This window comes from Bubalus bubalis, chromosome 2, assembly GCF_019923935.1.
Source record: "Bubalus bubalis isolate 160015118507 breed Murrah chromosome 2, NDDB_SH_1, whole genome shotgun sequence".
In the NCBI taxonomy this organism is placed as follows: Eukaryota; Metazoa; Chordata; class Mammalia; order Artiodactyla; family Bovidae; genus Bubalus; species Bubalus bubalis.
The window spans coordinates 163293671-163437849 of NC_059158.1; the positions used below are offsets into that span (position 1 = coordinate 163293671).

A 144179-nucleotide genomic window follows, 5' to 3' on the forward strand; every position below is an offset into this window, starting at 1 on the left:
CCAGGCAAGAACACTGGAGTGGGTTGCCATTTCCTTCTCCAATGCATGAACGTGAAAAGTGAAAGGGAAGTCTCTCAGTCATGTCTGACTCTTCGCAACCCCATGGACAGCAGCCCACCAGGCTCCTCTGTTTATCCTTGCTAGGAACAGTTAAACTATATACATTTGCTCTCCTTTCCCCATTTTAGCCAATAGGCTGTACCTTTAGATCTCAATGCCTAAGTTTTTCCTAGACTATCTTCATTCTTTTGTGTGCATTACTGTTATTTAGTTCCTTTTGGGGTTTTTGGAGGAAGACAGATAGAAAAATCCAAATCTTCTACTTGGATTCCAGGACTATTTCTTGAGATGCTGAATAAAACATTTACTTTAGAAGCAGTGTCCCACACAATCTTTCCTGCTGTCTCACTAAATCCATAGTCTAGAATCCTACTTCATTTGTATCCCCATAGTGGTTTTTTTTCTCTTGGAGTCTCCATGTTTGGGGTCCTGTGACAGGTTGTGCTTCCCCAGAAGCATACACTGTAATTACCATACAATATATTTGTAAGGGAATATTCCTGAGGCCAACAGCTAGGGTAGGAGTAAGAAACAAGAGCAATACAGGGCAGAAGGAGAAGATGGGCTGCAATGCAGATGCAACAAGGCCTTAACTCACAGAGTCATGAACTAAGAAGGCTTTTGGGGGGTCCTCCTGAGTTGGTGCAAAAATCTGGCCTTCAAGATATGGAAGCAACCTAAGTGTTCATCAAGAGATGAATGGATAAAGATGTGGTATATATATATAATAGAATTCTATTCAGCCCCACAATAGAATGAAATTTTGCCATTTGCAACAACATGGATGGATTTGCAAGGTATGCTAGTGAAACAAGTCAGAGAAAGACAACTCCTGCATGCTATCACTTGCACCTGGAGTCTAAAGAACAAAACACCCGAGTGAATATAACAAAAAAGAAACAGACACAAATACAGAGAACAAACTAGTGGTTACTGGTGGGGAGAAGGAAGCACAGAAGGGCAAGACGGGGGCAGAGGATTAAGAGATACAAGCTACTATGTATAAAGTTGGAGAAGGAAATGGCGACCCACTCCAGTACTCTTGCCTGGGAAATCCCATGGACAGAAAAGCCTGGTGGGTGACAGTCCATGGGGTTGCAAAGAGTGGGACACGACTGAGCACAGCACAGCTGCTGCTGCTAAGTCGCTTCAGTCGTGTCCGACTCTGTGTGATCCCATAGACAGCAGCCCACCAGGCTCCCCCGTCCCTGGGATTCTCCAGGCAAGAACACTGGAGTGGGGTGCCATTTCCTTCTCCAATGCGTGAAAGTGAAAAGTGAAAGTGAAGTCGCTCAGTCGTGTAGGACTCCTAGTGACCCCATGGACTGCAGCCTACCAGGCTCCTCCATCCATGGGATTTTCCAGGCAAGAGTACTGGAGTGGGGTGCCATTGCCTTCTCCACAGCACAGCAACATGCATAAAGTAAATAAGCTACAAAAATATATTGTACAGCACAGGGAATATAGCCATTATTTTATAATAACTGCATTATTTTTTAAACTTATTTATTTTTAAATGAAATAAAAATGCATATTTTAATGACAACAGGTACAATTCAGAAAGAATTATAGACATCATAAACTATTAGAGACCTAACAACAAAGAAAAAAGATGCATAAAGCAAAAATCAGAAGAAATGTAAGGGAAAAGAAAAAATATATAATCATAGTGAGGCATATTAACATTTCTCTGAGAATATTTTATCAAGTGCAGAAGAAATAAGAATAGGATTATCTTGAATGGTGTCATTAATAATTTAAATATAATAGATTTGTATTTATATTAATTTTTATTAATCTTATATGCTACATATAACAACTTTAAATGGAGTATAACTTGTAAAAATTGTGATTCTCTAGGCTGTACCCCTCAGAGAAGGCAATGGCACCCCACTCCAGTACTCTTGCCTGGAAAATCCCAAGGACAGAGGAGCCTGGAAGGCCGCAGTCCATGGGGTCGCGAAGAGTCGGACACGACTGAGCAACTTCCCTTTCAGTTTTCACTTTCATGCATTGGAGAAGGAAATGGCAACCCACTCCAGTGTTCTTGCCTGGAGAATCCCAGGGACAGGGGAGCCTAGTAGGCTGCCGTCTATGGGGTCGCACAGAGTCGGACACGACTGAAGCGACTTAGCAGCAGCAGCAGCAGCAGGCTGTACCCCTAAAACTAATGTAATATTGTACATCAACCATATCTCAGTTACCTGTGTGGGGACCAGTGTTTGGATGCTGGCTGCTCTGGGAAGAGATAGTGACCTTGGTCATGGCCGGGTGACTCAGGCCAGGCAATTCCTGATGAGGACTGACAGCTGAGGGCTGCTGGCTGCCAACCTTCCTAGGAGCTGAAGAAATAGATCTGTCTAACTGAAGGAATTGGGGAGGGGGCTGAGACCGCATCATCCTCTCTTCTTCAATCCTTGTCTCCTTATTTCTTCCCCAGTCAACCCTCATCGGCTGTGTCCCCAGCCCTCTGTTTAGAGATCTTCTCTAGACAGAAAATCAAAGATCTTACTGTTGTTCAGTCACTCAGTCGTGTCCACTCTTTGCGACTCTATGGACTGCAGTACACTAGGCTTCCCTGTCCAGCACCGACTCCTGGAGTTTGCTCAAACTCATATCCATTGGGTCAATGATGCCACCCAAACATCTCATCCTCTGTCACCCCCTTTTCCTCCTGCCCTCAATCTTTCCCAGCATCAGAAAATCAAAGATCTACCAATGTCTTAAAAAACAAACAAAAAAAGTCTGTAAAAGTTGTGGTACGAGGTAGTCTAATTTCTTACAAAAGAAAAATTGAAACATCAAATCTTTTTTTTAAAAAAATATTTTGGTGAACGAAGGTTTATGTTCCAAATTATATTTCTTAAATCTAAGACCTTCTTTTCCAGATAAACTATATGAATTCCGTAGGAAAGGGACAAACCTTAAGAATAAACCTTGAAGCAATTTAAATATAAAGACGACCTTCCTTTTGAACCGATGCTAAAAGTTAAGCAGGCCCACAGGCACTGTGAACCAAACTTCTTAAGAGTTTAACATTTGAAAAGATTGCAATACCAGATGTCCTAGAGTATGTGGCAGGATTCTTAAGTAGTTTAGGGAATACAGAGCAGGCATCCAGTTAGAAATGAATACTTTTTTCCCCTAAAATTAAATACATTCTAAAGTCCTTTAGTGTCTTTATAAAGTTATATGCAAGCCCATTTGGAAGTTTGAACAACTCAACATTCAAGCCACCAGAACTGAGACAATGACTGTTTGTTGTTTAAGCCTCTCAGTGTGTTGGTTGCTGAGCTGTGTCTGACTCTTTGTGACCCCATGGACTGTAGCCCACCAGGCTCCTCGGTCCATGGAATTTTCTAGGCAAGAATACCAGAGTGGGTTGCCATTTCATTCTGCAGGGGAATCTTCCTGACCCAGGGATCGAACTGAGGTCTCCAGTATTGCACACAAATTCTTTACCGTCTGAGCCACCAGGGAAGCTCTAAGCCTCTCAGTGGTGGAACTTTATTACTGCAGCCCCAGGAAGCCACCCTGACAGCACCTTTTCCCTTCGGCTCACACAGTCTCCCATGAAGGCAGCTCAGAAGTCTGGTGGACTTGATCTCTTTTCATCTGGGCAACTTACATAATTTTCTGAGCATATTTTCTCAGATATAAAACAAGAACATTAATAATACTGACTGTAGCATTCTTTTGAGTATTAAGAATGCTAAAATGGAAAACTAAGGCAAAGAGAGGGTCTCATGGCCAAATAGCTACTACCTGAAGAGCTGGGAGTAGATTTGAGCCCAAGGCCTTCCCCAGTGCTAATTAGATGATAAATATATTACTCTACCTACAATCTAACAAGGTGGCCCGAATATAAATATCCATTTTTTCTTTACCACAATAGTTCCAGGTTAGTAAGGAAGATGGTCCCTGGGGGCCAAGTAAAGAAGCACTTCCTGCCTCTGAAAGGAAATTGAGCAGTTTTCTCAAATCCAATGGATTATTTGTAAAGAGAAGGTTTACCTTGAAAGTGCCACTGGAATGTTTTATGTATTTGTAATCTCAGTTGCCTGGAAGACAGTCAGAGATTCAGAAGTGAGCAAAAATCACTTGATAACAATCCATGCTGCTGCTGCTAAGTCGCTTCAGTCGTGTCTGACTCTGTGCGACCCCATAGACGGCAGCCCACCAGGCTCCCCCGTCCCTGGGATTCTCCAGGCAAGAACACTGGAGTGGGGTGCCATTTCCTTCTCTAGTGCATGAAAATGAAAAGTGAAAGTCAGTTGTGTCCAACTCTTTGTGACCCCATGGACTGCAGCCTACCAGGCTCCTCCGTCCATGGGATTTTCCAGGCAGGAGTACTGGAGTGGGTTGCCATTGCCTTCTCTGGATAACAACCCATAGGAAAGCAGAAATGAGGGAAATTATATTCAACTGGCTATTATGTTGAGGCTATAGCCTCTTTTGCATATTTTTGCAAAGCCTTTTCTTATCCCAACTTCCAGTCTGCAGCTTTGGCAAGGAGGAGCTGGTGAGGGCAAGGGAAAGAGATAGTTTTACAAATGACTATGAAGAAGACAAGGCTTCCCAGGTGGCTCAGTGGTAAAGAATCTGCCAGCCAATGCGGGAGACATGGGTTCAACCCTGGGTTTGATCCCCGGGTCAAGAAGATTCCCTAGAGAAGGAAATGGGACTCCAGTCCAATATTCTTGTCTGGGAAATCTCATGGACAGAGGAGCCTGGTGGCCTACAGTCCATGGGCTGGCAAAAGAATCAGACATGACTGAGCGACTAAACAAGTGAAGAAGAACATCTTCCTTCCTGGTGAGGCAGAATCCTCACTGTTCCCTTTCATGTTTGCTCCTTTCATTTTTGCCTCTTATTTGACTCCTCTTTTTCTATTGGACTTCTAAATGTTGGTGGCGTCCAGGATTCTTCCAACTTCTCTTTTCATATTATACCCTCCCCTTGACTGACCCATCCACACAATGGCTTCAGCTACTCCTGGCCCCTGATGACATCTACATGTCCAGCCCTGATGGCTCTGCTGAACTTTGGGCCCTTGGATCCATCACACATCTCCAACTGGATGTCCCCAGCCATATTTATCCTCTTCCTCTGAAGCCCTGGTTTCTGTTGGAAAGACAGCATCAACCAAGCAGTCAGCCAAACCAGAAAACTGAAAACACTCGCAGACTCTCTTCTCCTCTCCCTTTTTTCCCTTTGTGCTCCTTAGTTTTTCTGCCTTATCAACTTTATCTCCTGTACATTGCTCATCCACTCCTCCTTCTCTGCCCCCACAGTCTTTTGTTTTCCTCTTCCTTATCAAAACCTCCCAGGAGCATTGGTCTCTCTACCTCCCATCTTATTCTTATGCAATCTGCCCTCCAGGAAATGATTAAACAAATAAACAAAGCCACAGTTGGTCATATTTTTATTCTGCCTAAAAACTTTCAATAGCTAATGCTTGCTTTCAAAGTAAATTTCAAACATCCAGACTTGGCATGGGTGACAAGCTCATTTCTGTTCCTTATAGCCTTGTCTCAGGCCACTTTCCTACACACTCCCTGAGCTGTGGTTCACCTGGTTCCTTACAATTCCAAAAATGTGCCGTGGCTAACCTTGCCTTTGTGCTTGGGCACATACTGTTCTCTCTCCCTAGAACACCATCCACACCTTCTCCGCATAATCTTTGTTTGTTTTTAAGGACTTTTATTTTCTTGGGCTCCAAAATCACTGCAGATGGTGACCGCAGCCGTGAAATTACAAGACGCTTGCTCCTTGGAAGAGAAGCTATGACAAAACTCAGTTCAGTTCAGTAGCTCAGTTGTGTCCGACTCTTTGTGACCCCATGAATTGCAGCACGCCAGGCCTCCCTGTCCATCACAAACTCCCGGAGTTCACTCAGACTCGCGTCCATCAAGTCAGTGATGCCATCCAGCCATCTCATCCTCTGTCGTCCCCTTCTCCTCCTGCCCCCAATCCCTCCCAGCAGCAGAGTCTTTTCCAATGAGTCAACTCTTCCCATGAGGTGGCCAAAGTACTGGAGTTTCAGCTTTAGCATCATTCCTTCCAAAGAAATCCCAGGGCTGATCGCCTTCAGAATGGACTGGTTGGATCTCCTTGTAGTCCAAGGGACTCTCAAGAGTCTTCTCCAACACCATAGTTCAAAAGCATCAATTCTTCAGCGCTCAGCCTTCTTCACAGTCCAACTCTCACATCCATACATGACCACAGGAAAAACCATAGCCTTGACTAGACAGACCTTTGCTGGCAAAGTAATGTCTCTGCTTTTCAATATGCTATCTAGGTTGGTCATAACTTTTCTTCCAAGGAGTAAGTATCTTTTAATTTCATGGCTGCAATCACCACCTGCAGTGATTTTGGAGCCCCCCAAAATAAAGTCTGACACTGTTTCCACTGTTTCCCCATCTATTTCCCATGAAGTGATGGGACTGGATGCCATGATCTTCGTTGTCTGAATGTTGAGCTTTAAGCCAACTTTTTCACTCTCCACTTTCACTTTCATCAAGAGGCTTTTGAGTTCCTCTTCACTTTGGGGCATAAGGGTGGTGTCATCTGCATATCTGAGTTTATTGATATTTCTCCCAGCAATCTTGATTCCAGCTTGTGCTTCTTCCAGCCCAGCGTTTCTCATGATGTACTCTGCATGCAAGTTAAAGAAACAAGATGACAGCATACAGCCTTGACGTACTCCTTTTCCTATTTGGAACCAGTCTGTTGTTCCATGTCCAGTTCTAACTGTTGCTTCCTGACCTGCATATAGGTTTCTCAAGGGGCAGGTCAGGTGGTCTGGTATTCCCATGTCTTTCAGAATTTTCCACAGTTTATTGTGATCCACACAGTCAAAGGCACACATCCGAGGTCAGGGGCAGTGGCCGAGAGTGCCAGGCTGCGACAGCAAGGAATGGTGGAGAGGAGCTACCCCACCCCCGAGGCCAGGGGCTGAGGCCCGGAGGACCTCCCCCATGCCCATGGCCAGGGGCGGCGGCCGGGAGGAGCAACCCCACCTCCAAGGAGCGGTGGCTGTATGGGCGCAGGAGGGCCTAGAGGAGCTATTCCATGTTCCAGGTCAGGAGGGGTGGCGGTGAGGAGATACCCCTCATCCAAGGTAAGGAGCAGTGGCTGCGCTTTGCTGGAGCAGCCGTGAAGAGATACCCCATGTCCAAGGTAAGAGAAACCCAAGTAAGACGGTAGGTGCTGCAAGAGGGCATCAGAGAGCAGACACACTGAAACCATACTCACAGAAAACTAGTTAATCTAATCACACTAGGACCACAGCCTTGTCTAACTCAATGAAACTAAGCCATGCCTGTGGGGCCACCCAAGATGGGTGGGTCATGGTGGAGATGTCTGACAGAATGTGGTCCACTGGAGATGGGAATGGCAAACCACTTCAGTATTCTTGCCTTGAGAACCCCATGAACAGTATGAAAAGGCAAAATGATAGGATACTGAAAGAGGAACTCCCCAGGTCGGTAGGTGCCCAATATGCTACTGGAGATCAGTGGATAAATAACTCCAGAAAGAATGAAGGGATGGAGCCAAAGCAAAAACAATACCCAGTTGTGGATGTGACTGATGATAGAAGCAAGGTCCGATGCTGTAAAGAGCAATATTGCATAGGAACCTGGAATGTTAGGTCCATGAATCAAGGTGTCACACAAGTGTATGTTCCTTGGTTCTTTGTCTTGTCACAACAAAGATTTGGAGCAACGGACATTAAAGCCCTCGGCATGTCACAGCTCTCGGGTCTTGGACAAACCGTGCTACAGCTCTTAGGCAAATCAGTGTTACAGCTCCATTTTATTTAGAAGATAGCAGGAGAATCCAAGACTCGAAGAGAAGAGAGTGGAGGAGTGCGTGGGGAGGGGGAGAGAGAGAGAGAGAGAGAGAGAGAGTGAGAGAGAGAGAAAGAAAAGAGTATACACATGCGGGAGAGAGTCCATGAAAAAGTGCTTTGGCTCCTCCTTTTATATGTTTTTTCCTCCACCTGGGCCTGCCCTATGCAAATTGGGCTTAGCCAGGAGTGCTGTTTGCTCTGCCTGAAGTCTTCACTCTGGTCCTCGGACCTTCCTTTGACCTTCCTTGTCTTTTAGCCACCGCCATTTTGGACTCCTTTTCCCTATTCTATCTACCTAACAAAGGCAAATTGGAAGTGGTCAAACAGGAGATAGCAAGAGTGAACCTCGACATTCTAGGAATCAGCGAACTAAAATGGACTGGAATGAGTGAATTTAACTAGGATGACCATTATATCTACTATGCGGGCAGGAATCCCTCAGAAGAAATGCAGTAGCCATCATGGTCAACAAAAGAGTTCAAAATGCAGTACTTGGATGCAATCTTAAAAACAACAGAATGATCTCTGTTCGTTTCCAAGGCAAACCATTCAATATCACAGTAATCCAAGTCTATGCCGCAACCAGTAATGCTGAAGAAGAATACCCTAGAACAGAGGCAACCAAGCCCTGGACTTCAGACCAGCACCTGTCCATGGCCTGTTAGAAACCAGGACACACAGAAGGAAGTGAATGGTGAATGAAACCATCCCCTTCCCTACCCAACCTGTTCGTGGAAAAATTTACTTCCATGAATCTGGTCCCTAGTGCCAAAAATGTTGGGGACCACTGTCCTAGTGGGTGCAGTGGGTCCCAAACTATGGCCCAACTAGAGGAGACACATATTTTCTCTCCTTCCAAGGAAGTTTTTCAAAATGTATTTTGGATTTATGTTTATTTTTAGTTACTAAGCTAAAATTGCAACCCTCTCCAGTACTCTTGCCTGGAAAATCCCGTGGACAGAGGAGCCTGGTAGGCAACAGTCCATGGGGTCGCAAGAAGTTGGACATAACTGAGCGACTTTACTTTTAGTTACGAAGCAAACATGAGTGCATTTTTCTTATAGAAATTAAAATATAGAAAACACATAACGTCTTCTGGCTTTTATTGATCACTCCCCTCCAGAGGTTACCCTGTAGTCAGCTTGTATTATTTAAGCCCTATAACTCAGTGTAGACACATACAGGAACATAGTGGATTCTTTCACATGGTGTCTAGGTCGGGCTGGTGGCTGTGATTGTGTAGGTTCTCATCACAAATGCACCAAGAGTAAAGTTTATTAAAAAGTCCCAACTACAGAAAACATTTCCCTCTAATTTTCATCTAACCCCAGAACTGTCTTTTCCTATAAACCCCGTTTATGTATTTAGTAATCTTTTCTAAAAGATTCTTTCTAATCTTTTATTAAAAAGTTTCCTGGACTGATACAGCCACTATGGAAGACAGTATGGAGATTCCTTTAAAAACTAGGAATAAAACCACCATACAACCCAGCAATACCACTTCTAGGTATATACCCTGAGGAAACCAAAACTTAAAAGATACATGTACTCTAATGTTCATTGTAGCACTGTTTACAGTAGCTAGGACATGGAAGCAATCTAGATGCCCATCAACAGGTGAATGGATAAAGAAGCTGTGGTACATATATACAATGGACTACCACTCAGACATAAAAAGGAACACATTTGAGTCAGTTCTAATGAGGTGGATGAACCTAGAGCCTATTATACAGAAAGAAGTAAGTCAGAGAGAGAGAAAAACAAACATCATATATTAATGCAGATATGTGGAATCTAGAAAGATGGTACTGATGAATATATTCACAGGGCAGTAATTGAGACACAGTCATAGAGAACAGACTCATGGACAAGGGCAGAAGGAAGGAAGGAGAGGGTAAGATGAATGGAGAGAGCAGCATGTAAGCAAATACACTATCATATGTAAAATAGATAGCCAATGGAAATTTGCTGTGTGACTCAGGGAACTCAAACTGGGGTTCTGTAACAACCTAGAGGGATGGGAAAGGGCAGGAGGTGGGAGGGAGGTTCAGGAGGGAGGGGACATATGTACACCTGAAGCTAATTCATGTTGACATATGGCAGAAATCAAACCAATATTGTAAAGTAATCATCAATCCCTTAAAAATAAATAAATATAATTAAAAAAAACTTTCCTGGAAAAGAAAGTATAAGTTAAACTACATTTCTTCTCACTCATTTTGTAAAAATTACATATGAACACATGCTTAATGTGAAAGATTAAAAATATACATAAATTCATGGAATAAAGTGAAAATCTGCCTTCATCTCAGGATCCCACCTCACCATTCCCCTTCCCCCCATTATATTGTGTATTTTTCTGGTTCTTTTACTCTGCATTTTCATTTTATATATATTCAGAGAGAGAAGCTATGTATTCTAGAAACTTTTCCATGTAAGTATAATAAGATTAAAGGATTAAGTTATGAGAAGCAGAGAACAGGCCCTTAGGTAATAAGATACAGGGCAAGGTTTGAAGGAGACGGCAGGAAATCTTTGTACAACAAGCCTGTAGAGGGAGGATTGGGCTGCTGAGGTGTTGAGAGCTTGTATGGTGAGAAGCACTAGCAGGACTGTTTCAAAAGCAAACCTGACCGACTGCCCAATTTTTCCATCTTTCTTCTCAAATCTTGAGGCTGAGTGATTGGTTGTATTTCTGGCAACAATTAGACTTTACTTTTTTTCTATTTTTAGCCCAATTGAGTAATTTTTTAAAAACTCAGTAATTTCAAAAAACGTAGTATCTATTCTTTCCTTTTTCAGGTAAATCAAGCTAGATATGTTCCCAGGTGGCTCATGTGGTAAAGAATCTGCCTGCAATGCAGGAGACAAGGGTTTGATCCCTGAGTTGTAAAGATCCCTTCAAGAAGGAAATGATAACCCACTTCAGTACTCTCGTAAGGAGAAGTTCATGGACAGAGGATCCTGGTGGGCTACAGTCTATGGCGTCGCAAAAAGTCAGACATGACTGAACAACTAACACCCACACTAAAACTCAGTAATTTTTAAAGACATATTATCTATTCTTTCCTTTTTCTGATAAATCAAGCTAGATTACTTTTTTTTTTTTTTTTACTACATATGAGTTTCAAGTATGGCTAAATTGAGATGGATGGTCTTTGATGAGTGATTCTTTTACTTATTTATTTGGCTGCCTTGGGTCTTAGCTGTGGCATACGGGATCTATGCTGTGTCATGTGACCTTTGTTGGATCCTGTGGGATCTTTCGTTGCAGGGCATAGTCTCTCTAATTGTGGTGTGTGGGCTACAGCGGTTTCAGGGTGTGGGCTTAACTGCTCCGAGGCAGGTGGGATCTTAGTTCCCCAAGCAGGAACTGAACCCATGTCCCCTGAACTGCAAAGCGGATGCTTTTTATTTTTCTTATTATTTTTTAAATGAAGTATTTAAAATTTTTATTTATTTATTTATTGGCTGTGCTGGGTCTTCTTTGCTGCCTAGGCTTTCTCTAGTTGCAGAGTGCGTGGACTACTCTCTAGTAGCGGGACACAGGCTTCCGATTGTGGTGGTTTCTCTTGTGGAGCATGGACTCTGGGTGTGGGCTTCAGTACTTGCAACTCCTTGCCTCTAGAGCACAGGCTCAGTAATTGTGGCTCATGGGCTTAGTTGCTCAGTGGCATGTGGGATCTTCCTGGAGCAGGGATTGAACTCCTGCATTGGCAGGTGGATTCTTTACCACTGAACCACCAAGGAAGCCTGCAAGGTGGATTCTTAACCACTGGACCATCCGTGAAGTCCCAAAATGAATGATTCTTGTTTTGAGTTCTCTTTCTTTAACTGGTAGAAATTTCCGCTTCCTCAACCTCTCCTTGCTCTTTCTTCATCACTCTTCCTTCTCTTCCAGGATTCAGCTTCCTTTTTTTTTAGGGTGGGGGATGTGTTTTCTTTATTTTCTTTCCATTTTGGACTCTCATTTAATTCAGGCTTAATCTTATTTAACCTGCTAAGTATTTTACACTGAAGCTTAGAGAATGCTGATCACAATTCCAAAATATTTGAGTACAAACCACCAGGATGACTGAAACTATTGCCCTCTTCCCTGGGAAGCAATATAGTGCCGTAGAGAAAATCGTGAGCTGGGAGTCAGACTTGGGTATGTGTCCAGGTTCTGCCACACACTAATTTCAGGATCTCCAGGCGGTACCTAACAAAGTCTCAGTGTTTTCTTCCATGAAACAGGAAAATACTTAACTAGGGTATTTGCTTTTTTAAATAAAATAGTATACGCAAACCACTGATTCAATACACAAGTGCTATTTTTCCACTCTAACATTTTGATTTAGAGAATAGTCCAGAAAAAATTTCACACCATCCTTTCAGTTAACCAGGACAGAGGAGGAGAGAGTGACACAGGCAGAAGGTCTGTCTAAAAGGAAACACTGTTTTATGTTTCTCTTATATTCACCCAGAAACCTGAGCTTGCATGACCTAGTGCAGTGAGAAAAGGAAGCCCTAGAAATACGACTCCTGCTTCACAGACAAGGGATGATGGAATATATAGTAAATGACTCTGTTTGTTTACTAAAGACATAACCACAGTTTCATAATAGTAACAAAATACCTTCCTGAGTGTCAGTGAATATCATTTTGAAATCCTTCTTTCATTTTCCTGTTTGTATTCCAGTAAGTGTGTGCTGTGAATAAGTAAAAACTAGAAAGGCAATGCCAAAGAATGCTCAAACTACCACACAATTGCACTCATCTCACATGCTAGTTTACTAGTAATGCTCAAAATTCTCCAAGCCAGGCTTCAGCAATACGTGAACCGTGAACTTTCTGATGTTCAAGCTGGTTTTAGAAAAGGCAGAGGAACCAGAGATCAAGTTGCCAACATCCACTGGATCATGGAAAAAGCAAGAGAGTTCCAGAAAAACATCTATTTCTGCTTGATTGATTATGCCAAAGCCTTTGTGTGGATCACAATAAACTGTGGAAAATTCTGAAAGACATGGGAATACCAGACCACCTGACCTGCCTCTTGAGAAATCTGTATGCAGGTCAGGAAGCAACAGTTAGAACTGGACACGGAACAACAGACTGGTTCCAAATAGGAAAAGGAGTACGTCAAGGCTGTATATTATCACCCTGCTTATTTAACTTATATACAGAGTACATCATGAGAAATGCTGCACTGGTAGAAACACAAGCTGGAATCAAGATTGCTGGGAGAAATATCAATAACCTCAGATATGCAGATGACACCACCCTTATGGCAGAAAGTGAAGAGGAACTCAAAAGCCTCTTGATGAAAGTGAAAGTGGAGAGTGAAAAAGTTGGCTTAAAGCTCAACATTCAGACAACGAAGATCATGGCATCCGGTCCCATCACTTCATGGGAAATAGATGGGGAAACAGTGGACACAGGGTCAGACTTTATTTTGGGGGGCTCCAAGATCACTGCAGGTGGTGACTGCAGCCATGAAATTAAAAGACGTTTACTCCTTGGAAGGAAAGTTACGACCAACCTAGATAGCATATTCAAAAGCAGAGACATTACTTTGCCAACAAAGGTCCGTCTTGTCAAAGCTATGGTTTTTCCTGTGGTCATGTATGGATGTGAGAGTTGGACTGTGAAGAAGGCTGAGCGCCGAAGAATTGATGCTTTTGAACTGTGGTGTTGGAGAAGACTCTTGAGAGTCCCTTGGACTGCAAGCAGATCCAACCAGTCCATTCTGAAGGCGATCAGCCCTGGGATTTCTTTGGAAGGAATGATGCTGAAGCTGAAACTCCAGTACTTTGGCCACCTCATGGGAAGAGTTGACTCATTGGAAAAGACTCTGCTGCTGGGAGGGATTGGGGGCAGGAGGAGAAGGGGACGACAGAGGATGAGATGGCTGGATGGCATCACTAACTCGATGGACGTGAGTCTGAGTGAACTCCGGGAGTTGGTGATGGACAGGGAGGCCTGGCATGCTGCAATTCATGGGGTCACAAAGAGTCGGACACGACTGAGCGACTGAACTGAACTGAGAGTAAGCTCACACACACACACACACACACACACACACACACGTACTGACTTATTTAACTGGAAAGAATAGGAGTGGGCTAAAGCACCACTAGATTTGGGGTTTCTCACCACTGTCTCTTTCCTGAGCTGTACTGGGTTGCTTGATGGCCTCCAAGACACAGCTGATCTGGATTCAGCAAACTTTATGCTTGTATCATCCCAACTCAGCTTCTTTCTGAGGATACAGGTGTAAAATGCTTGGAACAGACTCTGCTTGGGTCTTCTTGGACCATATCATGGCCCTTGACCCAGTGGCTGGGTAGGGGAGATAGGATGTTCTGATAGGCAGGTTCTGTGGCCAGTGCAGACAAGGGTTAATGACTAGTACTTCTGCCAGAAACATATAGAAATGAAGAGGGACTCTTTCCCAATGTCAGGTTTTCCTGACAGTTAAGTTTTCCCCTATTGAAAAGCAGAGACACTACTTTGCCAACAAAGGTTCGTCTAGTCAAGGCTATGGTTTATCCGGTGGTCATGTATGGATGTGGGAGTTGGACTGTGAAGAAAGCTGAGCACCAAAGAATTGATGCTTTTGAACTGTGGTGCTGGAGAAGACTCTTGAGAGTCACTTGGACTGCAAGGAGATCCAATCAGTCTATCCTAAAGGAGATCAGACCTGGGTGTTCTTTGGAAGGAATGATGCTAAAGCTGAAACTCCAGTACTTTCGCCCCCTCATGGGAAGAGTTGACTCATTGGAAAAGACTCTGATGTTGGGAGGGATTGGGGACAGGAGGAGAAGGGGATGACAGAGGATGAGATGGCTGGATGGCATCACTGACTCGATGGGCGTGAGTTTGAGTGAACTCCTGGAGATGATGATGGACAGGGAGGCCTGGCTTCCTGCAATTCATGGGGTCACAAAGACTGAGCGACTGAACTGAACTGAACTGAACTGAATTACAGCTTGTTTATACACAGGTGTGATAAATCAAGTACTCACTTTAGTTAATGCTTTGACACTTCCACAATTTATATGAATTTGAGAAATATGCTCCTAAGCAAGGTGTGACCACATAAGGACTACTAGGGTGGTGTGATTTAGAAATTATGTACAAAGTATATAAAATAGATAATATATAAAATGTTTTTATATTTGTGTATGAATCCTAGTAATGTTCACAAGATCATTAGAGACTCAGCATATAAATGAGAATAAACTAGCAAGATGCAAAAATAAACAATCTTCAGCATTTTTAAAAATTGAATGAATGTTCTGGCATAGCCTTACTTCATTAAAAATTTCTAGACTAAAAACTTTCTTTACTAAGATAAATGCAAATGATAAAGCTTTTCAAGATCTAGAGGAGAAACAGAGAAAAACTAAAATGACTTCTCTTTTTTGATTTTGACCGTAAGTCTCAATTCTGTTCACCTGATGCTTCTACTTTTGAAACAGTGGAAAGAGGGAAAGAAAAGAAGGAAGAATTGGAGGGAAGATAAAGAGAAGAGTGGAGAGGAGGGTATTTGGGATTAATTTTTACCTTCTCAAAAGTGGGGTAATGAAATGGAACAATGTAGGTCCTGGTGTAGATGTTATTGTGTTTTGAACATCAGCTTGCTTTCCCCCACCTGAAGCACGTTTACTCAAAGTCCTTCCTCACTCAAACCCTGGCTGGGGTTGACCATTGCTGACTCCACTCTCAGCTCTAGGGATGGGCCGTGACTAATTTGAGTCAGAATATTTTGTCTCCCAACAGGTAAGGGCTGTTTTAGAGGTAGTGATGGCAACTAACCCAGTCATGGCCAACCGATGAAAGATGTTCCTAGGACTTTTGAAAAAGATAATCATTCTTTCGGGCTTGATTTGGTGATTTGACACAGAGTAGCTTAGGGGGAGGGTAGCCATGGATAAAGAAGTCAACTCAGGAAGGAAGACGGTTCCAGAGAGGAGAGGCAGAAAAATGGAGGAGCCTGCTGACACCTGAATCTGGAGGAAGCTTCATGAAAAGCCAGCTCTACCTGTAGAGTTTCAATCATATGACTAATAAATGTTGTTCTTTATATAAATTTGGGCTTCCCTGGTGGGTAAGGAATCCACTTGCAATACAGGAGACCTAGGTTCAATCCCTGGGTTGGGAAGATTCCCTGGAGAAGGAAATGGCAAACCACTCCAGTATTCTTGCCTGGAGAATCCCATGGACAGAGGAGCCTGGTGGGCTACAGTCTATGGAGCTGCAGAGTCAGACATGACTGAGCGAATATCACATACACCCAGAGTGAGAGTGAAAGGCTTTCAGTCTTTTTCAACTCTCTGCGACCCCATGGACTACACAGTCCATGGATTTCTCTGGGCTAGAATACTGGAGTGGGTAACCTTTCCCTTCTCCAGGGGATCTTCCCAACCCAGGGATCAAAGCCTGGTCTCCCAGGTTGCAGGCGGATTCTTTACCAGCTGAGCCACACACACACATATAAATTAGTTTGAGTTGGGTTTCTGTTTCATTGAAAATGAAAATGACCTTAACTGGTTTTCTTGGAAGCACATGAATATTATTCCTCTTTACATCTCTTCCCCACTGTGTCCAGCCTGATGCTTTTTCATGCAGTGGTTGTTCACTGAATGAATGAATGAATGCATTAATATAGTGGAAAGCTCTCTGGGTTGGAAGTTAAGACCTGCTTGTCTAAATTGTAGTGTATGTAATACAAAAATATGTAACTAAGTAGACATCCAGGCTTCCCAGGTGGGTCAGTGGGTAAAGAATCCTCCTGCAATGCAGAGACCATCTGTAGTGCAAGAGATGTGGGTTCGATCCCTGGGTCAGGAAGATCCTCTGGAGAAGGAAATGGCAACCCACTCAGTATTCTTGCCTGGGAAATCCCATGGACAGAGGAGCCTGGTGGGCTACAGTCCATGGGGTTGCAAAAGAGTTGGATACAAATTAGTGACTAAACCACCAAGCAGACACCACCCACCTGTTGGGACTCCAGGTTCTCATTTGAGACGTGAAAGGATTGGACCAGTTCCCATACTATTGGCCTTTGATTTCTGTGAGTTTCTCTTCTGCGGATTCCACTAACTGCAGATACCAAAGGCTTTCTGTATGCACAATGCTACACCATTTTATATAAGGCATTTGAGCAGCCTTGGAGCTGGGTATCCACAGAGGACTGCTGGAGCCAATCCCTTGCAGATACTGAGGGATGGCTGATATTATGCCACTCCCCTTCAGTGAGGAATTACTGATAGTTTATATCTTGGGTCCATTTTGATTTTATTTGGTCAATACTTTCATTGTGCTAGTTAAATACTTTAAATCTCTCTCTGCTCAAATGTAGAAAATGAAGTGGAACTAAAGAACCTCTTGATGAGGGTGAAAGAGAAGAGTGAAAAAGCTGCTTTAAAACTCAACATTCAAAAAACTAAGATCATGGCATCTAGATCCATCACTTCATGGCAAGTGGACGAGGAAAAAGTGAAGACAGTGGCAGATTTTATGTTCTTGGGCTCCAAAATCACTATGGACGGTGACTGCAGCCAGAAAATTAAAAGATGCTTGCTCCTTGGAAGGAGAGCTATGACAAACCTAGACAGTGTAAAAAGCAAAGACATTACTTTGCTGACAAATATCCATATAGTCCAAGCTATGGTTTTTCCAGTAGTCAGCTACAGATGTGAGAGTTGGACCATAAAGAAGGTTGAGTGCTGCAGAATTGATACTTTTGAACTGTGGTGTTGGAGAAGACTCTTGAGAGTCACTTGGATTGCAAGGAGATCAAACCAGTCAAACCTAAAGGAAATCAACCCTGAATGTTCATTGGAAGGACTGATGCTGAAGCTGAAGCTCCAATACTTTGGCCACCTGATGGGAAGAGCTGACTCACCGGAAAAGACCCTGATGCTGAGAAAGATTGAGGGCAGGAGGGGAAGGGAGCAACAAAGAACGAGATGGTTGGATGGCATCACCGACTCAATGAACATGAGTTTGAGCAGACTCTGGGAAATAATGAAGGACAGGGAAGCCTGGAGTGCTGCAGTCCATGGAGTCACAAAGAGTCAGATAGGACTTAGTAACTGAACAACAACAACCACTCAAATGTATTAATTCAATTAACATTTACTGAGTGCCTGTTACCTGTCAAGCACTATGTTTGGCACTGGGTCACTGTGGAGAGTGAAACGACGTGGTCTCTTGTTTTCATGCACCTTACAGTCCAGAGCCATGCTGGTTAATGCAGTGGCCACCAACCATAGGTGGCTGCTGAGCACCTGAAAGGGGTCTAGTCCAAATTGAGATGTGCTGTAAGCACAAAATAAACACCAGGCTTAAACAAGTAACTGCAAAGAGTGTCGCATTAATTATTTTTTAAGCTGATTACAAGTTGAAATGATAATAATTGGGATAGATTGAGTTATAAAAAATATACTATTAAAATTAATTTGGCTTATTTGCTTTGTACTTTTTAATGTGGCTGCCAGAACATTTTAAATTACATACACAACAGTACTAGTGTAGAGCAGGAGACCGATAATTCTTCAATTTTAATGTTGTCTATGAATCCTCTGAAAAATCTTGTTAAAATGAAGATGTGGTTCAAGTAGGTCTGGGATTGCAGCTGACTGAGATTTTGTAATTTTTTTCTTTACAAGCAACCAGGTGATGCTGATGCTGCCTCTCACAGAGCACACCTTTAGTAGACTAGAAGTGATCTGTAGACTTACCAAATGGGAAATTAAATGTGGATCAAAATATATGATTGAGGAAAAAATATATATAGGAATGAACTCACTGTAGAAAGAATGACTATTAAGATAAACTAGGGGGCGTCCCTGGTGCCTCGGTGGTAGAGAATCCACCTGCCAATGCAGAAAACACAGGTTCGATCCCTGGTCTGGGAAGATCCCACATGCCATGGGGTAACCAAGTCCGTGTGCCACAACTGCTGAGCCTGGGTCCTAGAGCTGGGGAGGCACAGCTACTGAGCCCAGGTGCTGCAACTTCTGAAGCCCGGGAGCCCTAGATGAGGCTGTGTATTACAACTAGAGAGCAGCCCCCGCTCATCGCAACTAGAAAAAAGCCCTCGCAGCAACTAAGACCCAGTACAGCCAAAAAAAAAGTAATAAAATAAATGAATAATTAATTAAAAAAAACCAGTAAACTAGGTATCACAGAAGCAAGAACTGAAACAAATGTAGTGTGAGGACAGTCTCTCAAATTTAAAAAAATTACAGTTTGATGTTTTGTGAGAGATTTAAATGTACTGTCAATACCATGGCTGGTGTATGTACCCCTCTATTCCTACGCATGAGTGTACAGGATTCAATAGTTGAATTTAGCAAATATCTGTTGAGCTCACTTGGTGCAAGTATTGTCTATCAGCACGTAGAGCAGACAGACCTTAGGGAATAAGAAGATGAACATGTACTTCTTCTCAAACAGCTCATCATGCAGTTAGAGAAAGATAAACACAGCTGACCTAATACAGCACAAGAAGCACTAATCTCATAGTAATGCAACCTGGTGCTTTTGTTTGCTTTCACCTTTCTCTTATTGGACACTCTCTGATTTCCCTGGGGTCATCTACACCCACCTTCCAACATTTTCCCTCGTGACCTCCACCCTCGGATCCTGCATGCAGCAAGTGAGTCAGGTCTGGACAGACAGCAGGTGCTGTTGTGGACACGTTGGGCAAGGAGGGACATATAATTCCTCAAGAGGAAATGAGATTTCTGTAGCAGAGTTGGAATTTCCAGTGGGATAGGAGTCTTCTAGAACCTCCAGCCACCTTGCTGTCCTAGAGGTCGGGGGAGGGGAGGGTCAGGATGAAGCAAATGCCATCACCAAGGAAGTAGATCTGAGGAATGAAGAAAGTTAAAGCCGCTCTTTCTAATCCTTTGGAACTCTGTCTTACTATCCCTGAAGGCATATATGTTCCCTTTAATTCATAACCAATAAACTTTATTTCCTTTAGCAAGTTTAATGTGCATTTTCTGTTCCTTGTAACCCAAGGAAGCCTCACCGATTAACCAATAGCATGAACAAAGCAGAGAGAATGGGACAAGTAATCTTGCTTGGGAGCTTCCCAGAGCACTTGACATTGAGTTCAATGCCTTAAATGACAAAGCAAGATCTAATGGACGTTTGGGTGATGGGACTGTGCTCCTTGTTATAATATTTATGGATTCTGCCAACTGAGCAGGATTTCTAAAAATGCCAGGTCATGTCCAAAAGAATATGTTCTTAGTTTCTGGGAGAGGCTCTCTGAGTGGCAAGATGATTTTCCTGCCAAAAATATCAGCCAGTTCCTCATGAGGGCTTAAATGTCACCTCTCAGAGTTGTCTTCCCTGACCTCCCCATCGAAAATTCTTTGTTGCTCTTTTCTCCCCGTCATCCTGTTTAAATGTCGGAAGAGCATTCCAACTTTGGAACTATCTTTTTATTTTTATTTATTTACTGTTGTTGTTGTTCAGTTACTAAGTCATGCTCTTTGTGGCCCCGTGGACTGCAGCATGCAAGCCTTTCCTGTCCTTCCCTATTTCCCGAAGTTTCCTCAAACTCATATCCATTGAGTTGGTAATGATATCTAATTATCTCATCCTCTGTCACCCCCTTCTATTTATTATAATGTCTTATCTTATGGTATAAGCTTCCTGAAGGTCAGGACCATTTTTGTCTCAGTACATGCTATAATTGTAGCATCTCCTCCTGCCCCCAATCCCTCCCAGCATCAGAGTCTTTTCCAATGAGTCAACTCTTCCCATGAGGTGGCTGAAGTACTGGAGTTTCAGCTTTAGCATCATTCCTTCCAAAGAAATCCCAGGGCTGATCTCCTTCAGAATGGGCTAGTTGGATCTCCTTGCAGTCCAAGGGACTCTCAAGAGTCTTCTCCAACACCACAGTTCAAAAGCATCAATTCTCCAGTGCTCAGCCTTCTTCACAGTCCAACTCTCACATCCATACATGACCACAGGAAAAACCATAGCCTTGACCAGACGGACCTTTGTTGGCAAAGTAATGTCTCTGCTTCTGAGTATGCTATCTAGGTTGGTCATAACTTTCCTTCCAAGGAGTAAGCGTCTTTTAATTTCATGGCTGCAGTCACCATCTGTAGTGATTTTGGAGCCCAGAAAAATAAAGTCTGACACTGTTTCCACTGTTTCCCCATCTATTTCCCATGAAGTGGTGGGACCAGATGCCATGATCTTCATTTTCTGAATGTTGAGCTTTAAGCCAACTTTTTCACTCTCCACTTTCACCTTCATCAAGAGGCTTTTGAGTTCCTCTTCACTTTCTGCCATAAGGGTGGTGTCACCTGCATATCTGAGGTTATTGATATTTCTCCTGGCAATCTTGATTCCAGCTTGTGTTTCTTCCAGTCTAGCATTTCACATGATGTACTCTGTATATAAGTTAAATAAGCAGGGTGACAATATACAGCGTTGACGAACTCCTTTTCCTATTTGGAACCAGTCTGTTGTTCCATGTCCAGTTCTAACTGTTGCTTCCTGACCTGCATACAAATTTCTCAAGAGGCAGGTCAGGTGGTCTGGTATTCCCATGTCTTTCAGAATTTTCCACAGTTTATTGTGATCCACACAGTCAAAGGCTTTGGCATAGTCAATAAAGCAGAAATAGATGTTTTTCTGGAACTCTCTTGCTTTTTCCATGATCCAGTGGATGTTGGCAACTTGATCTCTGGTTCCTCTGCCTTTTCTAAAACCAGCTTGAACATCAGGAAGTTCACGGTTCACATATTGCTGAAGCCTGGCTTGGAGAATTTGGAGCATTACTTTACCAGCGTGTGAGATGAGTGCAATTGTGCGGTAGTTTGAGCATTCTTTGGCATTGCCTTTCTTTGGGATTGGAATGAAAACTGACCTTTTCCAGTCCTGTGGCCACTGCTGAGTTTTCCAGATTTGCTGGCATATTGAGTGCAGTGCTTTCACAGCATCATCTTTCAGGATTTGAAATAGCTCAACTGGGATTCCATCACCTCCACTAGCTTTGTTCATAGTGATGCTTTCTAAGGCCCGCTTGACTTCACATTCCAGGATGTCTGGCTCTAGGTGAGTGATCACACCATCGTGATTATCTGGGTCGTGAAGATCTTTTTTGTACAGTTCTTCTGTGTATTCTTGCCATCTCTTCTTAATATCTTCTGCTTCTGTTAGGTCCATACCATTTCTGTCCTTTATCGAGCTCATCTTTGCATGAAATGTTCCTTTGGTATCTCTGATTTTCTTGAAGAGATCCTTAGTCTTTCCCATTCTGTTGTTTTCCTCTATTTCTTTGCATTGATCGCTGAAGAAGGCTTTCTTATCTCTTCTTGCTATTCTTTGGAACTCTGCATTCGGATGTTTATATCTTTCCTTTTCTCCTTTGCTTTTCGCTTCTCTTCTTTTCACAGCTATTTGTAAGGCCTCCCCAGACAGCCATTTTGCTTTTTTGCATTTCTTTTCCATGGGGATGGTCTTGATCCCTGTCTCCTGTACAGTGTCACGAACCTCATTCCATAGTTCATCAGGCACTCTATCTATCAGATCTAGGCCCTTAAATCTATTTCTCACTTCCACTGTATAATCATAAGGGATTTGATGTAGGTCATACCTGAATGGTCTAGTGGTTTTCCCTGCTTTCTTCAATTTCAGTCTGAATTTGGCAATAAGAGTTCATGGTCTGAGCCACAGTCAGCTCCTGGTCTTGTTTTTGCTGACTGTATAGAGCTTCTCCATCTTTGGCTGCAAAGAATATAATCAATCTGATTTCGGTGTTGACCATCTGGTGATGTCCATGTGTAGAGTCCTCTCTTGTGTTGTTGGAAGAGGGTGTTTGTTATGACCAGTGCATTTTCTTGGCAAAACTCTATTAGTCTTTGCCCTGCTTCATTGCCTATTCCAAGGCCAAATTTGCCTGTTACTCCAGGTGTTTCTTGACTTCCTACTTTTGCATTCCAGTCCCCTATAATGAAAAGGACATCTTTTTTGGGTGTTAGTTCTAAAAGGTCTTGGAGGTCTTCATAGAACCGTTCAACTTCAGCTTCTTCAACATTACTGGTTGGGGCATAGACTTGGATTACTGTGATATTGAATGGTTTGCCTTGGAAACGAACCGAGATCATTCTGTCATTTTTGAGATTGCATCCAAGTACTTCATTTTGGACTCTTTTGTTGACCATGATGGCCACTCCATTTCTTCTGAGGGATTCCTGCCCGCAGTAGTAGATATAATGGTCATCTGAGTTAAATTCACCCATTGCAGTCCATTTCAGTTTGCTGATTCCTAGAATGTCGACATTCACTCTTGCCATCTCTTGTTTGACCACTTCCAATTTGCCTTGATTCATGGACCTGACATTCCAGGTTCCTATGCAATATTGCTCTTTACAGCATCAGACCTTACTTCTATCACCAGTCACATCCACAACTGGGTATTGTTTTTGCTTTGGCTCCATCCCTTCATTCTTTCTGGAGTTATTTCTCCACTGATCTCCAGTAGCATATTGGGCACCTACTGACCTGGGGAGTTCCTCTTTCAGTATCCTATCATTTTGCCTTTTCATACTGTTCATGGGGTTCTTAAGGCAAGAATACTGAAGTGGTTTGCCATTCCCTTCTCCAGTGGACCACATTCTGTCAAATCTCTCCACCATGATCCACCCGTCTTGGGTTGCCCCACGGGCATGGCTTAGTTTCATTGAGTTAGACAAGGCTGTGGTCCTAGTGTGATTAGATTGACTAGTTTTCTGTGAGTATGGTTTCAGTGTGTTTGCCCTCTGATGCCCTCTTGCAACACCTACCGTCTTACTTGGGTTTCTCTTACCTTGGGCGTGGGGTATCTCTTCACGGCTGCTCCAGCAAAGGGCAGCCATTGTTGCTTACCTTGGACGAGGGGTATCTCCTCATCCAAGTTCAATAAGGAAGTTCAATAAGGAACTCTAAAAAGAAATAAGAGAGTTCCTGAAAGGAGAAGGCTTAGGGGTTATTTACTTATTTCACAATTATATGAAGGTTCTTTATCAGAAAAATGTAGAAGTTTCTCTCTATTATTAAAAATTCTCTATTGCCTTTTACATCCTTCTTTTCTTCCTTCTTGATAACTGCCATGTGTGTGTGATGACTGGAACTCTAACACCTATTTTATGACCTTGAATATGGAAGTCTCATATGAAGAAGCCACACACCGAGAATAGCAGAACAGAAAGAGAGAAGCATTCTGGGTCCCTGGTGGCTCAGATGGTAAAGAATCCACCTACAGTGTGGGGGACCTGGGTTCGAGCCCTGGGTTGGGAAGATCCCCTGGAGGAGGGCATGCCAACCCACTCCAGTATTCTTGCCAGGAGAATCCCCAGGGACAGAGAAGCCTGGTGGGCTACAGTGCACTGGGTTGCAAAGAGTTGGACATGACAGAGCAACTAAGCACACACAATAATTTCATGGAGTGGTTGTACTAACCTGGGAGTATCTGGTTCATACTACTTATTTGTAGAATATGTGTAACCTTCTCATATTAGAGCCACTTATTTTGCATTTTCAGTTACATGCAGCCAAAATTAATTCTAGCTGATATTCTAGGTTTTCTCTCTCTTTTTAATCACATATAGAGTCCAATGTTCTTGCCTGGAGAATCCCAGGGACGGGGGAGCCTGGTGGGATGCCGTCTATGGGGTCGCACAGAGTCCGGACATGACTGAAGTGACTTAGCAGCAGCAGCAGCAGCAACAGCAGAGTCTCTATTCCAGAATATATTTGAAAAATAACAGAAAACTAACTATACTGGAGAGCTTAATATAACTGCCTGAATTCAGAGTTCTTTACAGATATACTTAAAAGATGGATAGGAAAGTCATATGAGTTGGTAAATTACAGAGGTTTAATAAAAGTATTATAATATAAAAGCTAAGTATTCAGAGACTCATTCAAAAAAAGTAAACAAGTCCAACAATGGATTTGAAGAGATTTTTAGGCATATAAAGTGAAAGTGAAGTCGCTCAGTCGTGTCCGACTCTTTGCGACCCCATAGACTGTAGCCTACCAGGCTCCTCCATCCATGGGATTTTCCAGGCAAGAGTACTGGAGTGGGTTGCCATTTCCTTCTCCAGAGGATCTTCCCGACCCAGGATCGAACCAGGGTCTCCCACATTGTAGGCAGACACTTTACCGTCTGAGCCACCAGGGAAGCCTAGGCATATAAGTATGTGTCAGTCATAAAGGAAATCAATTCTGAATAGTCATCGGAAGGACTGATGCTGAGGCTGAAGCTCCAATACTTTGGCCACATGATGTGAAGAACTGACTCACTAGAAAAGACCCTGATGCTGGGAAAGATTGAAGGCAGGAGGAGAAGTGGACGACAAAGGATGAGATGCTTGGATGGCATCATCGACTCAATGGATATGAGTTTGAGCAAGCTCTGGGAGTTGGTGATGGACAGGGAAGCCTGGCGTGCTGTAGTCTATGGGTTCTCAAAGAGTTAGTCATGACTGAGTGACTGAACTGAAGTATATATAGCTAAGAAATGTTCACTGCCTTAACTGGAAATTATCATTAATCAAAATGAACCAGGAAAAAAAAGAAATATGTGATCACTTTAAAAAGTCAATTAATTTTAGGCTATTTTAATGCAATTCTGACAGGCAAGAACTTGGAATGGATTCTTTCAAGATATTTTATGATTTTCAGGCCCTTGCTATAGTTTAGATATTCTGTTTTGTCTTTCAGGAAATGAAGAAGGGAGAAAAAAAATAAAAATGACTAAAGAGAGATAAAACAAGTCATTTGGAAAAGAATTTTTAAAAAAAGATAGTCTAGCCTGGAAAAGAAAGAAAAGCGGAATTTAAAGCATTTCATGAATTTGAAAGCTGCTTAGTCGTGTCCGACTCTTTGTGACCCCATGGGCTATAGAGTCCATGGAATTCTCTAAGCCAGAATACTGCAATGGGTAGCTTTTTCCTTCTCCAGGGGATCTTCCCAACCCAGGGATCAAACCCAGGTCTCCCACATTGCAGGCAAATTCTTTACCAGCTGAGCCACAAGGGAAGCCCATGAATATTGGAGTGTGTAGCCTATCCTTTCTCCAGGAGATCTTCCCAAACCAGGAATTGAACCAGGGTCTCCTGCATTGCAGGCAGATTCTTTAACTCTGACGTATCAGGGAAGCCCTGATAGCTTCCCAAAAGGAAGGTTCTCAATCACTAAAGTGGAACAAAGTTGAACTACCCTAAATTGAAGACAGAACACATTACTAGAGTGTTTACAGAATCCTATGGATGGATGTCATGGAAAGAGGTTGAGTTTGATAATGTCAGTTCCTAGAGATCTTTATAGTCTACAGTGGATATGAAGTTTTCCCAGTGTGATGTCTCAACCCGTAATCAACCATATACATCCTTTCTGAGCTGATACCTGGGTAGCAAAGGGCTTCCTAGAAGGACCACAGGATTGGGATACACAGGATCGCTTAGAATTATTCTGATTCTTTCCTTGAAACTCAGTAATTAGACAATTTCTTGAAATACATTCCAGCTTTTTTTGAAACAAAAGGCAGACACTGTTGATTGTCCACCTGTAGCAGATTCTGCTGACACCCTGAATTTACCCCCAGGTATTCTCAAGTCCAGGACATTCTGACAGAATCTGTGGATCTCTATCTTAGAGCTTTCTCTCTACCAGAGTGTAAGGCAGTAATTTGTCCCTATTGGGTTTAATATGTAACCCAGGCTCGAGTCTTCCAATTCTGCTCTCTGAGTCTTGCTACCTCCATAATCTGAGGAGGGCTCACAGAGTATCTGATTTGCCTTCATGGCATCTTGTATAACTCTGATCTGCAAATAAGAAGCCCATTTTCCTGCAGAGTGGCAGCAATGGGCATGTGACTCTAGGATCCTTGGGTGCTACCATATGCATGCCACCTGTCAGAACTCAAAGAATTCTGAAAGGCCCAGCTAAGGAGTCAGCTTGAGGTTGATACTTTTTTGGGTGGGACCCTGTACTTCAAAATATGAGATATGCTTTGAACCAAAGGTCAAATGATGTTCTGTCCCCAGTTGTTAAAATATACTCTCCCATTCTCCTAGTGAATGATCTATGATTGAGCTAAACTTATCAGGGCAATTTCATTTGATAGTTACTGCTTTAGGGGAAGTGGGTTGAGTACATCTTGGAAGATAAGAAACATGTACTGACAGGTAGAAGCCAATTTTCCTCTCTGACTTTGGATGGAATATTGTGTAAAGATAACAATGGAGGGACTTCCCTGGTGGTCCAGTGGTTAAGAAAATGCTTTGCAATGCAGGAGACATGGGTTCGATCCCTGGTTGGGGAACTAAGATTCCACATTCAGTGTAGCAACTAAGCCCGTGCTCTCGTGCCCACATGCCACAATTAGACAGCCCATACATTCCAACGAAACATCCTGCATGACACAGTGAAGATCCCATGTTCTGCAACTAAGACCTGACACAGCCAAATAGATAAATAAATGCTTGGAGCAGTTGCAGCCATTCTGTAACCAGGAAGAGAAAGAAAATGAACACCGAGAGTGGCAGAGTAAAGACACAGAAGGAGCTGGGTTCTTACACCAGTGAGCCCTATGAAGAAATCCTGGAATTGCCTTCCTCTGGACATTTTCAGTGACATAAGAGATAATTTTATTGTTTTAGCCACTTTTAGTCAGAGATGGGTAATTTCCAGTGATGTCCGTAGTGGACACTGTTCATTAGGGCTTCTCACATTTATTCCTTTCCATGGCTACTTCTGTGTTGATGGAGTCCACCTTCCACTATAATGGCCAAAAATGCTGGTTTTTCCTGGCTTCCCTTGCAGCTAGAATATGACCATATGACCCAATTATGGCCGATAGGACTTGAGGAGCACTCAGTTATTAGCTTTCTGAGAAAGGATTTCCTCCTTAATTAGAAGCGACATTTAGGAAACATTCTCCTATTCTTTGGCTACACACTATTGTGTTCTCATGTGACACTTGAAACTGGGGTGGCCATCTGTGAGGTGATGGTCTAAGGAGAAAGCCAGAGTGAAAGATGTAAAGACTCAGGTCCTCAGTGACCTGGCAGAGTCCTTGAACCCATCTTAGATCTGCCCTGCCTCTTGAGTTATATTTAAGTGAGGTACATAAATGTCATAATCTAAGTTGATTGTTGTTGGATGTTCTGCTCTTTGAGGCCAGAGCCATCTTAACTCAGAGATCTAGGGCTGTTACATCACTTCAATCACTGTCTTGTATGTGTGTGCGTGCTCAGTAGCTCCAGTCCTGTGACCCTGAGGACTATAGCTCATCAAGGTCCTCTGTCCATGTGATTTTCCAGGCAAGAATACTGGAGTGGGTTGCAATTCCCTCATCCAGGGGATCTTCCCGACTCAGGGATCAAACCTGTGGCTCTGGCAGTCTCCTGCAGTGCAGGTGGATTCTTTATCAGCTGCGCTACCCTGAAAGCCCATCAATCACTGTCTTCCCCTCCTGTTGCTGCTGCTGCTGAGTCACTTCAGTCGTGTCTGACTGTGTGACCCCATAGACGCCAGCCCACCAGGCTCCCCCGTTCCTGGGATTCTCCAGGCAAGAACATTGGAGTGGGGTGCCATTTCCTTCTCCAATGTCTTCCCCTCCTAATCTACCAGAAATGAAAGAACAAAAAAGTTTCTGTTGAACTTCTAAACATCAGCTGGTTCTGGTTTTACATTTTACTGATGATGAAAAATGCTAGTAGTATATCATTTGCTATACAATCATAAACTATTTCTGGGCCCCTCCACAGAAGACAATCATTAGGTATTCATGAAAATTACAAAGACATCTCCTCTCAACAGTCCTGCAATTTGGAGAAATAACAAAACTGTAAAAGGAATTGTTGGATGTTTTCATTCAGTTGGGCATTACAGCTTCTGAATTGAGTTTTCCTAAAAAAAAAAAAGGGAAATACAACCAAATTCCCTTATTCTTTCAGATGCTGTAAATAAAAATATACTGAAAACTTGTCTAAAAGAAGAGCAGTTATGCATGTATTATTTTATTTAAACAACAAAACATCATAGAGACTGGAAATATTACTGTTTACTGTAAGCAAACAGGATGAGAATTTAGAAGGAACATTTTCTTTTAAAAGTATATATCATACCCACACAGCTGCTTAGCCACACACACACACTAGTAATATCAAAAGAGATAATGAAGATGTTAGGATGTTGCTGGAATTCTACAAGTCTGCTTTATGATTATCGATGGGGAATAAAAAAAAGATTTCTGCCTTGGAAATTACTTATTTTCTAGAGACTTTTCCTGGTTCTAGAACTACCACTTTGATGGTATACTTTGCTCAGCATGCCGAATGATGGTGATCTTTTAGGTAAGAAATCTTCAGGACTTTATCCTTTGATAGGGCTTCGACAGATTAGGAAGCAACTGAACCTCTTCTTCTAGCAAGAAGAGCAGGTTTCCTGGGTCAGGGATCCTTTCCTTTAGGTAGTTAAATTGGCTTGGGGCCCAAGGTGAGTGAACTTTCTTTGCTCCTCGACTCATCACTTCAGACAGCGCAAGTTCAGGCGGCTTCACTGATTTCCCAAGAGAAATCGAGCCCCTGCTTTTGCCCAAGGCTGGCTCAGGCACGTCACCTTTCACCTACTTTGAAGATAAGTTTTGCATCGCATGGTGGTTTACTATTCAAGTACCTATTTCTAGCTCCTTCATTACTTCAAAACAAAATGAAACCCTCCAAATGTTTTACTTCTTGTGGAATCGAGTCTGACTTAAAAGTTATAACTTCGTTCACAGACCACTAAATAATATGTTGAATTAAAGAGAAAAAAAAAAAAAAGCTCAACCCCACTACAGCTTGCGTAATGAAAGCCATCTTTTTAATAGTGTATTGTAGTTGTTGTTTTAGTCATTTGTGTTTTGCTTTGTTGGCTTGCAGGAAGGCAGTCTACCTGCACTCTTTTCCCCATTAATAGTGTCTAAAGTGAAATATAATGGCAAACTCTTCAAAATACAGAAACACGTTCAGCTTCATAAAAAGAAGTCCAAAAATAGTACTGAGGGGTCAACTTTATCCTTTAGAAAGTATCAATCTTGTATATGACTTCCCTGGTTGCTCAGACGGTAAAGCGTCTGCCTACAATGCGTATAAAGAGTGAGTGCATCGAGGGGAGATGGGCTATTTGCTGGGTTCGGTGAAGCCAAAGCAAGAATAAAAAACCTGCTTTGAATTCCTGAGCCCCTCTCGCTTCAGACATTTCCCCAGATCATTTTATTTTCCAAAATCTGACAAATCTGTGCAAGAACGAAACACATAATCCAGTTAAGAAGGAAGATAATGGCGCACTTTTTTCCAGAGCTATATTAAGATTTATAGATTACAGCAACATCTGCGTTTGTAGTTTTTGGGAGGGGCGAGGCGGTGGTCTTTCCAACCCTAGGGGAAGGGCCCTCCCGCAGACCGAGCCGGACGGCTCCTCCTCCACCCACGTCCCGGCCGCGCAGTCCGGCTCCCCTCCCCCGCCGCCGCGGTCCAGTCCTTCCCCGCCGACCGGCCCCCGCCCCGCGCAGGCTGCGGCTGGGTCCCGTCCGCCGCGACTCGGGCGAATGACCCGTAGTAACCCCGCCCCGCCCCCGGCCGCCCGCTGCGCTCCCGGCCGGAATTCGATAGGCCCAGCCCCGCACGCGCCACCGCCCGCGGGCCAATGGGCGGCGGCCTCTCTGCATATGCAACGAGCGCCGGCCGGGGGTGCGCGTCCCGGGCGGTTCGGCTCAACAGACGCTGGTCTGCCGGCGCCGGGGTGCGAGTCCGCGCTTGTTACCGTGGCCGGGTCTGGGACGAGGCGGTGGCGGCGGACCGAGTAGCAGACGGCCGTCTCCTCGCAGTGCGACCGCGGCGGCAGCGTCAGGGTCCCCAGGAGGCGGCCCAGGGCGCCAGTGCTCTGGGGGCGCAACCCAGGCCTGCGTGGGTCCGAGGAACCGGGGCCCCGGCGTCGCGGTGAGTGCGGCGCTCGTTGTGGGCACGGCGGGGCCTCCGCGTGCGGAAGGGCTGCTCCCCATGGGCGACCCTGGCCCGGGGGAAGGATGCGGCCGGCCTGGAGGCCCCGGATCCCCGACGTCGCCGCCTAGCCCGGCGGTGCGGGCGTACCGGGCCGCCCCGCGGCTAGGGTGGGAGGTGTCGCCGTGGGATCTGGGAAGCGGGTGAGGTGGGGCCCGAGGCCGCAGAGCTCACGTGAACCCGGGGGGAACCGCAGCCCGAGCGGCCGAGTTGTCCGGAGGAGGAAGGATGCGCGGGGTTCCCTCCCGGCGCTTTGGGGGCGGGGTGGGCTGGGGGTTGGCCACTTTCACTAGCCGGGCTCTGACGCGGTCCTTGGGAGGAAACACCCCTGCGGTTTCCGAAACCCATGCTGGAGGGGCGGGCGGGGGGTGTGTTGCTGCCGGCCATGAGGAGAGATTGGGGGGTATGAGGTGGGTCGACCTTGGTTTTTGTTCTGGCCGCGATCGGAGGCGATGGGCCTGGGATGAATCCTGTTTGTTTGGGGTTGGGAGTTGAAGGTTTACTTTTCCATAGGTATATTTTAATTATGCACCGGTAATGGAATGGGTAATTCCGAGCAACTCGAGCGGGGTAGGAATGATCCAGCCCGTTTCACAGATGGGGAACCCGAGGCCCAGAAACATTGAGCTGGTTTGTCCAGGCTGGCTTTGGAAAAAGTGCTCTAAGCTATTGTGTATTTTGTTGTTTAGTCGCTAAGACGTATCCGACTCTGCGACCCCATGGACTGTAGCCCATCAGGCTCCTCTGTCCACGGGATTCTCCAGGCAAGAACACTGGAGTGGGGTGCCATTTCCTCCATCTCTCCTGTCTCCTGATTGGCGAGCGGGATTCGTTACCACTGAGTCAGCTAGGAATCGCAGAGAGAATCATAGCTTCTCTTCTTCTTTGCCATGATTTGGGGGCAAGTTAATGTGTCCAAACAGCAGTTCTCTCCACCTGTAAAATGGGAATAACCACCACCTTAGAGAGTTGTTAACATACTATGCAGAAACTCTTCGTAGGAAACCTGGAATGTTATAAAGGCTCAATAAGTGTCAGCTGAGAGGGAATAGGCCTTGTGAAATTGATTGTAGCGGAATAAGATGACAAGCAGCTGACACTGAGTCTTGATAACATTCCAGGTTTCCTACGAAGAGTTTCTGCATAGTATCTCCAAAACTGTTAACAACTCTCTAAGGTGGTAGTTACTCCCATTTTATAGTTGGAGAGAATTGCTGTTTGGACACATTAACTTGCCCCCAGATGACTGCAAGTAAGAGGGGAAGCTGTGATCAGACCCGCCTCTTTGAAAATCTAGAGCTCTCTTATCCAAGCGTTATATTATACTGCCTCTCTTTGGTGGCTGGCTGAATAGTTGTCACAGTGGAGTTTTGTTTGAGTGGCCAGGAGAGCAGTCATTTGATGATAACCTTTTCTGGTTCCCCAGGTTTGTTTCAGGAGTTGAGGGGTGCTGCTGAGTTGCTCCTAAAACTGTGTATTAGAAGGTTATTACTGGGAATAAGTGTGGCGACGCGGGAGTGTACTGTATAGACTGTTCTGTTGTGTTCTGGAGTGTTCTTATGCAGTTCTTAACACTTAGGCATGAGTAAGGCTTCTTCAGTCACTGGCATTTTCCTTTTAGTCTTTTCCTAGTTAGTTCTTTTTCTGTAAAAAGAGTTAGTTCTGTAGTAAGATGGCGGTGTTGGGTGTAGGGCTGGATGTACGGAGATGTACATTGGATGTACGGGGTTGGGGTGACAAGTCACCTAGTGTCCCTGGGTCTCAGTTACTGGGCTTGTGAGCTGTGTGCACTGGATGATTTAATGTTATCCTTCTTGAAGGAAGGATGGATGGGGAAAATCAATCCCTGCTTGGTTTGGGGCGTCAGAGCCCCAAAAAGTCCCAACGCTTTTCTCATTGCTTGTGTGCTCTTCTGCTGTCCTGTTTAACAATTCCTTATTTAGTTAATTGCTCACTTAGAGCCTTTAATTCCTATTCTGTGTCAGACAGCATGTAAGGTATGCATGTAAGGGAATGCAGCAGAGAACAGAATTGATGCCATTTTTGCCTTTAGGGAGGAAAGAATATGAAACAGGTCATCATATGAATAATAGATAATTACAAATTATGATATGTATAATGAAGGAAAAGTAACATGTGAATGAGTATTATATAGACTGTTGTGATTTAGATGGAAATCTAGTCTAGGGAGGGTTTTTTTTTTTTTAAATGGTGGGTGACAAGTGCTTGGGTGACTAGACTGGGTACTATTAAAAAACTTTTAAATTTGGGCATGATTTTAGATTTATAGAGAAGTTGCAGATATGGGAATATTCCTATATACCATAACCCAGCTCCCCTGCTCTAATATTCGCATGTCACATAACCTTGGTTCATGTGTCAAAACAAAAGATTAATATTGATACTATACTCTTAACTAAATTATAAACTATGTTCAGATATCACCAATTTTTCCATATGTGCCCTTTTTTCTGTTCCAGGATTGAGTCCATGATACCAGCTGGCATTTTGCGTTCATGTTATTTTAGTCTCCTCTGGTATTAAATACTAATTTAAAAATTTCCCTTTTATGATTTACTTTTTTTTTTTTTTATGATTTACTTTTAATAATTTGTAATAGTAAGTGGTATAGAACACTAAGAAAGTAAATATATGGATATGTAAAATAAACTACTATATATCAACCCTTTTAGTGGTTCCAATTTTGTTTAAATTAGGATTGCCCAGTATCAGTATGTAGAAAATTTCTTTCTAAGCCCATCATCAGTTGACAGGCACTTGGGTTGCTTCCATGTCTTGGCTATTGTAAATAGTGCCGCTGTTCATTTTGAATTACCGTTTTCATTTTTTCTGGAGTGGAATTGCTGGGTCTCATGGTAGTTTTATTTTTAGTCTTTTAAAGTACCTCCTTACTGTTTCTCTAGTGGCTGCACCAAATTACATTCCCACCAACAGAGTAGTAGGGTTCTTTTTCTCCTTTAGTATTTATTATTTGTAGACTTTTTGATGGTAGCCATGCTCACAGGCGTGAGCCTCATCACTACTTCATTGTGGTTTTGACTTTTCGTTTCTCTGATAATGATGTCGAACATCTTTTCATGTGTGTGTTGGCCATCTGTATGTCTTTTTTTCTGAGAAATGTCCATTTAGGTCTTCTGCCCATTTTAATTTTTTTTGATAGAGTTATGTGAGCTGTTTGTATATTTTGAATATTAACCCTTTGTTGCATCATTTGTAAATACTTCTCTCATAGGTTGTCTTTTCATTTTGCTTATTGTTCCTTTTGCTGTGCAAAGGCTTTTAAGTCTCATTTGTCAATTAAAAGATGCCTGCTCCTTGGAAGAAAAGCTGTGACAAACCTAGACAGCATATTAAAAAGCAGAGACATTACTTTGCCGACAAAGGGTCTGTCTAGTCAGAGCTGTGGTTTTTCCAGTAGTCATGTATGGATGTGAGAGTTGGACTATAGAGAAAGCCAAGGGGAGGGAGGTGGGAGGGGGGTTCAGGATGGGGAACACGTGTACACCTGTGGCGGATTCATGTTGATATATGGCAAAACCAATACAATATTGTAAAGTAATTAGCCTTCAACTAAAATAAATAAATTTATATTAAAAAAATAAAAATAATAAAATATTAAAAAAAAAAAAAGGCTGAGCACCAAAGAATTGATGCTTTTTAACTGTGGTGTTGGAGAAGGCTCTTGCGAGTCCCTTGGACTGGCAGGGAGATTAAACCAGTCAATTCTAAAGGAAATCAACCATGATTATTCATTGGAAGGACTGATGCTGAGGCTGAAGCTCCAATACTTTGGCCACCTGGTGGGAAGAACTGACTCATTAGAAAAGACTCTGATGCTGGGAAAGATCGAAGGAGGAAGGAGAAGGGGATGACAGAGAATGAGATGCCTGGATGGCATCACTGACTCAACTGATATGAGTTTGAGCAAACTCTGGGAGATGGTAAAGGACAGGGAAGCCTGGAGTGCTGCAGTCCCTGGGATCGCAGAGTCAGACATGACTGAGAGACTGAACTGAACTGTATTTTTATTTCCTTTGCCTTGGGAGACTGATCTAAGAAAATACTGCTATGATTTATGCAAAGAGTGTTGTGCCTGTGTTCTTTTCTAGGAGTTTTATGGTGTCATGTCTTATATTGTGTTGCTCAGTCATGTCCATTTCTTTGCCACCCCATGGACTGTAGCTCGCCAGGCTTCTCTGTCCATGGGATTTTCCAGGCAAGAATACTGGAGTGGGTTGCCATTTCCTCCTCCAGGGAATCTTCCCAGCCCAGGGATCAAACCCACATTGCTTACCTCACCTTTGTTGGCAGATGGATTCTTTACCACTAGCGCTGCCTGGGAAGCCCTGTCTTATGTTAGATCTTTAAACAATTTGGAGTTTATTTTTGTATATGTTTGGAGGAATGTTCCAACTTGTTGTTTTACCTGTAGCTGTCCAGCATTCCCAGCACCACTTACTGTAGAGCCTGTCTTTTCTTCTGGGGAGATTTTTAAATTGATTTGGTGAGATACTACTAGATGACAATCTTGCATTCTGGTGCTGTAGTTAAATGTACATATAGCCAAGAGTTAGGGAACTTTTTTGAGCAACAGTACTTTTTTAATCTCAGTGTCTGTTCCTCCTCAGAATGTCACTCCAGCTCACATTGCAAGATGTGAAAAAGAGAGGGACTTTTTTTCAAGAAGTCATTCTGCCTGCTTTTTGAGTACTTACAGCTTAAATATTCCTGTAATATTTAAACTTTCCCCGTTCAAATGAGCAGTTGGGAAGCAAGAAATTTTATATGAGTTTTGGACATCAGGCTGGGATTTGGATGTTTTCAGGAAAGCTAGGCCAAAAAAAGATGACAGTTTTTTCTAACTTTAGGTAAGTAGCATTATATTTATCAAAAGTACCTGATGTAGTTTATCCTTTACAGAGTGACTTAAAATTCTAATCTCTTAGGAGTCAAATGATGACATGGTTTGGGAAATACAAGCCATTAAATGTGTGACTCTTTCAGTTGAATGTGTATTAAACCAGTACAAATGATGCATTGCAGTACCCTTACTGAATTCCATTTGCAGAGTACTGTGCTAGATGTATAATGTGGAATAAATAAAAAGATGAACTTGTAAAGTCCTTGCTTTCAAGGAGATTTCAACTTAATGAATACTAATACTCAGATTTAATTTTTTTCCCCTTTTTAAGCTAACATGAAAGTGCTTTCATGTTAGCTTATTTGATTTTTACAGCCTTATATCATTAGCAGAAATACTGAGAAAAGGGAGATTTAGAGGCAAAATTGCCAGATGTGGTAATTAATAGTAGTAAATGGATTGGCAGAAGGGGAAGCTGAATGATGACTAGTTTACCATTTTGGTGCCATCAGTGGAGAGATGATGGGTGAGATTGCCTGTGGAGAGACTAGAAAGAGAAGTGGAGGAGGCTGAGTTTGCCCAGGAGATGGACACAGTGGCCAGTCACGTGAGAGGGACAGCCTGAAGCAGGTGTCCCTGCTGCCGTGGAGAAGCACTCACCACGGTGGAATGCTCCTGTGAGAAAACTGGAGCACCGTCTGTTGGATTTAGCAACTCGGAAGTCACGGCTGACCTTGGCAGGAGATACTGATATGATGGTCAGGATGGGGTAGGGAGCAGAAGTAAGGGGAAGATGGGGAAAATGGCAATTGCAAGAATAGGAAACTGCTCCGAAGAGTGTTGAATGGTAGCACGATATATACCTGTGGCTGATTCATGTTGATATTTGGCAGAAAACAAGAAAATTCTGTAAAGCAATTATCCTTCAATTGAAAAAATAGATAAGCTTAATAAAAAACATGCTGATGGGAAAGTGTCTGAATGGGGGGAGGTTGAGTATAGATCAGGAAGCTGTTACTTGTTCATGCAAAATGGAGCCTTGAGCAATTTCCAGAAAATTGCCAAGAACTGTTAAATTCCTAAAAATCAGCCTCTTTTCACTGACATGACAGTCTTTTTAGAAAATCTCACTACACAGCATTGTGTAAAGCTGATTTAACATGTGACTTAGTCTTGATTTTATTCACCTTAATATAGTATATACTTTCATCTGACTTTTGATCACAGTTTTTCTTTTATAAAGAAGGAGACATTATAAACATTAAATCCTGTGATTTCTTCAGTGTGCTATTTTTAGTTTCATAATAAATGTTTTCAGACTGCTTCTGTTTTCCTGACATTTTAAGTGCCTAAATTCTTTTCGTTTAAAACTGTAACTTCTATTTTTACTGAAATATATTTACTTATGTTTCACGTTTCCCATGTTGAGGAATAAAGAATTGTCAGATGATTCAGCGGGTTTAACTGGTCTGATAATTTTTATTTGGAGCTGAAGATACCAAAATAACCAATGTTTTGGATAAACTGGCTAACTATAGTTATCTACTTGTTTGTGAAGGTATTATGAGGATATGTAGGGGGCATTGATTTATTTATATATATTTCTTTTTTAAAATTTGTTTTTAATTGGAGGATGATTGCTTTACAATATTGTGTTGGTTTCTGCCATACAATAGCTTGAATCAGCCATAAGTGTATATGTATGCCCTCCCTCTCGAGCCTCCCTCCCACCCCCACATCCCACTGCTCCAGGTTGTCACAGAGCACCTTGTAGCCCTGTTGAGCTCCCTGTGTCATACAGCAGCTTCCCGCTAGTTGTCTGCTTTGCATATGGCAGTGTATGTGTTTCAGTGCTAGGCTTTCAGTTCGTCCCACTATCTTCTTCCTCGGCTGTGTCCACCAGTCTGCATCTCTTGTTCCTGTCCTGCAAATAGGTTCATCAGTACTGTTTTTCTAGATTCCATATATATGCATTAGTATACTACAATTGTTTTTCTCTTTCTGACTTACTTCACTCTGTATAACAGACTCCAGGTTCATCCACCTTAGTTCAACTGACTAAATTTGTTCCTTTTTATGACTGAGTAACTTTCCATTGTATATATGTACCACAGCATCTTTATCCCATTCATCTGTCAGTAGACATCTAGGTTACTTCCATGTCCTGGCTATTGTAAATAGTGCTGCAATGAACATTGGGAATACATGTGTCTTTTTGAATTGTGGTTTTCTCAGGGTATATGCCCAGTAGTGGGATTGCTGGGTCATATTGTAGTTTTAGTCCTAGTTTTTTTTTTTTTTTTTTTTTTTTTTTAAGGAATCTACTCAAATTTGTGCATATCTTGCAAGACACTGGGAATTTGAAAATGACTAAGGATCGTCCCTGCTCTAAAAGAGCTCAGGATTCATGAAAGGAAATGTATGAACATTATATGTATAAGGGAAGAAGGTATACGAGCATATGTGTTACTGGGCAATATAGCTCATACAGACAGAACAGGGCAGGAAAAAGGGGAGACTTGACAGGGGAGGTCTTGTTTTTTTTTTCTCTCCTTCAGAAGTAGTTTTTTGGCAGGAAGTGACAAGGTATTGTGAGTCCAGCACGTGAGCAAATCTGTCAAGCATACATTACTTAAAGGGGACTGCTGCTGCTGCTAAGTCGCTTCAGTCGTGTCCGACTGTCTGCAACCCCACAGACGGCAGCCCACCAGGCTCCCCCCGTCCCTGGGATTCTCCAGGCAAGAACACTGGAGTGGGTTGCCGTTTCCTTCTCCAATGCATGAAAGTGAAAAGTGAAAGTGAAGTTGCTCAGTTGTGTCCGACTCTTAGCGACCCCACGGACTGCAGCCTACCAGGCTCCTCCGTCCATGGGATTTTCCAGGCAAGAGTACTGGAGTGGGGTGCCATTGCCTTCTCCAAGGGGACTAGGAAATACTAATTCCTTAAGAATGAGAGTGTTCAAGCTGTCTGAAGATACATAAAAGATATGGTTAATGTGAAGTGAGCAATACAGAGGTTATAGCGATAGAGAAGTCTCTCAGTCGTGTCCGACTCTTTGCGACCCCATGGACAGTAGCCAACCAGGCTCCTCCGTCCTTGGGATTTTCCAGGCAAGAATACTGGAGTGGGTTGCCATTTTCTTCTGCAGGAGAGAGGTCCTATTGACCAGGGTCTCCAGGAAAAGATCAGCTGAGCAAATGAGACATAGATTGGATTTGAAAAAAACAGTTGGGTTTAAGGTAGAGGTACTCTAATGGGGACGTCCAGGGCAATTGGGGAAGAGCAGGATTGATGAATCAATTGAGGCATCCTCTGTTCTGGGGGACTAGAGAAGCTGTGAGCCTAAGTCACATCCCTGGGGAGAAACAAAAACACCGGAGCCTTGGAGGATAAAGACTATTAAGACCTTGCCTAAGACTCATTTATTGATTCCTTCAGCTCACCAAGTACAGTTGGCCCTTGAACAACATGGGTTTGAACTGTGCGGGTCCACTTACTTATGGATTCCCCACCTCCCCACAATGCAATGTATACTACAGTACTACACCATCCAAGGTTGGTTGAATCCCTGGATGTGGAACCATGAGTATGAAGGGCTGACTATAAAATTATATAGTAATTATAAAACCTTGTGTTGTTGAAGGGTCAGCTGTAATTGTCAAAAGAATGTTAGCAAGGGATGGGAATAGGAAGGGAGACTGGGCAGCCAGTAAGTGAAGAGAACCCTGTGAACTCTGCATTTCAGGTCTGGCCAGAGTTGTTTCTAACACTGCTGTTTGTGGGTGTCGCGCTGCCCATACCAATTAGCCTTTGAGGAGCTGTTTCCTCGTCTGTAAAGCCTTCTTTCTCAGCGCTCTTGTGAGCTGCTTCTCCATCAGTGGTTTTTTGCTTTTATTCTCTTTCCATCTCTTCCTTTTACTTGGCTCAAGACTTTTTCTGTTTCTGCCTTATTTCTTTTTTCAGCTTCTTTGAAACTTTATCAGTTAACGTTTTGTGTTTCCCCCTGTGTTATGTGTTTGCTACTTGTAATTTACTAGGGCATTTTCATGTGTTTTATTCAATACTGGGCTTCACTTGTGACTCAGCTGATAAAGAATCGGCCTGGGTTTGATCCCTGGGTTGGGAAGATCCCCTGGAGAAGGGAAAGGCTACCCACTCTAGTATTTTGGCCTGGAGAATTCCATGGACTCTATAGTCTGTGGGGTCTCAGAGTCAGACATGACTGAGTGTCCTTCACTTTCACTAATTAAATACTAATTACTCAGATATGCAGTTGACACCACCCTTATGACAGAAAGTGAAGAGGAACTAAAAAGCCTCTTGAGGAAAGTGAAAGAGGAGAGTGAAAAGTTGGCTTAAAGCTCAACATTCAGAAAACTAAGATCATGGCATCTGGTCCCATCACTTCATGGCAAATAGATGGGGAAACAGTGTCAGACTTTAATTTTTTGGGCTCCAAAATAACTGCAGATGGTTGCAGCCATGAAATTAAAAGACGCTTACTCCTTGGAAGGAAAGTTATGACCAACCTAGATAGCATATTGAAAAGCAGAGACATTACTTTGCCAACAAAGGTCCGTCTAGTCAAGGCTATGGTTTTTCCAGTGGTCATGTATGGATGTGAGAGTTGGACTGTGAAGAAAGCTGAGTGCCGAAGAATTGATGCTTTTGAACTGTAGTGTTGGAGAAGACTCTTGAGAGTCCCTTGGACTGCAAGGAGATCCAACCAGTCCATCCTAAAGGAGATCAGTCCTGGGTGTTCATTGGAAGGAATGATGTTGAAGCTGAAACTCCAATATTTTGGCCACCTCATGCGAAGAGTTGACTCATTGGAAAAGACTGATGCTGGGAGGGATTGGGGGCAGGAGGAGAAGGGGACGACAGAGAATGAGATGGCTGGATGGCGTCATCGACTTGATGCACATGAGTTTAAACTCTGGGAGTTGGTGATGGACAGGGAAGCCTGGCATGCTGCGATTCATGGGGTCACAAAGAGTCGGATGCGACTGAGCAACTGAACTGAACACATCTGCATAAATCTTTTTATAAATATGTATATTTTATTGAAGTATAGTTGATTTACAGTATTTCAGGGGTACAGCAATATGGTTCAGTCATACTTTTTGAATATTATTTTCTAAATTGGTTTTGTTAACATAGAACAGTTCGTTTTTTTCTGCATTGCTGTTTCTGGGTTATAAAATATTCATTATCATTTTGGCCAGAATTATGAAAAGTTGCTACTTCAATCAGCGAAATTTCTTATTTTCACTTTCATCATGGTTGTTGAAGTGATCCTCATTCTGGTCCTTGACTTTGGCTGTTTTTTTTTTTTTTTTAACCATACCATTAACTGTCAGAAATCTTCTTGTTCTCTTTGAAAACTGACTTGATCCCTAAAGTTGTTGCCTCTTGTTTGGGAGAAGGTTGGGGTAATTGAGTTCCTTCTAAAATGAAGTAGGGAGTTTGTTTTAGTTACATAGAAAACTAGAATGAACCTGAGTGGATTAATCTTAGAACTGTACTGGGCATTTTTACAGAAAGAGAATTCACCTTCACTGCAGTTACACCAGGAGTCATTTTCCTTTTGTGCTCTAACTGCCACACTGCTAGCGTGTTAGAGCCCGAGAACCAGTGTTCATCGTTGACTCTGAAACTGGGCCTGCCTTCTAGGCTGCTGCCTGTGTACTCTCCAGCATAGTGCCTGGGTAGTGCGCTTCTTAGAGATTAAAAATGTTTAGTTTGTATAACGCTCTTTTGAGGTGTAAAAAGATGTTGTCTCCAGGAGCATCTTGAGGTGGAAGGGTTGTGAGAGGTAGTGGCTGGTTGGGAGTGAGGTGAGAGTTCAGAGAAGGAGCTCAAATATAAGGAATGAGATTGTCGTGGCAGAGAGGAGGGACGGTGGGCATCCAGGTTGGGAAATACTATGGAAGTTCCTTGCAAAACTGGGGCTACAACTACCATGTAATTCAGCAGTTCATCTGAAGAAAATGTTCCATATTAATTCAGAAAGTGTACGCATCCCCTTGCTCATTGCAACACTGTTGGTCCCCGCTTTTAGCACAGAACTCCTAAGACTGTTGGAATTTCCTGACTGCTCAGAATCTTATTCAAAAAAGCTCCTTTGGCTCACACCTGAGTTTAATGAAGTGACTTAGGACCCAGTCCCTAGAGTACCTCAGGACAGGGCTGGTCACCAGAAAGACCCAGGGATTAGAGGGCTTGAACTTTCAACCCTTCTCACTGAGGATTTGAACCCATCTCCCCGGCTCTTGCAAGGAGCGAGGGGACTGGAGACTGAGCTCGGTAAAAACTCTTGAAAAGGGGATATTCAGCAACCTTCCGGGTTGGTGAACATTTCTGTCCAGGTGCACCCCTGGAGGGAGTTTGGAAGCTGTGTGGTCCACTCCCCCACCCTGCTCCTTTGCCCTGTGCATCTCTTCCATTTGTCTGTTTCCGAGTTGTAGCCTTTATAATAAACTGATAAACGTAAGAGTGTTGCTGAGTTCTGTGAGCCATCCTAGCAAATTATTTTTTTGTTGTTACTTTTTCAAATTTATTTTTAATTGGAGGCTAACAAATTATTGAATCTGAGGAGGAGTTTGTGGAAATCCTGATTTATAGCTGGCTGGAGACTTGTAAGTACCAACTGGGGAACAGTCTTGTGGGACTGACCTCTCTTATGAAATAGATTATAAAACTTAGACCAATTCTGGCTTAAAAATTATCTCTCAAACTTTTATCCAAGGAGTATATGCACACAATGGCTAAGGCTCTGCTCCCAGTGCAGGGGGCCCAGATTTGATCTCTGGCTGGAGTGCAAGATCCCGCATGCTGCAATTAAGGGTCCACATGCTGTAACCAAGACCCATTGCAGCCAAATAAATATATAAATAAACATTAAATAAAAATTTCCACAAAACTTGGGAGGTGTTGTGCATGGCGTTGCAGTGTTGTGGAGCCATCTGCTGCCAGTGGGATTCTTACTCCTTTATTGGAAGGATGACTGTATACCCTCGGTTGTCTGGAATGCCTTCAAATTCATCTTATAATAGTACATGCTTTTACTCTCCAAAGTATCCTTCTTTGCTGATTAATGATAGAATTACCTGATTTGTAAGTGACTTGGTGGTGGTTTTTTGGAAGCTTTCTTACACCTGGCGGTCTGAGAATTCACAGGGCTGTGTCTGGAGTTCAGGTTCACACTCCCCCCCCAGCCCCACATTCATCTGCTCAGTACTTAGCAGGCCCTTTCAGTTTGAAGACTAGGGTTCATCAACTGTGGGATAGGTTATTGCAGAATGCTTCAGTAATTTCTGCCTCTTCATTCTCTTTGTTCTTTCTTCGTAGAACTTTTAGTGGAACTTGGCCTTTGGGATTAATTTGACACCTGATTTAAAAAAAACTTTTTAACCTACTGTTGTCTACCTCATTGCTTTTGCTTTCCTTTCTGGAAAAATATTCCCAGCTTCATTTTCTAATATACCTGTTGGCTGAGCTTTTTCTGTCTTCTGTATGCCATCGTATTCTTGTTTCATGCACACGATGGTCTCTCTTATCCCTTTGAGAAAATTACATACACATATTTAAAGTGTTTCCTGTGTTTTCCTACCTCCGTTTCATCCCTCTGCCCCTTTTTTGTCTTCATCTCTTTCATTGTGATTTTCTGCCCCTCAAGTACCTGGTGATTTACAGCTTTATCTTCTGTTCGGATGTTTGGTTCTGATATATCTTCGTGTTTCTAGTTTTTTTCCCATTAACAAATTCTTAACATTGGGGTTAGATTTAACATTGTGAGGCAGATTATGATTATGCTATTCTGCTGCATAAAAATCTGAATGGCTCTTCAGAGACCTGAATAATGTCTAAATCACTTAGCATCTAGCATGGCACACAGGGCAGTGGAGTGAGGTGCAGTGTTTGCTTCTTAGAACTGCTGTCATGCCACAATTTGGTGGCTTAAAACAACAGGAATTTATTCTCTAATAGAGGCCAAAAGTTTGAGTCAGCGTTACTGGGCCGAAATCAAGGTGTTGTCAGGCCTGGGCGCCCCCCAGAGGCTCTGAGAGATGAACGAAGCTTGTCACTCTTCAGCGCCTGTGGCACCCCTCCAGGCTTCCAGGCCAGCGCCTTCATATCTCTGCTTTATCTTAGCTTTGCTTTCACAGTGCCTGTCAAATCTACTGCCTCTGTCTCTCTCAAGGACACTTGATGCCATTTGAGGCCCAGGAGTGTCTCATCTCAAATGCCTTACTTTAATAACACCGGCAAAGACCCTTTTTCCAAGTAAGGTAATGTTCACCGCTTCCGGGGATTAGGACCCGATACCTCTGAGGTGGTTAATCCGCTTACGGCAGATACTTTTCTTAAATGGCCCTTTTGTTGAATACCTCTGCCTTTGAAGATACCATTACTGCCGGCAGTTTCTTCCAGTTCAGTCCAATCCCTCAGTTGTGTCCGACTCTTTGTGACCCCATGGACTGCAGCACGCCAGCCTTCCCTTGCATCACCAACTCCCAGAATTTACTCAAACTCATGTCCATCAAGTTGGTGATGCCATTCAACCATCTCATCTTTTGTTGTCTCCTTCTCCTCCTGCCCTCAATCTTTCCCAGCATCAGGCTCTTTTCAAATGAGTCAGCTGTTCGGATCAGGTGGCCAAAGTATCGGAGTTTCAGCTTCAACAGCAGTCCTTCCAATGAACACCCAGGACTGATCTCCTTTAGGATGGACTGGTTGGATCTCCTTGCAGTCCAAGGGACTCTCAAGAGTCTTCTCCAACATCACAGTTCAAAAGTATCAATTCTTCGGCACTCAGCTTTCTTTATAGTGCAATTCTCACATCCACACACAACTACTGGAAAAACCATAGCCTTAACTAGACGGACCTTTGTTGGCAAAGTAATGTCTTTGCTTCTTAATATGCTTTCTAGGTTGGTCATAACTTTTTTCCAAGGAGTAAGTGTCTAATTTCATGGCTGCAGTCTACATATAAGTTAAATAAGCAGGGTGACAATGTACAGCCTTGACGTACTCCTTTTCCTGTTTGGAACTAGTCTGTTTGTTCCATGTCCAGTTCTAACTCTTGCTTCCTGACTTGCATACAGATTTCTCAAGAGGCAGGTAGGTGGTCTGATATTCCCATCTCTTTCAGAATTTTCCACAGTTTATTGTGATCCACATAGTCAAAGGCTTTGGCGTAGTCAATAAAGCAGAAGTAGATGTTTTTCTGGGACTCTCTTGCTTTTTCGATGATCCAGTGGATGTTGGCAATTTGATCTCTGGTTCCTCTGCCTTGGGGCTTCCTGCGTAGTTCAGTCGGTAAAGTATCTGCCTGCAGTGGGGGAGACCTGCGTTCAGTTCCTGGGTTGGAAAGATTCCCTGGAGAAGGAAATGGCAACCCACTCCAGTATTCTTGCTTGGAGAATCCCAAGGACAGAGGAGCCTGGTGGGCTACAGTTTGTGGGATCGTAAGAGTTGGACACGACTTAGCGGTGTCTTTCTTTTCTTTTCCTCTGCCTTTTCTAAAACCAGCTTGAACATCTGGAAGTTCACAGTTCACATATTGCTGAAGCCTGACTTGGAGAATTTTGAGCATTACTTTACTAGTGTGTGAGATGAGTGCAATTGTGTGGTAGCTTGAGCATTCTTTGGCATTGCCTTTCTTTGGGATTGGAATGAAAACTGACCTTTTCCAGTCCTGTGGCCACTGCTGAGTTTTCCAAATTTCCTGTTATATTGAGTGCAGCACTTTCACAGCATCATCTTTTAGGATTTGAAATAGCTCAGCTGGAATTTCATCACCTCCACTAGCTTTGTTCATAGTGATGCTTTCTAAGGCCCACTTGACTTCACATTCCAGGATGTCTGGCTCTAGGTGAGTAATCACACCATCATGATTATCTGGGTCGTGAAGATCTTTTTTGTACAAAAATGTATGGGTCAATAAATCTTTGTTTAGGAGATTCAGCATTTATTGAGGGTCAGTTCAATTCTAGGACTTGTCATGTTAGAGTAATTAACAAAGCAAGGTAAAGTTAGTATACACCAGTGTCAAAGCTTCTCCAGGGCAAATTTCTCAGAAGGAATTTGCTAAGTCATAGGAATTTACGTTTTTAGCTTTTGCTGTCAGATTGCTTTCCATAGTGGCTACACTATATATAATAATGTATATTATTGTAATATATAATAATGCCAAGAGCTGCCTTGTTTCCTGTATCCTCACCAATACTTGTGTTTTTCGTTTAAAAAAAAAAAAATCTGATGGGGAAAATTATACTGTGTTAATTTGTATTTCCTTGATGACCAGTGATGTTGACCATGTTTTTCATAGTTAATAGACATTTGGATTTTTTCCTGTGACTATACATAGCCCATTTTCTAGTGAGTTGCCTTTTATTTATAGAAATGTACAAATATGGGTATAAATTGTTCATAGTGTTATTGCTGTCCTTATTTATATATGAGGAAACTTGCAAAGAAATAAGTTAAATTGATAAGATCCCTCCCATCCCTATGGACAGATGGATAGTTGAATGAATAAATGAATGAACATGTCTAGAATCATAGCTAATAAAAAACAGAGCAGGCATTTTAGACTGAGATTTGTCTAATTTTAAGGCCTGTCCCTTTTAAAGTATATCTGGCTGTCTTGTAGGGAATGAGGAATTTAATAGTGAGGCAGTGGTGTGCTGAATTTTGATTCAAAATATTTAATTATTTCCTCTATTTAACTGTTAGATGTACTTCTGGCTTTGAGTTTAGGCTGATGTTTGTTCATGTATTTTTTTTTAATGACTAATGACAGCTAACCTATCTGCTTTAAAAGTGACTAAGAAAACATTGAGATAGTATTAATAAATTACTATATACACAGTGAAATACTATTATATATCTAATTCTTCTTGACCATCGTAACAATGAATGAAAACCTCAATATACGTTATAAAAAGTTTTGGATATATCTTTTTTTAATAGACTTTATTTTGAAGAGTAATTTCAAGTTCACAACAAAATTGAGCAGAAGGTAGAGAGATTTCCCATGTATCCTCTGTCCTCCCATATTGCACAGCCACCCCCATACTCATCGTCCTGCACTAGAGTGGTACATTTATTACAGCCAGTGAACCTATACTGGTGCATCACTATCAGTTTATGTTAGAGATCACTCTTGGTGTGCTTTCTATGGATTTGGACAAGTATGTAAGTCATTTATCTACCAGTATAGTATGGGTGAAGTCCAGGAGTTGGTGATGCACAGGGAGGCCTGGCGTGTTGCAGTTCATGGGGTTGCAGAGAGTCGGACACGACTGAGCAACTGAACTGAACTGATAGTATCATACAGAGTAGTTCCACTGTCTGAAATCCTCTCTGCTCTGCCTGTTCATCCCTCCTTCATCCTTAACCTTTGGCAACCTTCTGCTGTCTCAATAGGCCCAGTCTGTCTCAAGAGCTTTGCCTTCTCCAGAATGTCATATAGTTGGAGTCATATAGTATGTAACCTTTTAGATTGACTTCTTTCACTCAGTAATCCACATTTGAGTTTCCTCCATCATTTCTTGGCTTAATGACTCATTTCTTTTTAGTGCTGAATAATATTCCATTGCCTAGATGTAGCAGTTGTACATTTACTTGCTGAAGGACATTTTGGTTACTTTGAAGTTTTGGTATTTACAAAGGCTGCCATAAACAGTTGTGCAGCTGTTTTTTGTCTAGGCATACGTTTTTCAGCTCTTAAGTAAATATCAAGATCATTTGCCAGATCATATGATAGAGTATGTTGAGTTTTGTAAGAAACTGCCAAACGGTCATTCAAAGTGACTCTTATCATTTTGCATCCCCACCAGTGTTGAATGCGAGTTCCTGTTGATCTGCATTCTTGTAGCATTCAGTGATGTTAGTATTTTGGATTATATAATATTTTTTTTTGGTAAAAGTATACATGATAAATGTTATTTGCTAGTATAATAGAAGATGATTCCAGAAAAGCTCAGCAGAAATTTTTCTGTGAGGTTTGGAGGTAGAAATATCTCCAGGAAAAGGTTGATTTTTGGCTTTCAGATTAACTAGATGAGGAGTAGTAATGGTTGCCTTCATGTGTTTGTTTTAACAGGTACTGAAACAAAGGCACATATCTTGAAGGCACTAGCACCTCCTACCATTGTCAACTGAAAATGTTTAATTTTTTCAATACAAAATTTCTACTAGGTGTAAAGTGTATTAAGTTAAAACCAAATGTGGGTAAATTATCAGAAAGAAATATTTTCTTTCTATTTTGTGATTGTAGAATTATGAAAACTATGAGACAGTAGCTTTTCTATTAATTTTAATTCCATATGAGCCCCATTGGAACATTGAGCCATGTTGTTCAGCAGTACTGTTTAACCTGCCTTTCCTCAAGTTGAATTTCATTAAGTATCTTGGCAAGATTTTGAAGTTCAGTTCAGTTCAGTTCAGTTGCTCAGTCGTGTCCGACTCTATGCGACCCCATGAATCGCAGCACGCCAGGCCTCCCTGTCCATCACAAACTCCCGGAGTTCACTCAGACTCCCATCCATCAAGTCAGTGATGCCATCCAGCCATCTCATCCTCTGGCGTCCCCTTCTCCTTCTGCCCCCAATCCCTCCCAGCATCAGAGTCTTTTCCAGTGAGTCAGCTCTTCGCATGAGGTGGCCAAAGTACTGGAGTTTCAGCTTTAGCATAATTCCTTCCAAAGAAATCCCAGGGCTGATCTCCTTCAGAATGGACTGGTTGGATCTGCTTGCAGTCCAAGGGACTCTCAAGAGTCTTCTCCAACACCACAGTTCAAAAGCATCAATTCTTCGGTGCTCAGCCTTCTTCACAGTCCAACTCTCACATCCATACATGAACACAGGAAAAACCATAGCCTTGACTAGACAAACCTTTGTTGGCAAAGTAATGTCTCTGCTTTTCAATATGCTATCTAGGTTGGTCATAACTTTCCTTCCAAGGAGAAAGAGTCTTTTAATTTCATGGCTGCAGTCACCATCTGCAGTGATTTTGGAGCCCAAAAAAATAAAGTCTGACACTGTTTCCACTGTTTCCCCATCTATTTCCCATGAAGTGATAGGACCAGATGCCATGATCTTCGTTTTCTGAATGTTGAGCTCTAAGCCAACTTTTTCACTCTCCACTTTCACTTTCATCAAGAGGCTTTTGAGTTCCTCTTCACTTTCTGCCATAAGGGTGGTGTCATCTGCATATCTGAGGTGATTGATATTTCTCCCGGCAATCTTGATTCCAGTTTGTGTTTCTTCCAGTCCAGCGTTTCTCATGATGTACTCTGCATATAAGTTAAATAAGCAGGGTGACAATATACAGCCTTGACGTACTCTTTTTCCTATTTGGAACCAGCCTGCTGTTCCATGTGCAGTTCTAACTGTTGCTTCCTGACCTGCATACAGATTTCTCAAGAGGCAGGTCAGGTGGTCTGGTATTCCCCTCTCTTTCAGAATTTTCCACAGTTTATTGTGATCCACACAGTCAAAGGCTTTGGCATAATCAATCAAGCAGAAATAGATGTTTTTCTGGAACTCTCTTGCTTTTTCCATGATCCAGCGGATATTGGCAATTTGATCTCTGGTTCCTCAGCCTTTTCTAAAACCAGCTTGAACATCAGGAAGTTCAGGGTTCACGTATTGCTGAAGCCTGGCTTGGAGAATTTTGAGCATTACTTTACTAGCATGTGAGATGAGTGCAATTGTGCGGTAGTTTGAGCATTCTTTGGCATTGCCTTTCTTTGGGATTGGAATGAAAACTGATCTTTAGCACTATTTAGACAGTAGTAACATTTCAACAAGTGCTGGTCCTTTTATTTTATGCTTGTTTAAAAGTTTTAACTGGACATTTTAACAGAAATTGTAGGTTGAAGGCTAGGAAAATGGTTATCTATCTATCTGTATACATTAATCTAGGAGTATATCAAGGCTGTATATTGTCACCCTGCTTATTTAACTTATATGCAGAGTACATCATGAGAAACACTGGGCTGGAAGAAGCACAAGTTTGAATCGCCTGGAGAAATATCAGTCACCTCAAATATGCAGATGACACCACCCTTATGGCAGAAAGTGAAAAGGAACTCAAAAGCCTCTTGATAAAAGTGAAAGTGGAGAGTGAAAAAGTTGGTTTAAAGCTCAGCATTCAGAAAACTAAGATCATGGCATCTGGTCCCATCCCTTCATGGGAACTAGATGGGGAAACAGTGTCAGACTTTATTTTTTTGGGCTCCAAGATCACTGCAGATGGTGACTGCAGCCATGAGATTAAAAGAGGTTTACTTCTTGGAAGAAAAGTTATGACCAACCTAGATAGCATATTGAAAAGCAGAGACATTACTTTGCCAACAAAGGTCCGCCTAGTCAAGGCTATGGTTTTTCCTGTGTTCATGTATGGATGTGAGAGTTGGACTGTGAAGAAAGCTGGGCACCAAAGAATTGATGCTTTTGAACTGTGGTGTTGGAGAAGACTCCCAAGAATCCCTTGGACTTCCAGGAGATCCAACCAGTCCATTCTAAAGGAGATCAACCCTGGGTGTTCTTTGGAAGGAATCTATAGCAAGAGCTGCCTGTTAAATAGTTGTTATGGAGTAAAATATAGCATAGTTTTATTCTTTCCTTGCTGTGACTTCTGAAGTAAGTTAGAGTTTGTGAAGTTTTGGGGCAGAAATTTAAAGATCAAGTGTCTGGAAGTTTTTAGCATTTTGAGAAATGAAAATAAAATTGGATAGAACTGTTATAAGGAAGAGTCTAGTTTGGTCAGATGCTTTGAGGCTATAAAAACAATAAACATTTTATTTATTAGAATCATGCTTATTGACATTTAGCTTCTATTTCAGAAGATCAGTTCAGAATCTTTGTTCACATCTGTTGTGTTTACTGATTTTACATTTTCTATTGATTTTTAAGAAATTACACAAATAGTGTTCATTATTAAAAACTATACACAGTATGAAAGTGAAAAGTGAAGTTGCTCAGTCATGTCTGACTCTTTGGGACCCCATTGGACTGTAGCCTGCCAGGTTCTTCCATCCATGGGATTTTCCAGGCAAGAGTACTGGAGTGGGTTGTCATTTCCTTCTCCAGGGGATCTTCCCGACCCAGGGGTCGAACCTGGGTCTCCCACATTGCAGGCAGATGCTTTACTGTGTGAGCCACCAGGGAAGCCCCTCTACACAGTGTAAGAGTGTTTGCAGGGAAACTTCTTGATTCTTTTTTTTTTTTTAGTTGTACAGTTGCTTTACAATGTTTTAGTTTCTGCCGTACAGCAGAGTGAATCAGCTATGCGTGTACATACATCCACTCTTTATTGGATTTCCATCCCATTTACCCTGTACCCTGATTCTTTTGCTCGAGTTACCCCTTACCAATCTGGACTGTGTCTTCCAAACTTCTTAACATGCATGTCCAGGAGTGCTGTCCTTTAATGAAGCAAGTGTGATGGAGAAAGGACTATACCTTGCCCATTGGTGTGCCTTCACTTTACTTTAGACAGTTCTTTGCCTACATGTTCTTAAGCAATATACTTGGCTAAATGAGGACTGCTTAGAAGTGACCAAATATATTAGAGCATAGTATTTTCTCTGTAAATTTCTTTCAGCAACAATAAAAAAGAAATTCTTTGGAAATCCCAAATTTTAAATTTGTAGCTATGAATAGATCAGTGGAATTCAGATTTATATTGACATTGCAGAGTTAATTTACTGTGTATTGAATAATAGGTATTAAATAGTAAAGCACTCATATAAATGACTACAGTTAGTATGGCCTTTGTTGAGAGTCAGCCAGATCGGGATACAGAAAGAAGTGATTTGGGAATTTTAGTTCATCTCCTTAGGGTAGAGGAGAAACAAGTGCTATGGCAAAGTGACAGAGGTAACTGTCTCATAAGTTTGCCTAGATTTGATCAGGTACCCAAAAAGGGAAAAGGAAATCCATTGTTCACATAGGTTAATTGTTCAGTCGCTCAGTTGTGTCCTACTCTTTGCGACCCCAAGGACTGCAGGACGCGTCTTCCCTGTCCATCACCAACTCCTGGAGCTTGCTCAAACTCGTGTCCATCGAGTTGGTGATGCCATCCAACCATCTCATCTTGTGTCGTCCCCTTCTCCTCCTGCCTTCAATCTTTCCCAGCATCAGGGTCTTTCCAGTGAGTCAGTTCTTCGCATTAGGTGGCCCAAGTATTGGAGCTTCAGTTTCAGCATCAGTCTTTCCAATGAATGAATATTCAGGACTGATTTCCTTTAGGATGGACTGTTTGGACCCCCTTGCAGTCCAAGGGACTCTCAAGCGTCTTCTCCAACACCACAGTTCAAAAGCATCAATTCTTTGGTGCTCAGCTTTCTTTATAGTCCAACTCTCACATCCATACATGACTACTGGAAAAACCATAGCTTTGACTAGACGGACCTTTGTTGGCAAAGTCATGTCTCTGCTTTTTAATATGCCTTCTAGGTTGGTCATAGCTTTTCCTCCAAGGAGCAAGTGTCTTTTAATTTCATGGCTGCAGTCACCATCTGCAGTGATTTTGGAGCCCCCAAAAACAAAGTCTCTCACTGTTTCCATTATTTCCCCATCTATTTGCCGTGAAGTGATGGGGCCAGATGCCGAGATCTTAGTTTTCTGAATGTTGAGTTTTAAGCCAACTTTTTCACTCTCCTCTTTTACTTTCCTCAAGAGGCTCTTTAGTTCTTCTTCTTTATCTGCCTTAAGGGTGGTGTCCTCTTCATATCTGAGGTTATTGATATTTCTCCTGGCAATCTTGATTCCAGCTTGTTTTTCATCCATCCTGGCATTTCACATGATATACTCTGCATATAAGTTAAATAAGCAGGGTGACAATATACAGCCTTGATGTACTCCTTTCCTGATTTGGAACCAGTCTTAATTGTATTATGACTGTAATTAACCAGGTTAATTGTATTGTGAAGTAAATAGAATTTCATAGACGATTTGAGAAACCCAGTGTCTTGAATTCTAAAACTTAGAATTCTACCTCTTCACATTTGGGAGCTACTCATATTCAGAAGTTCTAAGAGTTAAGAAACAGATTTTGATTAGAATTTTATTTTAATGCTAGTTATTAGTAGTATTATTAGTTAACATTAATATTAGTTATTAGTAGTCCCCCTAAAAATGACATGTAGAATTTAAATGAAAACATTAACAAATAGAATTGTATGTGAATACATTTAGATTCGTTATCATTGCTACTCAATACTATTTTAAATCTATGTTACAGATTCACAGCAAGTTGATGACTTTCTTGATGTTCAGTTATATTGATTAAAAAGGAAATTCTATCCACGATTCTAGTGATTCATACTTAAAATATTTTATACAGTAGCGAAGTTTTGATGGCCTTCACTTGATCCAGTATTCTACATTTGGATGGTAGCAGAAAGTATTAGTTGTGTGTATAGTCGTGCAGCAGAGAGGAATTATTCAGAATTTTATTTTTGTATGTGAAGGTGATTAGAAGTTTGGAAGGAGATGGGACAATGTCAAGGTTGCTGCTCCCTTGACTTCACATGAAAAGATTTCTTAGAGTTAGGCCAAATACTTCTCATAGCTATCGAAGGTAGATTCTTTTTTCTTACACCTTCTACTTTTAAAACACAAACTAGTTTTTGAACATTTATGAAAAAGCTGCAGAGGGCAGGAAAAACTGGGCACATCGAAGAATGGAAGAGAGGAGCAGGAAGACAACTCTTTGTCTTAGTAGCTTTTAATTTTGAAACCTGTTCAGATTAGTGGTAAAATAATTGAGTTTATGAAAAGAAGAAAGCATTTTATGGAATGGGACTGGAGTGGGATCCAGAGACTGGGCTTCAGTAGTTCTTTGTCATAAAATCCAAGGATATGTAAATCTTTGCATGGAATATTAGATATGCAAAAAAATACTAGTATATGTATTTTCTTAAACATAAATTTGTAATCATCTAACTAAAGCTCATGGAAAGAAATTCCCAAAATTGACTAGCTGGCTAAGGTGGCTGAATGGACTGGTGCCAATTCCAAATACAAGATGTGTTAAGCATATTTATTTTCCATTATTATTTTATAAGGGACTCAAGGATATATATGTGATTTCAGCCTCTTCTAACTTTTGAATCTTTATTGTGTGCTTAGTTGCTCAGTTGTGTCCGACTCTTTGCGGTACCGTGGACTGTAGCTAGCCAGGCTCCTCTGTCCATGGGGATTCTCCAGGCAAGAATACTGGAGTGGGTTGCCATGGCCTCTTCCAGGGTATCTTCCCAACCCAGAGATTGAACCCAGGTCTCCCACATTGCAGGCAGATTCTTTACCGTCTGAGTCACCAGGGAAGCCCTGAGCCACCAGGGAATCTTTATTAAATCAGTAATAATAGCGCTGGGAATTGTGTACTTATTATGAGGCAAGTGTTATATTCTTCACATGCATTAGGTGTTTATGTGATACAGATATTTCTCTCCCCATTTTACAGGTGAGGAAACGAAGGTTAGGTAATTTATCTCAGGTGACATTTAGTATGAATGTTCTGAATGTTCATTGAATGTTCATCGGAAGGGCTGATGCTGAAGCTGAAACTCCCAATACTTTGGCCACCTCATGCGAAGAGCTGACTCATTGGAAAAGACCTGATGCTGGGAAAGATTGAAGGCAGGAGGAGAAGGGGACGACAGAGGAGGAGATCATTGGATGGCATCACCGACTCAATGGACATGAGTTTGAGTAAACTTTGGGAGTTGGTGATAGACAGGAGGCCTGGCATGGTGCCGTCCATGGGGTCGCAAAGAGTCGGCCATGACTGAGCAACTGAACTGACTGGACTGACTGACTGACTGACATTTAGTAAGCGGTTGAGCTAAGTGTCAAGCCTAGTCTTTCTGGCTCTATAGCCTAAGCTCTCAGTAAGAGTACAGTTGAATTGACTTTAGTACCTTCAGAATCAGAGGGAAGAAGAAATTATCAAGGTAAAACAAAATATTAATGTTGGTACCCACAGTTTTATATATATATAAACAAATTTAAAATGCTACTAAAACTTACATTGTGTTTTATAATTTATGTAGAGTGCTTTCACCTACTTTCCTGTTTTTCTCTCAAGGGAGTTTTGTGAGGTATTTATTATCACCCCAGTTTTACAGTGAATCTGAAGCTTGGGGATGCTGATTGACCTGAAGCTTGGGGATGCTGATTGACTTATCCCATGTTACACAGCAGGTGAATGAGGGGCCATCATCAAACCTAGAGCATAGCTGTAGTTCTGAAAGGAACAGGTCTAATGAACAGTTTTTATGTGCAATCAAACAGTGTTGCAGGTAGTAGGACCTTTAGTGGATCTTATAAAAAGTGTGTAAATGAAGCAAATACCTGTCTGCTTTGAAACTCCGCATGAAAAAGAAATTTGTACCAAAACCAGCTATACTAATAACTAGCATTTATCATGCCTTTGCATTTTTCCAGAGTCCCTTATTACCTGTTCTGTGTTTAGTCACTCAGGTCATGTCCAACTGTTTACAACCCCATGAACTGTAGCCCGCCAGGCTCTTCTGTCAATGGGGATTCTCTAGGCAAGAATACTGGAGTGGGTTGCCATGCCCTCCTGCAGGGAATCTTCCCAACCTAGGGATCGAACTCAGGTTTCCCGCATTGCAGGCAGATTCTTTACCGTCTGAGCCACCAGGGAAGTCCCCCTTATTATCTACTGCACTTTAAATTTCGTGCATATGGGGAAATAAGGTACAGAAAAGTTACTGCATTAATATCACACTTAACCTAGTGGTGGATCTCAGGCTGTAATTGGTTTGCTTACTTCAGGAAATGATTAATGGCAGGATGACTGGCTCATTCTGGTTTGCTGGGACTTCCCCGGTTTTAGTACTGAAACGTCCTGAATCCCAGGAAACCCTAAAGTCCTAGGCAAACCAGAGTGGTTGGGTATCCTGATTGTCCCACTTTGTGATGGATTGGGGATACGAGTAGGGTTGCCATACAAAATACCAGGCATCGGAATTTCAGATAAGCATTGAATAATGTTTTACTATGTGTCCCAGATATTGCATGGACATATGTTTGCTGAAATTTGTTGTTTAGTTGAAATTCAGCTTTTAACTGGACTGAGTTTTTGTTATTTGTTAAATCTGGCAACCCTAAGGAAGAGTGAAGGGACATTCCAGTGGGTAAATCCACTTTACTGCCTTCTTGCGTGTGGACCTCAGGCTTTTATACATTTATCTGTGTAAGAGATCACCTGGCAGTTTCCTTTTCTGGGGTGCTTGACTCGTTCTTTTAGCCGGGTGGCCAGAGATGTGAGAGATCAGGATGAATGTATGAAGTCTGATTTCGCCAATGCATTAAAACTTGTGTGTGTTGATTTGAACAGTTCTCCTTTACTTGGCAGGAAATTTAACCCAGATCTGAACTCCTCTCCTCTTTGTTGGATCTACCAGCTCAATCTCATAGACCACCCACATCATCTTTAGACTTTGTGTTAAAAAGTACTTCTGTTTAAATAGTACATTCATGTGATTCAGAATGAAAAGAAGTAAGGGCTTTCCGTACTCCTTTCTTAAACTTGTTCTTTTTCCCACCGTGGAGACAATCTCATCTGATTGGAAAATGTTAAGTTTTTGAAATGAATTTGTAGAAGTCTTCTCATTGAGGGTTTTTCCTTGTTTGTTATTTACAACTGAGAACTCTTTTCTTACTTGTTTTCCCTTTATCCCCCAAAGGAGGGGGGAAAGTACCTTATATAGAAGACAGAAATGGGTTCCACAGGTCATTTAAATCTCCAATGTTTGATGGTCTGTTGGTACTTCTAAATCATTTTAGGAGTCCTTTACATCAGTAGAATGGAACTAGTTTAATTCCATCAACATTAGTGATGAGCAAATTAGGATTTAGTGACTTGAACAATGACATAGTATTTGGTTGCAGAGCTGAGATTGGTGTAGGTGTATATTTGAGTATTCTTGTGCACAGATGTATTGATTAAAATCCTTGTTCTAAGTCAGGTGGAAAAAGATAAAGATTCCCCTGTCTAATTTCTTCGTTTCTTATTTAATTTTATGCCAAGACCCAACATTTTTTTTTTTATTTTTTGAAAAAACATCCATCTTGGACTTTATTTAGAAAAGGAAAGTGGAATAAAAGTAGTAAATTTAAATTACTTCAATCAAGGTTAGGGAAGTCAAGGTACTGTATTTGTAGTTCAAGGAGAATACCCAAGAGTCCTAAGTTATTTCAACTATTAGTATAAAAGGACTGAAAATCTAAAAAGTACAGTGGAGGACTGAAGATTATGTAAAGTTGTCTCTGTTCAGCAGCTTTTTAATTTTTAAAAATATTTCCAAAATTTTAATTTTGAAATTTAATGTTGCTTTTCCTTTATTGAAGCATAGTTGATTTGCAATATTGTGCATTTCAGGTATATGGCAAAGTGATTCAGATAGATACCTGTATTTTAGATTATTTTCCATTATAGATTATTATGAGATATTGAATGTAGTTCTCTGTGCTCTACAGTAAATCCTTGATGCTTATCTATTTTATGCATAGTATTAATAGTTTGTAGCTTTTAATCCCATACTCCTGATTTATCCTCCCTCCCTTCCCCTTTGCTAACCTAAGTTTGTTTTCTGTGTTTTGAGAATCTGTTTGTTTTATGTAGATCCATTTGTATTATTATTATTTTTATCCTTTTGAGAAAGCTGAATTTTTATTTTAAATAGTTGATTTACATCGTTTCAGGTATACAGCAGAGTGATTCAGTTTTTATATATATGAAGAATACACATAAGAATTGTTACATATATATATAAATATGTATACTCACTTGTATATATATGTAAAGAATGTATAATAGAATATAAATACCTTTTCAGATTCTTTTTCTTTATCAGTTATTTCAAAATACTGAGTATAGTTTTATGTACTATTCAGAAGGTCCTTGTTATCTATTTTATATATAGTGGTGTGTATATGTTATTTCCAAGTGCCTAATTTTCCCTGCCTTCCTTTCTCCTTTGGTAACTATAAATTTGTTTTCTGTGTCTTAGTGGTCTATTTCTGTTTTGTAAATAAGTTCATTTGTATCTTTGTGTTTAGATCTGCATATAAGTGATATCTATGATACTGTCTTTCTCTGACTTGGTATGGTAATAGATCCATCCATGTTGCTGCAAATGGTGATATTCTTTTTTATGGCTGTGTAGTATCCCGTGTGTGTGTGTGTGTGTGTGTGTGTGTGTGTTCTTTACCCATTCTTCTGTCAGTGGACATTTAGGTTGCTTTTCTTTAGGACATTCAGAAGCAATAGTTCATGGCTATTGTAAATAGTAATAGCTGCCATGAACATTGGGAAGCATATGTCTTTTTGAATTAGAATTTTCATCTTTTCCAGATATATGCCCAGGAGTAGGGCTGCTGGATTATATGGCAGCTCTATTTTTAGTTTTATATTGTTTTCCATAGTGGCTGCACCAGATTGCATTCCCACCATAGGATGGGTTCCTTTTCTCTACACCCTCTCCATTATTTGTTATTTGGAAATTCTCATTGTGGTTTTGATTTTCATTTCTCTACTAATTAGTGATGTTGAACATCTTTTCATGTGGCTGTTGGCTGTCTTCGTGTCTTCTTTTGAGAAATATCTATTTAGGTCTGCTGCTCATTTTTTGATTGTTTCTTTTTCTTTTCTTTCTTTTTTTTTTTTTTTTGGATACTGAGCTATGTGAGCTGTTTGTATAGCTGTTTGTACATTTTGGATATTAATTCCTAGTTAGTCTCGTTGCAAATATTTTCTCCCATTCTGTAGGTTGTCTTTTTATGGTTTCCTTTGCTGGGCAAAAGTGTTTAATTAGATCTTATCTGTTTACTTTTGCTTTTATTTCATTTGCCTTGGGAGACTGGTTAAATTTATTTCTAGGTTTTTTTTTTTGGACACAATTTTTTTTTTAAGCTTTTTATTTTGTATTGGTGTGTAGCTGATTAACAACATTGTGATAGTTTCAGTTGGACATTGAAGGAACTCAGCAGTACCTATACATGTATCCGTTCTGCCCCAAACTCCCCTCCTATCCAGGCTGCCACATATAAATATGTATACTCACTTGTGTATATATATGTAAAGAATGTATAATAGAATTATATATTATATAATTATTATATAATATATAATATATTATATATATTATATAATAATTGGGCAGAGTTCCATGTAGTATACGGTAGGTCCTTGTTGGCTCTCCTTTTTAAATACAGCAGTGTGTACATGTTCACTGATATACAGCTTTAAATGGGATTTTTTAAACTGCTTTTCAGTTTTTAATGTAAATATATTTATGGTGAAGACTTGAATTTCCCTCCCTCCTTCCTTCCTTCCTTTCTCTCCTTTTCCCTTTCTTCTTCCCTTCCAATGTGTCTTTAGCGCCAAAAGTTTTATTTTCTGAGATTAGAATAAATAAAAGCCTTGTAGTTTTCTTAAAAAGAAAAGATCAAACTATTATTTCCTCATCACATTTCCTAGTTGTGAACTGAAAGTTCATTTAATCCAGATGGTAACATGACTCAGTCCTCTAAAAATGTCCTTAATAGACTTTCTGGTCCAGAATCTCTTGACCTTTTTAATTTGTTGTATTGAGGAAGTACTTACATGGATTAATGGGCTTGATTTTTAGCTGTACGGTCTAATTTCATTCATAAAACAGTAACAGCTGTGAGGTCAGATTTCAGATTTTAAATGTTGTTAAAGATTTTATTAATATTTGAAGTTTTAGAAAGGAAAAATCTTTTTCAGTAAAGGAAGAGTGAGAATAAGTGCAGTACTGAGTCAAGGTAATAAATTAGCTTATATGTAAGAGTTAAAAATTTTCCTACAGTTGGGTCTGGGTGGTGTGTTTTTGTTTTTCCAGCAGTGCGCACAGTAAGTGAATGTTAAAACCATCCTTCTGAAGCAGATGTGTATGTTTCATAATTTTATTAGGATCTTAGTATTGGGAGACAGGAAAGCAAACATGTTCGTCAGAGCCAGGGGCCTGCCTAAAGAAACACTTTACTGATAGCAAATCATAATTGCTGGCTGCATTTCCCATTACAACTCAGTAAAGCCTAGTTCTGGGAAGGAAATCTTTCTTTCTGCCCGTTTGACCCCAGTTTCTCATTTCAGAATAAGTAATTTGGATAATTTATCAGGACTCTTTTGGTTCTGTAGGAATGTGACTGCAACTTTTGTGGAAAGGAGAATATATAAGTAGTGAGGGCCTTTTTATCTTCCTTTCCCCCCTTTTAAACTAATAATAAAGTTTTAGCTCTAGAGTTTAGGGAGTGTGGGGAATTAAAGTTCAGATGGGCTTTGGAGTCAAACATGTTGGTTAAAATTTCACCTCATCTGTTAGATGTGTCTTTGGACACAATTTGCTTGAAATTGGGTTTTTGTGACAATTAAAATGAGGTGATACAAAGCTCCCTACACCGTACTTCTTTGCTTGATACTCAGAATTGCTTCCCATTTATTGCAAGTCGGGTGAAAATTATAGTTAGACTTCTTGCCACCAAATACAGATTTTTGCTTTTCATCACTGTGCAATTCACTTACTTAAACTTTGTTAGAGATAAAATGCTAAGCTGAATATTTTTCCAGATATGAATAGTTATGTAGTCTGGATGCATATTTAGGTGTTATAGGCTACAAGGAAGACAGAGAGAGGGGAATAGAATTGGGTGGTGGGCAAGGTTAACCAAGACATCAGTTAAATGTCTGTGGGCATCACAGTGCTCCCTCTGGAGCATTTTCTTGTCACCTTTTCTCCCTGTGTGGGTCACTCCCTCTGCCCCCAGTGAATTTGTAGGAGAATTTTCAAGTGTAGGGGTTCTTTTTCTGCTCTGAAAGTTGAAGTTTCAGATGCATTTTCTTGGTGGGGGTGAGTGTAGGAGCGTAGAAGACTCTCTGTTGGCAGGGTGAACATAATAAGGGTTATTGACCTAGTCCCTCCTGTGGCTATGACAAGGGTCGTGGATTCAGAGCAACTCCTGTTTCCATTGTCAGTTCTCCAACTTGTGGAGGTTGATGGGTTGAGACATTGTTATGTGGCATCTCTCCTGAGCCTGTGACATTGTTGTAGTTGAACATGTCTGAGCAGGCAGAACCATGGAATATTACAGTGTGAAGGTGGTCCCTTTGACAGCCTGTGCCCCCTACCCCATAAATTCGGGCATTTACATTTTTTTTTTTAACTGTTATTGAAACACATTGTCTCTGGAAGCTTTTCATATGAGGATTTGTAGCTTTTTGTGGGGAGGGGGAGTTAATACAGGTTGTATGACTATGATATTAAACTGATACCCCTTGGTAACAATTTAACATCAGAATTTCATATACTCCTGAAGCATATTATTTGAAGGTGATTTTGCAGCTGAGTATTAATCTCCATTACTTTATGTATAATTATTTTCATAACTCCAACTTCTGTCTTCTGTTTTCTGACAATTACTCATAATTCTATCTGCCCTCCTTCTGCCTCCACTCTAAGTCTCCTGTGTTCTTCTCAAATAATAGATACCACACAGGGAAAGATTTTCTTTTAACTTGATCATTATGAGTTTAAACAAAAGCTAAGTAAAATTATGTAAGATGTAAATAACTTATTTTGACGTAATACAGTTGACCAATCTATATAGAATATTTTAAAAACATTTCAGGCGTTTGAACCTAACTAGGTATAATCACACAATTTCACATTTAAAGATTTAGTGTTGACTAGTCTTTCGTTGCATAAATAATGGTGGTGCTGGTGCTTAGTCGCTCAGTTGTGTCTGACTCTTTGCAACACCATGGACTGTTGGCTGCCAACTCCTCTGTCCATGGGATTCTCCAGGCAAGAACACTGGAGTGGGCTGCCATTTCCTTCTCCAAAATAATGATGGGTCATCTTCTAAAGTTAAACTTGACTCATCTTGTTATTTTAATTAGCAGTTGTAAGAGTATAGTAAAGGTGGACGTTATTATAGTCTTCAAAGATTAACGCACTTTGACCAATTATAGCTGCTTTCAATTTTTTTATAATTAGTACGGTACGTTGAAGTCCCTCTAGGTTAACTACATGTACATATAACTTATTTTTAATGGCTGTATATCATCTACACTGTGGATGTATAAGTTCTTTAACCGTTCTTTGATTTTAAATTGTTTTCTGTTTTCAGTTGTTAAAAAAAAAATTTCCAGACAATTTTCCTATCTAGTAGGATTTATTCAGGGATTAGGGATTAGTTCAGGGATTGGGCAGCATCCAGTCAAGCAGACAGAAAGGAGCTCCAAAGAGTTGTACGAAGCAGGAGATTTTTTTTTTTCCCTGGCAGACCATGTGGCATGCAGGATCTTAGTTCCTCACTAGGGATTGAACTGTGTCCTCTGCAGTGAAAGTGCAGATTCTTAACCACTGGACCTCCAGGGAAATCCCAGCAAGAGATTTTTATAGATAATACTAAGTGAGAGAAAGGAAATTATGCTGGGCATTTGCTGCTTGGTTCAAGAGGGTTACTTTCCTTTATATGGAGCAAAGGGTGGGATTGGAGCCAGGTCAAGTAACTTGTGCTGAGCAGGCAAGGCTGATTGGATAACAAACGCCTGCAGTTTCTGGGAAAGCTGAGCACAGACACTTAGCCGGGTTGTACTTTGCTGACATGGGGTTTAGCATGAGCTACTCCATCTTGGGCCTAATCTGGTTACTTCAACAGTTTTTTGCCTTTGAAGCAGTACTACCTACATCCTCTAAGCCTTGCCTTCCAACTCTACGCTTACCATAATTCCATGGGATTTTCATCTCTCCTTTTGTTCCTTAAATACTAGAACCTCAGGCTTTCTATCACTCGTTACTCCTATCCTATCCTGAGTCTTAGTGGTTTCAGTCTTACCACAGCCTTTCCGCTCCTTGGCCTCCTGTCCTTATTAAATGATCTCATATTCCAGTCTGCCTCCGCTTCCCCTTTCTCCATTACTATATGTATACCTCCCCATGAGCAGTAACTAAACACCCTCAGCAGTCCTAACTTGAGACATTCTACGAAGACTACTTATTACCTCCTGTGGTTCCAACTTACTCCTTTTTAGTACTTCAACTCCAACAATTCTATTGGAGGAGAGGATCTCCTTCTGTTGATCTGTGTCCTTCTCCTAAACCTTTCCCTCCTCATGGCATTCCTTTCTCAAGGTAAAATTCCCTTAGTCATTTTATTCACTGCCTTGGAAATAGTTTCTTTGTCTCCCCCCCCACCCCGCTTTACCTTGTTTTGTTCTGCTGCTGCTAAGTCGCTTCAGTTGTGTCCAACTCTGTGCGCCCCCATAGACAGCCTCCTACCAGGCTCCTCTGTCCCTGGGATTCTCCAGGCAAGAACATTGGAGTGGGTTGCCATTTCCGTCTCTAATGCATGAAAGTGAAAAGTGAAAGTGAAGTCGCTCAGTCGTGTCCAACTCTTAGCGACCTCATGGACTGCAGCCAACCAGGCTCCTCCGTCCATGGGATTTTCCAGGCAAGAGTACTGGAGTGGGGTGCCACTGGTTCCAGTGCTTGCCTAATAAAATTGGTTCATTCCGCTCTCCCTGATCCGTATTTGTGCTCCGCCAGCTGGCCTTGTCAGGGAAGCACACAGCTGGCTTGATCCGTGTCGCTTCACATCCATGACTGCCGACCACAGGTGGGCCCTGTGAGCTGCCAGGTGAGCCTGCTGTGTCTCCTACTCCACTCACTCTCCTGTAAGATAGATGACTGTCTTACACTTTTCTTTCTCAATTTTCTAGGCGTTTCCTTTCTTTCTCCCTCTTAGCTGGTGTTGCTTCCTGTTACTCTGATCACATAGAAGCACCCAGAAGAGGATCTCCCACCAGCTCCTTCCCACCCACATGCCTTCCTGTTCCTGTCTGAGGCTAGCCTCTTCCACTTGGGTCCCATGCTCACCCTCTCTCCTACCCACAGATGTTACTGTCTTCTGCACATAGTTGACCCTTGATATCTGTTATCTGCATTCATGGATATGGAGAGCTGGCTGTACTGTGTCATTTTATGTAGACAGATGGAGTATCCCAGGAGTTTCCTGGAAATGGTGCTCCTAGGATTCAGAGTAATGACTGTAATCCTTATCTTTCCTCTTTTGGGTCATAGCCATCACTGTCCTTGCAAGCTATACTATCTCTTACTATAAATTTTATTTTATTAGCCACCCTACACGGCCTGTGGGATCTTAGTTCCCTGGCCAACAATCGAACCTGGGCCCTGGCAATGAAAGCACCAAGTTCGAGCCACTGGACTGCCAGGGAATTCCCGTGTCTCTCTAATTTTAAAACAAAAGGAATGGCTTTGTCCTGCCCTATTACTCATTTCTCTAATCCTCTTCCTAGAGATCTCTTCTTATTTTTTCTTTAACTGTCTCCAGTTGGGCTCTGATCTTTAACCTCAGTTCTTTTCAAGGTTGATAGTGACCTTCACATTGTCAAATCCAGTGTCTAATTCTCAGTCCTCCTCTTTTTTTTTGGATTAAAAAAAAAAATTTTTGTCTTTCCTCGTGGCTCAGCTGGTAAAGAATCTGCCTGCAATGTGGGAGACCTGGGTTCGATCTCTGGGTTGGGAAGATCCCCTGGAGAAGGGAAAGGCTGTCCACTCCATTATTCTGGCCTGGAGAATTCCATGGACTATATAGTCCTTGATGTGGCAAAGAGTCAGACACAATTGAGTGACTTTCACTTGATTTTCTTTTCACTTTCACTTTTAAAAAAATTGTGGTAATGTATTACAGTTTACCGTTGTCATCACCTTTAAGTGTCTGGTGCGTTGGCATTAGGCATATTCACATTGTTGTGCACCGTCAGCTGTCTCCAGACGTTCCCATCATCCAGACTGTCAAATCATCCAGCAAACACAGCTTTCATTCCCTCGGCCCCTGGCAACTCACCGTCTCTGTGCCTTTGCTTATTGTAAGTATCTCACATAAGCGGAGTCAGATATTTGTCCTTTTGTGTCTGCCTTATTTCACTTAGCATGATGTTTTCAGGGGTCATACATATAGCATGTATCAGAACTTCATTCTTTTTTTAAGGCTGAATAATATTTCATTGTGTGGCAGTCACATTTTGTACATTTTCCTGTCTTGAATATTCAGCTTGTGTCTTTCAGCTGTTATGAAATGCTGCTGTGAACTTTGGTGTACAGATATCTGTTTGAGTCCATGCTTTCAGTTCTTTTGGAAGTATGCCCACAAGTGGAATTGCTGGATCGTTGTTTAATTTTTTAAGGGACATCTGTTTTCAGTAGCAGCTGTACCGTTTTACATTCCCACCAGCATTAGTAAGTGTTCCAGTTTCTCCACTTCCGCCTCCTGGCCAGTGCTTGTCATGTTCTTTTTTTTTCTTCCTTTTTGATAATGAGTGTGAAGTCTCATCTCATCGGTGCCTCGGTTTACATTTGTCTTGGTTGACAGCACGTGTACAGCTGATTGGTCCTCCTTGACTCCACCGCCCTGTTCCTCTGTCAACACTGGCTTCTCCTCTCCTACCCCATTTGCTGGCCCTTCTACATGTTGACATGCCACAGGGTCTGCCATTTGCATGTGTTCCCACTTCCGAGGTCATCTCAGCCAGTCTCACAGTTGAAATATCATAAATAGGCTGAGAATTCCCAAAGTTATCTCTTATCAAACAGAATTAGGTTTTTTTTGGCGGGCGGTGGGGCGGGGTGGGGGTGGAGGGGAGCAAAATCTGCCCTCTTGCAGTCTTCCCTTCTCAGTAAATGCAGCTCAGTATTTTTTCGATGTCTCAAGCCCCAAACTTCAGAGTTGCTTTTGACTCCTCTTTTTCTCTCTCACTGTATCCAAAGCTGTACCTTCAAAACATAGTCAGAAGCAGGTCTTTTCTCACTGCCTCCTTCGTCCCCATTCTGATCTAAGCCAGTATCATCATCTGATCCCCGTCAGAGCCCCCGCAGCAGCCACAGTCATCCTTTGCACGGTAGATCAGATGGTCTCGCTTGTGCCAGCTCTGTTCTCATGGTGGTGCCAGCCCTGCAGGATCTGATCCCTCTCAGCATCCTCTCCACCCTTATCTCCACTCGCTGTTCCCTTCCTCCCTGGGCTCAGCTAGAATGCTCTTCTCCCAGGTACCAGGTGACTGTCTACTCACAACCTGAGAGATGCCGTCTCTTACAGTTTTATGATGCAGCAGTCGTCTGCTCTCCCAAATGTATTCCCTTGCACCTGCTTTGTTTTTCTTAGTAGCTCCGGTACCTCTTGGTATTTAGTTATTTGTGCGTGGTCTGTTTGCTCCCCAGATTTTGTTTATGACTATGACTTCATCTTCTGAAAGAGTTCTGGGTGTGGAGTCTGTGTTCAATATTTGTTTGGCAAATGAATGATTGAATGCTTGTTTTTATGTGCTTGGTAAGCACTTGCTTTTCTGTAGAATAGTGTTCTGAATGTGGGATTGCCAAGGGTGTGTGTGTGTGTGTGTGTGTGTTTTAAATAGTGCCAGATTACCTCAGTGCACTCTGGATATTGTAGTCTTTTACATGTTTGTGAAACTATTGGATAAAAATTAGTATGCCTTCATTTGAATCTTGATTACAAGTTTAGGAGAACATATTGTCTGTATGTTTTAGCCATCTGCTTTTCCTTTTTTGGGCTTCTCTGTATGTGTTCTTCGCCTAGTTTTCCTTTTTATTGCTTGAATTAAAAAAATTATTGAAATTCTTTGTATATCTTGTCATGGTATTTTTTTTTTTTCTGTAAATCTCAAAATGTAGTTGATTTATAGTGTTTTAGGTGAAGAGCATAGTGATTCATTTATATATATTCTTTTTCAGATTCTTTTCCATTATAGTTTCAGATTCTTATCCATGATAGATACAAGATATTGAATATATTCCCTGTGCTGTACAGTAGGTCCTTGTATTTTTTAAACCTATTTGGTATATAGTAGTGTTTATCTGTTAATCCCAGATTCCTAATTTATCACCCCCACCCTTTCCCCCTTGGTAACCATGTTTGTTTTCAATGTCTGTGAGTCTATTTTTGTAAAGAAGTTCATTTGTATAATTTTTTTAGGTTTTCCATATAATCGATATATATTTGTTCCTTTTTGATCTTTTTAAATTGTGTTTCACCATAAAGAAATATTAAATCTTTAAAATTTGTATATAATTCAATTCAGTTCAGCCACTCAGTCATGTCCGACTCTTTGCAACTCCAAGAATCGCAGCACACCAGGCCTCCCTGTCCATCACCAACTCCCGGAATTCACCCAAACTCATGTCCATCGAGTTGGTGATGCCATCCAGCCATCTCATCCTCTGTCGTCCCCTTCTCCTCCTGCCCCCAATCCCTCCCAGCATCAGAGTCTTTGCCAATGAGTCAGCTCTTTGCATGAGGTGGCCAAAGTATTGGAGTTTCAGCTTTAGCATCAGTCCTTCCAAAGAGCACCCAGGACTGATCTCCTTTATCTGTAAGAATTGATAAGAAAATTTTGAAAATTGTGACTAGTGAAGGCCTTATCAGATATTTAAAGCAGCAGTTCTCAAATATTAGTGTCCATTAAAATCCCATGGTTGCTGTTTAAAACGGAGTCCACCAGTAGTTTCCAGCTTTTAGGTATTGGGAAGGTGAGAAAGGGAAAGACGGGTCTGAGGAATCTCCATTAAATGTGCTCTAAGGTAGTTCTGAAGGGTTGGTCCATGAACCACAGATAAAGGAGCGCTGCTGTGAGTCTGTCCCTGGTGTGTGGTGTGTCAGCAGAGCTGTGGGCAGGTACATCCAAGAAACAGAACAGGGCCGAGAACTGAATCCAAGTATGAACTGTAACTTACTGAAGGTGATGCTTTGGTTAATTGAGAAAATGATGGTTTATTTTATAAATGTTTCAGACAGTTCATCTGAAAGGAAAAGTTAGCTTTCTCCCTTACAATGGAGAAAAATAAACTCCATGTTGATTAAATATAAAGATTTTGCAAATACTAGAAAAAATATAGGGCATAGGGTGCCAGTGGTTTAATCCTGGCATGGATGAGGCCGTCTTAAACTAGATTGGAAACCTCAACACTGTGAAGGAAAAGATTAATAGACTTAATGGTTCAATGGAAGGTGATAATCATATTCTAAGGTGTGGCAACATAATGCAGTAGCTGTGACTGGTTTCCTAATGTGGATGAAGAATGTTGCCTTTCACATAAGTAAACAGAGGATGTTGTGGCTAGGAAGCCACAAGCCTCTGCAACTGCCTGAACTGAATCCTCAGGAGATTCAGGGTAGAGAAGAACAGAATACCAGCCCTAGACAGTTAAGGTGTGTATCAAAGGAATGATTTCAGTGAGCCAGGCTCTTGCATCTTCCTATGCATAGAAAGGCACTAATAAATTCATTAACTTGGTGTTTGTTTTTTTCTTCAATTATCAGAAATCTTTTGATGTGCAACTACCTAGTTTGTTTCTGCAGAACTCATATATACCCTGGCTCCATCTTTATCTCTCTGCAGCAGTCCTTCAGAGCTATCTGAGAGCCTGTCTCCTGGGCTTCAGTCCTCAGTATGTCTGCAGAATAAAACATAAACACTCGACTTTTTGGTTGTGTGTTCTTTTTATTTCAGTCAACACAAGTCTACATTTTCTGTAGATACTTGAGCAGATAGGAAGGATGCAGAGTTTTGTTATTTTACCTAGTTTGTCTGAAACACTGTAGAAAAGTCAAATGTCTTATTTGCATGTGACTGTTGCATCTAGGCTGCATCTGACACCACTTGCCTCTCTCCTCCCTTGACTTTGCTAACCCCGCCCTCTCCAAGGTCTCCTTCATTGATCTTTTCCTTGGGATTTCCCCTCCCTCAGACTTGGCATTTGTTTCCCTCCAAAGTTTTCTGTTCTTGAACTTATCTTGGCGATCTCCTGTGTGTTCTCTTTGGGTAGCTCTGACTCCTTGTAACTTTCACAGCTGGTGTGTTTGGATGACTCACAGACATCTTAAACCCATTATGTTCAGACTTGTATGCCCCTCCCTTCCCCCAGTCTTCCAGCCACTGACCAGCCTCTTCATTGTATTTCGGTCTCAGTTGAAGGCACCACACTGTTTGCCCTCCTTTCACTGCCTCTGCTATAATTTGCGGCTTTATTCTGTTTGCAATCCAGGTACAGAACCACCCTTAGGTATTAAAGCAGAAAGATTTCAGTTGGAAAGGCTGCAGGAACAGCTGCCACCTTTGCCACCCGATGGGCAGTTAGGAGCCGGGGGTCCTGGCTGCTTGTTCCATGTCCTACTCAACACAGCCTCCTAACCGTGGAGGAGAGGATTATTTGTTATCTTTTATGTGATTTCCTTCCCTCCAGTTCCTACTGCCTTCAGGTTATCCTTGAAAGTGAAAGTGAAGTCACTCAGTCGTGTCCGACTCTTTGCGACCCCATGGGCAGTAGCCTGCACCAGGCTCCTCCGTCCATGGGATTTTCTAGGCAAGAGTACTGGAGTGGGTTGCCATTTTCTTCTCCAGGGAATCTTCCTGACCCAGGGATCGAACCCAGGTCTCCCACATTGTAGACAGATGCTTTACCATCTGAGCCACCAGGGAAGTTTAGGTTATCCTTGGTGTACAGTTATTTTCTAATACTGTGTGTTTCTGTACTTTGGAATGTAAACTAAGTTTCTTCCTCAGCATCAAAGGCCACAACAATTTGACCTTTAAAATTTGGGGCCTTTAATACCCTGCCCTCATCTCCTCATCCCTACCCTGCTTTCCTGGGTGGCTGATTGTTTCCTGAACTTCTGGTGTTTGTTCATGCTATATGGTATCATCTATTCAAAATCTCTCTTCCTCTGTCCACACTTTGAAGATCATAGTAAATTACTCTTTGGGCCAAGAAGACTTTTCAGAAAAAGCCTGAACCCACCTCTTCCTTTTACTGTACTCTTCCTGAAACACTGCTTACTCTCAGTGATTAGTACTTACTGAAGTTTTATAGTTTTAGCTCTTATATTTAGGCCTATGATCCGTCTTAAGTTAATTTTTTTGTATGGTATAAGGGGTTCATCTTTGTTCTTTTACATGTAGCTGTCCAGTTGTTCCGGAGAAGGCAATGGCATCCCACTCCAGTACTCTTGCCTGGAAAATCTCATGGACAGAGGAGCCTGGTAGGCTGCAGTCTATGGGGTCACTGAGGGTTGGACATGACTGAGCGACTTCACTTTCACTTTTCACTTTCATGCATTGGAGAAGGAAATGGCAACCCACTCCAGTGTTCTTGCCTGGAGAATCCCAGGGACGGGGGAGCCTGGTGGGCTGCCGTCTATGGGGTCACACAGAGTCGGACACGACTGAAGTGACTCAGCAGCAGCAGTCCAGTTGTTCCACTGTTTGTTGAAGAGACTGTGTTTTCCCTGCTGAGTTTTTTGCTGTCTTATTGAAATCAGTTGTCCTAAGGTCTATTTCTGGACTCTCCATTTGTTCCATTAGTCTGTATGTCCTCTTGCTAGTAGCACAGTGTCTTGATTAATACTGCTTTGTATTAAGTTTTGAAATTAAGATGTGTGAGCCCTTTAACTTTGTTCTTTTTCAGAAGTTTTGGCTGTTCTGGCTAGTTTGAATTTCCTTGTGAATTTTAGAAACAATTACTCTCTTAAGAGTAACCAACTCTCTTAAGTCAGCAGAGATTTTGATAAGCTTCATATTGAATCTGTACATCAGTTTGGAGAATGTTGTCATTTTAACAATCTTAAGTCTTAAAATCCTTAAACAATGTTTTCTGTTTAGGTGTTTAGTATCTTTAAACAATGTTTTGTGGTTTTCATGGTACAAGTTTTGCATTTCCTGTTATATCACATCCTAGGTGTTTTTGAAAGGGTTGTAAAAAAAAATTGTTTTCTTACCTTCACTTTTCTTTATTCATTGCTAGTGTATAGAAATACAGTTGATTTTTTTTTTTTATATTTCCCTTATGTCATGCAACGGAGAAGGCAATGGCACCCCACTCCAGTACTCTTGCCTGGAAAATCCCATGGACAGGGGAGCCTGGTAGGCTGCAGTCCATGGGGTCGCTAAGAGTCGGACACGACTGAGCGACTTCACTTTCACTTTTCACTTTCATGCATTGGAGAAGGAAATGGCAACCCACTCCAGTGTTCTTGCCTGGAGAATCCCAGGGACGGGGGAGCCTGGTGGGCTGCCGTCTATGGGGTTGCACAGGGTCGGACACGACTGAAGTGACTTAGCAGTAGCAGTATGTCATGCAGTCTTTTGCTGAATTCTCTTCTGTTAGGTTTTCAGTGTATTCATTAGGATTTTCTATAATGCAGTTATATCATCTGTGGATAAAGGTAGTTTTTTTAAATCACAGTATTTTTAAACTCAAGATAGAAATATGCAGTATTAAATTTCAGAGTACTTAATGAGGTAACATCATTCTCCTGGGTTATTAAGTGCATCTGTTCTCTGCAGTTTTGGTATCCTGGAAGTGGTAGGGCCCTTGTTTTCATTGTACCACTTGTCTGTACAGAAACCTTCAGTGGCTCCCCATTCCCTTTCTGGCAGAAATCTAGATCCTTTGGACTCATTCTTCAAGGTACTACCTAACACATTGTCAAAGAAGAGAGCTGGGAATGGTGAACAGAGCCCAGAGATGAGTTGGGAGTCTTTGGCTTCTCACAAAGTCTTTGGCTCCTTCTTTATGTGTGAGCAAATTCAGAGGGGTTCCTTACCTTGTAAAAATTGCAGAATCTGTGGTTTAATTTTTGAAGAATGGTTTCCTTTAGTTCTCCGAGCATAGTTGTAATAACTACTTTGATACCTTGTCTGCTGAGCCTGACATTTGGGGTCTCCCGAGGATTTCTGCTGCCTGTTTTTCCCCCGATGTGTGGGTCATACTTTTCTGTTGATTTGCATGCCTCCTAATTTTTTGTTGTAAACTGGACATTTTAGATATTTTGTAGCAGTTCTAAAGACTAATGCCCTCTCTCCTTTTCCACACCTTCCTGTGTTGTTTGCTTGTTTAGTGACTTAGCTGACCGGTTTTGGTGAAGTTCACCTGTTCTGCAGTGGGTGTCCTCTGATGGTGCTCCTTCAGGGCCCAGCCTTGGGAGCACATGCAGTTACTTGGAGGTGCCCTCTTCAGGGGGTGACAGCATGGTTTTAGTAGGGCCCCCTTCAGCCATCTGTCTCCATGACCTGCCTCTGTTGGCGCCACACCCAGCACATATTGTCCACTGCTAGCGAGTCAATTGCTTTCTCGTTTTAGACAAAGCCCTGGGCCCTAAGATGCCCCACAGTGTGTCCAGTTAGATTAGATGCTCTTTGTAGGAGTTGTGTTTGAGGCAGTCTTTGAGCTTCCCTGGCTCCAGGAGGGGTCTTCCTCAGTGTCTCTTTCCATGATTCTGTTGAACTTCTCTGGATGCCAAACTTCCCTTTGACATGTTTTCTATTGTGGACCTACCAGCTGCATCTTAGGTGCTCACGACCAATGTCTCCTTTGTTTTCTCCAGTGCCATTGAGCTTGAACTTGTCTGTTCTGTGTTCCAACTAAGTCAGTCCTAAGTCAGTGACTGCTAAGGGGCTCTGTATCCTTTCAACCTGCTTCTCTGGCTTGTGGAGAATCTCCGTCCCACTGCTGCAGGGGCAGCACCTTGTCCTCTGCTCTTGGTCCTGGCCTTGTGTGCAGCCACTGGTGTCTGGAGCTGCTCTCCCCGCATCGACCTGATGAACCAGTGCCCAGTATTCATGGTCTGCTGCATCAGCAGTAGAACTTCTGCCCTGAGCGGAGACGGGGTGAAGGGATTCCTCAGGGCTCTCGGCCACACTTTCCTGGAATAGAATTTTTGCAGCATGGAGGTGAAGCGTGTCAGAAATCACAATCCTGGAGGCAGAGCTGGGTGGAGTAGTTGGTAGTTTGTTAACTGATAGTATCACCTACCCGCAGTAGAAAGGCTGCATCCTCTGCCTAGTGCCCTTCTTCCCCACTCGGCTCAGGTATCACTGGCCAGAGAGGCCCACCCGCATCCTAGAGTGGCCTCTGCAGCCTTGCCTGGTTACCTCGTGTTTCCCTGACTGGGCTCACTCTTTCCTCATGGGGTTTCTCACCCACCACCTGGCGCTAGTTGTCTTAAACTCTCCCAAGGAATGTATCCGCTCCACGGGAGGAGAGGCTTAGGCTGTTTCCTTCCCTTTTCCAGTCCCTGACTTAACACATAGAAGATTCTCAATAAATCTGAGAAATGCAACATATAAAATGATCAAAGTCTGCTGCCTTCTTGCTTTATAATGTAGCCTGTCTAAAGTGAAAAATATCTAGAATCTCTGTGGAAAGGGAATTTCATGCGGTTTGCTAACTCCAGTTGCTTGCGGCTGCCTGGAGTGAGACAAGGGGGAGCCCTGGGAAAAAAAGCAGTGGTTCCAGGGGCCGGGAGAGAGGAGACTGTGGCCTTTGTACTAAGTGTTTGCCATCCTGAATGTAATGAGACCCCAAAGAACAGGAAGCGGTGCAGTGTTGGTCTCCATCCTGTTGTAGGCCTGCTGGCTTGCTTTCTCCTCACCACTGGGAAGTCTTTGTGGTTACTTGAGGTTAGGTTGGAAAAGCCACCTGTTTACAGAATGATGTGGAAGCTTTTCTGTAGAAATTCCATGGTTAATAGATAACAGCACAAAATAAGTGTCCCACAAATAGCAGGAGTGGACAGTATGTTGGCTACTTATTGGGGGTGGGGGGGGGGAGTCATCTGCCTAACTAATGTGAAGACTTTCCCTTTAAAATTATTGGAGAATGATTTTTGACGAATAACTTTCTTTCTTTTCCTTCTAGATTCTTATAGAAAGCTGTTAATTCTTTTTGAACACTATGAATAACCACGGGTCTTCAAAACCGTCTTCCATGAAGCTGAAACACACCATCAACCCCATTCTTTTGTATTTCATACAGTTCATAATATCACTTTATACTATTTTAACATACATTCCATATTATTTTTTGTCTGAGTCAAGACAAGAAAAATCAAACCGAACTAAAGCAAAGCCTGTAAATTCAAAACCTGACTCTGCATACAGATCTGTTAACAGCTTGGATGGTTTGGCCTCCGTATTATACCCTGGATGTGATACACTTGATAAAGTTTTTATGCATGCAAAAAACAAATTCAAGGACAAAAGACTCTTGGGAACACGTGAAATACTAAATGAGGAAGATGAAGTGCAACCGAATGGAAAAGTTTTTAAAAAGGTAATGTGGTCTTTCACAGCCTTTGAATTTGCTCTGAATAAAGAAATGGTGGCAAGGGACAAATGCGACCTGCTTCTATTGGAATTTGCTGATGTGGTGGGAGAAATGGAGGTACGAGGGACTAGACTGCAGTCTGTTCCCTTTCTGTACCCCTGGTTTGGATTTGTTCTGAATTTTACAAAGACATTGAGTGTGGAGCACTTCTGAGCCACCTGAGTGTCTACAAGGCTTGGAATAGAAGGTCTAGGGCAGTTTGGGGTTTGAAGCTGTATTCCCTGGTAGTTCCAGAAGCACCTGTGTGCTTGAGATTGCTCTGGGTTTTGGGGTGTGACCTGCTTTTTCTGATTATAATGTAAGTTGCATTGGATGTTTAATGTCTTGGTACTTTGGTTGTGACAAATGCCTTGTTTTTTTCTTTTGGAGAATTTCTTTTCACAAATATTAAGCCATCCATTATTGATTTGAAAACAGAGGATAAGACCTCCTTTACTAGCAGCGTCACCTAGTGGCTCAGAGCCCGGACTCCAGATCCAGGCTGTGGGTGGGTATCTTGTCCTTGCCACCTACCAGCTGTGTGTGACTTTGGAAAAGCTACGTAACAAGTTTGCCTCAGGGTCTTTATCTTTAACATGGAAGTAATGATCCTTCCTGACATTTTATTAGCATTCCTGATGAGCCAGGCTGCTTTAAGAGCTTTACATTTATCAACTTAGATAAGACTTAAAAAGCCCCATGGGTTAGTGTGATGGGGGTGTCCCTTCTTTTCAGATGACAGCTCTGAGGCACAGAGAGGTCACTTGCCCAAGGACATTGCGGCTGGCGGGGGGCCGCTGGGCCAGAACCCAGGCTGACCAGCTCTGTGCTCCTTAGACTAATCCCAGCTCAGGGCTGTTGAGAGAATTGATAGAGAAAGAGCCTGAGAGAGATTTTGTGTATGTGAGTGTATGTTCTGTACTTATGTGTGTGGAAAGTTTGTGGTATCTAGTGTAAACGCTGTAGCTTCTATTATCATTTGGGAATTCACTGGGCAGAACTGTGTGAGTGACTAGAGGCACATGGTGCAGCCTCTGTGAAGAATAGAAATGGTGTGAAAATGCTGTTTATAAACTCGGGTGCGTGTGTTTCTTATAAACTGTTCTTGAAGCTCTGGTAGGTGAAAATTGAAGATCAAGTTTTTTTTAGAGTCAGTAAGATGATCTGCCATTAGTTGAGAATTTGGCTAGGTTAGAGGTTTTATACCTGTGTAGGTGAAGTTGTTTTTCTCTTAACTACCTTTTCCAACTACATCCTGACTCCAGCTGCCTTTTTTTCTGTCGGTCATGAAGGAAGTCCCAGATCTTGGAGGAGAGTCCAAGTAAGCACAGCGATGGAATGAGATGCTCGCATTTCTTCCCATTACTGCAGAATATGTGTGTGTGTGTGTGTTGTTTTACTTCATGTGTAGGGAGAGGGTGGTGGTGGGGTTGAGAATGATATTGTTTTACTTAATGGTCCATGAATTTTACCACACAAATTCTAGTGATCTTCGAAACGTAAAGGAGATGTCAAGCAAGTTAATATCAGTAAGTCCTAGAAATTAAAAAAACTCTATTTTAACTCTGGACAGTAGAATCTGTATGTGTTCCTAACTTTCAAATAGACTGATGTTTTATCTAGTTTTATATGAACAGTCCTGACTTGCACTTGTTACTCAGACGTTAACAGTGCCCCCTTGCAATCTCAAGAGTGATTTGGATAAAGTCTATGTTCACTCTACTTTTAAGGCATTTTTCCTATTTCTTTTGCTGACTTAGTTTTGCCTCACTTAAATGATTTTTTTGCGAGGAGGGGGTGCTAAGCTGAAATCTAGCTGTGGTTAGTTAACGGCACATTTCGAGAAATTGAAGTCATATGGTTAAACATGTCTGATTACTCATCTCTAGCCTATAGATTATAATTTGCAAAATACTTTATTATAGTGGCATCTGATTTTTGTCATATTTAGTCACTACTATTTATGGTTATACGTAGTACTCTTGCCTGGGAAATCCCATGGACGGAGGAGCCTGGTAGGCTGCAGTCCATGGGGTCACGCATAGTCGGACTCGACTGAGCGACATCACTTTTCACTTTTCACTTGCATGCACTGGAGAAGAAAATGGCAACCCACTCCAGTATTGTTGCCTGGAGAATCCCAGGGATGGGAGCCTGGTGGGCTGCCTTCTATGGGGTTGCACAGAGTCGGAGACGACTGACGTGACTTAGCAATTAGCACCATCCTTCATTCTGTCTTTGAGAGATCTGGTAGTGATAAAAGGTAATGAAAACACCTTTTAAGTGCTCAAGTTTTTCACTGCCTCCTTTCTGTGCTTTTTGTATCTAAAATAAACATTCACTTCTGTCCTTTGACAAACTCCTACTGCTATTTGAATTCAAAGATAGGGTTCTCTTACTTTTAATGTAGCGTATATCACAAAAATCCTATCTTAGCAGAAAGTTTTATTTTTCTCCAGTCTCCCCCACACACCACATGCGTTTTATGGAGTTAGCACTATCAGTCATTTAGCACTCACAGCAGCAAACTAGTTCCCAAGTATTTGAAAAGGAGAAAAATATGGTGAATATTAAATTCTTCTTAATTCAAGTTATCTGTATAATTAGGACAAAATAAAATCCTGGAGCTATCATAGTTGTTCCTTAAATGTGGCCAGATAACCCAGTGGTCACAAGCAAAGTTTTTATGCCCTGTGCATGTTTTTGCATGTGTGTTTGTATGTATGTGTGAGTGTTACGTGGTTCTTTTCCTCCCTCCTTGACCCTGGTGCGTTTGTATTCATTGTTTATTCAACAGAGAAATATTTGAACTCCAGTAAAAGAGTTAGAAGTCAAGAAAAACTATTTTCAGTTAACAATTGTTTCTGTCTCTACTACATCACTGTCAGAGGGTCTGCCTAACACTGACATTTGCCATTAAATTTGCATGTAATTCATCAAACTTTTTCCAAAAGCCTTTATATAAACTTTGATATAAAAAATACATAATATTTCTTATTTGAAATTAGACTCATTGGGAAAGTAGGTTTTGTGTATCATAAATGAAGCAAATATTTTGCTAGCCTTTCTCAAGAAGGTGTGCTATACCGTGGGTTAGCCGAGACTCCAGTTTCTGTTGGTCTGCATTGTAGCTGTGGGCTTGGTCTGCACGCTGGACAGGGGTATCCCCATTGTGTCTTTAACTAGGCTCCCCCACCCCCACCCCTTGGTTTCTTATTTAACAGCCATTGTCTTGCAGCTGTAGCAGAGCTGGCTATGAAAGAATAGAGGGAAGGGGACCTTTCACAGCCTGCCCTTCAGTGGAAGAGTGGAGTTGCTTAGGCAGTGTGGCCTTTGTTCAGAGTTCTTACTGAGAGTGGGAAATATTTTTGCTGAAGTGTATCATCATTTAATAGTTCCCATATTTGAAGATAATCTTATGTTGGAAAAAAAAGCTAATGATGAGCAATATCCAAAAGTTGTCTCCCTGTTTTGGGAGACTGAGCTTTGGGGATTAACCCTAGAATGTATCTGGCATGGTTGAAACAAAGATACTGAAAACTTTATTTCAAATCTGTGAACTCTGAAGCTTTGTTTTCATTTTATCTTAGCCGTTTGTCTTGAGCTCCCAAGGGAAGGTAAGTGGAAGGAAAGGTGGTGGTGATGATTCTGCTGTAGTCATGCCCATGATAGTGTGGGCGTATCACAGTAGTGTGGGCAAGCTGATACTGTCAGCTTCACTGAGAACAGAAGGCAGAGGAGCAGAGGCTGCTGTGTTCCTGAGGCCCAGCAAGCTTGTCCAGGACTGTTGTGCTGTCATTCTGAGTCTCCTATGGTTTTATAAAACTGCGGCCGAGTGAAGCATGTGGAACCAGTGTTGGTAGCTCCTGATTTCAGACTTCCCGGAGCAAGTGCTTGTACTGATGTTTTTTTTTTGAAATTAATTAACAATGGAGTGATCATTTTCTGGAACAGTTTTGAAATACATGCACTTATCATAAAACAGAGTTGCAAAGAATAAAAATTTTTTTTACAGTGAAACAGAAAACATGAAACCAGCTTAGAACATTTAGTGATCTAACTACCAGAGACACTTTACATTTTTTCCCTATAATTTTTACATACCTTAGAAGAAAATAGAAGGAATTATGCCGTCTTAGTGCTTAGAAAGAGAAGTTTCACTGTGTTACTCCTTCTGAATTGATCAAAAAAGATACTAGAAATACTTGTGTCTGTTCTTAGGAGTTGACTTAGCTTTTTTTCCCTCTTAGTGCCTGCTTTTGTGTTATTTCATTCTTGAGTCACATTTTTATCCTGTTTGCACATGTATGACTTTTATTTTTGACTTATTAGGATATTTACATGCTTGATTTGTATAAAAAATAATGGCTGATCTCTTGGTCAGAATTTGTGGTTGGTTATTATATTAATACTCTCCCCAGCCAGAACTCTTGGTTTTCCTTTCCACACTAGCTCCTCACCCTGTCATTTATTAAAGGCTCTACTGTGTACCAGGTGGCTCAAGGTGAAACCCAAGAGTGATTCTTTTTTCGTTTCCCTCCTTACTGCTCTTTCCACTCCCCCCGCCCCCTCCTTTCCTTTAAGCAAGTCTTCTGCTTCCACTCTTGCCTCTACTATTAATACAGTCCATTCAAACACAGACCTTTTACACTGTTAGTCAGGCCACCTTACTCGCCTGCCCAGTAACACCCCAACTCCTTGTAGTGCAATTGGAGTGTGTGGTTTAGTGCTTAGACTCTGGAGTGAGTCTGCCTGGATTCGTATTCTAGTCTGTCACTTAATAACTGTGGGATTTGAGCAAATTATGTTTACTCCCTTGATACCTCAATATTCCCATCTGTAAGCTAGGGATAATAACAGTAACTATCTTAGAATTCCTGTGAGTGTTACTTGCAGTATGTGTAGCACATAGTAAACACTGTTTGAGGTTAGCTGCCTTCTTATCATCATGGTTATCACCAACTGTCCAGGTCTACTGAATATTTTCACTCTCTCTGGCTCCCTCACAATCATTTCTTTAGAATGATGCTCATTTGCAGAGAGAAATGTAAAATGAAGCCAGGTATACTTTGTCGAAGGTAGGAAGTATATACACTTGAAATACCTCTATTCTGCGTGGTTAAAGTAAAACTTCTAATGCTGATAAAGGTTAAACTCAGCTACCTGAAAAGTTAATTTTTATAGACTGTCTCATTCTCCAGGGCCCTGACTGGTTAAGTATTGTGTGATTTTGTTTTATTTATTTATTTATTTTTTTTGTGATTTTGTTTTATAGCCTGTTCTGTATCTTATCTCCATTTTATTTTTATAGTCCTCTTTTGAGATAAGAGGCCTTCCTCATCAGCATAATCCAGGTATCTCATTTCATAGGTTCCTGAACAAAAGTAAATTCCTGAGTTCCTGTGGCCCTGGCAGCAACAGTTTGAGTGACGGCACTGATGTTTACTTGTGTGTATGCCACACCTGTCACAGAGTAAGAATACAGCCAATCAAATGTGAGAGAGCAAAGTGACTGGAGGGATCCTTGAGCCCCCAAGTAGGTTTACAGATGAAGAAACTGCTCAGACTCCGTGGTACACTAGTTGTGTATTTTCCTGACTCAGGACAGTCAGACATGTTTATGTCTCGTGGGTCACAGAAAAGAATATTTGAGGTGGGAGCACAGGACGTATGCTATTGAAGGGTGATCAGAACAAAAGAAGCCATGGAAGTTAAATGATCAGGTGCATATAGACTTTTTAAAACAGAAATCTTTTAGAAAATGAGTCTTCTGGAGGAGAAGTGGAAGACTCCGAGGCCCAGAGTGAACTGAAGTTGTTTGGTTGCACCAGTTCTTTCCACACATTTAGCAAATAATTGCTGGGTGCCTGCTGTGTGCTAATAGTGGCCTAGGCACTGGAAGGCAATGGCACCCCACTCCAGTACTCTTGCCTGGAAAATCCCATGGATGGAGGAGCCTGGTAGGCTGCAGTCCATGGGGTCGCTAAGAGTCGGACAGGACTGAGCAACTTCACTTTCACTTTTCACTTTCATGCATTGGAGAAGGAAATGGCAACCCACTCCAGTGTTCTTGCCTGGAGAATCCCAGGGACGGGGGGGCCTAGTGGGCTGCCGTCTGTGGGGTCGCACAGAGTCGGACATGACTGAAGCTACTTAGCAATAGCAGCAGCAGGTAGGTGCTGGAAGACACTCCTGAGCAAGACACACAGGTTACTCTTCTCTGGATCCTACGTTTCTATGGGAGGAAGAGAGATGATAAGTAAGAAGGTAACAGATTTAATTGTAAAGAAAGAAAGCTGATTGGAGATCAGGGGTAGCCTCTCGAGTCAGTGATGGCCTAGTGGAGGCCTGAAGGACACGGAGGAGCTAGCTTTGTGAAGATCTGGTAGGAACCCTCTCTGCAGGCGGACAGGATGGTACAGTGGCTCTGAAGTAGGAATGAACCCAGCTGGGTGAAGCATGAGGGTGCAGAGTTCATAATGGCACTCAGACCACAGACTGAGGACTTCCTTAAATTTTGTGTCCTAAGCACCTGTCTTCCCTCATCCTGGTTCCTGCGCTGCCTCTTTGAAGGACAGAAAGGACAAAGTTGTATTTATAGACAGTGAGTCAGGACAGAGGGTTTGAGATGGGCCCAGGGACACTGCCAAAGTCTAGGGCCCTTAGGACTTTGTAAGGCAGAGTGTGGTGTTCTGATCCCATTCCTACTGGAAAGGCAGAACACTTGCAGGGCAGTACGTGGATTTATGTTTTTAAAAACTCACTACTGTAGGGAGAAGGGGCTAAAGAGGAATAAGAGTGGAAGTTGGCCAGTCAGCGTTCATTAGTTCAGGAGAGACGGGCTAGGATGACAGGGTAAGGTGGAGGAAGTGTCTGTTTTGAGGGGAGTATCAGTTAAAGTCATCCTTAGTTGAATAATCAAGTGAAAAAGTAGGTTGGATATCCAAGTACGAGTCAGGACTAGAGATGGCAATTTAGGAAGCTCTTCAAAGTCCTAGTGAGTTGGATTTCCTTCAGGGACACTTCAGCCACTGTCATACCCTGGGGACTGCAGACTGTGTGTGTACATGTATTGAGCTTGGTGGTAGGAAAGCAAGGGAGTTTCTGTTTAATTTCTAATTTCTCAGTGGAGTGTGAGGTAGTGTCATCAGGTAGAAATGGAGAAGGGAGAGAGAAAGAGTGGAGGACATTTGAGTAGAGAGGTTTCAGATAGGGTTAGAAAATGAATATGCCAGAGAAGCACAGTAGGATTGCTGGATGGTGAGATGTGTGATCCTGGATTTTAAAAGTTTGGTATTCTTCAGCAGTGCTCAACAGTATAGACAGGGAATAGAATAATTTAATCTCCAGGTTGGACTAACCATAGGGACCAAGTTAGGATCAGGAGCCTTTTCTAGCAGAAATTAGATAAAATTACAGTGTAGGGAGAGTCCCTTAAATATAGTCTTTATGGGAAAGATCACTCCTAGAAAATTCAGTGGTTTAAAGAATTAAATTCAGAATTCCCTTACACTTGAATTAAACTCTTAGCTTTATTTCTTTGCAGCATCTTTTGAGTTTATATATTTGGGTTATATATCTAGTGCTTTTTCAGAGCACATATATTCTCTGAAACTTATGAAACTCATTTAGATTCTAGAATCTAGGAGATAGCTCATAGGCTTATCTTTGGAGTGTGAAATTCTTAAAAATTGTAATCCTACATGTTTTGGCCAAATTCTCATCTGCTTTCTCACCCCCACAGAGCTCCTTTTGAAGTCATTGGAGCTCCTTGTGCTGAGCATTTTGTGGGGGGAGGGTGCAATGAGAGTTTGGGACTACTAAAGTTAAACAAGTATCTTAATTTCAGTTGCCTTAACCATCAAGTTCAGTTCAGTTGCTCAGTTGTGTCTGACTCTTTGCAACCCCATGGACTGCAGCATGCCAGGCTTCCCTGTCCATCACTAACTGCCAGAGCCTACTCAAACTCAAGTCCATCACATCATTGATGCCATCCAACCATCTCATCCTCTGTTGTCCCCTTCTCCTCCTGCTCTTGATCTTTCCCAGCATCAGGATCTTTTCCAGTGAGTCAGTTCTTCGCATCAGGTGGCCAAAATAAGTATTGGAGTTTCAGCTTCAGCATCCATCCTTCCAATGAACATTCAGGACTGATTCCTTTAGGATGAACTGGTTGGATCTCCTTGCAGTCCAAGGGACTCTCAATTGTCTTCTCCAACACCACAGTTCAAAAGCATCAATTCTTCAGTGTTCAGCTTTCTTTATAGTCCAACTCTCACATCCATACATGACTACTGGAAAAACCATAGCTTTGACTCGACGGACCTTTGTTGGCAAAGTAATGTCTCTGCTTTTTAATATGCTGTCTAGGTTGGGCATAGCTTTTCGTCCAAGGAGCAAGCGTCTTTTAATTTCATGGCTGCAGTCACCATCTGCAGTGATTTTGGAGCCTCCTAAAAACAGTCTCTCACTCTTTCCATTGTTTCCTCATTTATTTGCCATGAAGTGATGGGACCAGATGCCATGATCTTTGTTTTCTGAATGTTGAGCTTTAAGCCAACTTTTTCACTCTCCTCTTTCACTTTCATCAAGAGGCTCTTTAGTTCTTCTTCACTTTCTGCCATAAGGGTGGTGTCATCTGCATATCTGAGGTTATTGATATTTCTCCCTGCAATCTTGATTCCCACTTGTGCTCCATCCAGTCCAGCATTTCTCATGATGTACCGTGAATATAAGTTAAATAAGCAAGGTGACAATATACAGCCTTGATGTACTCCTTACCCGGTTTGGAACCAGTCTGTTGTTCCATGTCCAGTTTTAATTGTTGCTTCTTGACCTGTGTACAGATTTCTCAGGAGGCAGGTCAGGTGGTCTGGTATTACTATCTCTTTCAGAATTTTCCACAGTTTCTTGTGATCCACACAGTCAAAGGCTTTGGCATAGTCAAAGCAGAAGTAGGTGTTTTTCTGCCATGGACTATACAGTCTATGGAATTCTCCAGGCCAGAATACTGGAGTGGTTAGCCTTTCCCTTTTCCAGGGGATCTTCCCAACCCAGGGATTAAACCCAGGTCTGCCGCATTGCAGGCGAATTCTTTACTAGCTGAGCCACAAGGGAAGCCCCTTATCCATCAAAGTAAGAATTTATTTCTCAAGTCCAACTTGGAATTGGACACTAGAGGGCAGTATTCAACTGTTTTTCCATTTTTATATTCATCCAACCTGCTTAATTCTGTTATCAAAATGCATTTTTGAAAATGAATATGGTTAGATGGTTTTAAGGTGTGTGAGACATATGTTAATGACACAGGCATGTTTGGGAACTGTCAATATATTTTTGCAGCAAGAGTAGCTTTCTGTCTAATCTGTGTAAAATTAGGGATTTATGGTTTGATCTAAGTTGGAGAAAATTCCTAAAGACACTTGAAAGGGGATTGCTACTAAGGTAAGACTTGATGTTACCTGCACAAATGAAATGTTGAAAGCCCTGCTGAGCCAGTGAGTATTCTACAGAGGGACTTCGGCGACTAGTGTAGCTACACCCCACCTGGCTGTATCAGTGGAGACTTGCCTATCAATACTTGGTGTATCCAGAATTAGTTACAGCAGTTCAAATTGAATGGCCATAAACATTTCTGTTAGCTTGAGTCTGGCCAGTGTCTGTTTGTGAATCATATTGTACTATCTGATATTGAAATCCAATAATTCTTAAGTAGTAGAATTTATTTTTAAAAGAAAAACAATTGCCCAAATGATAAAAATTTTGCAGAAAACTTTAAGTTGTCATAGAAGATACCACAAAATAGCTAATTTTCAAAATAGAGTTTTCCCTTGAAACTTGCTTTCTAGCTTTTTGTTAGAACAAAATAGTTTATATACAGACATAACTTTCTGTTGAAATTTGGAACACATCCTGGCATCCTTCTGGAGATTAATATTTTGATGATTGGAAGCTCTTTGTGTGTTTTTTTGTTTGTTTTATCAGGTTATTCTTGGAAGCTATAATTGGCTTTCCTATGAAGATGTCTTTGTGAGAGCCTTTAATTTTGGAAACGGCTTACAGATGCTGGGTCAGAAGCCCAAGACCAACATCGCCATCTTCTGTGAGACCAGGGCAGAGTGGATGGTCGCTGCACAGGCCTGCTTCATGTATAATTTTCAGCGTACGTGGGCTTCCTTACCTTCTCGAAGCATGGACCTAGTGTTGTGGGAGAGATGATACTATTTATGATAAGTATTTCCTCCCGGGATAAAATTCTGATGTTAATTTTAACCTTTGTTACAATTTAAGACATACTGGTTTGTTCATTTGTGGAACAAATTACCCGTGTAGTAAGAGGACTTGAACCTATTCTGAGGGGACTTGCTGGGTCTGGGGAACTAAATCTACACCTGTGGGTCCTTGCTCTGCTACCTCTTCTCAGAATTGTTCTTTAAAGTTAGTGTCATCTTGTTAGGCCATTTCTACAGTTGACAGCTGGCCTCTAAAGCACTTCCAACACTCAAACCTAGCTGCTAGTTAAACGATAAAGACTTTTTATGTTGTGTAACTATAACACGACTTGTGGAAGTTGTGATGCCTGTGAGGTTGTCTGAAAAGTTTCATTCAGAGGTTATGGTGTCAGTTGTGGTATTAAACATGGACATTGTTTTATACTTCAGATGAAATGGAAAGGATATTTTTTATCATCAAATTTCCTGTAAATGCCTCCATTGTATTTTGTTTATAAACTGGTATACCTTTTTGTTTTCACAGGTTTGGGTTTATAGTATGTTTCTTTTAAGAAGCATTAGTTATCTCTTAAAGTGACTTTGCTTAACTTCTCATTATTATTTAATTTTGACATTTCTAAGACTATTTTTCTTAAAATTTTTCTACTTTAGAATAAGTAGTATTACCACTCATTAGTGGTATTTTTTAAAGAAATAATATCTTAAATATGACATTCAGTGTGTTATTTTATTGGTATATTTTTTATATTTTAGTATCAAATAGTTAACATCTATGACTTTGACATTTTAGAAGTCAAATATTCCTTTCAACATCACAGTTTCAGAGTAGCATCTGTAGGTGAAAGAAAACAAAAAAATTTTAAAATGCTGAAATTTTGTGGGGGAATTATAGAAGAGTGAGTAGGCGTCATCTTAATATATTAAAATAATTTAGAATAACACAGCGCAATTAGATCACAAATTATGGATCTAACATTTTAGGGTTTAGATGTTCCGTCAGTGGTCAGAGGCTTTATTTAATTGCACTTCGTGCTTCTGTGAAATGTCAAGTATTTGACTTGCCCTTTCTTTTCCCTGTAGTTGTTACGCTGTATGCTACTCTAGGGGGTCCAGCAATTGTTCATGGATTAAATGAAACAGAGGTGACCAACATCATTACTAGTAAAGAACTCTTGCAGACAAAGTTGAAGGTGAGAACTAGCTTTTCTACCTTGTGCTCATCTATTTTCAAGTCTATTTTCAATAAATTTTTAATTTTAAGGGTTATTTTTAAATTAGTAATTCACTTATTCTGAAGCATTGAGTACAAGTTTCAGAACTTTTTAAAGGGAAGTTAATGACTTTATGAAACTACGAGAGAAAGGAATTTTAGTCTCTGAACTCTATGAAAACAATAATATCTGACACCCCCCCCCCCCTTTTTAAACAAGTTTATAAGAGTATTCCCTTCCTCTCTCCCTATATCTTTATTTGCCTCTTAAAGCATGGGGAACATTTGGCTACCCTGTAGTTCAGGCAGTATGTGTTTATATGCCCATTTTTGCAAGGAATTAGCTTTACTGATTAAAATTATACCAAAGAACAGGTATGCACAGTAAATCTAATGTTATAAAGCAGTAACATATATTTCAAACCAGTAGTTGTCCATCTGAAAAAAGGGGTAGTCATGCCAGTACACTTCACCCTTGCTTTTTTGAGGCAAGAAATTAACAATTTGAAACATGGTAAACTACTTTTCTTGTGCCCTGGATTATTTGCCACACTCGTTAATATAGAGTAATGAAGAATATGCTTCCCAGGTGGCGTAGTGGTAAAGCCCCCACCTGCCAGTGCAGGAGATGTGGGTTCGATCCCTGCATGGGAAGATCCCCAGGAGTAGGAAATGACAAGCTACTCTAGTATTCTGGCTGGGATAATCCCATGGACAGAGGAGCCTGGTGGGCTGTAGTCCATGGGGTTGCAGAGTCGGACACGACTGAGCACGCACACACGTTCACTCATGTTCAGAGAAAACTGCAGTGGATCCTTGTGTTTTTCCAGGACATCGTTTCTCTGGTCCCTCGCCTGCGGCACATCATCACTGTAGATGGAAAGCCGCCGACCTGGTCTGAGTTCCCCAAGGGCGTCATCGTGCACACCATGGCGGCCGTGCAGGCTCTGGGAGCCAAGGCCAGCGTGGGTATGTGGCGGGTCCTTGCTTCCTTGTGTGTGTTCTGCAGTGACTGTGTTCTCTAGATGTGATCCAGGTATCTGATTCTAAAGTTAGATCAAGTGATAAACTGGTTTTCTAGATCATCACTTTGGGAAGAAAGGTCACCCTAAGTATACCATCTTCTACCCTTTAAAAAAAAAAAACTTAAGGAAAAATACAAACATTAATTTATGAATGTTCTAAAAGTAGTATTTATTTGAAATTAATTTAAAATACTTTTTTCCATGATTCAGTTTTCCTGTTCTCCTTTTTAGATGGTTTAAAGTTAGTTTTAGAAATAATGTCATTAAACTTGTAGGATTTCACAAAAGCTGTTAGGATGGTGGGACTATACTTCACTCAGCTTGGAAACAGGGTTATGCTGAGGTTAATTTTGTGCATGCTGAATTTAGGTGCACATGGGACATTCACATACAGCTTTGTAGTGGGCAGTGGCGTGTTCAAGTCTAGTATGCTGGAGTTAAGTTTGGAGTTAAACGATTTAGAAGCTGAGAACAGGTTTTAATTAAAGCCAAGGGAGTAGGTGACACCCATAGAGAAAGGTACCTTCAAAGGCCACCACGAATTGGCCAGAAGAAGGAAGAGATCCATGGTGTGTGACTCATGGGGGTCGAGTGAAGGAGCCTCTCAGAAGGTGGGAGTCTTTCCTAGGACCAGTTGCGCTGGAGGAGCCCAGTGACACAGGGGCTGCAGAAGCACCATTGGACTTCTTAGCCAGAGTCGCTTCAGAGAGCAGTTTCTAGAAAGTGGTGGCAGTGGACAGTGGTACCATGGGACAAAGGAGTGAATGGCAGGTTAGGAAGCAAGAACTTGAGTAATAACAGTTGTCAAGAAATACATCTTGACAGGTACGAGAGCAAGGGTGCACTTGGAAACAAGTTTAAAATGTTTTCCCTGTTTACTGAGAAGACCACGTTTAGGGTAGTTCCAAAATTAATTCAGGCAGAGGAGTGGTGCTGCCCATGACCTACTTCTCTTTGTCTTTCTACTGTGTCACCTGTCTGGGATGCTGGCTGCTGTTCCTGGGCTTGTGCCAAAGTGAAGAGAATTCTGAGTGTAGCCATGTTAGCTTCACACTGTGAAGTAGAGAACAGTTTTAGTAAATGCCTAGGTACCCTGGTCTAATTTCTTAGTTGAATCACTGGCATAGCCTTTTGTCTCTCTGCCTCTATTGTTTCCTTTTTAAGTTAGGTAGCCACACAGTAGCTAACGTGATCCTTGTTGTGGACAGCCCCTGTTCAAAGTGATGTTGCTTTCCACGCAGTGTGATATCCAGAGTCCTGGGCCTGACCTTGGAGACTGCACGATGGGGTCCTGGCAGTTACCTCACCTTCGTTTCCTGCCACTTTTCCTAACATTTTCTCACCTGGTCTTGCTTTATTTTTCTTCATAACTCTTATAAATTATAGATTTGTGTACATCTGTCCAAGTAGACTATGTCTCATGTGCAGGGACTTGATCTATTTTATCGGCCTTTGTGTGAGTACAGTTAGTAGTTGTTGAGTTAACAAATGATTATGAAAAAATTGGTGACATAGCTAAATTTCTCAGGAGTATGTGTCTTCTCTAATGCAGAAAACAAACCCCTTAGCAAACCAGCGCCCTCAGATATTGCAGTAATCATGTACACAAGTGGATCCACAGGAATTCCAAAGGGGGTCATGATCTCTCATAGTAACATTATTGCTGGTATAACTGGGATGGCGGAAAGGATTCCAGAACTCGGGTATGTTATTATTTACGTTAATTATTTACATTTATGTCATTTCTTAGTATATGATCAAATTAGTCCTTCAGAGTCTGTTTACAGTTAGGCATTTCTTCAAAAGAGACATTAAAATTACAAATAATTATAGTTGTGGGATTTAAAAGGTATCATTGTTAATATTTACTTTTTACTTGAAAGGTGCAAACTTGACCTGATTTAAATGTCTTAAATATTTTAATCAGTTCATATTGTTACCGTCATAGTCATTTTTATACCTTAATATTATAATTCAAGTGAACAGATAATATATCCACCAAGTATTTATTGAGCTTCTGTATTCAGTCTCTGATTTTTCCTTTTAAGACACAGTCGTGTAGTAGCAAGGGGAGAGTGGGTCTCCTGGAATGTGAAAGAGATCAGTGAGGAAGCCAGACGGGAGGAAGTTTTAGGGAAGCAAGGATAACATTCCCAGAGATGGAATCAGTATTGTGATGACTGACCTTGTACAGCGGTTGGCTATTTTTGTTGCCTTCAAGTGTAACAATTATAAATACACACATGTTACTGTGGAATTGAATTTGGGGATGCAGATAGAAATCTCTTACGTATGCATAACTTTCAGGAAAAAAATCAAGAGCAACTAGTTCCTTCTAGGAAGTTGCCCTTCATATTTTGAGAGTGAGAGCAGTTCTTGAAATAATATGCACATGTATACATATACATTTTGTTATATAATGTATAATTTAACTTTCGGAACAAGAATCTCTTCCTGAGATTCCTGGCAGGCAGTTGTGGATTCTCTTTGAACGGTCCTTTTTCATATCCCATTAGTTGTCAAATCCCTCCTTGGGGGATTTCTTCTGTGCTTCAGAATCCCTCATGTTTTTATCCCCTCCGAGTCCTGATCTCTTCTGCTGTAGAGCTTTGCTTGTGCAGCGCTCAGTTAGGGAGCACCTTCCAGGAGGACTGGAAACGGAGCCACTTCTTGTGTGTCTGCCTCCTCAGCTTCAGATGGAGCTGTATTGTAGTGCTTTTCTCCTGATACCCCCACGGTCTGTCATACACACACGTGCATGCATGGAGCCCAGAGGGTCCTCCCATTGCCTTTTAAAGCTGCTCCCACTGGAGTCACTTTCCACAGAAACAGCACCTGACTGTTGCTTCTTGCATCTTCCTTTTCTTCTAGGGAGAAAGATGTTTACATTGGATATTTGCCTCTGGCCCACGTCTTAGAATTAAGTGCTGAGCTTGTCTGTCTCTCCCATGGATGCCGCATCGGCTACTCTTCACCACAGACTTTAGCAGATCAGGTAACAGAATTTCTGTGATTTGAGATGCTGCTGCTGCTGCTGCTGCTAAGTCGCTTCAGTCGTGTCCAACTCTGTGCGACCCCATAGACGGCAGCCCACCAGGCTCCCCCGCCCCTGGGATTCTCCAGGCAAGAACACTGGAGTGGGTTGCTATTTCCTTCTCCAATGCATGAAAGTGAAAAGTGAAAGGGAAGTTGCTTGGTCGTGTCTGACTCTTAGCGACCCCATGGACGGCAGCCTACCAGGCTCCTCCGCCCATGGGATTTTCCAGGCAAGAGTACTGGAGTGGGTTGCCATTGCCTTCTCCTTGAGATACTAAGAAACCATAATTATCTTTAACACAATTTTCATTCAGTATGACAGTATACTATAAGGATAACAGTTAATCATTTCAAAAGAACTTGCCTTTTAAGGTCTATTTAGAATATGAGTGGATTAAAATGGGCTTCCCTTGTGGCTCAGCTGGTAAAGAATCTGCCTGCAATGCGGGAGACCTGGGTTCGATCCCTGAGTTAGGAAGATTCCCTGGAGAAGGAAAAGGCTACCCACTCCACTGTTCGGGCCTGGAGAATTCCACGGACTGTATAGTCCATGGGGTCGCAAAGAGTCGGACCCGACTAAGCGACTTTCATGTCACATCACAGATTAAAATTACAGAATTTTGAAATATGTTTTTTAAGCGTTTCATTGAATTTTTAAAATAATGATCACTTTATGTAAACCTGTTTTTCTCTCTGTAGTCTTCAAAAATAAAAAAAGGAAGCAAAGGAGATACATCCATGTTGAAACCAACACTGATGGCAGCTGTCCCGGTAAGAATTGACCATTAATCAATATTGAGTGCTAAAAAAAAGCATCTCCAGAATGTAACTGCTAGTGGAAAAGACATTGTTGACAAGGTAGTTTATGTAGGATTTACTCCTTATTTGTTACCTATATTACCTTGAGCTCTGAAGTATTTATTCGGTCATGTTTTTCATCTTGTTTATTAAGCAGTCAACTTAATAGTAGTTTCAGCTTCCATATGATATTATCAGCTCCTTTCCTTAAAGAGCTGCTTGCTCAAATCAGTTTTGTGATATCTGTTTGCTGTTAGTAGAGAACCTGAAGCCCAGCAGGAGATAGAAGGAAAGGTTGGAGATCATCTCCTCCTAAGCAAATCACACCTCCTGAGTCCCTTAGGGAGAGTCTGGCCTGGACACCAGGAAAAAGTGACAGAGAAGTTGGTGCCACTTTGAATTGTCCAAGAATCACTGTGATGGCTCAGATGGTAAAGAGTCTGCCTGCCATGTGGGAGACCTGGATTCCATCCCTGGGTTGGGAAGATCCCCTAGAGAAGGAAATGGCAACCCACTCCAGTATTCTTGCTTGGAAAATCCCATGGACGGAGGAGCCTGGCAGGCTGCAGCCCATGAGGTTGCAAAGAGTTGGGCACAACTGGATGACTGACACAAAAGCACTATGCATCTTAATTTAGTGTCAGGCATAGGGAGGGGCCTGGGAATGAGACCAATAGAAATGGGGCGATAGTGATTCTCTGTGCCCCTAATGTACATTTTACATTAGACTTTCTGATTTTGTTTGAATTTTAACTGGATACCGAATGTTCCGGATGGCTCAGCTAGTAAAGAATCCGCCTGCCAGTGCAAGAGATGCAGGAGACACTGGTTTTATCCTTGTGTTAGAAAGATCCCCTGGAGAGGAAAATGGCAGCCCACTCCAGTATTCTTGCCTGGAGAATCCCATGGACAGAGGAGCCTGGCAGGCTACAGTCCAAAGGGTTGCAAAGAGGAGGACACGACTGAACTGCTGCGCACACCAAATGTTCACATAATAATGTTCACATTATAATGTAGTTTTTCTAAAGGCAAATATAAATGATCAGTAGTTTTGAAGTTTCAGTAGGTATGTAGTTTCCTTAATAATATCTTTCTTTAAATTTTTGATTCATATAAATATTAAATATAGTATAAAATTGTGGAGAGAAACTATTTCAAGTCAGTGAAGTATATGTCATAGTAATAGCAGTAGCAAGCAAAATACAGTGCAGGCAAGGAAATTTTTTCCTGGGTGCAGCATTAAAAATCAAAACAAGCAAGCAAAATAACCCCATGGTTTTTGTGAGCCAAGAATGTAGTACTTCATATCTTCATAAGATAAAATTAGGAGAATTTAAAAAGCCATTTCATATAGATGTTCATTTATTTAGTGAGTTTAGTTTTTAGCTCAGAATAAGTAAGATAACCTGGAGAAGGAAATGGCAACCCACTCCAGTATTCTTGCCTGGAGAGTCCCATGGACAGAGGAGCCTGGCAGGCTGCAGTCCACGGGGTTGCAAAGAGCTGGACACAGCTGAGTACACACACACAAGTAAGATAAATAAACAAAGCAGTGTAAAGAATCAGTGGTGGCATATTACTGCCCTAAGGTTTTTAATATTTCCCCTTTCTTTACTACTGCTGAACATCTATTAAAAATTGCTTTTACTGAAATCTCATTTTTAAACAAAGTGTGGCTCTATTTTAAAAGTTTATTATTGACAGAATGTCTCTTTTAAAATGTCTCTATTAATGGAAATAGTAATCTGATGTTAAGCTTTTAAATAAGGTAGCTGAGAGCATTATTGACTGTATTAAGTCATTTGTATATTTTTAGGAAATCATGGATCGAATCTACAAAAATGTCATGAATAAAGTGAATGAAATGAGCAGTTTTCAACGCAATCTGTTTATTCTGGCCTATAATTACAAAATGGAACAGATTTCAAAAGGGCACAGTACTCCGCTGTGTGATAGGTGCGTAAAAGGCTCTTCCTCCTTCATAATTTGATCATTTGTTCACATTAATTATCTTAAGGGTCTCTAAAAATTCCGTCTCGCATAAGAATATATATGAGCAATGTTATTTGAAAAATATTATCACCAAAAATTTTATTGTACTAATAGTGTGTTTATATCTTTGGTGGCCACTTACATGATTTTAATTATTTTGAGAAGTAGTTTCTCTTTGCTTTTAAATTTATTTTGCTAGGAATAGAAAATGGCAACCAGGTATTAAACGTTTTGTGACCTATTCCACCCCTCCCCCCATGGCACTAATAGGATAATAGGATAAGTATATTTAACTGTAAAGTAGTTGAGAAATTAGAAAATAACAGTATGACGACATTCAAATTACTTTTTACGGGGATATTAATAGTTTTCAAATGTGTCACATTTAAAGCTTTATAATTTTTTCCTGCCTTTTGCTAATCTCTCCAATGAGATACATAACTGCTTTGTAAACCTATTTTATATATATTTATATATATACATATATGTATATATATAATACATATGTATTTATACACACATATAATATGTATATGTGCACATATGTTTATGTGCATATGTGTATGTATTTATATGTACACATATATGTATTTATATACTTTCCAGTAGCTCAGACGGTAAAGAATCTTCCTGCAATGCAGGAGACCTGGGTTCAATTCCTAGGTCAGGAAGATCCTCTGGAGAAGGGAATGGCAATCCACTCCAGTATTCTTGCCTGGAAAATCCCATGGACAGAGGAACCTGGCAGGCCACAGTTCATGGGGTTGCAAAGAGTCAGACACGACTAAGTGACTATCACTACTATATATACACACATATATATTTATATATACACATATATATTAGATATATTTATATACACACATATTTTAAATGGTTGCCTTTTGATCTTTGCCTTTTTCAAAGTTATTAAAATACAAACAAAACCTTTCCCCTCTTTTCATCAAGGTAGTAAGCGGTCTCTTTATTTAGTGTATTTTCAGAAGCATTTCAATTAGATATTAGAGTTGTTTCCTTTTTAAATTTACCAGATACTTTGAATTAGTGAAATTCTAAAGAGTTAAATTGCTATTTACAGATATGTATACATTTCTAATGAAATAAGCTAAAGCAAAAAAATAATTTGCTTTTAATAATAAACTTCATAAAGATACAGTCAAGTTATTCAGTATTAATATGTATTATATAATGATATAAAACTAATTATTCTGGCCATAAGCAAAGGATTTCTGTTACTATACAAAATTAAACCTGGCAATTTTGAATTCTAATATTTCTTGCAGTTCTTAAGAGAAAATCACATTTTCTTGGTCAAGTAAACTTGGTTGGATAGACATTTAGATTTAAATAGTGCGTCAAGAGAATCTCAAGAGAATTGGCTTTGTGACTTTGGATAAATCACTTGATCTCAACGTCTCACAGGCATACCTCATTGTGTTGCACTTTGCTTTATTGTATTTCACAAGTAACTGTGATTTTCTTTTTAAACAAATGGAAGGTTTGTGGCATCCCTCTGTTGTCAGGTGGTTAGCATTTGCTAGGAATAAAGTATTTCTTAATTAAGGTATGCATTGCTGTTTACACATACTGCTGTTGCACTCTTAATAAACCACAGTATAGTATAAACATAATTTTTGTATGTACCAAGATACCAAAAATCGAAGTGACTTGCTTTATTGTTATAGTCTCTCTATTGCTATGGTCTGGAACCAAACCCTAAATTATCTTCGAGGTGTTCCTATATATCAAAATTGGGAGATTAGTCTAAATGATTTGGAAAATCCCATTCAGCTTTCAAATTCTGTGATTGGATTTTTTTTTTTTTTTTTTTTTTAGCTTTATTTTCCGGAAAGTTCGAGGCTTGCTAGGTGGAAATATTCGACTTCTGTTGTGTGGAGGTGCTCCACTTTCTGCAACCACACAGCGATTCATGAACATCTGTTTTTGCTGTCCTGTTGGTCAGGGGTATGGACTCACTGAATCTTGTGGGGCTGGAACAATTACAGAAGGTTAGTGTTGTCTGAAGAGTGGTGCCTACAACAGAGGCTGGGGTACAACTCCTGGCCCTTTTGGTATGGGTTGCTGTTTGCAAATATATAGAAAATCAGTTAAAATATTTGTGTAAATCCCAAGTACTGTGATTGTTGAAATCAGTTTTCAGAATGTATTAGGTATGTCTGAATGTCACTAGTTCATGTAGAGGAGTTTTTCATGTTAAACTTATGATAGGTAGTATTAAAAACTACTTGCATTTAACAGCAGCAGCAGCATTCTAGAAAAGAAGGTTTAGTAACAAGCATTAGCTGTATTGTATACATATATGATCTTATATCAGTTATTAAATTTCTTTTTGTGTAGAAAAATTAGTGTGTTTGTTTAGGTTTATAAAAGGGCCAAATTCAGAAATGTTTATTGAGGTGAGTGGTCTGTGTTAAAATAAGCGCAATGAGAAACTAGAGAATCTAATTTTGGTCTGGAGAATCTAATTCCCAGAGTTTATCATGGTGACAAGTTTAGGTGACTGGTCCATCACCCAGGTGGTTCCCAGGTGACTCTCTAGTGCCCCATGTGCCCTTTTATAGAGGAAAGTTACTTTGTTCTCAAGTCCAAGAAAAAATTATGCTTCTCTTTTGTTTTCTCTAGATATTTGTAGACACTAAACCTTATTCATGTTCCTTTCTTTGCCCTAAGTGATTTTGTGTACCATTCTTATGCCAGGTTTATCCTGCACTACTTCCATGTTTTCCAGTTTTCTGTTGTGTCCTCTATCGTTTTCATATTTTTGGAAGCTGCCTGTAAGTCTTGTTTTGCAGAAAACACATAAGCATTCTTAAAAACATGCACGTTCAGTTCCCAAGGAGCCGTAATTTCTTTGATTTTTAAGGTTTCCATTGGTTGTGCGATTAAGCAGTGATGGTTTATGTTGTAAATAAATCTGTAAAGTGTCATGTATCAAACTTTATTTCTGATATTTGAATGGTCCTTGAAAAGGAAACCTAATGCAGTAGTAATTCATAATAGTGGTGAAGTCTTGCCCCAGATCTTTGAAAGTGAACAGTCTGAACCTCCAGCCTGGCCTCTGAACTCTTACTGTATGAGTTTAAATAGGGTATGGTAGCATAAGCTAATGTGAGGGGAGCTTCAGAGGTCTCACTTTGAAGACTGGAGAGGTTATTTGTCCTGCAAAGATGTGTTAAGTCGAGTAAGAAAGTGGAATAGCTGTAAACCATTGTGCTCCTTCATCCTTAAAAACAGGGAAGGCAGAGTCATGAACCAAGCAGCTACTTAGTGGGTGTATGAAAATGTGATGGTATGGAATCTGGGAAAACTGGAGCAGGCCTGTCCTGTCTGTTAGGGGCTATAGTTGTTGCTGTGCTGGAAATGTGGACCCACGTCTCTTGGAGATTCTGTACTCTTCTGTAAAGTGTCTTGTTTATAACCACTTCAGATTAAAGAAACAAAACACCTCAGTGTGGGCTACACAGCCTGGTTCACCAGTGTGCTACTTCTGCTTATAAAGGTTCTCTGGGGATATCTAAGCTTTGGGATAAATCTTTGTAATTTAAAAAAAAATGAAGCAATTTATTAACTACCATAATCAAATACTTTTTTTCATTTACGTCGTAGTGTGGGACTACAATACTGGCAGAGTGGGAGCACCATTAGTTTGCTGTGAAATCAAATTAAAGAACTGGGAGGAAGGTAATAACCTGTTTTAACCCCAGAGCATTAATTTGAGTATAGTATTAGTATTGTACTTCATTTTCTTCCTTATTTTAGAATATAAAATCACCCATAAGTGCTTACTTTTGTCTTTTGTAAATAGACATATTTTTATCTAGAGCTGTGAGTGACTTTATTTTGCTTGTTTCAGAGATGATTTTGAAGAATTGTTTTTTTTTGCTTGTTTTATTACATAAATGCAAGTAAGAATTATGGGGAAAATTTGAAGATGTATTCAATGAATAATGCCCATAAATTGCAAATGATCATATTTTATAGAAACAAAATCGCAAAATTCATTCTATGAAACGGAAGATTTTTACCTATTCTTTTCTTTTTTCTTTCTCTTCTCTGACGGCTTCAACCCAAAATTATCAGAAGGAAATTTTTACTATAATTACGTAAAATTCTCTTGCTCATTCTGTTTAAATACTAGTCATTTTTAAAATATTTGATCCTACTAACGTGCATATTATTTCTGGTTTGTTAGGATACACTTTTCTTTTATACAAAGAGATTCTAAGCCTTGGGTGTCACTTTTCAGCTGTCTTTTAGCAAAACTAGTGAAAATGTTTCATAAACTTGGAACCATTCTGAAGTTATCTGTAAGGAATAAATCCTCTAAATGTATGCTAGTTTGACTTTACACTGAGATTGATTCTCAAAATGCACAATTTAACACTTTTATGTTAATTAGTATGATATTTAAGCATCTCGACAGAATCCTTAAAGGAACTGACCTGCATAGTACATATGTAACTGTTTTATACACTAGATGTTGGGTTTTTGCGTTTATTTTTTTTCTCGGAATAGTAGTTTGAAAGCAGAAGTGCTTATGGGTTAAGTAACTGAAAATTTGTAGCTAGATTTAATGATGAATTTTGTTCATAGTGTCTGTCTTACTTTGGGAAACCCTAATTGGATCAAAATCAGATGTCCCTATTTGGAAACTAGCAGTTTCAAATATTCACCTGATGTGTGAGGGATAAAACTATTCAATTAACTCTAAATTATTCTGTTTATTAGGTGGATACTTTAATACCGATAAACCACATCCCAGGGGTGAGATTCTTATTGGTGGCCAAAATGTGACAATGGGGTACTACAAAAATGAAGCGAAAACAAAAGCTGATTTTTTTGAAGATGAAAATGGACAGAGGTGGCTCTGTACTGGAGACATTGGGGAGTTTGACCCTGATGGTTGTTTGAAGATCATTGGTGAGCCAGCTGATACTGTTTTTCTTTAAGTAGATGTTCCTGTAGTGTCTTTTCAAAAAAGAGATTGTATATTTAAAGAAGTTGTTTAATAGTGTAAGAATTCATCTTTCTGTAATGTTGGTATGGTCTCTGTATCAGCCCTGGAATGTAAAAATGCACAAGAGGGACTGTATGGAATTTATAAGGCTTGACATGTTATGAGGCCTTAAGGTCTGTTCAGAAGTGGTATTTTTAATTACTACTAGATAACCCTTAAAGAGTCGAATTCTTAGTAGGGAGCATTCATTTTTGTGTGCTGTGCTTAGTTGCTCAGTCATGTCCAACCCTTTGCGACCCCATTGACTATAGCCCACTGGGCTCCTCTGTCCATGGGGATTCTCCAGGCAAGAATACTGGAGTGGGTTGCCATGCCCTCCTCTGGGGGATCTTCTCAACTTAGGAATCAAACTGGGGTCTCCTGCATTGCAGGCGGATTCTTTACCAGCTGAGCTACCTGGAAGCCATCATTTTGTGTATATAGAGGTTATTGGGCAAGACTCTTGCCTGTCTGAAGCATTTCCTTCCCTTGCCATTGAGAGCTAAGGAATGCCTGGCAGCTCAGTACCAGGACTGACAGGTGAAAAATACATTCTCCTGCTTCTCCTCTTGGGTTCTTTGTCTCAGTTAATGGCACTTCTATCCCAGTCATGCCATCTAGACACTGGCAGGAGATGACAGCCTCTGCAGTCAGCTCCCATATAGTTAATCCATATTCCATTACTTTACCTTATAAAATATGCCTCAAGATCGTTCTGTCCATCTCTTCCTGTTTCTGTAATTGTAGGTCAGGTCTGCACCTTTTGCCACCCTGTTGCAAGAAATTCCTTCTGTTGTAGTGCCTACCTCTGCTGAATGCACCCTCTCGTGGCCACCACGTGATTACTGAACCCCTATCTCCCTGACTGCTTTCCTGCTGGAAACCTTTGAGTGGCTCCCAGAGGCTCAGTTGAGGGTGGCCCTGCTCACCCATCTGCCCCCATCTCTTTTGTGCTGCAGTAATGCAAACTGGCACAGCTCTGTTCTTCGCCAGTGCCATTCCACTTGGCTGCTGCTCAGTCTTCTCTGAAGACTCCGTTCAGGCCTCACTTGCAGGAATTCTTCCGAAATCAGCAAGTTGGAGAGTCTGAACACTTAGCACTACCATGTTGTACTGAAGTAATACGGTTTTTCATCCTGCTTCTCTTCAGATAGACTGTGAGCTTTCACATGGCACTTGAGTATATATTCTTGACCTTTCTGGCATTAATGTGTCCTGTGGACGTAATCTGTTGAGCAGAACGTACCCGAAGCCCTGAGGATGGGGTCCCTTAAGAAGCTAAGTTTAAAAAAAAAAAAATGTGTTCAGTGGTATAGAAATAAGGGCCTCACTTTATTATGTGTTTTAAATTTCAGCATAACTCTTATAAGGAACTTAGCTGATTGCAAATTACTTAGGGGATGGCCAGTATTTGTGGGGAATAGCCAATATTTGTATGTATTAAAGGTGTGTTAATACTATCCTCCAATGTGCCCTGCTCCTGGCCCTGTTTTTGCACAGATCGTAAGAAGGACCTTGTAAAACTACAGGCAGGAGAATATGTTTCTCTTGGGAAGGTGGAGGCTGCTTTGAAGAATCTCCCACTAATAGATAACATTTGTGCATATGCAAACAGGTAAGAGCATAGAATTTATGCTGCTTAAAACATTTGGTAATGCTGTCGGCCCTTCCTTTCTCTGCTGGCCTTCTCTGTAAAATTATACCAAGACCTCTTCCTTCTCATGGGTTTTCCTCTTCTCATTACAGTCACTGGCTGATTCTTGCCTTGTGATGCTCCTCTCCATATTGTCCTCTGTCTGATTTCTGTTTTACATCTTGGTGCAGAATCCCATGTGATAGGAAGGTGAAGAAAATAAACCCTCCTTCCCGCTGCTTTGGTTCTCTGAGCTACTTGTCCTTCTACACAAGGAGGCTTCCCGCAACCAGTCTAGAGGAGAGCTGAGTAAAGAAGGAAATTGGTTGGCCAACAGTGCTCTGCTCAGTTCTTACTACCACTTCTCAATTTGAGCCTGCTTGGGGCCCAGGAACCCCAAAGGAGGGCTTCCTTTCCCCCTTAAGCTAGGTTAAGCTGTGGCTTAACACATAGCATCTCTCGCCCATGATGATTCAGAGGCAGCTGGGAAGGAGAGTTTAAAGTTAATCCCAGGAATGCACTCTTGGGAAATGTATTGGAATTTCAGATTGACACACTGTTCACATTTTTCCGTAACACTACTGTGTGTGGCAATCATTCCCCAGTGGTAGTGATTGGGTGTTTTGTGGCCAGCCTAGAAGACTTACTGCCGCAGTTAACATAATACTTACTATGAAAAAATAAAATCTGGTATTAGAAGAACCAATTTAGAAATAGACTTTGAGGTACAGCCCACTTTAGAGATTTACCATATCGATTTATAAATGAGTCTGCCCTCTGTTAGTCATGAAGTGTTTTCTTCAGTGATGCTAACAGTTCTGGATTTTCTGGTGTGATATTAACCAGGACTGTCTTTCTTCTGATGATGCCGTCGTTTCTTCAGGTGACTGCTTTCTGTGGGCGTGCTTAGAGTTCCTCTAGAATACAAATTCTCTCATGATAAAAGAATATATAATCACATTAGTTTGACTTGTTGCCAGATTTTCTTAAAAACAGCTTCTTACTTTCATTAGCTTTTATTTTTGTTTATAGTCTATTAATGTGAATTACTGACTTTTTAAAGCTAAATTTGCTAATTTCTTTTAAAAGCATGATTCATAATAGTTGTATATTATATACATAGTTGAAATTCATCATGAAATGTCAGATTAAGGTTTATTTAGCAATGAATTCTGCCAAAGCATCAGAACGTGTTATGAATCAGACAGTAAAAGTGGCTGTTGCATGAAGTAAGTGTGGCAAATATGCCTTATGTGTGTTCTTTAAAATGGTAGAGAGTTGGCTTCTAAACTTGAGTGTAATCAGTAACCACAGTTAACATGGTGTGCCATTTAGTGCACTAACCAAGTTGTCCCTTATGTATTTCAGTTATCATTCTTATGTCATCGGATTTGTTGTGCCAAATCAAAAGGAACTAACAGAACTAGCACGAAGGAAAGGACTTCATGGGACTTGGGAGGAGCTGTGTAACAGCTGTGAAATGGAGAATGAGGTACTGAAAGTGCTTTCTGAAGCTGCTATTTCAGGTGAGTGAGAGTGTTAACTGGTTCTGGGACTGAGATGGGGAGAGAATACTTTAACTTGTTTGTTCTGTTTTTGTTACAAGGGCTTAGGTTACATTTCCTGCTCAGAAACCAATCATATTTTCCTACCATTAGTTGGGAGAACATGCTTGTCATCCCCATTCAAACTCCTCTGGGGACACACAAGGCCACCACGCCCACCACTGATGTACACGTATCAGAATGTTCTCTTCTCACAGCTTCTGTTTTCCGGGTTGGCCCTTTCTCCACTCTGCTCTGCTGTTTCCAAGGCCCTGCTGGGCTTCCCAGACACCCCAGCCCACAGTGAACCATCCAAGACTCTTTCTACACTGTTATCACGTGTCCTCTACCCCTTTTGTATGTGTGTGTGTGTATTGTGGAATGGGCACAGAGAGATGTAGTTTGATATTCTTGGTTTAATAAAAACAGCTATACTGTCTGAGTCATCAGCGTTAAGTGAAATATAAGTGTGCGTTTTTATTCTCCTTAGATATGTCATTCAAGATAATGAAAAATGTAGATCTCATTTAATCAGATGAAGTTATTCTGACCCTTTATTTCAGGAGTAATTATGTTTTTTAGCATGTCAGCCTGAATATAGTTTCCAGCTTTTCTAGGTAACTCAAAATCCTTACACTGATGCTGAATTGAGTTAAGTTTAGGTTTCTAATTAAAGTTAGAAACCTATATTGTTTCTCCGTAAGGTGGAATACTGGAACAATTAAGCATAATTTAAAGTTTATATACTTAATATATATTTTTTAAAAATAAATTTTGTAAACAGACATATAATTTACACACCAAACATCTCAACCATTTAGTATACAATAGTTTTTTAGTATGTTGGCAGAATTGTACACATTGCCATATCAGTTTCAGATTGTTATCACCTCATTGTCTTTGTCATCACCTCAAAAAAGAAATATTGTGTCCATCAGCAGGCACTTCTCATCATACCTCAGACCTCTTAGTCCTTGGGAGCCACTGATCTTTCTGTTTCTGTAGATTTGCCTGTTCTAGAGATTTTGTATAAGTCGAACCATGTTGTATATGGGTTTTTGTGACTGGTTTCTTTCACTTAGCATGAAATGTTCATCTCTATATTTTTGTCGTAGCGTGTCGTAGCGTGAAGTATTGGAACTTCAACTTTAGCATAGTCTTTCCTATGAATACTCAGGGTTGATTTCCTTTAGGATTGACTGGTTTGATGATTTCCTTGCTGTCCAAGGGACTCTCAAGTTTCTCCAGCACCACAATTCGAAGGCATCACTTCTTTGGCATTCCCCCTTCTTTATGGTCTATCTCTCACATCTGTACATGACTACTGATAAAACCGTAGCTTTGACTACACATGGACCTTTGTCAGCAAAGAGGTGTCTCTGCTTTTTAATACACTATCTAGGTTTGTCATAGCTTTCCATCCAAAGGGTAAGCGTCTTTTAATTTCATGGCTGCAGTCACCATCTGCAGTGGTTTTGGAGCCCAAGAAAATAAAATCTGTCACTATATGGGTCTTTATATATTTTAGATGCAAATCCATTATCAAATATGTGATTTGTAAGTATTTTCTACCATTGTTTGGGTTGTGTTTTTACTTTCTTGATGGTATCCTTTGAAGTACAACAATTTTAATTTTTATAAGAAACAGTTTCCTTTTTTTCCTTTGGTTGCTTGTACTTCACATTTGAGAAACCATTGCCTAATCTAAGTTACAAGTAAATATTTTCTTTATTTTCTTCTAAGAGTTTTGTAGTTTTTGTCCTTATATTTGGGTCCTTAATCCATTTTGAGTTAATCCATTTTTATATATGATGTGAAGAAGGGATCCAACTTCATTTTTAAGCCAAGTCTATATTCAATTCACACCAGAGAACAGAATCAGTAGGTTAAATATATTTAACTATAGAAACTTTTCAGGTAGGGAATTGGTTTGCCTTTTCACTGGGGGCTGGCTGGACAGAACTGGCAATCTGTAGGACAGACTGTTGAAAAAGTGGACTGGAGCTCTTAGGCAGGGGTCAAAGCCCCTGTCCATAGGCAGAATTGCTTTTTGAGGGGGCCTCAGCTCAGCTCTCCAGGTCTTTGAATTGACTTAGCCATATCTATAAAACCACTTTCAAATTGAATAACTGGGAACTCCAGCCTAGTCCAGATGAGGCATAGAACCACCACAGTCCTCCTATTGTCAGCTTGGTACCCACATACATTTCCTTAAACCATAGTTTAAGTTCCAAGTAAAGACAGTAACAAAGTCAGACTGTCACCTAACATTAAACAGTTATCTTGTGTGCAACTGAAAATACATGAACCTTTTCTCCAGAAGTGTTTGCACACCCCTGAGTGATTTTTAACTCTGCTACTTTGATATCCTATAACTTAAATACTGTGATATAAAGTTAACTTATTAATATATTATGACAAGAGAATGGGGGGAAGAAAACAAAAGTATTTGCTTACCATATATACAAACATATTCACAACAAAATAAGGAAGAAATACTCATAGTTTTTATTAGAGTCCCCATTTCCCCAACTGGTCATGTGATTGTTGCTGTGTTCATTTTTCTAAAACCTGGTGTAGATGATATCGCTGTTGTTAGCATTGTTTTGAGTCCGATCATGAGTGCAGTGCTGAGTGTTTATAGCTGAGCGTGGGCTTCCAGGGCTTGTGTGCGAGTCTCTGCGCATCTCAGTGCTGTCAAACTCATGTCCCTTAATGCTTGGTCCCTACTGTACTGCTTTTTCTCATGGTGGCTTTTCCAATTAGAAACCACTCCTGAAATACTTGTAATCTTTGAAGAATAAAACTTTGTTATTTGAGTTAATATATCATTTTTGTTCCTAAGGCATTTATATCTTGAATTCAATTCTTTTAAAATATGTGTATTATTATGGCTAGTGTTTACCCTTTTCCCAGTAGTATACCAGTTGAGAGCAGAAACTATTCATTTTTATTCATTTTTGTATTTTAAAACAATGTTTACTAAAGCATTTTACACAATAATTTTTACTGGTAAATATTTGTGAAACAAGTGCTGGAAAAGTAAATCAGCCTTAATAAGGAAACGTGCTTCTTCAGATCTCATTCCCCCACCACCCCCTAACCTTCCCCTCTTGCAGATCTCCTTGGTATCGAGCGGTGTGTGAGAAACACAGTAGGGAGCACGCAGTTTTCCTCAGAGCTCACGGCGACTGTCCTGGCTCAGTCACTAGATTTCTGTTTTAACTTTATTATTTCTTAGTTTTTAAAGTGATTTTTAGAAAATTATTTTATTTTTGGCTGTGCTGGGTCTTTGTTACTCTGTGGGCTTTTTCTCTGGTTGCAGAGAGCTGGGGCTCCTCTCGTTCCGGCACGTGAGCTTCTCATCTTTGCTGTGGCTTCTCCTGTTGTGGAGCACGGGCTCCAGGGCGCTCAGGTTTCAGTAGTCGCAGCTCCCGGGCTCGAGAGCACTGGCCCAGTAGTTGAGGCGCACGGGCATAGTTGCTCTGAGACATGTGGAATCTTCCTAGATCAGAAATTGAACCTGTGTCTCTTGCATTGGCAGGTGGATTCTTTACCACTGAGCCACCAGGGAAGCCCTCTACAGTGATTTTTTAAAAAATAAATTCAAAGAAAACAAATAGGTATAAGATCAAAAGTGACACTTCCTTTTTTTAATCCTGGATACTAGCCCCTCGAGCATATGGTTTATTTTATCTGTATCCTCGTCCTACACATCTAGTTGCACGTAAGTTTATGTAGTATTCAAATGCAAAGCAAAATCATTTTTTTAAACCTAACAATATATGGTAAGTATCTTTATATACCCATACCAATAGATCTAACTTATTTTTAAAGAATGAATTGTGTACATTTTATGCCTATATCATAATTTACCCAACTCATTCTGTTGATGGACATGTAGATTTTCTAAACAGTTTTTTGCTATTATAATTCTTATATATATCTATATCTATATCTATGTTTTGCTTCTAGTATTTCTGAGGGATAAATTGCTTAGAAGTGAGATTTATTAGCTGTAGGTTTTACATTTTGACGGTTGTGTGGAGACAGAGGAAGTTAAAACTATTTGCTAAGAATTTTAGTTGTATATTTTTCATGGCTCTGTGTTTACTTTTTAATTTCTTTTTTCCACAATCTCAGCAAGTCTGGAAAAGTTTGAAATTCCAGTAAAAATTCGTTTGAGCCCTGAACCGTGGACCCCTGAAACTGGTCTGGTGACAGATGCCTTCAAGCTGAAACGAAAAGAGCTTAAAACACATTACCAGGCGGACATTGAGCGAATGTATGGAAGAAAATAGTTATTCTCTTTCAGCATCAGTTTGCTGCAGGGAGCTCAGATCAAATAGGAAAATACTTGAAATGCATGTCTCAAACTGTGAGGCAGAGTCCATTCCTCATATTAAACCTAAACTGTTATTTCTCATGACATCACCATTTTTAACTGACAGGATTAGTAAAATATTAAGACAGCAAACTTGTGTCTGTCTCTTCTTTCTTCCCCTCCTCCAGTTTACTTTACCACCTAGGACTGCACTTGTCAGCATGAGGACTTTTATGAATCATATTGGGGAACAGTGATTTTAAAACCTCAAGTTTTTAAACATGATTTATATGTTCTGTATAATGTTCAGTTTGTAACTTTTTAAAGTTTGGATGTATAGAGGACTAAATAGGAAATATAAGAATTGGTTATTTGGGGGGCTTTTTTACTTACAGTATTTAAAATGCAAGGGTATGGATGTGAAATTATGTAAATTTCATTCAAATGCTTATGAATCAAATCATTGTTGAACTAAAGATTTGTTGCTGTGTAATTATTGTCTTGTATGCATTTGAGAGAAATAAATATACCCATACTTATGTTTTAAGAAATTGAGACCTTGTGAATATATGCCTCACAGTGTCTTCTTTATATATTTATTTTTTCTTAGGGAAAAATGAAGTTGGGTTGGTGCTGCATGAAACAATAGCAATAGAGGGTTATGGTTTCATAGTAAAGAAGAAACACAGCGAGGGTATCGCCAGTGGACCATTAATCTCTAGTAGCTGACCATCAAATTATCTAGTCTTCTAGTTAGCTATGGAAACTAGGAAACTATCTAAATTTTTAGAATTGGGAACAATTCTAAAAGGTAAGGTAGAATTTAAAAACAATAAATCAAAGGATGGAATGTTATTCTTTATTTTCACTGACCGCATATACATATACATATATATATATATATATATATATATACATTGAATTGTCTGTGATTATGCCATGTTAATGATGGAAAGCTATTTCTCATTTTACCTTTAGTCGAGCGGTGTAGTGAAACATCTCATATTAAAATAAGGATTATTTTCTTGGCTAGTTTGCACTGGGTGTATATGTGTCAGGCACTATGAAGTGTCTGTTGGTGGCTTATTAAAAAATGCACCTTATTTTTTCTACCATAACCTTTCTACACTAGAAAATGAGATACTTTAGAATGCTTCTAATAGTAGCATTCTTACTATGATATATGAGAATTTCACTTTATAATGAGGTGAGTTAATTTGCCGATTTTTCATGTCATTGTGGAAATTGTTTGATTCTGAAAACATTGTATTATAGTATGTTGTTTCATATGTATCGCTTGCCTATTATTAAGAGTAATATTGCACCAATTAAGGTGTGTTCAGATTAGGATGTAAAAAAATCATAGGTACCCTGTTTTTCATGTCATATTAGGTATCTTTTTGAGTCTCAGTTACTTTAGGCACCAAAAGGCAAAAGAAAAATACATATATATGAAGAGAGATGAACATAGATCTGTGTAGAATGTGAGAGCGTTGCGGGCCTGCACCCTGTGGTTTTTGGTCATTTCAAGAACACATCATATTTGGAGATACTGCAATACAATATTTTTGTTTTAAACTTTTCTTGTATTCTTGTATATATTTGTATTATGTTTTAAATGCTTTTCTTGTCATAGTTTGAATTTTCAGTTTGAAAAAACTGCCAAGAAGAAGTAAAAATAGGAAAAATTAAATGGTGTATCTCTAAAATGTTGTGATCTGAAAATTAAAGTCACCTTGGGTGGAGAGAATTTGTTTCTGATGCTTTATCTTTAGAATAATTATTTGCTTTCAAATGTTGTTTGGAAAGTAGAAAAAACGGTTCAGTGTTTCAAAGGAGAGATGTCAATATAATTGTGACTTGAAATAGTGGCAGATGAATATGTAGCTTATCACTGATTCAGAATAAAAGTTATTTTTCAGAAACATCTAATATTGCTGGCTTGATCTGTACACAGTCTTATTCTTCTCACTTTTTATGGTTCCTGTCATTCCTAAAATATCAGATACCAGGTGTCAGATGACACGGAAGAAATGAGATTAAGTAGCATCCCCTTTCCAATTACTTTAATCCAAACCATCTCTGGTGACTTGGAAACTGGTATGTTTTAATATTATCCTTTCAAGAATAAAAAGTTGGTTGATTTGAAAAATAAAAAAAGGGGTGGGCTACGGATGAGATGGCTGGATGGCATCACCGACTTGATGGACACGAGTTTGAGTGAACTCCGGGAGTTGGTGATGGACAGGGAGGCCTGGCGTGCTGCAATTCATGGAGTCTCAAAGAGTCGGACACGACTGAGCGACTGAACTGAACTGACCCAACAACTATAATTTGAATATAAGAAAAATAAATATTGGTGTAACCAGAAGAACTTGAAGGGAAACTTCCAAGAATTCTCTAACAGTCTGTTTTCAGATATGCGTATCAATTCTAAACAGAATGTTTTCTAACTGTTGTTTTCTGGAAGTAAGCTATATAGAGAATTGTTGAGTCTCTCCTGAAACAGTCTCATTCGTGTCCAACTCTGCAATCCCATGGACTGTAGCCCGCCAGGCTCCTCTGTCTATGGGATTTTTCAGGCAAGAATACTGGGTAGGTTGCCATTTCCTCCTCCAGAGGATCTTCCCGACCCAGGGATTGAACCCATGTCTCCTGTGTTGCAGACTGATTCTTTACCTCTTGAGCTATCAGGGAAGCCCAACAATATGGCAGTTTACAATCAGGTAGATGGGTGGCCATCTCTGCTCTGCACCAGCCCCCCACCTCCATCCCTCTTCCCCTCTCCCCAGGTCCCCACTCTCCCTGCTGGTATTTCTCAGCTTAAACTTCATTAGAAAGTTTTTTATGGACAACAGAACAAAACAAAGTGTTAGCTACTTTCTAAATGCTACTTGGTTTAAGTAATGGATTTGATGTCCTTGATCTCTAAAGCTTGACGTTTTTCAGCAATGTTAAATCTGGAATGACTTTGCTTCCAGAATACACAAGGTTTTATAGTTTTCAAAAATTATTCCCTGTGATACAGCTTTGAAGCTTAATAAATCTCTGTGTGGGTTCTTTTGTGATAAGAATTATGTACATCTGTGATGTTTTAGAGGAGATGCACTTTTAAACTGTACATAATGGACCACACTGGAATGTACTGTACACTTTATATACTGAAAACCGGTTGTTCACTGAATTCATTTTCAGTATTTTCTTGGTTATTGCTCTTTCTGCCTGAAAGAGTGCACATCAAAAAGAAGCAAGATAGCTACTATGTGTATGGACTATATATTTGTGACTTGACATGAAGTTTGAAGAATAAAGATAGGTAAAAAATTTCTGATATTAAAACTCAATATTTTGTTTTTCCAAAGAAAGAAAAGCTCTCTCATAAAAGTTAATTGACATTCCTGAAATACTCATTGAAAAAGGCATTAGGGGAATTGTCTTTCTTGGGCTGGCAATCCATTTGAAGGGAGACTTGATTCTAGGAGTTCTGTTCTTGATGTACTTTGCTAGCATCTGTCCTGCCCTTGCCCTGTCCTGCCCTTGCCCTAGTCCTGCCAGCACTTGCCCTGAGCCCTCTGGGCCCTTGCCCTTCCTGTCCTCCCTTGGGTTTTGACAGCACAGGAGCCATGCTCTGGTGATAAAAGGTTTTCTGCACATAAGCATTCACATAGCATAAAGTCTTGAGATGATGAAGTTTGGCATTAAAATTTGTGGGGTAAAAGCAGTTCAGTTGCTCAGTCATGTCCGACTCTTTGCAACCCCATAGATTGCAGTATGCCAGGCTTCCCTGTCCATCACCAACTCCTGGAGTTTACTCAAACTCATGTCCATTGAGTCGATGATGCCATCAACCATCTCATCCTCTGTTGTCTCCTTCTCCTCTCACCTTCAGGCTTTCCCAGCATGGGGGTCTTTTCCAGTGAGTCAGTTCTTCGCGTTAGATGGCCAAAGTATTGGGAGTTTCAGTTTCAGCATCAGTCCTTCCAAACATTCAGGACTGATTTCCTTTAGGATTGACTGGTTGGATCTCCTTGCAGTCCAAGGGACTCTCAAGAGTTCTCCAACACCACAGTTCAAAAGCATCAATTCTTTGGTGCTCAGGTTTTTTATAGTCCAACTCATCCATACATGACCACTAGAAAAACCATAGCTTTGACTAGACAGAGCTTTGTTGGCAAAGTAATGTCTCTGCTTTTTAATATGCTATCTAGATTGGTCATAGCTTCTCTTCCAAGGAACAAGTGTCTTAATTTCATGGGCGCAGTCTCCATCTACAGTGATTTGGAGCCTCCCCAAATAAAGTCTCTCACTGTTTCCACGATTTCCCCATCTATTTGCCATGAAGTGATGGGACCAGATGCCATGATCTTCATTTTCTGAATGTTGAGTTTTAAGCCAACTTTTTCACTCTCCTCTCACTTTCATCAAGAGGCTCTTTAGTTCTTCACTTTCTGCCATAAGGGTGGTGTCATCTGCATATCTGAGGTTATTGATACTTCTCCCAGCAATCTTGATTCCAGCTTGTGCTTCATCCAGCCCAGCGTTTCTCATGATGTACTCTGCATATAAGTTAAATAAGCAGGGTGACGCTATACAGCCTTGATGTATTCCTTTCCCGATTTGCAGCAATAAAATAACTAGATTTTTTGCCAACTTTGAATCCTGGGGTTGTGGGAGGAAGTGTTCTGTCCTGCCTGATGTCTCAGAAACCTGCCTTCAGCTGCCATTTATGTTGGTTTCTGATAAGACTGGGTTTAAGTACCTTTGTATTAACTTAAACTTTTGTAAAAAGTAAGTCTTTGAATGTAGTCTTGTAACTAATAGAACATCTGGGGAACTTCAATGTTTGTTTTATTTGAGTCAGTTTAAAAAGATGATTGTGCCTAATTCCTGTCATTAACTTTTCTTGGATTATTAAACATAGGTAGCTTAATGTTTCTACCATCCTAGATACACCTTATACTTTTAGGATGAGGTTGCTAGGTCATGGAAAGATTGTCATGGAAAGATTCCTCTGACATAACCCTTGAAAACAGCAGGCTATATACCAGTGTAGCCTGATTTGAGTCATGAAAATAGGTTATTCTTCAATTGGATTCCCCCCAAACTTTACTCCTGTCTCTGATTCCCTTCTCATTGATCCATGTGCAGCTTGCAGACTGTAAGGGCATGTCTGTTTAGAAATCACTTCTCATCCCAGGACCTTGACATGGGACTGACTTTTTTGAACAGATTCAAGTGTTGACATTATTACAATGCATATGTGGGTCCATGTTTAATGTTAAATGCATTTTTCTAGTCCCTCCAGGCTTCTAAAAACAGCCTTCAGCAAACCCCCATCAACGCCCCGTTTTACTGATACCTTTGAATACTGTTCACTTTGGTGGGATTCATTCAGAAGCAACTCCTACCATTTGGTTGAGGTTCAGGCTGGGTTGGAAAGGGAGGGGACGGGATAGGAAGGTGCTGATGTGTAAGACATTAATAACACCCTAACAGCCCAGAAGTGTGTGCCCCGGGATCCAACTCCCCCCTCCACCCTGCCCCCATCCTGTGGAGAGCCCACCCAGGCCCCACGCACCCTTTGGGTACTTCCCAGGCAAGCCCAGGGCATTCTCTCTTTGCTTATGTACTTGGCCTGCCCTGCGAAATAGCCCTCTGCTCAGTTGTAGAGCTGACACCAGCATCACTTACCTACCTCTGGGTCCAATGAGTTTTGGCCTCAGGAGGAGTGCATCAAGACCTTGGAGAGTAAAAAAAAAAGAAAAAATTCCCACAAATGGAGAAAAGATAGCTATTCTATAGCCAGTCACAAGTAGCCACCAGAATCCGACTTAAACCTGTTCAGTTGATCAATAGTTCATCTTATTTTGAAAAGCAAAATCCAGAAGAAGAGGAAAATATTATTTTTTTTTCCTGCCCATTAATTCCACTTCTAGGCATCTAAGAAAATACCTGAAATGTGGCTTGAGAGTTCCTGCAAGAGACCTTTATTTTTTTGTTGTTTATAGTAATACCTAAACAGCTAGGTGTTATGTAACATTCATCTGATTGATTACATAGGCAAGAAAAGTATTGCTACCACTTCTTATATTTAATTTTATGCATTATTTGGGAAAAGAAAGGGAATAAAAATTCAGTAGGTCCTTCTGGTCATGAAATTGTGTATGTACATGTATGTACAAATGTGTGTGTATGTGTTGTGTGTATACTGCATTAGAGAAGAGCCTGGAAGGAAGTGTGCTCACATGGTGGTTTATGAAGTGTGACTTATTTTTCTCTTCATATTTTATTAAAAACTTTTTACAATGGCATTACTCCTGTCATAAAAATCCAAGCTTATGAGAACAACTGATGGCTCAGCAGTAAAGAATCCGCCTGCAATGCAAGAGATGCAGGTTAATCCCTGGGTTGGACAGATCCTATGGAGAAGGAAATGGCAACCCACTCCAGTGTTCTTGCCTAGGAAATCCCATGAACAGAGGAGCCTGGCAGGCTACAGTCCATGGGGTCGCAAAGAGTCAGTCACGACTTGGTGACTAAACCACCACCGTGAGAACAACTAGTTTAAAGCTTTATTTTTCTGATCCTGGAAATAGTAATTTTTAAGAAAGAAGGCTAGAAATTGTCTAATGTTTTGGTAAAGAACTAACCAGAAACTTGTATTTTCTAATCTGGTATTTATATTAGTGTCTTAGGGCTGTCATAAAATAATACCACAAATTGGGTGATTAATGCAACAGGAATCATTCTCTCGTGTTTCTGGAGGTGTCAGCTGGGCCGGGCTCCTGCCTTGTCTCTGTTTCTGGAGGTGTGCGTGATCTTTGGCGTTCCTTGACAAGTAGATGCATCCTCCAGTCCTCTGTCTTCACATGGCATTCTCCCCAAGTCTTCACATCATCTTCTGGGTCCAAATTTCCTCTTTTCATAAGGACTTGGTCCTATTGGGTTAAGGTCCACCCTAATGACCTCCTGTTAACCAGACCATCAGTGATGTCTCTGTCCCCAAGTAAGCTCCCATTGGCTTCCCTGGTGGCTCAGTCGGTAAAGAATCCGCCTGCAATGCAGGAGACCCAGGTTTGATCCCTGGATCGGGAAGGTCCCCTGGAGAAAGAAATGGCTACCCACTCCAGTAATCTTGCCTGGAGAATTCCATGGAAGGAGGATCCTGGCAGGCTATAGTCCATGGGATCGCAAAGAGTCAGACACAACTGAAGGAACTTCAATTTCCTTTTCTTTTCCGAGGTTTGGGATCTAGGACTGTGGTGTATCTTTTTTTGAGGGAGGGGAGCAGGGGCACAATTCAGCTTGGAGCTGAATTTGGGTGTTTTTTGAAACGCTTTCTTCAAATACACTCTTGCTTATCAGTCTTGTTCTGCTTGTTCTATCTTTATAATGTGATATGTGATTACCTGCCCCTATCTTCCACCCTTACATTAAAAAAAAGTTTCCTCTGGTAGTTCCTTCCCTCTTTTGAATAGCTTTATTTCACGTCCTTCATCTGATTTTTTCCTCTTATTTACTGTTTCATGACTCATTTTGAGTTTTACCATAACTGAATTCTATGGACATTTTTGTCCTTCAAGCAGACCTTTTAAGGCCCTTCATGTACATCCAATAGATCATATACATCATCGTTTGCCTTTTGGTTTTGTCTTTGGCTGATTTTCTGATTCTGGTTCTCGGCACGGTGTGTCCTTGTCGTGTCTCCTCTCTGTCCCCAGGCCAGCGGCCTCCCCTGCAGCGGTGACACCAAGCATCTTTAAAGGACCTGACTGTGGCTCCATCCTACTGAGACACACTCTTTTTTTTTTTTTTTTGGCACTTTTAAAAAAAGAAAGTTTGATTTGAAAGTAATTATAGACATAAAACATTGGAAAACTGTTTTTAAAGAATGGCTGGCTTAACATGAATTTACACTCATAAAATTTCTAGCAATTCAGAAATATAGATGGAAAATGAAAACTTTTCATATACACACAGAATGTTTTAAAGAGCATGTTACAGGCTGAATTGTATCCAAGCCCCGACTCAGCCCCCACAACCCCGCCTCCCCACCCGAGCCACCCCCCCCACCCCTCCCCCACCCCCCTCCCAGTTCATGTGTTGAAGCCCATGTGTTTGTTGAAGAATGTGTGGTTCAGAATGGGACTATTGGGAGACAGGGCCTTTAGCAAGGTAATTAAACTAAAATGAGGCCTTTAGAGTGGGCCTTCCCTGTAACTCAAATGGTAAAGAATCTGCCTGCAGTGCACGAGACCTGGCAATCCCTGGGTCAGGAAAATCCTCTGGAGAAGGGAATGGCAATCCACTCCAGTATTGTTGCCCGAAGAATGCCCTGGACAGAGGAGCCTGGTGAGCTCCAGTCTGTGGAGTCACAGAGGGTCAGAAACAGCCGAGCCACCAACACTGCTTCTAATCCTGTGTGGCTGGTCCTTACAAGGAGAGGTTAGCACACAGACACACACAGAAGGAAGAACATGAGAGACAAGCCAAGAAGAGAGGCTTCAGAAGAAAAAGCCCTGCTGATGCCTTGACCTCTGATGTCCAGCCTCCTGAATTGTGAGAAAATAGATTTTGGTCATGGTATTTGTTTTAGCAGCCCTAGCAAACTAGTATAGAACAAAATTGGACCACAATGTATATTTTGAAACTAGCCTTTTCATTGTGAGTGGACAATGACCATCTTCCTAGGTCAGTACACTTAAGTTTGGTGATGGTTTAGTTGCTTAGTCATGTCTGCCACGCTCCTCTGTCTATGGAATTTCCCAGGCAAGAATACTGGAGTGGGTTGTCATTTCCTACTCCAGGGGACTCTACACATGGACATCTCCAGATGGTCAGTACCAAAATCAGATTGATTATATTTTTTGCAGCTGAAGATGGAGAAGCTCTATACAATCAGCAGAAACAAGACCTGGAGCTGACTGGCTCAGATAATCAGCTCCTTATTACAAAATTCAGGCTCAAATTGAAGAAAGTATGGAAGACCACTAGGCTACTCATGTATAACCTAAATCAAATCCTTTATGATTATACAGTGGAGATGACAAATAGATTCTAGGGACTAGATCTGGTAGACAGAGTGCAGAAAGAACTATGGATGGAGGTTCTTAACATTGTACAGGAAGTGGTGACCAAAACCATCCCCAAGAAAAAGAAATGTAAGAAGGCAAAGTGGTTGTATGAGGAAACCTTACAAATAGCCGAGAGAAGTGAAAGGCAAAGGAGAAAAGGAAAGATATACCCAACTGAACGCAGAGTTGCAAGGAAGAGCAAGGAGAGATAAGAAAGCCTTAAGTGAACAGTGCAAAGAAATAAAGGAAAACAATAGAATGGGAAAGACTAGAGATCTCTTTAAGAAAATTAGATATACCAAGGGAACATTTCATACACAATGGACACATACATAAAGGACAAAACCGGCAAGGACCCAACAGAAGCACAAGAGGTTAAGAAAAGGTGGCAAGAATACACAGAAGAACTGTACAAAAAATGATCTTAATGACCCAGATAACCACGAAGATGTAGTTACTCACCTAGAGCCAGACATCCTGGAGTGTGAAGTCAAGTGGGCCTTAGGAAGTATTACTATGAACAAAGCTGGTGGAGATGATGGTATTCCAACTGAGCTATTTGAAATCTTAAAAGATGAGGTTGTTAAAGTGCTGCAGTCATTATGCCAGCAAATTTGGAAACTGAACAGTGGCCACAGGACTGGAAAAGGTCAGTTTTCATTCCAGTTGCAAAGAAAGGCAATGCCAAAGAATGCTCAAACTACCATACAATTGTACTCATTTCACACGCCAGCAAGATTATGCTCAAAATCCTTCAAGCTAGGCTTCAGCAGTACGTGAACTTAGAACTTCCAGATGTACAGGCTGGATTTAGTAAAGGCAGAGGAACCAGAGATCAAATTGCCAACATACGCTGAATCATAGATAAAGCAAGGAAATTCCAAAAAATCATGTACTTCCGTTTCATTGACTACACTAAAGCCTTTGACTGTGTGGATCAAAACCAACTGTGGAATATTCTTAATGAGATAGGAATGCCAGACAACATTACCTTTCTTCTGAGAAACCTGTATGCAGGTCAAAAAGTAACAGAACTGGACATGGGACAACAGACTGGTTTCAAATTGGGAAAGGAATATGTCAAGTCTGTATTTTGTCACCCTGCTTATTTAACTTATATGTGGCATATATCTTGTGAAATTCTGGGCTGGATGAAGCACAAGCTGGAATCAAGATTGCTGGGAGAAATATCAATAACCTCAGATATGCAGATGACACCACCCTTATGGCAGAAAGTGAAGAGGAACTCAAAAGCCTCTTGTTGAAAGTGAAAGTGGAGAGTGAAAAAGTTGGCTTAAAGCTCAACATTCAGAAAACGATCATGGCATCCGGTACCATCACTTCATGGGAAATAGATGGGGAAACAGTGGAAACAGTGTCAGACTTTATTTTTCTGGGCTCCAAAATCACTGCAGATGGTGACTGCAGCCATGAAATTAAAAGACGCTTACTCCTTGGAAGAAAAGTTATGACCAACCTAGATAGCATATTCAAAAGCAGAGACATTACTTTGCCAAAAAAGGTTCATCTAGTCAAGGCTATGGTTTTTCCTGTGGTCATGTATGGATGTGAGAGTTGGACTGTGAAGAAGGCTGAGCGCCAAAGAATTGATGCTTTTGAACTGTGGTGTTGGAGAAGACTCTTGAGAGTCCCTTGGACTGCAAGGAGATCCAATCAGTCCATTCTGAAGGAGATCAGTCCTGGGATTTCTTTGGAAGGAATAACGCTAAAGCTGAAACTCCAGTACTTTGGCCACCTCGTGTGAAGAGTTGACTCATTGGAAAAGACTCTGATGCTGGGAGGGATTGGGGGCAAGAGGAGAAGGGGATGACAGAGGATGAGATGGCTGGATGGCATCACTGACTTGATGGACGTGAGTCTGAGTGAACTCCAGGAGTTGGTGATGGACAGGGAGGCCTGGCGTGCTGCGATTCATGGGGTCGCAAAGAGTCGGACACGACTGAGCGACTGATCTGATCTGATCTGATCTGATGTGTATGTACTAAGTCGTTTCAGTTGTGTCCAACTCTGCGGCCCTATGGACGGTAGCCCACCAGGCTCCTCTGTCCACGGGATTCTCCAGGCAAGAATACTGGAGTGTGTTGCTATGCCTTTCTGCAGGGGCTCATCCCGACCCAGGGATGGAAACTGCATCTCCTGTGGCTCTGCACTGCAGGCGGATTCTTGACCACTAGCCATCACCAGGGAAGCCTGAAACATATGTATTATCATATGTAAAATACATAGCCAGTAGGAATTAGCTCTATGACACATGGAACCCGAACCTGGTGCCTTGTGACAACCTAGAGGAGGGGGATGGGGAAGGAGGTGGGAAAGAGGTTCAATAGGGAGGGGACATATGCATACCTATGGCTGATTCATGTTGATGGATGGCAGAAATCAACACAATATTGTAAAGTAATTATCCTCCAATTAAAAACAAGGCAAAATTTTTAAAAAGAGAGAAAAAAAAAAAAAAAAAAAAAAAAAAAAAAGATTGCTGGGAGAAATATCAATAACCTCAGATATGCAGATGACACTACCCTTATGGCAGAAAGTGAAGAGAAACTAAAAAGCCTCTTGATGAAGGTGAAAGAGGAGAATGAAAAAGCAGGCTTAAAACTCAACAGTCAAAAAACTAATATCATGGCATCTGGTCCCATCACTTCATGGCAAATAGAAGGGGAAAAAATGGAAACAGTGTCAAATTTCATTTTCTTGGGCTCCCAAATCAATGCCAACAGTGACCGCAGCCATGAAATTAAGACACTTGATCCTTGGAAGAAAACCTATGACCAACCTAGACAGCATACTAAAAAGCAGAGGCATCACTTTGCCAACAAAGGTCCGTCTAGTCAAAGCTATGGTTTTTCCAGTAGTCATGTATGGATGTGAGAGTTGGACCATAAAGAAGACTGAGTGCCAAAGAATTGATGCCTTTGAACTGCGGTGCTGGAGAAGACTCTTGAGAATCCCTTGGGTAGCAAAGAGATCAAGCCAGTCAATCCTAAAGGAAATCAACCCTGAATATTCATTGGAAGGATTGATGCTGAAGCTGAAGCTACAATATTTTGGCCTCCTGATGGGAAGAGCCGACTCATTGGAAAAGACCCCGAGGCTGAGAAAGATTGAGGGCAAGAGGAGAAGGGGGTGACAGAGGATGAGATGGTTGCATGGCATCACTGGCTCAATGGACATGAGTTTGAGCAAATTCAGGGAGATAGTGAAAGACAGAGAAGCCTGGCATGCTGCAGTTCATGAGATTGCAAAGAGTTGGACAAAACTTAGCAACTGAACAACTCCAGGGGATCTTCCAGACCCAGGGATATAACCCACATCTCTTGCATTGCAGATGGTGTCCTGAATTGGAAGGTGAATCCTTTACTGCTAAACCACCAGGGAAACCCATGCATAAGTTTACCTAAGTAATTAATAATTTGATCTTCTTGTGGCTTCATGGTATTCCATAGCATGAGTGTATTGTTATGTATTTAATTATTTTTTTATTGCTGGGCATCTAGGTTATTTCAGTTTTTACTACTAGGATCAGTGTGACAATAGACAATTCTTACTAATATTTTGTGCCTAAGTGAAAACTCATCTACAGGATAACTCCCTAATTGTGGACTGGCTAGATCAAACCTTAGAATTTTTGCAGGCTATTCAACTGGTATTTTGTTTTGACTGTATGTAACCTAACTCCTCTGGTAAATTTTAATTCTGGAGGGTAGTGATTTCTTTATATCCCCCAAGTCTACTGTACTATGTCTTTCTCCTAAGAGATTCTGAGTAAGTGTTTTCTACAGATTTGCTTTCATCACTTAGTCTTTAATTTGGGTTAAAATGCAGGAAAGAAGGGGAAAGAAGTCAGCCACTATGGACCCTGTGTTGGGTTAGGATCTTTGGTCATGTGTTTCCTCCATCCATCCCTCCCTTTTCCCCCTGATTATAAATCATAATTTCATATGCCTTTTGAGTCATTCTGTTTCCTAGGAAATAGACTAATAATAACAGTAAGCCCAATACTGTTTAATGAATCAAGCAGAAGAGGAGCACATGGGCATTTGCTGTAGAACTTGAGGCAGCCTTGCTGTCGTGTATCTTGCCTTCCCTCCTCTGGAGCATTTATGGGAAGAGCTGCATGGGGATAACTGATGCTTCTGTCTGCAACTGTCTGTCACCCTTCTCCTCCCACGAATCAGCAGCCCCGTGATGTTGCCCACCATACATGTGGATGGTCATCAACTGTGGCTTCTTATTTTCCTGATGGGGCAGAGACACAGAGCCGATCTCCTGCAGACTTGGAGGACTCTGGGCAGCAGGAAAGTGTATTTCCAGAGGCAGAGAGAATGGTGGACACAGGCACTGTAGCAAGACACCCACGACTACTGGTCACTTCCCTGCCTATGATGTTGAAACCGATGATGGTCCTTGGGTACCACACATTGGCTATGTGCAGACAGGAAGACGACAACACCCTTAGAATGGAGCTTTGTTAACTTTGGTTGAGAGGGGGCGATCTAGCTATCCTGTTCCTGACATGCAAGTCATTCTAGTAGTTTCTATTTTGGTTTGCATCTGATGATGAGAGCCACATTTTCCATTAAAATTTTCCATCCACTGGTTTCCTTTTTCTTAAAAAAAAAACACAAAACTTTATTGAGGTAGAATTTATATACCATAAAATTCACCCATTTTAAGTGTGTAATTCAATGAAATTTAGTCAATTTATAGAATTGGGCAACCACCACCACGAGCCAGTTATAGAGTGTTTCTCTGACCTCATAAAGATGTCCCACGCCCATTTATAGCCACTCTGAGTGCTTCTTTTGCTCCCTCCTGCCTCCATCCTGGAATTTTAAATTCTTTCTCAAGGAAGGGGACAGAATTTGCACTGTGGACCCTCTGGGACTTCCTTTGTTGGTATGGCATCAGTGCAAACAGCCTGGCTGTTGGTTTTCTAAACTCTGTGGCTTCAGAGGCTGGCTCCTTCAGGGAGACCTCAGACACCTGCTGCCTCTCCCCTGGCGACTTCACCCAGAGCCTCTTGCTACAGGGGACAGACACCCATTGGAGCCCCAGAAGGCTCCCCTCCTGCCTCCGCCCAGTCTTTCTATGGGGCTCTTTCACCTTGATGGGCTTCCCAGGTGGTGCTAATGGTAAAGAACCTGCCCGCCAAGGCAGGAGACACAAGAGACACAGGTTTGATCCCTCGGTTGGGAAGATCCCCTGGAGAAGGACATGGCAATCGACTCCAGTGATCTTGCCTGGAGAAGCCCATGGACAGAGGAGCCTGGCAGGCCACAACCCATAGGGTCGCAAAGAGTCAGTCACGACTGAAGTGACTGAGCACACATGCACGCTTTCACCTCAATGGAGAGATGGGGGAGGAAAGAGATGGCATGTCCTTGGGTACCACAGACAGACTTCTCTGAGTTCATGGTCAGAGCAGCCCTCCCCACGATGCCCTCCCACTCAGCTTGGGGGAGTGTTGGTGGGTGGGTTTGCTTCTGTGGCTTCTCCCGTCTCATGAGGCTGCAGCATCATCTTCCCACGATCTTTCTTCCGGTTTTGGCGGCCCTGGGGGTGGCTTGCCAGTTCTGCTGTTGAGCAGAGCACCAGTAGATGGAGTGTCTTCCCCACCCCACCTCAGGAGGCAGTCGAATGAGAGTGTGCTGTGTTCCTATGCAACCCCAGACCCCTCTTCCCTATACACTTCACGTAGTTGTTCGTTTGCAAAAGTCTCCAGGCAGATGTGCCTCTTGTGAACTGTATGTGGACTGAGATCCTCTCACCAGGAACTGGGCTCCTTGAGCTGAGCTACGTTGAATCTAAAATCTTTGTTTTCCCTGGGTGCTTGGTCCACAGCAATCCCTTCACCTCTTGTTTGGGTACTTCACACACCAGTGCTCCACATGCATACACAATCCTGAGGCTGAGAAAAACTGAGACTCAGAGGCATTAAATAAACTAGACATGGTCACATGGCAGAGATACACACAAACGGGGCCTGTCTGCAGATAGGAATGTAACGAGGCTCACAGAAGAAATCTTGTACCCAACACGGGGGTATAGATTAAAATGAAGGTACAATCCTATGATGGACTATTATGTGCTTATTAAAATTCCTCTATTTAAAATTATTTAGGGCTTCCCTGGTGGCTCTGTGGTAAAGGATCCACCTGCCAGTGCAGGAGACACTTTTTAAAAAAAGTTTAGTATTTATTTTAATTGGAGGCTAGTTACTTTACACTATTGTAGTGGCTTTGCCATGCATGACATGTACCAGCCACAGGTGTACATGCGTCCCCCATCCTGAATCCCCCTCCCCTCCACATCGCATCCCTCAGGGTTGTCCCAGTGCACCGGCTTTGAGTGCCCTGCTTCATGCATGGAACTTGGACTGGTGAGCTATTTTACATATGGTAATATACATGTTTCGAGGCTATTCTCTCAAATCATCCCCCCCTTGCCTTATCCCACAGAGTCCAAAGAGACACGGGTTTTTATTCCTGGTCCAGGAAGATCCCATGTGCCATGGAGCAACTAAGCTCCTGTGCCACAACTACTGACACTGCCCCCTAGAGTCCAGGAACCGCAACTACTGCGCCCACAGGCCGCAGTTACTGTAGCCCACGCTCCCTCGAGCCCATGCTTCGCAAGAGAAGCCACCACAATGAGAAGCCCGTGCATCACGACTAAGGAGAAGCCCTCCTTGCTGCAAGTAGAGAAGCCTGTGCAGCAGTGAAGACACAGCACTGCCAAAATAAATAAATGAACAAAATCATAAAATTATTTAATTGAGCAATTGAGCCAGTTACAAGCTATGGGAGAAAAATGGAGCTTATAAACACAGAGTGAAAACTTCAGCCCAGCATGGGATGTATAACACCCATACTCACTCCACAGAAGAATGAACATTATAAAGCACATGCAAACAAAAAGGAGAAAGAAGATAAAGAGAATGAATATAGAACAATGAACGTTTGAATAAAAGAGGTAATAATATCATAGACAAATATAAATACAATATAGATTCCTGGAAGCATAACTCCCCTCTGGCACCACTCCCCTTACATTTCTAGGTCTTTCTTCAGCTTCCCTGTGTGGGTGTACCTCCTGCTGCTGCTGCTGCGGCTAAGTCGCTTCAGTCGTGTCCGACTCTGTGCGACCCCATAGACGGCAGCCCACCAGGCTCCCCCGTCCCTGGGATTCTCCAGGCAAGAACACTGGAGTGGGTTGCCATTTCCTTCTCCAATGCATGAAAGTGAAAAGTGAAAGTAAAATCGCTCAGTCGTGTCCGACTCTGTGCGACCCCATGGACTGCAGCCTACCAGGCTCCTCCGTCCATGGGATTTTCCAGGCAAGAGTACCTCCTTCTAGCCAGCCATTTAAACAGACAGGGTTGCTCAGGCTCAGCCCCTAGCCCTCTTCTCTTCCACGGTAATCTTGTCCAAGCCCCAAACTTCATTACCAAAACATACTGGAAACCCACAGCCAGGTGGCGCTAGTGGCAAAGTCCCCATCTGCCAATGCAGGAGCCAAGAGATGTGGGTTTGATCCCTGGGTCGGGAAGATCCCCTGGAGAAGGGCATGGCAACCCACTCCAGTATTCTGGCCTGGAGAATCTCAGGGACAGAAGAGGCTGGTGGGCTAAAGTCCATGGGGTTTCAAAGAGTTGGACACGACCAAAGTGACTTAGCACGCACACAATCCACACACTGCCTTCCCCAGCTGTCTTCCCTGAATACCAATCCAGAGACTCTGTTTACTGAACAGCTATATTTAAAAGTCCCAAAGCGCCTCTAAATGAAACCCATAATAATCCTGCCCATAAAACAAGCTTGGCCCTTTCAGTATGCTCTCTCTTAGTGAATATAACCATTTATCTATCTAGCATGACCTGGGTGTCATCTTGGGCTTCTCTCTCACGCTTATTTCCACTAGTAAACTAGGCACCAACTCCTGTGTATCCCACCTTCTAAATCTCTCTTGAATGATCTGTATCTCCATCCCCGTTACCACCACTGTAGTCTGTCACCAACACCCACCTCAACTGCGAAAATAGCCTCCTCACTGGTCTTTATGTGCTCATTTTCTATACTCCTGATTCTTCCCACACTGCTACCAGATTGATCTTTCCCAAACATTAATCTAATCATGCTTTAAATAAAAGTCTTACTGAGGTATAATTCACATACCATAGAATTTACCCATTTAAAGTATACAATTCATGCTTTTTAATATATTCACAGAGCAGTGCAAACATGGCCATGATCTAATTTTAAGCATATTTCCATCACCCTCCAAAGAAACTACATATCCGTTAGCAGTGACCTTCCATTGTGGTATATTCCTAGTCCTAAGTGACCGCTAGTACTTTCTGTCTCTATGGATTTGCCTATTCTGGACATTGTCTATAATCATAAGATGTGGCCTTTGGGGACTGGCTTCTTTTACTTAGCATACTATTTTCAAGGATCATCCATGTTATAGCATTTATCAGTCTCAGCTGAATGAGTGATGGATCTGGGACCTGAGGACGTCCTGGGTGAATTCTACTCTAGCACCAACCAGCTATGTAACACAGTTGCCCCTCAGTTTCCTCTGGGATTGGATCCAAGACCCCCTCAGATATCAAAAACCCACAGGTGTTCAAGTGTCTTATATACGATGGCATGGTATTTGCATAAAATCTGCACAATCCTCCTGTATACTTTAAATCATCTTCAGGTTACTTATAATACCTAATACAGTTGCTGGCAAATGACAGATTCAAGTTTTGCTTTTTGGAACTTCCTGGAATTGTTTCGCAGTATTTTCCATTGATGGTTGGTTGAATCTGTGGATGTGGAACCCGTGGATACAAAGGGCTACTGTATATTGCTTCTTTCTCCCAGGCTGAGTGTTCTGATCCATAAATGAGAGCTGTAAGCTGGCTGTGATGATTCCACTGGCTACAGTATGCAGGGGCTTAGATTAGTACCTGGAGATGCTGATGCTAGGGAAATGGCGATTCTATGCAGTTTCCATGGGCACAAACCATGCTTTTTCCTGGTCTAAACTCTTGTTTACAGGTCTTGGGTTCTCTCTACTTCTCCCCATGGGTCAGAATCTGGCTCATCCTTCCAGGCTGAGATGAAAACTACCCCCCTTTTGCCATCTTTTCTTACTACCCGAACCTCTGACTTCTCACTGTCTTGTATTACTTCTTTGATATCTTCTTCTACTTGTTTTGTTTCTCTTTTTTCAAGAAGTCTTCTTAGTCTGATATTAGATCCATAGATTGGTCTTCTAGGTTTTCATATTTAAAAAAAAATAGCTTCATTTATTTATTTACTTACTTATTTTCAGCTGTGCTGGGTCTTTGTTGCTTTTTGGAACTTCCTGGAATTTTTTTGGAATATTTTCCATTGGCGGTTGGTTGAATCTATGGATGTGGAACCCGCGGATACAAAGGGCTGACTATATATTGCTTCTTTTCTCTCATTGCTTTTTTCTCTAGTTGCAGGGAGCAGGGACAACTCCAGTTGTGCTGTGCGGGCTTCTAGTTGCTGTGACTTTTCTTGTTGCAGAGCATGGGCTCCAGGCCCATGGGCTTCTGTAGTTGTGGCTCCTGGGCTCTAGAGAGCAGGCTCAGTTGTTGTGGTGCATGGGCTTAGTTGCTCCACAGTGTGAGATATTCCTGGACCAGGGATCGAACCTGTGTCTCCCACACTGGCAAGAGGATTCTTTACAACCAGGGATGCCTCTCTGCTATCTTTTATATCATCTTTTTTTATCTCTCATATTTTGGACCTGATTCTGGTAAAGTTATCAAGGTTTTATTTTCCAACTCTTTTGCTGATTTGTTCTGTTGACAGCTAAGAAAAATTTAATAGCTCTTATTTTGGTCTACAATTTTCCTTTATTTAGCTTTATGGTGCAGTTACTAATTAGAGTTTTCTTTTTTTCTCTTTTTTTGAGTTCTCATCTATACCCCATTTTTCTTTAAATTGGTTGGAGTCATTAAAAAATAAAGGTCTTTATCCTGAATGGCTGGTTATCCTTGTGTTCATTCAAATTAAAGTGTGAGGCAATAAAAAAGTACTGTGTGTGGGCAGTACCTGTCAACTAGAGGGTCTTGGAGACTTAGGGCATCCTAAATGCCAGAATGCAGAGATATTTCTAGGGGGGCCTTTTGATTTGTTTTGAGGAGAACTCTCTGGTGTTTAGGGAATTGGGTGGGTGGGAAATGCTGTCTGGCTTCCAGGCGTTTTAGATGAGCGCAGTGGGGCAGAGCAACTGCTTCTTGTACGTACCTTCATTTCACTGCATTCGTCATTCCTGCTGTTTCTGAGTTCTGAACCTCACTGGTGATTGTCTACTGGAAGAATAGACAACCTTTTTTTTTTTTTCCCTGAAATGGATGCCTTTCCACACAGACTCACCAGACTGTGATTTCTTCTTATTTTCATTTTAACATGTCTTCAGCCACCTTTTAACTTCCAGACCTGTGTTAAGTTATCATTAAGCTCCCGACCCCCTTTAATTTTCCTCACTGTTGCTGGTTCATGTCCACTTAAATTTTCTGGTTACCATTTTAACAAAAACTCAGGAAAGAGAAGGAGTTAAATATATTCAACCTTTCATATAGAACATTCTATGCTATTTATTTAATTAGCTATTCAAATCAACATAGTTTTCTGCTTATGAGACTGGGTTTTTAAAAATGAAAAACTGGGCTGTTGAGGATCATGCTTATTCTTTTTCTTGTTTGTTTTGATTTTATTTTGGAGTATTGTTTTTTAATTAATATGTATTTTATTGGAATATAGTTGCATTACAATATTGTGTTAGTTTCTTTGTACAGCAAAGTGGATCGGTTATACCTACATATGTATCCACTCTTTTTTAGATTCCCTTCCCATTTAGGTCACCTACCATAGAGCACTGAATACAGTCACCTGTGCTATACAGGAGGCTCTCATTAGTTTTCTGTTTTATATATAGCAGTACATATATATGTCAATCCCAGTTTCCCAGTTCATCCCACCCCTCATTCCCCTCTTGGTAACCATAAGTTGTTCTCTAATCTGTGACTCTGTTTGTGACTTGCAAATAAGGTAATCTGAACTGTCTTTCTAGATTCTACATGTAAATGGTATTATATGATATTTGTCTTTTTCTTTCTGAATTACTTCACTCAGTATGACAAGCTCTAGGTCCATCTATGTCACTGCAAATGGCAGTATCTTGTTCCTTTTTTATGACTGGCTAATGTCCTGTTGCGTATATATACCACATCTTCTTTAGCCATTCCTCTGTTGATGGACTTTTAGGTTGCTTCCATGTCTGGCTATTGTAAACAGTGCTGCAATGAACACTGGGGTGCTTGCATCCTTTTGAATTCTGATTCTCTCTGGATATATGCCCAGGAGTGGGATTGCTGGGTCATAAGTTAGCTCTATTTTGGTTTTTTAAGGAACCTCCATGTTGTTCTTCATAGTGGCTGGATCAGTTCACATTCCCACCAACAGTGTAAGAGGGTTCCCTTTTCTCTACACTCGTCACACCCTCTCCAGCATTTATTGTTTGTGGGTAGTTTGATGATGACCATTCTGACGAGTGGGAGATGATCTCTCACTATAGTTCTGATTTGCATTTATCTAATAACTAGTGATGTTGAGCATCTTTTCATGTGTTTGTTGGCCATCTGTATGTCTTCTTTAGAGGAATGACTATTTAGATCTTCCACCCATTTTTTGATTGGGTTGTTTGTTTTCTTGATATTGAGTTGCATGACCTGCTTGTATATTTTGGAGATTAATCCTTTGTCAGTTGCTTCATGTGCAAATATTTTCTCCCATTCTGAGGGTTGTCTTTTCATTTTTCTTATGGTTTCGTTTGCTGTGCAATAGTTTTTAATTAGTTCCCATTTGTTTATTTTTGTTTTTATTTTCATTACTCTAGGTGGTAGATGATGTTTATTCTTTTTATTTATTTTGAATGAAGTATGCATGCAGGCTAAGTCGCTTCAGTCATGTCCAACTCTTTGTGATCCTACGGACTATAGCCCACCAGGCTCCTCTGTCCATGGGATTCTCCAAGCAAGAAGACTGGAGTGGATTGCCATGCCCTCCTCCAGGGAATCTTCCCAAATCCAGGGATCAAACCTGTGTCTCCTGTATTGCAGGTGGATTCTTTACTGCTGAGCCACTGGGGAAGCCCCCTTAATGAAGTATAGTTGATTTACCATATTGTGTTAATTTTTGATGTGCAGATAAGTGATTCAGTTGTGTATGTGTGTGTGCATATATTCTTTTAGATCATGTTTATTCTCTATTTCATGGACTCTAGCCCAATTTTTTCTATGAGGGTGCTCCATTAAGGTTTTTCAACTGAGCTTTAACATTTAAGCTCCCCATTTTTCTTCCTGTTTCCCAATTTTATCTATCCTCACAAGTGCAATTTCTCCTAAAATGGACTTACATCTGGAGAGCCATTTGAATCTTCACTTTATGGCCTTTCTATTTTCTGTCTTGACTATGCACTTCTGCAGGATTTGAAAGAGGTGAGAAAATATGGTAAGTACTCTATCTAGAGAAATTCATTCTGTAACTTGTCTTCAGAGTGATAGTCCTCTTGGCTTATTTTCTTTCCAGGGGAAAGCATAACCTGGACATTTTATCCCTTATCTCTTGCCTTGTTTGGTTCACTGGGAAACATAGGCTAGTTCATCTTGTTTGTTCTCTGGGTCGGGGGTGACGTCCCATCTTCCCCATGGCTCTGAATATGTTGGGGAGCACCCCTGCATGACCCCCCCCCACACACATCCTAGTATACTTTGGACATTTTTTCCCCTCAAAAGAAAATCAAATTGGTACTTTCATTTCATCTAAATAAAAATTATCAAGCGGAACAATGTGACACAGTCCTTAAATCCCATAGGCCGCATTTTTGGCAAATAGCTACGTCCTGTAACCATCATTCCCATAATGTCCAGCTTACTCATCCTCAAATGCATGGCTTTTTCTTGGCCCTGGAATGTTCCATCTCAATTAAATGTGGAGGACAAAAGTCATTCTTCTACACTGTGCATGGAAAAAAAGTCCATCATGGAGACTTTTCTCATCGAACTGCAGAAGAAGAAAAATTGGCGTCCTGCTGGGGTCTCCCAGCGACATGCCTGGTCCAGCTTGGGAGGAAAGCTGGAAGATTCTTTTCTACTTCATATTGTGTACTTGGAAAAATTCATGGTCATGTCTTTTCTTTCTGTGCTTCAGTAATTAATAAAACCACCACAGTTAATTCACAACATCTATTTAAGATATTCTCACAGAATCAAATTTAACAAATCCATAATAAAACCCCTTTGGAATTAGACAATATAGTCAAAAGAACATTGATTTTGGGAGCCTGAGTTACACAACTTTGAATAATAACTCAGCATCATTCTCTATCTTTCTGTTTATCACTGTGGTAAAATGTGTAACATAAAATTTAGCATTTTAACCATTTTAAGTGAGCAATTCACATATTCACAAAGTTGAGCCAGTATTACCACTCTTCATTTACAGAACTTTTCATCATCGCAAACGGAAACTGTGCCCATTAGCACTCATTCCCATTACCTGCCCTGCCCTCCAGTAACCCTTGTTCAGCATTTTGTCTCTATGAATTGAATTGACCTATTCTAGGTACCTAGACATGTACAGCAATTGTCCTTTCGTGAGTCTTATTTCACCCAGCTTTCAAGCTTTCAATGCTTTCAAGCTTCATCCATGTTGTAAAATGTGTCAGAATTTCATTCCTTTTAAAAGCTGGATTCACTATATGTATGAATGTAGCACATTCTGTTTATTCATTCATCTGTTTATGGATATTTGGGCTGCTCCCATTTTTAAATTTTTTGGTGACTAATGCTGTGTTGAACAGAGTTGGACACCAGTGGGTGACTGAACGACAACCACGCTGTATTGAACACTGGTGTACAAATATCTGCTTGAGTTCCTGCTTTCACTTCTTTGGGATGCAACACCAGATTAGGAATTGTGGGACCACAGGGTAGTTCTAAGCTTAAGGTGTTAAGGAATCATCAAAGTTTTCTGCAGCATCAGAATCATTTTACAGATGAGGAAAATGAGGCTTGAAGAGGTTACATTACTAGTGCGAGGTCACAGAGCTGATCTCTAAAGAGAGTTGTTAAATTTAGATAAATATGTGTGTAATAAGTCTAGATAGAACCTGCCATAAGTAGGCTCTCAATAAATATTTATTCTCTTCCCTTCTCCTTCCTGTTTACATTTACTCAAGACCCCACACTCTTTCATGTTCTTTACAGATCTTACAAAAACAAACAAACAAAAAAACGCCCCTGCATTTTGGCTAAAGTGATTCAAGAAACTTCTTATCCTTTGGAAGTGCCAGCCCCTTTCAAACAACTCATGGGCTAATGACAAACCATCCATCTGTGTCCATAGTCTTTTGTGAAACTTTGGTGACTAGTTAATTTGTAGTTTGGGATTCTTAAGGGTTATAGGACTGCTTTATCAATTTTTTTAATGTTGAATTTTCAGAAATGAAGATTGATCTGCCCTTTTCCCCTCCTCAAGTCCAAATACACAGGACGGAGGTAGTGAGATCACTCTGGGCTGAGCAGGAAGCAAAGGGTAGGGTGTGTGAAGTTGAATTTGAAGGCTCTGCTGAACTTTCTTTGTCCCAAGCTCTGCTCCTTGGGGTCTGCCTTTAAACTTTGCCTTCTGGCTGACAAGTGACCTTCCTCTGTCCTCACTCTTTAACACATGCCTGAAGGCTGGATACCGGACATGTAAGTTGATATGATTGGAAATCAAGCTGTCACTTCTCCCAGGAGTGATATTTAATCTGAAGCCTGAGTTCTGATAGTGAAATCAAAGGTGTCGTATTATAGGAGTTCCAACAGACTGGTGGGTGAGATGGTTGGCCTTCCATGATGACATGGAAATCGTGCCTCGTAGGGTAGCTCTTTTCCATATGAAACACTGAAGTTACCTGTAGTATGTCCTGACTTACTGACTAGAATTGGGTGAAGCTGCTAAGCAGAAGAACAGTTTGGGAGAAGACAAAACCTCAGGTACCCTCGGTTCTCTCCTTTTTTGGGCCAGGAGGAAATCGATTTAGGAGGAAATCGATTTATTCCTGAAAAAGGAGATCACCAATCTAAAACACTCCCAGTCATGGAGGAGTTTGGACGTCAAGATGGTGAGGAGAGAAGGAGTTGCATTGCTTTTAGGATGGGGAAAGTGAAAGTGAAGTTGCTCAGTCGTGTCTGACTCTTTGCAACCTCATGGGCACCAGGCTCCTCTCTCCATGGGATTTTCTAGGAAAGAGTACTGGAGTGGATTGCCATTTCCTTCTCCAGGGAATCTTCCCAACCCAGGGATCGAACCCAGGTCTCCTGTATTGTAGACAGACGCTTTACCATCTGAGCCACCGGGGAAGTCCTTTTAGGATGGGAAGGAGAGAGGTAAACAGAAGCCTCCAGTCTCAGGCGCTGGGACACAGGAAAAACCGGTCCGGGAGGTGTAGTTCCCACTCTGTCCACAAGATGGTGCAGAAACTCCGCTCTCAGCCTCTCCTCCGAGGCGAGATTTGTAGTCTCAGCAAGACTCCTCGTAGACTGATAAATGAAGCCTTCACCGTGGCGAAGATACCTTCTGACATTTTAAGCATTCAGATTGAATGTTCAATTAGAAATGGATGGAGTTCCTAATAAATTAAATGAAATTACGAATGTGTACAAGTGCCTCTGCGAGGGATCAGTGCCAGACGGAAGCGAAAGGAGAGACTGGACATAATGCTGGGTGGGGTGATGCAAAGCATCTCCTGTTCCCAGAGCATCTTAAAGTCTAGCTGAAGATTCGGATCCTTCATCACATTGGGCGTTTACTGCAGACGGCTCTGCTCTGACGGCTGTGGCAAAAGTCCCCGGCCTGTGGAGAGCTTGCATCCTCTTGGGAAGATTAGACAAGTTCGATAAAAAAAAAAATATGGTGATAAACAAGCTAGATAAGAAAAATATGGTGATATGCACTGTGGGAAAAGTATTAAAATTGACAAAGGGAGGTGGAAGGCTGCAATTTTTAAATCATGTGGTCTCAGCAAAAGAGACACTGATGTATAGAACAGTCTTTTGGACTCTGTGGGAGAGGGAGAGGGTGGGATGATTTGGGAGAATGGTATTGAAACATGTATAATATCATATATGAAAAGAGTCGCCAGCTTGGGGCTGGTGCACTGGGACGACCCAGAGGGATGGTACGGGAAGGGAGGAGGGTTCAGGATGGGGAACACGTGTATACCTGTGGCGGATTCATGTTGATATATGGCAAAACCAATACAATATTGTAAAGTTAAAAAAAATTAAAAAAGATAAAATAAAAAAAAGATAAAAAAATAAATCATGTGGTCTCTCTGAGAAGGTGACATTTGGATAAGACCTGAAAGACTGATGGGGCAAGCCATGGGGAATTTTAGGGGGAGATTGTTTTAGGCAGAGGGTATAGCAAAGGCAGACGTCCTGAAGTTGGGGGTGTGTTTGGTTGGCCAGCATGGCTGCAGAGTGAAGGAAGAAGAGCAGTAGGATATGAGTCAGCAAGATACTGCTGGGGGTAGACTAGGGGATTTCGAAGCAGATGGATCGTGTAAAACCTTGCTAAGAAATTATAGGAGCTGTGGCTTTTATTTTGGCATTGATAGAAGCCATTGAGGATTCTGAATACAGAAGTGACAGGATTCTGACTCATCTTTTAAAAGGATCACCCTGGCTCCTGAACCGAGAAGGGGCTAGAGGTAGGAGCAGGGAGACCAGTTAGGAGACCACTGTGATGCTCTTGGTCAAGGGATGAGGGTGGCTTGGGCCATGGTGATAACAGATTTCATATGTGTTTTGAGTCAACAGGATTTAATGGTAAACTGAAAGTGTGAGAGAAACAGAGGAGTCAAGGATGACTGCAAGGTTATCTCTCTGAGCAACTGGACAGATGGAATTGCCATAAACTGAGGCTGGTTGGGGGAGCAGGATTTGGGGGGAAAGATCAGGAGTTCACTTTTGGATGTGCTGAGTTTTGAGATGACTTGGAGATATCCATGAGAAACGATTAACATCTGTGAACCTGGAATTCAGGGGCGGGGGCGTCCGGACCAAGATTTAAATTCAGGGGAGGGGTCTGGGTAGGGGTGCAGATATTTCAAGGTGTGGACCGGAGTGAGACTGGGTGGGAGGATGAAATCCAAGGACCGAGCCTGGCACACACCGGTGTTTAGAAGTTGGGGCACTGAGGCGGGGACACAGAGGTGATGGGAGGACAAACCAGGGCGGCCGGAGGAGACATGACAGGCGTGGTGTCCTGGAAGCCAAGTGGGAAAAAGGGCAGAGGAGGGAGAGCTCTGCGTGTCAGCTGGGCCAGCACGCGAGTCACCCGCCAGCAGGGCGGCTTTCTTAACCTCAGCTGCCGATGTTGGGGGCTGGAAATCCTTTGTTGGGGGGCTGTCCTCTGAGCTGTAAGATGTTTAGCAGCACCCCCCAGCTTCTCCCCACTAGATGCCAGTAGCACCTCCCTCCCAGTGGTGACAAAAAAAAAAAATGTGTCCATCAGAGTGCATGCTTCTTTTTCTTTGTTCGTTTTGAAATAAAATATTTTTAACTGGAGCATAATTGCTTTACAATGTTGTGTTTCTGCTGTTAATGAAGTGGATCAGCCACACTTATACATGTGTCCCCTCCCTCTTAGACCTTCCTTCCCCCCTCCTGCATCCATCAGATTATCACAGAGCACCGAGCTGAGCTCCCTGGTGCACGTATCTTTTTGAATTAGAGTTTTCCCATAGCAGCACTATTTACAATAGCCAAGGCGTGGAAGCAACCTATACACCCAATGATAGAGGAATGGATACAGAAGATGTGGTATGTATTTAAATATACACAGTGGGACACTACTCAGCCATGAAAAAAAGAAAATAATGCCATTTTCAGCAACATGGGTATTGGGTATTATTGTACTAAGGGAAGTAAGTCAGAAAGGTTTATCATATGATATAACTTATATGTAGAATCTAAAATAATAGAAACAGATGAACTTATTTACAAAGCAAAAACAGACTCAGTTCAGTTCAGTCGCTCAGTCGTGTCCGACTCTTTGCGACCCCATGACTTGCAGCACGCCAGGCCTCCCTGCTCATCACCAACTCCTGGAGTTTACTCAAACTCACAGATATAGAAAACAAATTTATGGTTACCAAAGGGGAAAGGTAGAGGGAGGGATAAATTAGGAGTTTGTGCTTAACAGGTACACAGTACTATATAAAATAGATTAACAGCAAGGGCCTGCTGTATAGCACAGGGAACTGTTATCACTATCTTGTAATAACCTAATGGAAAAGAATATGAGAAAGAATATGTACATATGTGTATAACTGAATCGTTTTGCTGTACAAACTAACATAACATTGCAAATTAACTATACCTGAATCACAAAAATGTGTCCAACATGTACTCCAATGTTTATTGCAGCAATATTTACAACAGCCAGGACATGGAAGCAATAATCTAAATGTCCACTGACAGATGAATGGATAAGGAAGATGTGGTACATATATACAATGGAGCATCACAGCCATAAAAAGGAACGAATTTGAGTCAGTGGTAGTGAAGTGAATGAACCTAGACATTGTTACAGAGAGTGAAATAAGTCAGAAAGAGAAAAACAAATATTGTATATTAATGCATACGTATGGAATCTAGAAAAATGGTACTGATGAATCTATATGCAGGGAAAGAATGGAGACAAAGATGTAGAAGATGGACTTGTGGTCAAAGTGGGGGAAGGAGAGGGTGGGGTGAACTGAGAAAGTAACGTTGACATGTATACACTGTCTGTATAAAATAGATAGCTAGTGGGAACTGCTGTATAACACAGGGAGTCCAACCTGGTGCTCTGTGATGACCTGGGTGAAATGCAGGGAGTGGAGGGAGGCTCAAGAGGGAGGGATACATATATATATATAATTTTGACTGTTTTGCATTGTACAGCAGAAACCAACATTGTAAAGCAAATTTTCTCCAGTTAAAAAATAAATTAAAAAAAAAAATGTGTCCAGACGTTGTCACAAGTCCCCTGAGGCATAAAGTCCTGCAATTAAGAACCATCGCTCCAACTCAAGTTCTGAAGAGCTAATGTTCAGGGGAAGGAAGATCTCTCACCGAGTGGGGAGGAAGATTGTGGAAGAGCTGATCAACCTGAATTTGACTTTAGAGGTTGGGTTGAATACTGGCAGGGGTAATGGGACAGAGTGGGCCAGGGCATCTCAGCCAGGGGACCATTCCTGATGCTTGACTACCGACTCTGTGGGGAGACCGACAACTTCCTTCGGAGTCATGGCAACAATCCTATCATTTCCACCGTCTCTGGCTTTTGGCACAAACATATTTTCATGACATCTTTCTTTCTCACAAAGAAAGGCTGGAGGTTAAAGGATTTTTTTTCCCTCTGAAATATGATTTAGGGAGTAAACAAAGCAATACATATTAAACCATTTAAAAGCCGTGATTGAAAAAGAAAACTACTCTACTACAGCCCTCTGCTGCCTCTCCACCCCTGGCATCTTTCCAAAAGGATAAAAGAGAAGTTTGTCTTTCCCTCAGTTTCCAAATACCAGGTCAAATTGTTTTTCCCCTGTTGGAACACACAATTAATTTGTTGCTTTGCTTAAATCTGACTCAAAAGCTCTCCTCCACTCCAACACACACACACACACACACACACACACCCCAGCCTAAATAAAACAGTCTTTTTTTTTTTTTTTTGAGCAGAAACTCCATGGATGCATTAGGACTTTTACTAAGCACCTGTCAGAGTAAGTATTTCCCCACTATTATTTTACTAGACATTTAACCACTATGTTCCAAGGGTAAACTTACATTGCATTTACTAGATTCTCAACAGGAAAAGACTTCAGTTAGGAAAGGGGTAAGCAGGATTCCACTTTGTGAGTGGAGAGGTTCAGATACAGCTCAAGGTAATGGCTGGTTTAAGCAGAAAGTGTGAGGACTTTGGAAGGAGGGACTTTTTGCAGCAAAGGAGCAGGAAAACTCCTGGATACTTAGAGGAAATGGGCTACTGGTGTCACATTATCTTCTTGGAACTTGCTGGACAACTTCCCAATGGCGAGTTTCAAGGACGATCATGAATGAGGAGATGACGTTCTGGTGCAGATTCTGTAAAGTTGGGTAAGGAAATGGCCTTTTCCCACAGTTTCCAAAGTTAGTCACCCATCACAATCATCAGTTCAGTTCAGTTCAGTCGCTCAGTCGTGTCCGACTCTTTGTGACCCCATGAATCGCAGCACACCAGGCCTCCCTGTCCATCACCAACTCCCGGAGTTCACTCAGACTCACGTCCATCGAGTCAGTGATGCCATCCAGCCATCTCATCCTCTGTCGTCCCCTTCTCCTCCTGCCCCCAATCCCTCCCAGCATCAGAGTTTTTTCCAGTGAGTCAACTCTTTGCATAAGATGGCCAAAGTACTGGAGTTTCAGCTTTAGCATCATTCCTTCCAAAGAAATCCCAGGGCTGATCTCCTTCAGAACGGACTGGTTGGATCTCCTTGTAGTCCAAGGGACTCTCAAGAGTCTTCTCCAACACCCCAGTTCAAAAGCATCAATTCTTCAGCGCTCAGTCTTCTTCACAGTCCAACTCTCACATCCATACAGGACCACAGAAAAAACCATAGCCTTGACTAGACGGACCTTTGTTGGTAAAGTAATGTCTCTGCTTTGGAATATGCTATCTAGGTTGGTCATAACCTTCCTTCCAAGAAGTAAGCGTCTTTTAATTTCATGGCTGCAATCACCATCTGCAGTGATTTTGGAGCCCCCAAAAATAAAGTCTGACACTGTTTCCACTGTTCCCCCATCTATTTCCCATGAAGTGATGGGACTGGATGCCATGATCTTAGTTTTCTGAATGTTGAGCTTTAAGCCAACTTTTTCACTCTCCACTTTCACTTTCATCAAGAGGCTTTTGAGTTCCTCTTCACTTTCTGCCATAAGGGTGGTGTCATCTGCATATCTGAGGTTATTGATATTTCTCCCAGCAATCTTGATTCCAGCTTGTGTTTCTTCCAGCCCAGCGTTTCTCATGATGGACTCTGCATATACGTTAAATAAGCAGGATGACAATATACAGCCTTGACGTACTCCTTTTCCTATTTGCAACCAGTCTGTTGTTCCATGTCCAGTTCTAAGTGTTGCTTCCTGACCTGCATATAGGTTTCTCAAGAGGCAGGTCAGGTGGTCTGGTATTCCCATCTCTTTCAGAATTTCCCACAGTTTATTGTGATCCACACAGTCAAAGGCTTTGGCATAGTCAATAAAGCAAAAATAGATGTTTTTCTGGAACTCTCTTGCTTTTCCCATGATCCAGCAGATGTTGGCAAGATGCTTAAAACCATGGGGCCCCACCCCTGGGGTCCCAGGTCAGTCTGTGTGGGGTAAGTTCATGGCATCCGTAGTTCCCGTATGTTTCTCAGATGATTCTGACCAGCCCTGGACTCCCCATTGGCATTTGGGAATTATTTGCCCAATTTTAATAGAAATGAAGACATTGTAGGTCTTAGACAAGGGAGAGGTTCTTTAACTCTGTGACCCTGACTTCTCCATGTTTTAAAAGTCAACAAATTGATATCTAAATGAAGATGTTAATATCATAGCAGATATATAGCTGAGAAAAATGGCTTTTTGATTTTTTTGTTTGTTTTAGGGAGATTCCTGTTGAACATCAGGCAAACTTTTTCATTCCTCTTTTTTTTTTTTTAATTCTTCCAGTTCATCTTGGCCATGAACTCTACCTTTTAGCACTATTGTACTTTGGCCGGTGATACCCTGGCAGGGCTTCCCCAGTGGCTCAGCAGTAAAGAACCTGCCTGCAATGCAGGAGACACAAGAAATGGCGGTTTGATCCTTGGGTTGGGAAGATCCCCTGGAGGAGGGCATGGCAACCCACTTCAGTATTCTTGCCTGGAGGATCCAGTGGAAAGAGGAGCCTGGCAGTCTACAGTCCTACAGTTCATAGATTTGTAAAGAGTTGGACATGACCAAAGTGACTGAGTCACTCACACACACACACACACACACACACACACACACTCACATGCACGCCCTGACATAGGCACCTGCGATGAGATTCTGCTGGCCAAAGTAGTTTATACGTGTTGGTGTGCATTTGTCAAAATAGTTTATACATCTTGGTGTGCAATCAGCTGAAGTGATGGACTTCATACATTCTCTCTTTTGAGGTCTCAGTCTCAAAAAACTCATCCCTCATGTCCTCTTGGCAAGCTTGGCTGTATAACTCCATCATCAGGGATGGGGAAAGTCAAACGTTTCCTAATGAATGGCCACTGTCATGCCATCCCTTTCTCATTAGTCATGATGCAAAGTCCCACTCAGCTTGCAGGGTTTTACTTCATTGCCTTGTGTCTGCCATCCCTATTTTTATGGTCACATCCCAGCACCAAATGAAGTGATCTTTTTCTATGAGCAGAGGAAAGAACATGACTGATGGAAGACCACTCTTCAAAGATCCTCATTTACTCTGAAACCATAAACATACAATGATGTGAAATATTTAAGGAGTGTCTCCTCAGTAGGATCTGAAAGGCTCCCTGCAAAGTCCTAACTAGCCTTGATCAAAGAGTTGAAGGCAGAAGTCTACCTGTGTGCATTTAATTTGTTTCCCCACCATCAGGAGGGGTCCTTTCTTCTTTCCCAGGTGGAGTAATATTTGCAAAATGGCTCATTCTCTGTGAAGAGAGATGGTTCACTTACAAGGCATTTTCAGAGATGAATAAACATAATGATAATATTATTTCTGTTAGCACTTATCAGCAACTAAACACTCCACTAAGCCTAATCTCATTTAATTTTCACAACAATCTTGAGGGAGTTATTAACATTATGGCCATTTTACAGATAAGTAAGATTGAGGCTCAGAAGGGTTAAGAAACTTACAAGAAGAGGGTGTTGAGAGGCAGAACAGGCATGGAACCAGGTCTGCTTGATTCTTGACTTCATGTTTTTTAAACATCTTTGCTACACTGCCCTCTGTGGGCTTTGGATATGATCTCTGCACCGTGGAGGCACTGGATCCAGAAGCAGTCTAGCCAATGTGGATTCCTGTACATCTTTCCAAGAACACCATCTCTATGTGAAGGCTGCTGACCTCAACTTGAGGCAATAGCTCCCACTGTGGGGAATCATGAAAGTGAATTGAAAGTGTCAGTTGCTCAGTCATGTCTGACTCTTTGCAACCGCATGGACTGTGGCCTGCCAGGCTCCTCTGTCCATGGAATTCTCCAGTCAAGAATACTGGAGTGGGTAGCCATTCTTTCTCCAGGGGATCTTCCAGACCCAGGGATCAAACCTGCATCTGCCTGCATTGCAGGCAGATTCCTTTCTGTCTGAGCCACCAGGGAAGCCTGCTTTATTGCGATATAAATGAATAAATGACCCATCTTGCTGTTCATCGTCTAATCATCCCAGGAAATCAAGTTGAGGATTAAATCCTGAATTCACCAATATTATTAGTTGTTGCCATCAAGGGTGTTAGCCCGTTAAGTAGCATCAAGCCCCTACTATGTCACTGATTTTTAAATTATCAGCTAAAGAGAGCAAGACTAGCTTCATGAATCTGTGCTGTCCTAATTGCCAATCAAGTTGCTTTCAGACAGCTCTGTATATTCTGGAGACTTTAAACTGCCACCAGAAATTTTATGATCAGGCAGGAAACTTTGAGACATCTTTAAAGGATGTTATTTCCCTGGCAGTGCTATTTCCACTAATGAGCCCCGAGGGCAGGGCGACCTTGTCTTTCTCCTTCAAAACACCTCTCCATCCTTCTCTGTCTGCTATTTATGTTGCCACAAGGGCTGTCTTCACCAGGTGTCTGTTTCTCTGAAATGTCTTCTTGAATTCAAGCAATTTATTTTCACTTAGAAAAGAAGCAATGCCTTGGGCTCAAGAAGATGCATTTGCAGTATCACGAGCTGTCTCCAGTGTGCGCTCGCCTGGGGGTCTGTTCTCACCGCGGAGGTGTACTCAGGCTGCTGGTCCACCTGTCATATCAGTGGTCATCGAGGTGCAGGTGGGTGGGGGCAGCTCCCTGGGGAGTGAGTGTGAACAAGTTGAAGAGACCGGGTTTCTGTTCCTAGGGAGTTTACAATCTAATTTGAAGGAAAAGAAAAGTGTACAAATAAACACAAAACAAGGGAGACTATAATGGACGTCTTAAGAAAGCTTTCCAGCAAAGCACTATAGAAATTAAGAGGCAGAAAGGGTCCTTTCATGGACACCAACATGGTCTTCAGGTGTATTGCAGGAGCCCATGGTCACTCCAGCACAATACTAAATACCCTGCTGCTGCTGCTGCTAAGTCGCTTCAGTCGTGTCCAATTCTGTGAGACCCCATGGACTGCAGCCTACCAGGCTTCTCTGTCCATGGGATTCTCCAGGCAAGAACACTGGAGTGGGTTGCCATTTCCTTCTCCAGTGCAAGAAAGTGGAAAGTGAAAGTGAAGTCGCTCAGCTGTGTCCAAATCTTAGCGACCCCATGGACTGCAGCCTACCAGGCTCCTCCATCCATGAGATTTTCCAGGCAACAGTACTGGAGTGGGGTGCCATTGCCTTCTCCCACTAAATACCCTACCTACCCTCAACTTGGGGCTTCCCTGGTGGCTCAGACAGGAAAGAATCTGCCTGCAATGCAGGAGACCCAGGTTCGGTCCTTGGGTATGGAAGATCCCTGGAGAAGGGAATGGCGACCCACTCCAGTATTCTTGCCTAGAAGACTCCATGGACAGAGGAGCCTGGCAAACTACAGTCCAGGAGGTCTAAAAGAGTCAGATATGACTGAATGAGTAACACTTTTGCTTTCACCCTCAACTTAGTTTGATTCTAATTTTTTCCTGCCAGTGATCCTATGTTGAAAAACTTGACAGTAGCTATTGCAAATACCATTTTTCTAGATTCCATATATATGTGTGTTAATATACAATATTTGTTTTTCTCTTTCTGACTTACTTCACTCTGTATAACAGGTTCTAGCTTCATTCACCTCACTACAACTACCTCAAATTTGTTCCTTTTTATGGATGAGTAATATTCCATTGTATACATGTAGTACAGCTTTATCCATTTGTCAATGAACATCTAGGTTATCTAGGACATCTAGCCATGTCCTGATTATTGTAAATAGTGCTGCAATGAACACTGGCATTCACATGTCTTTTGAATTATGGTTTTCTTAAGGTGTATGTCTGGTAGTGGGATTGCGGGGTCATATGGTAGTTTTTTTAAGGAATCTCCACACTGTTCTGCATAGTGGCTGCATCAGTTTGCATTCCCACCAACAGTGCAAGAGGGCTCCCTTTTCTCCACACCCTCTCCAGCATTTATTGTTTTGTTGACTTTCTGATGATGGCCATTCTGACCAGTGTAAGGTGATACCTCATCGTAGTTTTGATTTGCATTTCTCTGATAATGATCTTCCCTGGTGGCTCAGATGGTAAAGCATCTGCCTACAATGCGGGAAACCTGGGTTCAGTCCCTGGGTCGGGAAGATCTCCTGGAGAAGGAAATGGCAACCTACTCCAGTATTCTTGCCTGGAAAATCCCATGGACGGAGGAGCCTGGTTAGGCTACAGTCCATGGGGTCGCAAAGAGTCGGACATGACTGAGCGACTTCACTCACTCAATAATGAGTGATGTTGAACATCTCTTCATGTGTTTATTGGCCATATGTATGTCTTCTTTGGAGAGATGAATGTGTAGTTCTTCTGCCCATTTTTTGATTGGGTTGTTTGTTTTTCTGATATTGAGCTGTATGAACTGCTTTTATATTTTAGAGATTAATCCTTTGTCAGTTGCTTCATTTGCAATTACTTCCTCCTCCAGCAAGTTTTTAAACCACCCAGCTGATTTGGTAAAAACACCTGACTATTCTGTATAGGTTATGTCCTGTAGTGAGGCTGGAGGTTCCTTTCCCTCCATCACCCTGTCTCCATCCCTCATTAAGAACCACTCTCAATTGGCTTCCATGTCCCCTTCTGTACTGTTGTCCTCCCCCTTCTCTGCATTCTTGGAGATTTCAGTATTTGCTGTGTGGATCACAATAAACTGTGGAAAATTCTGTAAGAGATGGGAATACCAGACCACCTGACCCGCCTCTTGAGAAACCTATATACAGGTCAGGAAGCAACAGTTAGAACTGGACATGGAACAACAGACTGGTTGCAAATAGGAAAAGGAGTACGTCAAGGCTGTATATTGTCACCCTGCTTATTTAACTTATATGCAGGGTAGATCATGAGAAACGCTGGGCTGGAGGAAGCACAAGCTGGAATCAAGATTGCTGGGAGAAATATCAATCACTTCAGATATGCAGATGACACCACCCTTATGGCAGAAAGTGAAGAGGAACTAAAAAGCCTCTTGATGAAAGTGAAAGAAGAGAGTGAAAAAGTTGGCTTAAAGCTCAACATTCAGAAAACTAAGATCATGGCATCTGGTCCCATCACTTCATGGGAAATAGATGGGGGAACAGTGGAAACAGTGTCAGACTTTATTTTTTTGGGCTCCAAAATCACTGCAGATGGTGATTGCAGCCATGAAATTAAAAGACGGTTACTCCTTGGAAAGAAGGTTATGACCAACCTAGATAGCATATTCCAAAGCAGAGACATTACTTTGCCAACAAAGGTCTGTCTAGTCAAGGCTATGGTTTTTCCAGTGGTCATGTATGAATGTGAGAGTTGGACTGTGAAGAAAGTTGAGTGCCAAAGAATTGATGCTTTTGAACTGGGGTGTTGGAGAAGACTCTTGAGAGTCCCTTGGACTGCAAGGAGATCCAACCAGTCCATCCTAAAGGAGACAAGTCCTGGATGTTCATTGGAAGGACTGATCCTGAGGCTGAAACTCCAACATTTTGGCCACCTGATGTGAAGAGTTAACTCATTGTAAAAGACTTGGATGCTGGGAGGGATTGGGGGCAGGAGGAGAAGGGGACGACAGAGGATGAGATGGCTGGATGGCATCACCGGCTCGATGGACATGAGTTTGAGTGAACTCTGGGAGTTGGTGATGGACAGAGAGGCCTGGCGTGCTGCAATTCATGGGGTCTCAAAGAGTCAGACATGACTGAGCAACTGAACTGAACTGAACTGAACTGAATGGCTCAGAAGGTAAAGAATCTGCTGTTAATGCAGGAGACCTGGGTTCAGTACCTGGATGGGGAAAATCCCCTGGAGAAGGGAATGGCAACCCACTCCAGTATTCTTACCTGGAGAATCCCATGGACAGAGGAGGCTGGTGGGCTACAGTCCATGGGTCAAAAAGAGTTGGACATGATCGAGTGCTAACAGTTTCACTTTCAAGACTATCTGCGGTACTGGTAATGAAATGGAGCAGGACCCTATGGTCCTTCCCCCTGCTTTCCCTCCCCTCTGGCCAGGTCCTCCACCTGCTTTTGTCTGTGGAAAAGCTTTAGTCAAAGACTAAGTTTAACTAGCCAAAGACTAAGTTATGAGGGCTTCCCTCATAACTCAGTTGTTAAATCATCTGCCTGCAATGAAGGAGACTTGGGTTCTATTCCTGGGTTGGGAAGATCCTCTGTAGAAGGAAATGGAAACCCACTCGGTATTCTTGCCTGGAGAATCCCCTGGACAGAGGAGCCTGGCAGGCTACAGTCCATGGGATCGCAAGAGTTGGACACGACTTAACGACTAAACCACCACCGCCAAGTTTAATTCAGAGAAGTGAGAAAAATGCAGAAACAAAGGAAAACAGTCAAAGGAGACCGGATAATAATTTAGTCATTAAGCGTGGTCAAGGACCTTTAGTTTCTTCTCAAGGACTATAGATAATATTCTGAGCCATATCCTGTGAGCTGTCTTGTAGAATCTGCAACCCCCAGCAGGTGGAAGAAGTTAACTACATGATGACCGGACTGTGGCCATGACATAAGCTGCCACAATTCCAAGAATTGGCCTCAAGGAAATGGGAACAAGTCGACCCTGGAAGTGAAGGTTAATTGTACTTAAAACAATCAAGATGACGCTGGTCAGATCACCGATGAACAATGTGAAGATGACTGTCAGAGCTGACTGTGCTGTTTCTGCATGGAGCCCCCTCCCTCAGCCTATAAAAGCTCTTGCCCATTGGTTGTTACTGAGGGGAGTCGGTCTTTGGACTGGAGTCCCCCATCACTCCCAGGGTTGCTGGCATCCAAAATAAAGCAAACTTTCCTTTCGACTAACTTTGATTCTTTAATGGTATTTGAGCAGGGAGCAACCAGACCCCCTGCTTTTGGTGACAATGAGTCTTTTCGGGGTTAAAATATAGTCCAAGGCTATTTCAACCCAGAAGTCCCTTTGAGTCCATGGTTCTTTAAGAGTTTCTCTTGACACTTTCCTCCCTCGTGCCTAAGGGTGTGACAAAGTGGCCTGACATTCCTCTTCCCCCTCTTTTTTTTTTAAATTAGATTTTGTTAAACTGCTTTATTGGTACACAAAAAATTGCACAGATTGCTGCTGCTGCTGCTGCTAAGTCACGTCAGTCGTGTCCGACTCTGTGCGACCCCATAGACAGCAGCCCACAGGCTCCCCCATCCCTGGGATTCTCCAAGCAAGAACACTGGAGTGGGTTGGCATTTCCTCCAATGCATGAAAGCGAAAAGTGAAAGTGAAGTCGCTCAGTCGTGTCCGACTCCTAGCAACCCCATGGACTGCAGCGCACTAGGCTCCTCCGTCCATGGGATTTTCCAGGCAAGGGTACTGGAGTGGGGTGCCATTGCCTTCTTCATTGCACAGATTAAATGTGTGCAATTTAGTGAGTATAAAACTCACTTTATGGAGGTAAATATAAAGACAGGTATGGAATACGGTACTAGTGGAATGTTGCTGCTATTTAGTTGCCCAAGATGTGTCTGACTCTTTTGTGACACTATGGGCTGTAGCCCACCAGGCTCCTCTGTCCATGGGATTCCCCAGGCAAGAATACTGGAGAGGACTGCTATTTCCTTCTCTAGGGGATCTTCTTGACCCAGGGATCAAACCCTAGTCTCTTGCATTGGCAGGCATGTTCTTTATCACTGAGTCACCAGGGAAGCCCACTAGTATAATATTTGTATGTTAATTGCTCTTAATTTTAGTGTAAAAGTTAAAAAAAGAATTAAGGATGTCTCTAACTTCGCAAGGGCTTTTTGGTGGCTCAGATGGTAAAAAATCCTCCTGCAATGTGGGAGACTCCTGTTTGATCCCTGGGGTGGGAAGATCCCCTGGAGGAGGGCATGGCAACCCACTCCAGTATTCTTGCCTGGAGAATAATCATGGACAGAGGAGCCTGGCAGGTTACAGTCCATGGAGTCGCAAAGAGTCAGATATGACTGAGTGACTAAGCACAGCACAGCTAAGCACATAACTTCACAAATTAGTTAATGGATAAGCAGTACAACAAGACGTAGAGTAAGACATCAATCTCCCTCTCCCTTTGTTATTCAGATCTTCCCAGCCCGTGTTCACTGAATGAGGACACTTTCGCTGGAGGAAAAGAACCTTCTTTCAGCTTTGTCTTCGGAACTAGTCCACTTTCATCTTTTATTAAATAGATTACAAATAAAAGGAAAAAGATCAAGAAGGGGGGATGAGAAAACAAAACAAACCAAAGAAAACAAGACAACACAAGACAAATCAACGATCATCTCTTCATGTAGCATGTCTCTATTTCTGGCCCTATGGCTCAAACCTTAATTTAAGGGATTTTTTAAAGACTTAAAATAAACTTCTTTGTTGTAAGATTAAAGAGAATTTCCCATATAAAATAAAATTAAACGCTCAGATTAAAGAAAGCAACACTGCTGGCCAGCTTCCCTCATGAGCTACACTGGCGACATCTTTGAACCCCAGGATTTCAGATGGAACGGCTTCTGAAAACTCGCATCTTTTCAAGCCGTTTCTGCAGGGAGGCCGAGGGCCTTGGGGAATCCAGAGGGCACCTGTCTGGCTGGTGGGGGGCACTTTGGCCTCTTGCACTGGGTATGTGTCTGCTCACTAGCCAAGTCGTGTCCAACTCTTTGCGACTATATGGACTGTGGCCCGCCAGGTTCCTCTGTCCATGAGATTTCC

At 41.6% G+C, this 144179-nt stretch overlaps 1 protein-coding gene across 1 annotated transcript; it reads left to right on the forward strand.

Annotated features, from left to right (window-relative positions):
- Positions 1-30773: 30773 nt before the first annotated feature.
- On the forward strand, positions 30774-106837 carry ACSL3 (acyl-CoA synthetase long chain family member 3). The gene is made up of 15 exons (XM_006079644.4): positions 30774-30906; positions 73653-74066; positions 84084-84261; positions 85412-85521; positions 86372-86510; positions 88119-88269; positions 89438-89561; positions 90302-90373; positions 92217-92356; positions 94229-94401; positions 96020-96094; positions 97142-97333; positions 98910-99024; positions 100411-100568; positions 104730-106837. The coding sequence occupies exons 2-15, from the start codon at positions 73689-73691 to the stop codon at positions 104885-104887; spliced, it is 2163 nt and encodes a 720-aa protein (XP_006079706.1). The 5' UTR covers positions 30774-30906; positions 73653-73688; the 3' UTR covers positions 104888-106837.
- The last annotated feature ends 37342 nt before the right edge of the window (positions 106838-144179 follow it).

Excerpts from the sequence above, each read along its gene's own strand:
- ACSL3 (XM_006079644.4), top strand. The coding sequence starts at position 73,689 with ATGAATAACCACGGGTCTTCAAAACCGTCTTCCATGAAGCTGAAACAC. Across the intron at positions 92,357-94,228 it reads AGTACTCCGCTGTGTGATAG|CTTTATTTTCCGGAAAGTTC; the intron begins GTGCGTAAAAGG and ends TTTTTTTTTTAG. Across the intron at positions 99,025-100,410 it reads ATTTGTGCATATGCAAACAG|TTATCATTCTTATGTCATCG; the intron begins GTAAGAGCATAG and ends TATGTATTTCAG.